The sequence below is a fragment of the Coffea arabica genome, chromosome 8e (genome assembly GCF_036785885.1).
Source record: "Coffea arabica cultivar ET-39 chromosome 8e, Coffea Arabica ET-39 HiFi, whole genome shotgun sequence".
Taxonomy (NCBI): Eukaryota; Viridiplantae; Streptophyta; class Magnoliopsida; order Gentianales; family Rubiaceae; genus Coffea; species Coffea arabica.
This window is the reverse complement of record NC_092324.1, coordinates 17,045,920-17,190,098: the sequence shown is the minus strand read 5'-3', so window position 1 is coordinate 17,190,098 and position 144,179 is coordinate 17,045,920. Positions and strand designations below refer to the sequence as shown.

The 144,179-nt window shown below is 38.1% G+C and overlaps 1 long non-coding RNA gene across 1 annotated transcript; it reads right to left on the bottom strand.

Moving 5' to 3' along the window:
- Positions 1-2,346: 2,346 nt before the first annotated feature.
- Positions 2,347-5,857, bottom strand: LOC140013075 (uncharacterized). Its single transcript, XR_011820152.1, has 2 exons — positions 5,493-5,857; positions 2,347-3,698 (listed from the first exon to the last, which is right to left on the bottom strand). It is a non-coding gene; the product is annotated as an uncharacterized lncRNA (long non-coding RNA).
- Between the last annotated feature and the right edge of the window lie 138,322 nt (positions 5,858-144,179).

Below are 144,179 nucleotides of genomic sequence, written 5' to 3'. Positions count from 1 at the left end.
TTAAATAATTTATTAAGCCACAAATTAGGCTAAAAAAATAATAGTTTTTACGAGTCCTCACAACCTCCCCTCCTTAAAAGAATTTCGTCCTCGAAATTCATACCTTCTGTAATCTCAGACAACTCTGAACCATGTGGTGTGTTCATGTTATGCTTTCTTTCTGATGCCATTGGTCGGTTTCTCCTTCCATTGACTTGTCGAGGGACAGTTCCATTTCCTTGTGGAGCAGTAGTTTCTCGTGGATACCTCCTTGGACAGTCATGAACTTTATGGTTGGTACTCCCACACCCCATACACTTTCGTCCCTTTAGCCAACAGTTTTCTTCAATGTGATTCGTCCTTCCACAATATCCACAAGTCGGACGAGGTGTTGTGACCTGACTGGCTTGCGAGGTTTTCTTTGATCGTGTCTGTTCTACTGAAGTCCCTCGCGACATAGTTCCTTTTGGTTCCTTTATCATGAGTGGTGCAGGAAATAACAGTCCTACTCCATCCACTTCTTTTCTAACTTTGGGTGGTGGTCCATTTCCTCCTAGTGTACTATCAGATGCATCTCTTTTCCTTGCTTGGAGAGCTCTCAGTTGAGATTTTGTGCTTTCTACCCTTTGCGCTTTTTCGAGAGCGTCACTAAATGTTTCAACCTGTGCTGCAGCAAGGGCATCTTGGATTTCCAAATCTAATCCTTGGATAAACCTTCTTATTCTCTTCCGTTCAGTAGCCACCAATTCTGGGGCATATGTAGATAACTTTGTAAAGCGTGTTTCATACTCAGCTACGCTCAAAGTTCCTTGACGAAGCTTTATAAAATCATCTTCTCTCTTTTCTTGGACAAGTGGAGGAAGAAATTTCTCATTAAATTCACGTACAAAGTTTATCCAAGTCCTTAGGGTTTGATCTCTTTCCCACTTGTTTCTTATAACATTCCACCAGGCTCGGGCTGCTCCTTCAAGTTGAAATACAGCAAAGGTGACTTGTCTCTCCTCTGTGTAATCCAAGGCATCGAATATATTTCTTATATTCTCTAACCAATTCTCAGCCACCTCTGGATCAGGTCCTCCAGCAAACTTGGGCGGGGAAAATTTTTGAAACCGCTCTAAAGCTCGATCCTCCCCTATCTCTTGGTTTCCACGTTGGTTTCCTTGTCCAACACCTTGACCTTGTTGAGCTACCAAGAGCTCCAGGATATCCGTCATGCGAGTTAAAACTTGTCCCATTTGGTCATTTCCTCTCCCAACACTTGACTCAACGTTTTGATCAATACCGGACCCATTAGCTACTCTTTCATTTCGGGGTTGTCTAGGTTGACGTCCCTTTCGTTGTCCTCTAGTTTCCATGTTCACAACTAATCTATACGCACATGCATAACCCTCACACTTAGTTAAAATTGAACTATACTCATATACCAGTAGCAACATTTAAAGAGAATGAAGTCACTTACACAAATAACATTATCACTATGCAAGTAAACACAAACTAGAGTTCATTAAATTATAAAACAAGTTATGGCCAAGTAAAGTTCATGCCAAGTCAAAGTCAATAGCAAAATAAACAAGTGATCATCACAAGTACATTCATCTTCAAGGCGCAGACTCTAAGTTCTACTCCCATCGTCTCACTATAAAAGATCACAAGTAGGGATTCACTAGATTATTGGAACTAGACGATTCTCATTCCCTAACATGCTCGATTTCAATCCCAACACAAGGATCTTTTGAGTTACAATATTTTCCATCTTCCACTCTTAATTATTGTACCATCTTAACCAAACAATTATTGGTTTCCTGCAACCATTCACATGAAATATCGATTCATTCTTATTCCCCAAAAATGGAGATATAAAGTCCTTATGGTTGCCCTCAACTCTCAAGTACTCGGGTACAAGAATCCGAAATAAGGTAATTCACAACTCGAGCCGGCCGGTCCCAAGACTAAATCACCACATTCGAGATTCCTACCCAACATACATATCAAATTCCCTCCAATTATCAAGATAAAGGTTTTACAACCTATAACATTCATGATTCACAGCTTACATTTTTTTTTTTTTGAAGGGCACTTAAACCTTTACTCAATCACATAGTAAGGACCATAACACCACTTGGTCCTATCTTGCTCCTTTGTAGAGACCACGTGAATTGGCTCTAAATTTCATTGCTACAAGCAATCATTTAACTTTCAAACCAGTCCCACAGTCCGGCATCCTAAACATTTAAGCCTAGGATACACTACAAAGATCTGAAGCCTAAGCTCTGATACCAACTGTGACGCCCCCACTTCTCCCTAAGGCGAACCAAAGGGTATCCGCGGGACGCCTGCCCAGCTCTCGCCGGGACTCACTACAATCGATCATTCAAAAGCTCGAAATACTTTAAGTAACCTCAATACATAATTAAAGTACTTCGAATATCTCACACTTACAATTATGCAGCTGTCAAGCTTAAATACAACCCAATGGAAAAGGGGTACTATAGCCATCCGTTATAATATAACTTAAAGTCTTCAAAAGAAAACAATCTAGTACTACTCACGAGCACCCTTGGTCTCGAACCCTGTAAAAGAAATCCACAACGTGGTATGAGCTACACAGCCCAGTGAGGTTCCAAGACACTCTAACAGTTCAAATAAATCAAATAAGTTGGGCATATCATACGCATGGTTCAAGGTTACACAATGGCATGTTATCATGAGGCAATAATCATTGTACAGGTAATTTGAGCATATCATAGGTATGGCACGTTTTCATAAAACGGTTATCATTATGTAAAATAAACACACATTGAAGGATACGGTGTTCCAGTGGAACTCTGTCGGTCATCTGCACCTTATGACTTCCGGATCCCCTCGGTTTGACTGGCCATCACCTTATCCCTCCAGTGGTAATACTCGAGTATACCGAAACGGTTGTCCAGGGTTCCAACCTACCCGACCGAGCCCAGTCCTGGCTCGAGTAGGTCAGTAACCGAGGCAGGGCCCAAGTTCAGCTTAGAGCTTACAACATGCACAAGTAATCAAGTAATTCGGCAAAAGGTAAAATTCATCATTTGAGTAGGTCGAGTGAGGTAAAGTACACACTCGCCTAACAATGATGGACAACTTCATATAACATGCGATTCATGATAATCAAGTGATCAAGTAAGTTGGTGATCACGTAAGCAGATAATCAAGTAAGCAAGTAGCCGAATGGATTAGAAAACGGTAAGTAAACACGGTAAACGGTAAACGGTGGTAATTACGGTTAATTGGCAGACATATGTCATTTTAATAGGCCACCATTGGCCGATTTTCACTTTTTCCACATAAGGGTCGAGGAGATTCACTCCAACCGACTTATGCTGTCATAGCATAATTAATCATTTAAACACATCATGTAGATATGCTCTCCAAACATTTCATATCTAGTATTTCAAGTAATCACATAAATATGCTCTTTAAGCATTTCATATCGAATAGTTCAAATATACATATTTCAGGTATTTCATGTCGAGTAATTCAAGTATACCTTATTCAGATATGCATGAGTGTGGTAAATACTTAACATATAGCACTTAACACTTAATAATCATGGGTTATGCATGTCATAGACTTATTCCAATTACGTATTCCTATATGGAACACTCACCTATAGCAACAAGAGAGTAATACTCAAACAAGTGTCTAGGCGTCCACTTCGAGTTCTTCTTGAAGGTCCCCTTGAGCGCCTGAGCAAATAACCATTAACTATTATACACTATCACTTAGAACTCCTACTTATCAAAGAAGGTTGTACAATCTAAAGGGAATTCATGAATTGGGCCTTAATTATTAATAATCGAGGCTCAAGAGTAAAGTTTTAAAGTCTAAAGAAAGAGACTAACATTTTTCATGAAATCGAGTTCAAAATGTTCAATCGGTATCGAGAAAAGAAGGCAAGTTTCCAAAATCTCATTTCTAAGAAATTGTCAAATTTTAGCTTTGGGTGTCAATTCTAGAAAAATCGTATCTTGCACTACGTAGGTCCAAAATTGGAAAGCTTGATACCATTGGAAACTACATTCCGAGTACTACAAGTTTCTAGAAGACACTTTTCCATGATTCGAAATGGAAGGTATTCAAAAGTTGGATCAAAGTTACTGCTGTAGAATACTAAGACAGTTTCAAGGTTGGTTTTTGGCCAATTTTGGAAATTCAGTAAAATTCACTTGTTTTGAACTAACCTTTGAAATTTGGAAATCAAATAGTGTTGCAATCCAAGAGTATAACAAAACAAGCGGATTGAGAAACGGAGTTTCGAGCACCAAGATATAGTAGCCCCAAGTTGAGGAAGATTCAAGACTGAAGAAGAATTTCCAGTTTTGAACCTCCAACACTAGAAATTTAATTGGGTATCGAAACGAACTTGGATTGGTACCAAAATTGGCAGTATTTTACTCCCATATGAAAGGTACCACTCTATCAAATTTCAGGGAAAAATACTTTCGGTAAGATAGTTAATTAGTCAACCAAAGTTCAGGAAAATTATAAGGCAATCTGCCTTGAGACTTTCATTACCCAATTCAAAACGTCTAATCAAGCAAACTATACAATCATGGTTCATTTGTGAAATAAAGGCCTAAGAAACATCCATAATGCCTTTGGTAAGTGTTTAGTATCAAGAACATCAATTAACAAGTTCACTCCAATATCTTGTTCCAAACCAGTCCAACATTAGGGTTTTTCCAAAACAGAGCAGTCCACTTGTTTCAGTCACAACTCAGTCAATTTAACTCGAAATAGAGCATGGCTTACGCCGTTGGAAAATACGTTCATAGGGGTAAAATATCACAGAAGAAATCATTTCCAAATTCGGCACCAATCTGGTTCAAAATCGGGCATCAAGTTGCTGCCTGAACACTTCATTCCAGATGAACAGAGCAACAGGACAGCGAACTTAAAACATTTGGTTCGGCTTGCTCACAAAGAATCAGAACGTGCATTATATACCAAATTAAAGCCAGGAATGTCTAGTTTCCAACGCCACCAACGGCACATGATTTCGACATCCGAGGACAGAGTTATAGCCAAAATACTACCACTGGTCAGAATCATACGCGAACAGTTTTCCAGATTGCTAGTTTCTCAAGAAAAATTCATTTGCTCAATCAAACCTCAATATTTTCCAATGAAATTTTTCACACATCTAATACATCCTATAAACATCTAATTCAAGCCATTAAACCATTAAAAATTGGCCTGGAAATGGCCGAACATGGCAGGGGCAAAATCGGAAGTTTTTGCTTCTTACACCCAATGAAGTTTCTACTAATTACCCACCACTAATGCATCATTATAACCACTAAACCAACAATATAATCACCATCAATCATCACATCAGCAACAATAACCCAAGTGTGGGAATTCCAAGAGCCCACTATCACATTTTTACACCATACACAAGCTAACCAAATGCATGCATGAACTTAACAAGGTAAGATAGCTTCCAAACTTCAAGTTTTCAAGAGTGGATCATCACTTACTTTGGGTTGATGTTCAGCAGAATTTTCGGCCCTCTATTACCCCAGAAAAACCGTGATTTCCAGCCCTTGTTTGCAGCTCAAAATGATCCTCAAGTGTCAAGCTAGGTGTGGTGCAAGTTTGGTTAATTTTGGAGATGATTTGGAGTGGTTTTGAGTGAGATTAGTGAGCAGAAATTTTGTTGCAAATGAGTTAGAGAGAGGAGGGAGCTGGCCGGCTGTTTGAAGCTCAAGAGAGAGAGAGAGTGATCAGATTTTAGCTTCCAAGAGAAGACATTAACTTGTGGCCTCAAGTCACCCATTAGTCAACTCACATTAGGGTGCGTTTGGCGCGATTAGGGCTCGATTTTCTCGCGCGTTTGGTTCACTAGTGCACTAAACCTCCAATGTATTTATATTCATGTAGATAATATTCACTCTTAATTGTCCCGAAATAAAGGTCTAAAGTCCCTCAAATAAAGTCGCGCGTGTGAAAACGCGTACCGTCAATTTTTTTACGCTATAACGCGAAACCTCCGGGAAATTCTTATAACGATAGTACTAATAACTATCACTTGAGTATTTAAACATTAAAATACCGAATTTAGGTCCATTATACATGTCTCCAATATTCCAAACTTATTGTACTCTCAAGCGGATAAAATCTTCAAGCACTATTCACTGTTTTTACTAAACGCGCTCCAGGAAATTAATTCATGAAATGAGTTACTTTAAAAATATAACGAAGTTATATTACCATGTATTTAGGTCTAATAAGACTAGAAAATATTCCTCGAGGCAAATATCCAATTAAATAATTTATTAAGCCACAAATTAGGCTAAAAAAATAATAGTTTTTACGAGTCCTCACAGTTGGTCATGGCATGTTCCATCCCGAAGTCACTTGGACACTTTGTGAGTTTCCATGGAGTTTATCTTTTAGGAACTAAATCTCTTTGGTATCACTTCATGGAACAATGTCCAATCAAATCTGTCCGCGCCATTGGAGGATTCATTCGAGCTCATCTCAAAAGGGAAATTCCAGATTCTACTTCTTATTCTTTACCTATGGTTCATTCATCACCTTTGCCTTATTTTGAGCATGTTACTAGCACTAACTCTTGTTGCTCTTACGTAGATCTTGATGAGGAAGGACTAGCACTGGACTCTCAAGTTGAATCAATTGGTGGAAGAAATATTGAAGTGTCAAAGGGAGTTCTCACATTTAAATCTTGCTCTAAACCTTCTTACTATTTAGTTAATAATGTTCCCTTATTTCTTTATCCAATTTCTGAATTGTTTCAAGTTGAAGGTTATTTTGTGTTTGTAGGTTGTAAAGCTGGCCAAAATTTCCCAACTATGACTAAAGAGTTGCAACCTGATTTCGTACTTGTTCCAGATGCATATGGCGCGAACGCATGTGATTCGTATGGAGTGCGTCTCACTTCATTACTACCGCTTATGTTGGGTGATGCACACAAGTGTGTCAATCACAATCCGAATGCTACCCCTACCTCCCTGGGTCATATTTATATGGGTGTACAACACGGGTGGTTCAGTGTCCTACCTCCAGCTTGGAAAATTGAGTTGATTCAGCAATGCCTAGGGTCGAACTGTACCATCTTGCACAACCAGATTCGGGGCTTTTTTAGTCCCAACGAACATCGTTATCAAGTGCACGTGAATGCCCATACTCGAAGACAAATTGGAGAGCTTTGTGTTGCAACCTGGAACGTTCACAAGCCTTACACACGTTCCTTCTTACCTTGGCGAATGTCCTTGTTCGAGAGGCCCTTGAAGCTGACTAAGAGACATGTGCACCGAATTATTTTAATCATAACATATGCAAGTGTTATTCAATCTAAGAGGGCCAATATGTGGAGATTTGAGGTGTCATACTGGCAACTCTTGTTAGTCTCATTCATTCCCATCCAGATTTGAGGACAAATCCTTCTCAAGAGGAGGGGACTGATGTGTGTACGGGTCAAAGCCCACGCAATGACTTACATGTTTCGAGTCCCATTGGGCCCAGTCACGCATGCATGGGCCAAGCTATTCAAAGAATCATTCCAAGTTCCGGTTAGAGTTGTGCAAGACCAACATGGAGTTCACAAAGATATTGAGGGCTTGGAGAGAGACAATCGAGCCATTTACACCATGATCCAAGCCCACGAAGAGTCAAGCGGGCCACCAAGAGAATAAGGCCTTAGGCCCCATCAATTAGTTAGCAATTAGTTAATGATTAAGTAAGAGCATGGGCCGGCCCATCTTGTTCCAAGAGCATGGGCCGACTTTTTCCTTTACCTAGCCCCTTTAGGGTTTTAGTCACTTTAGCCTATAAATAGGCTTGCTTTGTAAGGTTTAAGGGTAGACGTTTGATCAATAAAGTTTTGCATATTTTTGATTCTTCTTGAGAGAGAGATTCGACCCCTTTACTTGCTTTGGCAAGGGTTTTGAGCAGTCTTGCGTCCTGTCCTAGATTGTTCTACCGACCTATTCCCCTGGAGTATTCACCTTCATCGGAGTGTCGTCTACCGTCTTGAATCAAATCGTGTCGTCCGTTTGGTTCTAGATCCAGCAATTCCAAGCGTTGGACATCCTCGCTAGATCCTTGGGCAAACGTGCTACGTGTCTCGAAACGTGTTGATCGAGGAACGTATCAGGTTTAGTGCACAAGTGAAACAAATCCGAGCGGAATCGGGCACGAAACGCGCGCGAACGCGCAATGTTAAAGGGTTGACTTTTGGAGCACCTTTTGGCCACACACTTAAGCTTCTCAAGGAAGCTTCATTTTCAGCAAAACTCTCTCTCTCCTTGCTCAAAGCAGCCGTGCACCCCCTAGGAGGAAGAAGACCCAAAGTTCTTCATTTTCTTGCTTCATTTCTTGACCAAATCACCTCAAATTCACACTACACCTTGCAAATAACTCGGAGATCAACTTAAGCTAGGAAAGGAGCTTGTTTCTCAGGGTTTTCTTGAGTTTCAACGGACCGAAAATTTCTGGTTTTATCATCTAAAGAGGTAATCAAATATCAAACCCTTGAATCTTAGTTTATGTAAGTTGATTTGCACATGTAAGTTATAGATGCATGTGGGTAGCTCTATATTGTTGGAAATTTTGTGAGTGGGCTCTATGAAATCCCACAATGGCTTGATGAACTGATTTGATGTTATTAATGTTGGATTAGTGCTTAATCTAGTGAAAATAAGTTGTGTTGTGAAAGAAAACTCAAAGGAAGTGAGATGAGCAAAAGTGACGATTCTGCCCCTGTTTTTCCGTGAGCATTAGTGCACTTTTTTATGGTTCAATTGACTTGATTTTGATGTAAATATGTTGTGTGGGTTGTGTGGAAAGTTTTCACCAAAAATCATCCAAATTGGTTGGCCAAAAGTTGAGATTTCGAAAATGTAGCAAAACTGGAAATGTAACCAGAGCCTCTCTGGCAGTGGTATTGTTTCGGCCATAACTCTTTGCTCCGACGTCGAAATCGAGTGCTGTTTGCCGCATTAGAAACTAGACACTTCCAGTTTTCCAACGGTATAAAATTCATACCCTGATTCCGCCTGAGTGAGCCGTACAAACCTTGTAAAGTTGCCTGTTCTGTTTCTCGTCTGTACTGGAAGCCCTGTTTTGAGCTGCGACTTGATGCTCGAATATGAGCTAGTTGTGGACAGAATTTTAAAACGATTCCTTCTGAGAAATTGTAGCGTTATGAATTTAGTTTTCAACGCCACTGACCACGCTCAATTATGAGTTGAATTGAGTGAGTTGTGGCCGGATTTCAGATCTGTCTTCGTGAAAGAAAACCCTAATTCTGGACTGATTTATAGCTAATCTTGATTTGGGACTTGTTATTCGAAATCCTTGGTGTTAATCACCTACCAAATGTATTTTGGATGTTTCCTAGACTTTGTCTTCATAAATGAATCATGTTCGAGGAATTTTCATTGGCCAAATGTTTGAGAAAAGAAAAACGAAAGTGCAAGGCAGATTTGCCTTAGCAAATTGTGGAACTTTAATGATTTTGTTAACCGACTTCCCGAACGAATTTTTGCATGAAATTTGACAGAGGAATAGCCATTATATGGTAGCATAATCATACCAAATTTGGTGCCGTTATAAGTCTATTTTGATGCCCAAAGTTATGTTTCAAATCTGGAAAATTGCCTAATGATCTTCATTTTGAACCAATTTTGAGCCACTATATCTTGGTGCTCAAAACTATGATTCTTGTTCCGTTTGTTTTTTTTTTAAACTTTCATTGTAACTCTAATTGATTTTCAAATTTGAGAGGTTAGTTCGCATTCTGGGAATTTTACCGAATTTTCAAAATTTGCCAACAACCCAAATCTGTCTCGGGAGTTCAAATCAGCAACTTGAAACCAAAATTTGAGTGTCTTACGTTTTGAATCATGGAAAAGTTCCTAGGAACTTTTAGTACTTTGAAAGTAGTTTCCAACGGTATCAAGTTTTCCAATTTTGGACCTACGGAGAGTGAGATATGATTTTTCAAAGATCGCACCTCAAATCTGAAATTTTCAAACTTGACGGAAATTGAGCTTTAGAGACTCTTCCCAATCCTTCACTACTAATTGACCATTTTGGACTTGTCTTCATGAAGGAAATCAGTTTTTCCTTGTGTTGTTAAAACACCACTTTTGAATCTTGAATTTTAAGCGAGTAAAGCTCCATTTCACGGTATTTTCTTAAATTGTACAAGTGTACAATCTTCCTTGATAATTAGGGGTTTTAAGTGATAGGTAATTGTTAATTGCTCAGGCACTCAAGAGGACCTTCAAGAGGATCTCGAAGCGGACGCCTAAACACTTGTTGAGCACTTACTCACTTGTTTTGAATAGGTAAGTGTTCCATATAGGAGTACGTGATTTGAATAGTTTTATGGCATGTTTACTCCATGGTCATTATGTGTTTAACTGTTAAGTGTTACCGATAATTGCTCCTATGAACTGTTCCACTGTTTTAAGGCGAGTGTGTACTTTATCTCACTCGACCTACGAAAATGATAAATTTTTACCGTTAACCGAGATTATTTACCGTTTATCGTTTACCGTTCACTGTTTACCAATTTACTTGATTACCTGCTTACTTGGTTACTTGACTACTTGAGTATGTGATTACCGTAAATTACGTGTTCATATGAAATTGCCCACCGTTTAAGGCGAGTGTGTATTTCATCTCACTCGACCTACTAAAATGATAAATTTTTACCGTTCACCGATTTATTCGATTACTTGTGCATGTTGTAAGCTCTAAGCTGAACTGGGCCCTGTCCTTGGTTACTAACCTACTCGAGCCAGGACTGGGATCGGTCGGGTAGGTTAGAACCCTGGGACACCGTTTCGGTATACTCGAGTACTACCACTGGAGGGATAAGGTGATGGCCAGACAAACCGAGGGGATCCGAAGTTATAAGGTGAAGTTGACCGAAATGGTTCCACTGGAACATCATATCCTTCAATGTGTGTTTATTTTTGCATACTGATAACTGTATCATGCTAATGTGCCAAGGTGCAACCTTGAACCATGCTTGTGTTATACTCAAATTACTCGTACAATGATAACTATCTCATGTTAATGTGCCAAATATGCAACCTTGAACCATACATGTGTTATGTTCAAATTACTTGATTTATTAGAACTGCTAGAGTGTCTTGGAACCTCACTGGGCTGTGTAGCTCATTCCACATTTTTATTTTCCTTAATAGGGTTCGAGACCAAGAGTGCTCGTTAATAGTACTAGATTATTTTCTTTTGAAGACCTTAAGTTGTATTATAGCGGATGGTTGTAGTGCATACTCTTTTGGATTGTATTAAGATTGAAAGCTAACTAATTGTAAGCATGCAATATTTTGGAGTACTTTAATTATATATTGAAGTTATTTGAAGTATTTCGAGCTTTTGAATTATGGATTGTAGTGAGTCCTACCGAGAGTTGGGCAGGCGTCCCGCGGATACCCTTTGGTTCGCCTTAGGGAGAAGTGGGGGCGTCACAGTTGGTATCAGAGCTTAGGCTTTAGATCTTTGTAGTGTATCCTAGGCTTAAAAGTTTAGGATGCCGGACTGTGGGATTGGTTTGAAAGTTAAGTGACCACTTGTAGGGATGAAAATCAGAGCCGTTTCGCGTGGTCTCTGCGCGGGGTGAGTTTGGGCCAAGTGGTGTTATGGTCCTTACTATATGAATGAGTAAAGACTTAAGTGTTTTTCTAGAGTGAAGTTATGGATCTTGAATGTGATAGGTATAAAACCTTTATCTTGATACTTGGAGGAAAATAAGATATGTATGTTGGGTAGGAATCTCAAATGTGGTCATTTACTCTTGGGACCGGCTGGCTCGAGTTGTGAATTACCTTGTTTCGGATTCTTGTACCCGAGTACTTAAGAGTTGAGGGCAATCCTAAGGACTTGAGATCTCCATTTGTGGGGAATAAGAATGAATCGATATTTCACATGAATAGTTACAGGAAACCAATAATCGTTTGGCTAAGATGGCACAATAATTAAGAGCGGCAGGTGGAGAAGATCGTAGCCCAGAAGATCCTAGTGTTGGGAATGAAGTTGAATGTGTTAAGAGTTTGTGCCTTGGAGATGAATGTACTTTTAATGATCACCTGTTTACTTTGTTTACTGACTTTGACTTGGTATGAACTTTACTTGACTCTAACCTGTGTTATGATTTAATGAGCTCTAGTTTGTGTTTACTTGTATGGTGATAATGTTATTTGTGTAAGTGATTTCATTTTTCTTTAAAAGTTGTTACTGGTATATGTGTGTAGTTCAATTATGGCTTAGTGTGAGGTTTATGCATATGCATATAGATTAGCTGTGAACATGGAAACTAGAGGACAACGAAAAATGCTCCTACCTATTATCTGGATATACCAACCCCGAAATAAAAAAGTAGATAATGGGTCTGGTATTGATCAAAACGCCGAGCCAAGGGCTGGGAGAGGAGATGACCAAATGGGAGTAGTTTTAACTCGCATGACGGATGTATTAGAGCTCAAGCTCAAGGAAACCAACGTGGAAACCAAGAGATAGGGGAGGATCGAGCTTTAGAGCGGTTTCAGAAATTCTTCCCGCCCAAATTTTCTGGAGGACCTGACCCAAAAGTGGCTGAGAATTGGTTAGAGAATATAAGGAATATATTCGATGCCTTGGACTGCACAGAGGAAAGACAAGTCACTTTTGCTATATTTCAACTTGAGGGAGCAGCTCGAGCTTGGTGGAATGTTATAGGAAACAAGTGGGAAAGAGATCAAACTCCAAGGACTTGGATAAACTTTGTATGAGAGTTTAATGAGAAATTTTTTTCCTCCACTTGTCCAAGAAAAGAGAGAAGACGATTTTATAAAGCTTCGTCAAGGAACTTTGAGTGTGGCTGAGTACGAAACACGATTCACGAAATTATCTACATATGCTCCGGAATTGGTAGCTACGGAACGGAAGAGAATAAGACGGTTTATCCAAGGATTAAATTTAGAAATCCAAGATGCCCTTGCTGCAGCACAGATTGAAACATTTAGTGACGCTCTCGAGAAAGCGCAAAGGGTAGAAAGCACAAAATCCCAACTGAGAGCCTTTCAAGCGAGGAAGAGAGATGTATCCGATAGTAAACTAAGAGAAATTGGACCACCACCCAAAGTTAGAAAAGGAGTGGATAGAGTAAGACTATCACTTCCTTCACCACTCATGATAAAGGAACCAGAAGGAACTATGTCACAAGGAGCTCCAGTAGGACAGATACAATCGAAGGAAACCTCGCAAGCAAGTCAAGTCACAACGCCTCGTCCGACTTGTGGATATTGTGGAAGGACGAATCATACCGAAGAAAACTGTTGGCTAAAGGGGCGAAAGTGTATGGGATGCGGGAGCACCAACCATAAAGTTCACGACTGTCCAAAGAGGTATCCACGAGAAACTACTACTCAACAAGGAAATGGAACTATCCCTCGACAAGTCAATGGAAGAAGAAACCGACCAGTGGCATCTACAAGAACATATGAAATGATCACACAACAAGGTTCAGGGTTATCTGAGATTACAGAAGGTATGAATTTCGAGAACGAAATTCTTTTTAAGGAGGGAAGGTTGTGAGGACCCGAATTTTTTTTTCTTATTTTATTTTATTTTACCGGCCTAATTAGTTATTACTCACCCGTTTTCTCTGAATAATTTATTTCAACCATTTTAAACTTATTTACACGGAACTATGGCTTACATGTGTTTTTAAAATGACTTGTTACAAAAATTAATTTTTGGAAAGCTCGTTTAGTGAGGATAATGAATTTGCGTTTGGAGGTAACAATCGATTCGAGGGTACAATGAGCTTGGAGATTGAAGACTTATACATTAGTCTTAAAATAGGTATTTTTTTATGTTTAAGTACTCAAGTGATGGTTAGTATACTATCGTTATAAGAATTCCTTAGAAATTTCGCTGTATTGCACGCGAATCGAAAGTTCGCGTATATCGAGCCGGAGCGGTTAATTGGAGATTTAAGGAATTTATTCTAGACTATTAAGAGTGAATAATTATAACGTTTAAGAAAGTGCATTGGAGGTTTAGTGCACAAGTGAAACAAATCCGAGCGGAATCGGGCACGAAACGCGCGCGAACGCGCACTGTTAAAGGGTTGACTTTTGGAGCACCTTTTGGCCACACACTTAAGCTTCTCAAGGAAGCTTCATTTTCAGCAAAACTCTCTCTCTCCTTGCTCAAAGCAGCCGTGCACCCCCTAGGAGGAAGAAGACCCAAAGTTCTTCATTTTCTTGCTTCATTTCTTGACCAAATCACCTCAAATTCACACTACACCTTGCAAATAACTCGGAGATCAACTTAAGCTAGGAAAGGAGCTTGTTTCTCAGGGTTTTCTTGAGTTTCAACGGACCGAAAATTTCTGGTTTTATCATCTAAAGAGGTAATCAAATATCAAACCCTTGAATCTTAGTTTATGTAAGTTGATTTGCACATGTAAGTTATAGATGCATGTGGGTAGCTCTATATTGTTGGAAATTTTGTGAGTGGGCTCTATGAAATCCCACAATGGCTTGATGAACTGATTTGATGTTATTAATGTTGGATTAGTGCTTAATCTAGTGAAAATAAGTTGTGTTGTGAAAGAAAACTCAAAGGAAGTGAGATGAGCAAAAGTGACGATTCTGCCCCTGTTTTTCCGTGAGCATTAGTGCACTTTTTTGTGGTTCAATTGACTTGATTTTGATGTAAATATGTTGTGTGGGTTGTGTGGAAAGTTTTCACCAAAAATCATCCAAATTGGTTGGCCAAAAGTTGAGATTTCGAAAATGTAGCAAAACTGGAAATGTAACCAGAGCCTCTCTGGCAGTGGTATTGTTTCGGCCATAACTCTTTGCTCCGACGTCGAAATCGAGTGCTGTTTGCCGCATTAGAAACTAGACACTTCCAGTTTTCCAACGGTATAAAATTCATACCCTGATTCCGCCTGAGTGAGCCGTACAAACCTTGTAAAGTTGCCTGTTCTGTTTCTCGTCTGTACTGGAAGCCCTGTTTTGAGCTGCGACTTGATGCTCGAATATGAGCTAGTTGTGGACAGAATTTTAAAACGATTCCTTCTGAGAAATTGTAGCGTTATGAATTTAGTTTTCAACGCCACTGACCACGCTCAATTATGAGTTGAATTGAGTGAGTTGTGGCCGGATTTCAGATCTGTCTTCGTGAAAGAAAACCCTAATTCTGGACTGATTTATAGCTAATCTTGATTTGGGACTTGTTATTCGAAATCCTTGGTGTTAATCACCTACCAAATGTATTTTGGATGTTTCCTAGACTTTGTCTTCATAAATGAATCATGTTCGAGGAATTTTCATTGGCCAAATGTTTGAGAAAAGAAAAACGAAAGTGCAAGGCAGATTTGCCTTAGCAAATTGTGGAACTTTAATGATTTTGTTAACCGACTTCCCGAACGAATTTTTGCATGAAATTTGACAGAGGAATAGCCATTATATGGTAGCATAATCATACCAAATTTGGTGCCGTTATAAGTCTATTTTGATGCCCAAAGTTATGTTTCAAATCTGGAAAATTGCCTAATGATCTTCATTTTGAACCAATTTTGAGCCACTATATCTTGGTGCTCAAAACTATGATTCTTGTTCCGTTTGTTTTTTTTTTTAAACTTTCATTGTAACTCTAATTGATTTTCAAATTTGAGAGGTTAGTTCGCATTCTGGGAATTTTACCGAATTTTCAAAATTTGCCAACAACCCAAATCTGTCTCGGGAGTTCAAATCAGCAACTTGAAACCAAAATTTGAGTGTCTTACGTTTTGAATCATGGAAAAGTTCCTAGGAACTTTTAGTACTTTGAAAGTAGTTTCCAACGGTATCAAGTTTTCCAATTTTGGACCTACGGAGAGTGAGATATGATTTTTCAAAGATCGCACCTCAAATCTGAAATTTTCAAACTTGACGGAAATTGAGCTTTAGAGACTCTTCCCAATCCTTCACTACTAATTGACCATTTTGGACTTGTCTTCATGAAGGAAATCAGTTTTTCCTTGTGTTGTTAAAACACCACTTTTGAATCTTGAATTTTAAGCGAGTAAAGCTCCATTTCACGGTATTTTCTTAAATTGTACAAGTGTACAATCTTCCTTGATAATTAGGGGTTTTAAGTGATAGGTAATTGTTAATTGCTCAGGCACTCAAGAGGACCTTCAAGAGGATCTCGAAGCGGACGCCTAAACACTTGTTGAGCACTTACTCACTTGTTTTGAATAGGTAAGTGTTCCATATAGGAGTACGTGATTTGAATAGTTTTATGGCATGTTTACTCCATGGTCATTATGTGTTTAACTGTTAAGTGTTACCGATAATTGCTCCTATGAACTGTTCCACTGTTTTAAGGCGAGTGTGTACTTTATCTCACTCGACCTACGAAAATGATAAATTTTTACCGTTAACCGAGATTATTTACCGTTTATCGTTTACCGTTCACTGTTTACCAATTTACTTGATTACCTGCTTACTTGGTTACTTGACTACTTGAGTATGTGATTACCGTAAATTACGTGTTCATATGAAATTGCCCACCGTTTAAGGCGAGTGTGTATTTCATCTCACTCGACCTACTAAAATGATAAATTTTTACCGTTCACCGATTTATTCGATTACTTGTGCATGTTGTAAGCTCTAAGCTGAACTGGGCCCTGTCCTTGGTTACTAACCTACTCGAGCCAGGACTGGGATCGGTCGGGTAGGTTAGAACCCTGGGACACCGTTTCGGTATACTCGAGTACTACCACTGGAGGGATAAGGTGATGGCCAGACAAACCGAGGGGATCCGAAGTTATAAGGTGAAGTTGACCGAAATGGTTCCACTGGAACATCATATCCTTCAATGTGTGTTTATTTTTGCATACTGATAACTGTATCATGCTAATGTGCCAAGGTGCAACCTTGAACCATGCTTGTGTTATACTCAAATTACTCGTACAATGATAACTATCTCATGTTAATGTGCCAAATATGCAACCTTGAACCATACATGTGTTATGTTCAAATTACTTGATTTATTAGAACTGCTAGAGTGTCTTGGAACCTCACTGGGCTGTGTAGCTCATTCCACATTTTTATTTTCCTTAATAGGGTTCGAGACCAAGAGTGCTCGTTAATAGTACTAGATTATTTTCTTTTGAAGACCTTAAGTTGTATTATAGCGGATGGTTGTAGTACATACTCTTTTGGATTGTATTAAGATTGAAAGCTAACTAATTGTAAGCATGCAATATTTTGGAGTACTTTAATTATATATTGAAGTTATTTGAAGTATTTCGAGCTTTTGAATTATGGATTGTAGTGAGTCCTACCGAGAGTTGGGCAGGCGTCCCGCGGATACCCTTTGGTTCGCCTTAGGGAGAAGTGGGGGCGTCACAGTTGGTATCAGAGCTTAGGCTTTAGATCTTTGTAGTGTATCCTAGGCTTAAAAGTTTAGGATGCCGGACTGTGGGATTGGTTTGAAAGTTAAGTGACCACTTGTAGGGATGAAAATCAGAGCCGTTTCGCGTGGTCTCTGCGCGGGGTGAGTTTGGGCCAAGTGGTGTTATGGTCCTTACTATATGAATGAGTAAAGACTTAAGTGTTTTTCTAGAGTGAAGTTATGGATCTTGAATGTGATAGGTATAAAACCTTTATCTTGATACTTGGAGGAAAATAAGATATGTATGTTGGGTAGGAATCTCAAATGTGGTCATTTACTCTTGGGACCGGCTGGCTCGAGTTGTGAATTACCTTGTTTCGGATTCTTGTACCCGAGTACTTAAGAGTTGAGGGCAATCCTAAGGACTTGAGATCTCCATTTGTGGGGAATAAGAATGAATCGATATTTCACATGAATAGTTACAGGAAACCAATAATCGTTTGGCTAAGATGGCACAATAATTAAGAGCGGCAGGTGGAGAAGATCGTAGCCCAGAAGATCCTAGTGTTGGGAATGAAGTTGAATGTGTTAAGAGTTTGTGCCTTGGAGATGAATGTACTTTTAATGATCACCTGTTTACTTTGTTTACTGACTTTGACTTGGTATGAACTTTACTTGACTCTAACCTGTGTTATGATTTAATGAGCTCTAGTTTGTGTTTACTTGTATGGTGATAATGTTATTTGTGTAAGTGATTTCATTTTTCTTTAAAAGTTGTTACTGGTATATGTGTGTAGTTCAATTATGGCTTAGTGTGAGGTTTATGCATATGCATATAGATTAGCTGTGAACATGGAAACTAGAGGACAACGAAAGGGACGTCAGCCCAAACAACCCCGAAATAAAAAAGTAGATAATGGGTCTGGTATTGATCAAAACGCCGAGCCAAGGGCTGGGAGAGGAGATGACCAAATGGGAGTAGTTTTAACTCGCATGACGGATGTATTAGAGCTCAAGGAAACCAACGTGGAAACCAAGAGATAGGGGAGGATCGAGCTTTAGAGCGGTTTCAGAAATTCTTCCCGCCCAAATTTTCTGGAGGACCTGACCCAAAAGTGGCTGAGAATTGGTTAGAGAATATAAGGAATATATTCGATGCCTTGGACTGCACAGAGGAAAGACAAGTCACTTTTGCTATATTTCAACTTGAGGGAGCAGCTCGAGCTTGGTGGAATGTTATAGGAAACAAGTGGGAAAGAGATCAAACTCCAAGGACTTGGATAAACTTTGTATGAGAGTTTAATGAGAAATTTTTTTCCTCCACTTGTCCAAGAAAAGAGAGAAGACGATTTTATAAAGCTTCGTCAAGGAACTTTGAGTGTGGCTGAGTACGAAACACGATTCACGAAATTATCTACATATGCTCCGGAATTGGTAGCTACGGAACGGAAGAGAATAAGACGGTTTATCCAAGGATTAAATTTAGAAATCCAAGATGCCCTTGCTGCAGCACAGATTGAAACATTTAGTGACGCTCTCGAGAAAGCGCAAAGGGTAGAAAGCACAAAATCCCAACTGAGAGCCTTTCAAGCGAGGAAGAGAGATGTATCCGATAGTAAACTAAGAGAAATTGGACCACCACCCAAAGTTAGAAAAGGAGTGGATAGAGTAAGACTATCACTTCCTTCACCACTCATGATAAAGGAACCAGAAGGAACTATGTCACAAGGAGCTCCAGTAGGACAGATACAATCGAAGGAAACCTCGCAAGCAAGTCAAGTCACAACGCCTCGTCCGACTTGTGGATATTGTGGAAGGACGAATCATACCGAAGAAAACTGTTGGCTAAAGGGGCGAAAGTGTATGGGATGCGGGAGCACCAACCATAAAGTTCACGACTGTCCAAAGAGGTATCCACGAGAAACTACTACTCAACAAGGAAATGGAACTATCCCTCGACAAGTCAATGGAAGAAGAAACCGACCAGTGGCATCTACAAGAACATATGAAATGATCACACAACAAGGTTCAGGGTTATCTGAGATTACAGAAGGTATGAATTTCGAGAACGAAATTCTTTTTAAGGAGGGAAGGTTGTGAGGACCCGAATTTTTTTTTCTTATTTTATTTTATTTTACCGGCCTAATTAGTTATTACTCACCCGTTTTCTCTGAATAATTTATTTCAACCATTTTAAACTTATTTACACGGAACTATGGCTTACATGTGTTTTTAAAATGACTTGTTACAAAAATTAATTTTTGGAAAGCTCGTTTAGTGAGGATAATGAATTTGCGTTTGGAGGTAACAATCGATTCGAGGGTACAATGAGCTTGGAGATTGAAGACTTATACATTAGTCTTAAAATAGGTATTTTTTTATGTTTAAGTACTCAAGTGATGGTTAGTATACTATCGTTATAAGAATTCCTTAGAAATTTCGCTGTATTGCACGCGAATCGAAAGTTCGCGTATATCGAGCCGGAGCGGTTAATTGGAGATTTAAGGAATTTATTCTAGACTATTAAGAGTGAATAATTATAACGTTTAAGAAAGTGCATTGGAGGTTTAGTGCACAAGTGAAACAAATCCGAGCGGAATCGGGCACGAAACGCGCGCGAACGCGCACTGTTAAAGGGTTGACTTTTGGAGCACCTTTTGGCCACACACTTAAGCTTCTCAAGGAAGCTTCATTTTCAGCAAAACTCTCTCTCTCCTTGCTCAAAGCAGCCGTGCACCCCCTAGGAGGAAGAAGACCCAAAGTTCTTCATTTTCTTGCTTCATTTCTTGACCAAATCACCTCAAATTCACACTACACCTTGCAAATAACTCGGAGATCAACTTAAGCTAGGAAAGGAGCTTGTTTCTCAGGGTTTTCTTGAGTTTCAACGGACCGAAAATTTCTGGTTTTATCATCTAAAGAGGTAATCAAATATCAAACCCTTGAATCTTAGTTTATGTAAGTTGATTTGCACATGTAAGTTATAGATGCATGTGGGTAGCTCTATATTGTTGGAAATTTTGTGAGTGGGCTCTATGAAATCCCACAATGGCTTGATGAACTGATTTGATGTTATTAATGTTGGATTAGTGCTTAATCTAGTGAAAATAAGTTGTGTTGTGAAAGAAAACTCAAAGGAAGTGAGATGAGCAAAAGTGACGATTCTGCCCCTGTTTTTCCGTGAGCATTAGTGCACTTTTTTGTGGTTCAATTGACTTGATTTTGATGTAAATATGTTGTGTGGGTTGTGTGGAAAGTTTTCACCAAAAATCATCCAAATTGGTTGGCCAAAAGTTGAGATTTCGAAAATGTAGCAAAACTGGAAATGTAACCAGAGCCTCTCTGGCAGTGGTATTGTTTCGGCCATAACTCTTTGCTCCGACGTCGAAATCGAGTGCTGTTTGCCGCATTAGAAACTAGACACTTCCAGTTTTCCAACGGTATAAAATTCATACCCTGATTCCGCCTGAGTGAGCCGTACAAACCTTGTAAAGTTGCCTGTTCTGTTTCTCGTCTGTACTGGAAGCCCTGTTTTGAGCTGCGACTTGATGCTCGAATATGAGCTAGTTGTGGACAGAATTTTAAAACGATTCCTTCTGAGAAATTGTAGCGTTATGAATTTAGTTTTCAACGCCACTGACCACGCTCAATTATGAGTTGAATTGAGTGAGTTGTGGCCGGATTTCAGATCTGTCTTCGTGAAAGAAAACCCTAATTCTGGACTGATTTATAGCTAATCTTGATTTGGGACTTGTTATTCGAAATCCTTGGTGTTAATCACCTACCAAATGTATTTTGGATGTTTCCTAGACTTTGTCTTCATAAATGAATCATGTTCGAGGAATTTTCATTGGCCAAATGTTTGAGAAAAGAAAAACGAAAGTGCAAGGCAGATTTGCCTTAGCAAATTGTGGAACTTTAATGATTTTGTTAACCGACTTCCCGAACGAATTTTTGCATGAAATTTGACAGAGGAATAGCCATTATATGGTAGCATAATCATACCAAATTTGGTGCCGTTATAAGTCTATTTTGATGCCCAAAGTTATGTTTCAAATCTGGAAAATTGCCTAATGATCTTCATTTTGAACCAATTTTGAGCCACTATATCTTGGTGCTCAAAACTATGATTCTTGTTCCGTTTGTTTTTTTTTTTAAACTTTCATTGTAACTCTAATTGATTTTCAAATTTGAGAGGTTAGTTCGCATTCTGGGAATTTTACCGAATTTTCAAAATTTGCCAACAACCCAAATCTGTCTCGGGAGTTCAAATCAGCAACTTGAAACCAAAATTTGAGTGTCTTACGTTTTGAATCATGGAAAAGTTCCTAGGAACTTTTAGTACTTTGAAAGTAGTTTCCAACGGTATCAAGTTTTCCAATTTTGGACCTACGGAGAGTGAGATATGATTTTTCAAAGATCGCACCTCAAATCTGAAATTTTCAAACTTGACGGAAATTGAGCTTTAGAGACTCTTCCCAATCCTTCACTACTAATTGACCATTTTGGACTTGTCTTCATGAAGGAAATCAGTTTTTCCTTGTGTTGTTAAAACACCACTTTTGAATCTTGAATTTTAAGCGAGTAAAGCTCCATTTCACGGTATTTTCTTAAATTGTACAAGTGTACAATCTTCCTTGATAATTAGGGGTTTTAAGTGATAGGTAATTGTTAATTGCTCAGGCACTCAAGAGGACCTTCAAGAGGATCTCGAAGCGGACGCCTAAACACTTGTTGAGCACTTACTCACTTGTTTTGAATAGGTAAGTGTTCCATATAGGAGTACGTGATTTGAATAGTTTTATGGCATGTTTACTCCATGGTCATTATGTGTTTAACTGTTAAGTGTTACCGATAATTGCTCCTATGAACTGTTCCACTGTTTTAAGGCGAGTGTGTACTTTATCTCACTCGACCTACGAAAATGATAAATTTTTACCGTTAACCGAGATTATTTACCGTTTATCGTTTACCGTTCACTGTTTACCAATTTACTTGATTACCTGCTTACTTGGTTACTTGACTACTTGAGTATGTGATTACCGTAAATTACGTGTTCATATGAAATTGCCCACCGTTTAAGGCGAGTGTGTATTTCATCTCACTCGACCTACTAAAATGATAAATTTTTACCGTTCACCGATTTATTCGATTACTTGTGCATGTTGTAAGCTCTAAGCTGAACTGGGCCCTGTCCTTGGTTACTAACCTACTCGAGCCAGGACTGGGATCGGTCGGGTAGGTTAGAACCCTGGGACACCGTTTCGGTATACTCGAGTACTACCACTGGAGGGATAAGGTGATGGCCAGACAAACCGAGGGGATCCGAAGTTATAAGGTGAAGTTGACCGAAATGGTTCCACTGGAACATCATATCCTTCAATGTGTGTTTATTTTTGCATACTGATAACTGTATCATGCTAATGTGCCAAGGTGCAACCTTGAACCATGCTTGTGTTATACTCAAATTACTCGTACAATGATAACTATCTCATGTTAATGTGCCAAATATGCAACCTTGAACCATACATGTGTTATGTTCAAATTACTTGATTTATTAGAACTGCTAGAGTGTCTTGGAACCTCACTGGGCTGTGTAGCTCATTCCACATTTTTATTTTCCTTAATAGGGTTCGAGACCAAGAGTGCTCGTTAATAGTACTAGATTATTTTCTTTTGAAGACCTTAAGTTGTATTATAGCGGATGGTTGTAGTACATACTCTTTTGGATTGTATTAAGATTGAAAGCTAACTAATTGTAAGCATGCAATATTTTGGAGTACTTTAATTATATATTGAAGTTATTTGAAGTATTTCGAGCTTTTGAATTATGGATTGTAGTGAGTCCTACCGAGAGTTGGGCAGGCGTCCCGCGGATACCCTTTGGTTCGCCTTAGGGAGAAGTGGGGGCGTCACAGTTGGTATCAGAGCTTAGGCTTTAGATCTTTGTAGTGTATCCTAGGCTTAAAAGTTTAGGATGCCGGACTGTGGGATTGGTTTGAAAGTTAAGTGACCACTTGTAGGGATGAAAATCAGAGCCGTTTCGCGTGGTCTCTGCGCGGGGTGAGTTTGGGCCAAGTGGTGTTATGGTCCTTACTATATGAATGAGTAAAGACTTAAGTGTTTTTCTAGAGTGAAGTTATGGATCTTGAATGTGATAGGTATAAAACCTTTATCTTGATACTTGGAGGAAAATAAGATATGTATGTTGGGTAGGAATCTCAAATGTGGTCATTTACTCTTGGGACCGGCTGGCTCGAGTTGTGAATTACCTTGTTTCGGATTCTTGTACCCGAGTACTTAAGAGTTGAGGGCAATCCTAAGGACTTGAGATCTCCATTTGTGGGGAATAAGAATGAATCGATATTTCACATGAATAGTTACAGGAAACCAATAATCGTTTGGCTAAGATGGCACAATAATTAAGAGCGGCAGGTGGAGAAGATCGTAGCCCAGAAGATCCTAGTGTTGGGAATGAAGTTGAATGTGTTAAGAGTTTGTGCCTTGGAGATGAATGTACTTTTAATGATCACCTGTTTACTTTGTTTACTGACTTTGACTTGGTATGAACTTTACTTGACTCTAACCTGTGTTATGATTTAATGAGCTCTAGTTTGTGTTTACTTGTATGGTGATAATGTTATTTGTGTAAGTGATTTCATTTTTCTTTAAAAGTTGTTACTGGTATATGTGTGTAGTTCAATTATGGCTTAGTGTGAGGTTTATGCATATGCATATAGATTAGCTGTGAACATGGAAACTAGAGGACAACGAAAGGGACGTCAGCCCAAACAACCCCGAAATAAAAAAGTAGATAATGGGTCTGGTATTGATCAAAACGCCGAGCCAAGGGCTGGGAGAGGAGATGACCAAATGGGAGTAGTTTTAACTCGCATGACGGATGTATTAGAGCTCAAGGAAACCAACGTGGAAACCAAGAGATAGGGGAGGATCGAGCTTTAGAGCGGTTTCAGAAATTCTTCCCGCCCAAATTTTCTGGAGGACCTGACCCAAAAGTGGCTGAGAATTGGTTAGAGAATATAAGGAATATATTCGATGCCTTGGACTGCACAGAGGAAAGACAAGTCACTTTTGCTATATTTCAACTTGAGGGAGCAGCTCGAGCTTGGTGGAATGTTATAGGAAACAAGTGGGAAAGAGATCAAACTCCAAGGACTTGGATAAACTTTGTATGAGAGTTTAATGAGAAATTTTTTTCCTCCACTTGTCCAAGAAAAGAGAGAAGACGATTTTATAAAGCTTCGTCAAGGAACTTTGAGTGTGGCTGAGTACGAAACACGATTCACGAAATTATCTACATATGCTCCGGAATTGGTAGCTACGGAACGGAAGAGAATAAGACGGTTTATCCAAGGATTAAATTTAGAAATCCAAGATGCCCTTGCTGCAGCACAGATTGAAACATTTAGTGACGCTCTCGAGAAAGCGCAAAGGGTAGAAAGCACAAAATCCCAACTGAGAGCCTTTCAAGCGAGGAAGAGAGATGTATCCGATAGTAAACTAAGAGAAATTGGACCACCACCCAAAGTTAGAAAAGGAGTGGATAGAGTAAGACTATCACTTCCTTCACCACTCATGATAAAGGAACCAGAAGGAACTATGTCACAAGGAGCTCCAGTAGGACAGATACAATCGAAGGAAACCTCGCAAGCAAGTCAAGTCACAACGCCTCGTCCGACTTGTGGATATTGTGGAAGGACGAATCATACCGAAGAAAACTGTTGGCTAAAGGGGCGAAAGTGTATGGGATGCGGGAGCACCAACCATAAAGTTCACGACTGTCCAAAGAGGTATCCACGAGAAACTACTACTCAACAAGGAAATGGAACTATCCCTCGACAAGTCAATGGAAGAAGAAACCGACCAGTGGCATCTACAAGAACATATGAAATGATCACACAACAAGGTTCAGGGTTATCTGAGATTACAGAAGGTATGAATTTCGAGAACGAAATTCTTTTTAAGGAGGGAAGGTTGTGAGGACCCGAATTTTTTTTTCTTATTTTATTTTATTTTACCGGCCTAATTAGTTATTACTCACCCGTTTTCTCTGAATAATTTATTTCAACCATTTTAAACTTATTTACACGGAACTATGGCTTACATGTGTTTTTAAAATGACTTGTTACAAAAATTAATTTTTGGAAAGCTCGTTTAGTGAGGATAATGAATTTGCGTTTGGAGGTAACAATCGATTCGAGGGTACAATGAGCTTGGAGATTGAAGACTTATACATTAGTCTTAAAATAGGTATTTTTTTATGTTTAAGTACTCAAGTGATGGTTAGTATACTATCGTTATAAGAATTCCTTAGAAATTTCGCTGTATTGCACGCGAATCGAAAGTTCGCGTATATCGAGCCGGAGCGGTTAATTGGAGATTTAAGGAATTTATTCTAGACTATTAAGAGTGAATAATTATAACGTTTAAGAAAGTGCATTGGAGGTTTAGTGCACAAGTGAAACAAATCCGAGCGGAATCGGGCACGAAACGCGCGCGAACGCGCACTGTTAAAGGGTTGACTTTTGGAGCACCTTTTGGCCACACACTTAAGCTTCTCAAGGAAGCTTCATTTTCAGCAAAACTCTCTCTCTCCTTGCTCAAAGCAGCCGTGCACCCCCTAGGAGGAAGAAGACCCAAAGTTCTTCATTTTCTTGCTTCATTTCTTGACCAAATCACCTCAAATTCACACTACACCTTGCAAATAACTCGGAGATCAACTTAAGCTAGGAAAGGAGCTTGTTTCTCAGGGTTTTCTTGAGTTTCAACGGACCGAAAATTTCTGGTTTTATCATCTAAAGAGGTAATCAAATATCAAACCCTTGAATCTTAGTTTATGTAAGTTGATTTGCACATGTAAGTTATAGATGCATGTGGGTAGCTCTATATTGTTGGAAATTTTGTGAGTGGGCTCTATGAAATCCCACAATGGCTTGATGAACTGATTTGATGTTATTAATGTTGGATTAGTGCTTAATCTAGTGAAAATAAGTTGTGTTGTGAAAGAAAACTCAAAGGAAGTGAGATGAGCAAAAGTGACGATTCTGCCCCTGTTTTTCCGTGAGCATTAGTGCACTTTTTTGTGGTTCAATTGACTTGATTTTGATGTAAATATGTTGTGTGGGTTGTGTGGAAAGTTTTCACCAAAAATCATCCAAATTGGTTGGCCAAAAGTTGAGATTTCGAAAATGTAGCAAAACTGGAAATGTAACCAGAGCCTCTCTGGCAGTGGTATTGTTTCGGCCATAACTCTTTGCTCCGACGTCGAAATCGAGTGCTGTTTGCCGCATTAGAAACTAGACACTTCCAGTTTTCCAACGGTATAAAATTCATACCCTGATTCCGCCTGAGTGAGCCGTACAAACCTTGTAAAGTTGCCTGTTCTGTTTCTCGTCTGTACTGGAAGCCCTGTTTTGAGCTGCGACTTGATGCTCGAATATGAGCTAGTTGTGGACAGAATTTTAAAACGATTCCTTCTGAGAAATTGTAGCGTTATGAATTTAGTTTTCAACGCCACTGACCACGCTCAATTATGAGTTGAATTGAGTGAGTTGTGGCCGGATTTCAGATCTGTCTTCGTGAAAGAAAACCCTAATTCTGGACTGATTTATAGCTAATCTTGATTTGGGACTTGTTATTCGAAATCCTTGGTGTTAATCACCTACCAAATGTATTTTGGATGTTTCCTAGACTTTGTCTTCATAAATGAATCATGTTCGAGGAATTTTCATTGGCCAAATGTTTGAGAAAAGAAAAACGAAAGTGCAAGGCAGATTTGCCTTAGCAAATTGTGGAACTTTAATGATTTTGTTAACCGACTTCCCGAACGAATTTTTGCATGAAATTTGACAGAGGAATAGCCATTATATGGTAGCATAATCATACCAAATTTGGTGCCGTTATAAGTCTATTTTGATGCCCAAAGTTATGTTTCAAATCTGGAAAATTGCCTAATGATCTTCATTTTGAACCAATTTTGAGCCACTATATCTTGGTGCTCAAAACTATGATTCTTGTTCCGTTTGTTTTTTTTTTTAAACTTTCATTGTAACTCTAATTGATTTTCAAATTTGAGAGGTTAGTTCGCATTCTGGGAATTTTACCGAATTTTCAAAATTTGCCAACAACCCAAATCTGTCTCGGGAGTTCAAATCAGCAACTTGAAACCAAAATTTGAGTGTCTTACGTTTTGAATCATGGAAAAGTTCCTAGGAACTTTTAGTACTTTGAAAGTAGTTTCCAACGGTATCAAGTTTTCCAATTTTGGACCTACGGAGAGTGAGATATGATTTTTCAAAGATCGCACCTCAAATCTGAAATTTTCAAACTTGACGGAAATTGAGCTTTAGAGACTCTTCCCAATCCTTCACTACTAATTGACCATTTTGGACTTGTCTTCATGAAGGAAATCAGTTTTTCCTTGTGTTGTTAAAACACCACTTTTGAATCTTGAATTTTAAGCGAGTAAAGCTCCATTTCACGGTATTTTCTTAAATTGTACAAGTGTACAATCTTCCTTGATAATTAGGGGTTTTAAGTGATAGGTAATTGTTAATTGCTCAGGCACTCAAGAGGACCTTCAAGAGGATCTCGAAGCGGACGCCTAAACACTTGTTGAGCACTTACTCACTTGTTTTGAATAGGTAAGTGTTCCATATAGGAGTACGTGATTTGAATAGTTTTATGGCATGTTTACTCCATGGTCATTATGTGTTTAACTGTTAAGTGTTACCGATAATTGCTCCTATGAACTGTTCCACTGTTTTAAGGCGAGTGTGTACTTTATCTCACTCGACCTACGAAAATGATAAATTTTTACCGTTAACCGAGATTATTTACCGTTTATCGTTTACCGTTCACTGTTTACCAATTTACTTGATTACCTGCTTACTTGGTTACTTGACTACTTGAGTATGTGATTACCGTAAATTACGTGTTCATATGAAATTGCCCACCGTTTAAGGCGAGTGTGTATTTCATCTCACTCGACCTACTAAAATGATAAATTTTTACCGTTCACCGATTTATTCGATTACTTGTGCATGTTGTAAGCTCTAAGCTGAACTGGGCCCTGTCCTTGGTTACTAACCTACTCGAGCCAGGACTGGGATCGGTCGGGTAGGTTAGAACCCTGGGACACCGTTTCGGTATACTCGAGTACTACCACTGGAGGGATAAGGTGATGGCCAGACAAACCGAGGGGATCCGAAGTTATAAGGTGAAGTTGACCGAAATGGTTCCACTGGAACATCATATCCTTCAATGTGTGTTTATTTTTGCATACTGATAACTGTATCATGCTAATGTGCCAAGGTGCAACCTTGAACCATGCTTGTGTTATACTCAAATTACTCGTACAATGATAACTATCTCATGTTAATGTGCCAAATATGCAACCTTGAACCATACATGTGTTATGTTCAAATTACTTGATTTATTAGAACTGCTAGAGTGTCTTGGAACCTCACTGGGCTGTGTAGCTCATTCCACATTTTTATTTTCCTTAATAGGGTTCGAGACCAAGAGTGCTCGTTAATAGTACTAGATTATTTTCTTTTGAAGACCTTAAGTTGTATTATAGCGGATGGTTGTAGTACATACTCTTTTGGATTGTATTAAGATTGAAAGCTAACTAATTGTAAGCATGCAATATTTTGGAGTACTTTAATTATATATTGAAGTTATTTGAAGTATTTCGAGCTTTTGAATTATGGATTGTAGTGAGTCCTACCGAGAGTTGGGCAGGCGTCCCGCGGATACCCTTTGGTTCGCCTTAGGGAGAAGTGGGGGCGTCACAGTTGGTATCAGAGCTTAGGCTTTAGATCTTTGTAGTGTATCCTAGGCTTAAAAGTTTAGGATGCCGGACTGTGGGATTGGTTTGAAAGTTAAGTGACCACTTGTAGGGATGAAAATCAGAGCCGTTTCGCGTGGTCTCTGCGCGGGGTGAGTTTGGGCCAAGTGGTGTTATGGTCCTTACTATATGAATGAGTAAAGACTTAAGTGTTTTTCTAGAGTGAAGTTATGGATCTTGAATGTGATAGGTATAAAACCTTTATCTTGATACTTGGAGGAAAATAAGATATGTATGTTGGGTAGGAATCTCAAATGTGGTCATTTACTCTTGGGACCGGCTGGCTCGAGTTGTGAATTACCTTGTTTCGGATTCTTGTACCCGAGTACTTAAGAGTTGAGGGCAATCCTAAGGACTTGAGATCTCCATTTGTGGGGAATAAGAATGAATCGATATTTCACATGAATAGTTACAGGAAACCAATAATCGTTTGGCTAAGATGGCACAATAATTAAGAGCGGCAGGTGGAGAAGATCGTAGCCCAGAAGATCCTAGTGTTGGGAATGAAGTTGAATGTGTTAAGAGTTTGTGCCTTGGAGATGAATGTACTTTTAATGATCACCTGTTTACTTTGTTTACTGACTTTGACTTGGTATGAACTTTACTTGACTCTAACCTGTGTTATGATTTAATGAGCTCTAGTTTGTGTTTACTTGTATGGTGATAATGTTATTTGTGTAAGTGATTTCATTTTTCTTTAAAAGTTGTTACTGGTATATGTGTGTAGTTCAATTATGGCTTAGTGTGAGGTTTATGCATATGCATATAGATTAGCTGTGAACATGGAAACTAGAGGACAACGAAAGGGACGTCAGCCCAAACAACCCCGAAATAAAAAAGTAGATAATGGGTCTGGTATTGATCAAAACGCCGAGCCAAGGGCTGGGAGAGGAGATGACCAAATGGGAGTAGTTTTAACTCGCATGACGGATGTATTAGAGCTCAAGGAAACCAACGTGGAAACCAAGAGATAGGGGAGGATCGAGCTTTAGAGCGGTTTCAGAAATTCTTCCCGCCCAAATTTTCTGGAGGACCTGACCCAAAAGTGGCTGAGAATTGGTTAGAGAATATAAGGAATATATTCGATGCCTTGGACTGCACAGAGGAAAGACAAGTCACTTTTGCTATATTTCAACTTGAGGGAGCAGCTCGAGCTTGGTGGAATGTTATAGGAAACAAGTGGGAAAGAGATCAAACTCCAAGGACTTGGATAAACTTTGTATGAGAGTTTAATGAGAAATTTTTTTCCTCCACTTGTCCAAGAAAAGAGAGAAGACGATTTTATAAAGCTTCGTCAAGGAACTTTGAGTGTGGCTGAGTACGAAACACGATTCACGAAATTATCTACATATGCTCCGGAATTGGTAGCTACGGAACGGAAGAGAATAAGACGGTTTATCCAAGGATTAAATTTAGAAATCCAAGATGCCCTTGCTGCAGCACAGATTGAAACATTTAGTGACGCTCTCGAGAAAGCGCAAAGGGTAGAAAGCACAAAATCCCAACTGAGAGCCTTTCAAGCGAGGAAGAGAGATGTATCCGATAGTAAACTAAGAGAAATTGGACCACCACCCAAAGTTAGAAAAGGAGTGGATAGAGTAAGACTATCACTTCCTTCACCACTCATGATAAAGGAACCAGAAGGAACTATGTCACAAGGAGCTCCAGTAGGACAGATACAATCGAAGGAAACCTCGCAAGCAAGTCAAGTCACAACGCCTCGTCCGACTTGTGGATATTGTGGAAGGACGAATCATACCGAAGAAAACTGTTGGCTAAAGGGGCGAAAGTGTATGGGATGCGGGAGCACCAACCATAAAGTTCACGACTGTCCAAAGAGGTATCCACGAGAAACTACTACTCAACAAGGAAATGGAACTATCCCTCGACAAGTCAATGGAAGAAGAAACCGACCAGTGGCATCTACAAGAACATATGAAATGATCACACAACAAGGTTCAGGGTTATCTGAGATTACAGAAGGTATGAATTTCGAGAACGAAATTCTTTTTAAGGAGGGAAGGTTGTGAGGACCCGAATTTTTTTTTCTTATTTTATTTTATTTTACCGGCCTAATTAGTTATTACTCACCCGTTTTCTCTGAATAATTTATTTCAACCATTTTAAACTTATTTACACGGAACTATGGCTTACATGTGTTTTTAAAATGACTTGTTACAAAAATTAATTTTTGGAAAGCTCGTTTAGTGAGGATAATGAATTTGCGTTTGGAGGTAACAATCGATTCGAGGGTACAATGAGCTTGGAGATTGAAGACTTATACATTAGTCTTAAAATAGGTATTTTTTTATGTTTAAGTACTCAAGTGATGGTTAGTATACTATCGTTATAAGAATTCCTTAGAAATTTCGCTGTATTGCACGCGAATCGAAAGTTCGCGTATATCGAGCCGGAGCGGTTAATTGGAGATTTAAGGAATTTATTCTAGACTATTAAGAGTGAATAATTATAACGTTTAAGAAAGTGCATTGGAGGTTTAGTGCACAAGTGAAACAAATCCGAGCGGAATCGGGCACGAAACGCGCGCGAACGCGCACTGTTAAAGGGTTGACTTTTGGAGCACCTTTTGGCCACACACTTAAGCTTCTCAAGGAAGCTTCATTTTCAGCAAAACTCTCTCTCTCCTTGCTCAAAGCAGCCGTGCACCCCCTAGGAGGAAGAAGACCCAAAGTTCTTCATTTTCTTGCTTCATTTCTTGACCAAATCACCTCAAATTCACACTACACCTTGCAAATAACTCGGAGATCAACTTAAGCTAGGAAAGGAGCTTGTTTCTCAGGGTTTTCTTGAGTTTCAACGGACCGAAAATTTCTGGTTTTATCATCTAAAGAGGTAATCAAATATCAAACCCTTGAATCTTAGTTTATGTAAGTTGATTTGCACATGTAAGTTATAGATGCATGTGGGTAGCTCTATATTGTTGGAAATTTTGTGAGTGGGCTCTATGAAATCCCACAATGGCTTGATGAACTGATTTGATGTTATTAATGTTGGATTAGTGCTTAATCTAGTGAAAATAAGTTGTGTTGTGAAAGAAAACTCAAAGGAAGTGAGATGAGCAAAAGTGACGATTCTGCCCCTGTTTTTCCGTGAGCATTAGTGCACTTTTTTGTGGTTCAATTGACTTGATTTTGATGTAAATATGTTGTGTGGGTTGTGTGGAAAGTTTTCACCAAAAATCATCCAAATTGGTTGGCCAAAAGTTGAGATTTCGAAAATGTAGCAAAACTGGAAATGTAACCAGAGCCTCTCTGGCAGTGGTATTGTTTCGGCCATAACTCTTTGCTCCGACGTCGAAATCGAGTTCTGTTTGCCGCATTAGAAACTAGACACTTCCAGTTTTCCAAAGGTATAAAATTCATACCCTGATTCCGCCTGAGTGAGCCGTACAAACCTTGTAAAGTTGCCTGTTCTGTTTCTCGTCTGTACTGGAAGCCCTGTTTTGAGCTGCGACTTGATGCTCAAATATGAGCTAGTTGTGGACAGAATTTTAAAACGATTCCTTCTGAGAAATTGTAGCGTTATGAATTTAGTTTTCAACGCCACTGACCACGCTCAATTATGAGTTGAATTGAGTGAGTTGTGGCCGGATTTCAGATCTGTCTTCGTGAAAGAAAACCCTAATTCTGGACTGATTTATAGCTAATCTTGATTTGGGACTTGTTATTCGAAATCCTTGGTGTTAATCACCTAACAAATGTATTTTGGATGTTTTCTAGACTTTGTCTTCATAAATGAATCATGTTCGAGGAATTTTCATTGGCCAAATGTTTGAGAAAAGAAAAACGAAAGTGCAAGGCAGATTTGCCTTAGCAAATTGTGGAACTTTAATGATTTTGTTAACCGACTTCCCGAACGAATTTTTGCATGAAATTTGACAGAGGAATAGCCATTATATGGTAGCATAATCATACCAAATTTGGTGCCGTTATAAGTCTATTTTGATGCCCAAAGTTATGTTTCAAATCTGGAAAATTGCCTAATGATCTTCATTTTGAACCAATTTTGAGCCACTATATCTTGGTGCTCAAAACTATGATTCTTGTTCCGTTTGTTTTTTTTTTTAAACTCTCATTGTAACTCTAATTGATTTTCAAATTTGAGAGGTTAGTTCGCATTCTGGGAATTTTACCGAATTTTCAAAATTTGCCAACAACCCAAATCTGTCTCGGGAGTTCAAATCAGCAACTTGAAACCAAAATTTGAGTGTCTTACATTTTGAATCATGGAAAAGTTCCTAGGAACTTTTAGTACTTTGAAAGTAGTTTCCAACGGTATCAAGTTTTCCAATTTTGGACCTACGGAGAGTGAGATATGATTTTTCAAAGATCGCACCTCAAATCTGAAATTTTCAAACTTGACGGAAATTGAGCTTTAGAGACTCTTCCCAATCCTTCACTACTAATTGACCATTTTGGACTTGTCTTCATGAAGGAAATCAGTTTTTCCTTGTGTTGTTAAAACACCACTTTTGAATCTTGAATTTTAAGCGAGTAAAGCTCCATTTCACGGTATTTTCTTAAATTGTACAAGTGTACAATCTTCCTTGATAATTAGGGGTTTTAAGTGATACGTAATTGTTAATTGCTCAGGCACTCAAGAGGACCTTCAAGAGGATCTCGAAGCGGACGCCTAAACACTTGTTGAGCACTTACTCACTTGTTTTGAATAGGTAAGTGTTCCATATAGGAGTACGTGATTTGAATAGTTTTATGGCATGTTTACTCCATGGTCATTATGTGTTTAACTGTTAAGTGTTACCGATAATTGCTCCTATGAACTGTTCCACTGTTTTAAGGCGAGTGTGTACTTTATCTCACTCGACCTACGAAAATGATAAATTTTTACCGTTAACCGAGATTATTTACCGTTTATCGTTTACCGTTCACTGTTTACCAATTTACTTGATTACCTGCTTACTTGGTTACTTGACTACTTGAGTATGTGATTACCGTAAATTACGTGTTCATATGAAATTGCCCACCGTTTAAGGCGAGTGTGTATTTCATCTCACTCGACCTACTAAAATGATAAATTTTTACCGTTCACCGATTTATTCGATTACTTGTGCATGTTGTAAGCTCTAAGCTGAACTGGGCCCTGTCCTTGGTTACTAACCTACTCGAGCCAGGACTGGGATCGGTCGGGTAGGTTAGAACCCTGGGACACCGTTTCGGTATACTCGAGTACTACCACTGGAGGGATAAGGTGATGGCCAGACAAACCGAGGGGATCCGAAGTTATAAGGTGAAGTTGACCGAAATGGTTCCACTGGAACATCATATCCTTCAATGTGTGTTTATTTTTGCATACTGATAACTGTATCATGCTAATGAGCCAAGGTGCAACCTTGAACCATGCTTGTGTTATACTCAAATTACTCTTACAATGATAACTATCTCATGTTAATGTGCCAAATATGCAACCTTGAACCATACATGTGTTATGTTCAAATTACTTGATTTATTAGAACTGCTAGAGTGTCTTGGAACCTCACTGGGCTGTGTAGCTCATTCCACATTTTTATTTTCCTTAATAGGGTTCGAGACCAAGAGTGCTCGTTAATAGTACTAGATTATTTTCTTTTGAAGACCTTAAGTTGTATTATAGCGGATGGTTGTAGTACATACTCTTTTGGATTCTATTAAGATTGAAAGCTAACTAATTGTAAGCATGCAATATTTTGGAGTACTTTAATTATATATTAAAGTTATTTGAAGTATTTCGAGCTTTTGAATTATGGATTGTAGTGAGTCCTACCGAGAGTTGGGCAGGCGTCCCGCGGATACCCTTTGGTTCGCCTTAGGGAGAAGTGGGGGCGTCACAGTTGGTATCAGAGCTTAGGTTTTAGATCTTTGTAGTGTATCCTAGGCTTAAAAGTTTAGGATGCCGGACTGTGGGATTGGTTTGAAAGTTAAGTGACCACTTGTAGGGATGAAAATCAGAGCCGTTTCGCGTGGTCTCTGCGCGGGGTGAGTTTGGGCCAAGTGGTGTTATGGTCCTTACTATATGAATGAGTAAAGACTTAAGTGTTTTTCTAGAGTGAAGTTATGGATCTTGAATGTGATAGGTATAAAACCTTTATCTTGATACTTGGAGGAAAATAAGATATGTATGTTGGGTAGGAATCTCAAATGTGGTCATTTACTCTTGGGACCGGCTGGCTCGAGTTGTGAATTACCTTGTTTCGGATTCTTGTACCCGAGTACTAAGGACTTGAGATCTCCATTTGTGGGGAATAAGAATGAATCGATATTTCACATGAATAGTTACAGGAAACCAATAATCGTTTGGCTAAGATGGCACAATAATTAAGAGCGGCAGGTGGAGAAGATCGTAGCCCAGAAGATCCTAGTGTTGGGAATGAAGTTGAATGTGTTAAGAGTTTGTGCCTTGGAAATGAATGTACTTTTAATGATCACCTGTTTACTTTGTTTACTGACTTTGACTTGGTATGAACTTTACTTGACTCTAACCTGTGTTATGATTTAATGAGCTCTAGTTTGTGTTTACTTGTATGGTGATAATGTTATTTGTGTAAGTGATTTCATTTTTCTTTAAAAGTTGTTACTGGTATATGTGTGTAGTTCAATTATGGCTTAGTGTGAGGTTTATGCATATGCATATATGTTATTCTTGGTTTTGATGATCACAAAGTATTTTGAAATGTATCTAACCTTTTTCGATTATAAGTGTCTTTACATATCAAAGAATCAGGTATGAATAGGTCATGAAATGCATTTCAACCAAAAGAAGAAGCAAAAACAGGATACTCACGTCGGACGGCCGAAAGGAATCTGTCGGACGTCCGAAAGGATAAAGAGCATCAAGAAGGAAGCTCTGTCGGACGCTCGTGAGGAAGCATCGGACGTCCGGAAGGATCGGACGCTTGCCATCGGACGCTCATCAACCGCATCGGACGTCCGAAAAATTCCAAGCTAACTTGCCAACTCTCTGCCTACGATCGGACGCTGCGGTGTCGGACGATCAAGACGCATCGGACGTCCGAACGTCAACTTGGATGCCAACGGACGATTGGTTCGGACGATGATTTGATCGTCGGACGTCCGACAGCCCCAACGGCTAGTTGACTCTTCAGCTGCCTTCTATCCGTTGGAAGCATTGATGAAGCCCATTTCTGGTTCCCTTTAAAATCAAACTGGTCTGAACGAAGTAGGGACTTTTGCACACTTTGTTTACAAGATCTCAGGAGATATTTTAGCTAGAAAATAGTCTCCAAAGCTAGATTTGTTTTAAAGTGGTGTGAATTTCTGGTGAGCATTTCTTTTGTGATTGAAAGGATCTTTAGTGTAGCTTTGTTGAGGGTTTTCTGAGTGATTGTAAAACTTCTTAGCTTGACTAAGTGAGGCTTGGGGCAAGGAGGAAGTGCTCCCTCCATTGTACATCTAGTTGATCATCTTCCATCAAAGAGAAGTTGCTCTTCCTAGTGTGTGGTCTTCAAGTTTGAGGATAGCTTGGTAGACACTTGGTTTGATTCCCCAAATTTACTTTTCTGTTTAATAAAATTCTCATTGCTTGTTTATACTTGTGTTTCTGATCAATATAGCTCTTGTCTTCTAATCTACTTGGTTGATCATTACTAGAAAAGAAGAAAATTTTCATTTAGCAAAAATTGTCTAAATCTGATTAAGATTTTGAATAACCCAATTCACCCCCCCTCTTGGTTGTCTTTGGGACTTACAATTGGTATCAGAGCTTGGTCTCCTTGAGATTAAGCTCTAACGGCTTGGAGTAAAGATGACAACCAGTCATGCTATGTTTGTTGAGGGGCAATCTGTTACTAGGCCTCCCATGTTCAGTGGCTCTAACTATGTTAGCTGGAAAGAACGGATGATTATCTTTTTACAATCTATTGATATTGAACTATGGTTTATTGTGAGTGAAGGACCGCATGAAGCTAAATTTCTTGATGCAGATACAGGGCTGCTTCGGCCAAAAATGAGAGCTGAAAGGAATGCTCAAGACAGGACTAACCTCACATTGAATGCCAAGGCCATGAATGTTCTTTATAGTGCCTTAGATTCAAATGAATCAATTAGAGTGAAAGGCTGTAAATCAGCCAAAGAAATGTGGGATAAGTTAAGAGAAATCCATGAGGGTGGTGACAATGTGAGAGAACAGAGAAAGGCCATCTTGGTCACAAAGTATGAATCTTTTAAGATTGAACCTCTTGAGGATATTGACAAAATGTTTTGCAGGTTCACTGACTTGATCAAAGATCTCGAGGTGTTGGGCAAAGAGTACACCTTGGGAGAAAAGAACAGAAAAATTCTCAATGCATTGGGCAAAGAATGGGAAAATAAAGTGACTGCAATAGAGGAGGCTAAGGATTTAAGTTCTGTGCCTATTGAATCTATCATTAACTCACTAACCTCTTATGAGTTAAAACTGAAATCTAAAGTGCAGGAGGAAGAGGATGCTAGAGCAAAAAGAAATATTGCTCTAAAGATTACTCAAAGTGAAGATGATCCAGCTCACTTGGATGATGAAGATTCGGATGGTGATGATAATGATCTTGCTCTCATCACAAGAGGCTTCAAAAGAATCTTGAATAAAAGGAAGTTCAGAAAGGGAGGACCTAGCAATCAATTCCAAAATTATTCATCAAATGCAAGGAACAAAGGAAAACAAGAATTCAACAAGAAGCAAGTGGACAAATGCTATGAATGTGGACAGCCTGGACACTATGCAAACGAATGCCCCATGAAGAAAATGAAAGATGGAAAAGCTGATCGAAAGCCAAGATTCAACAACTTCCAGATTACTTGGAATGAATGCAACTCTGAAGGGGAAGTTGAAGAAGAGGAAGAATCAGCTCAAATGGCCTTCATGGCTATAGGAGATAATGAGGTAACTTCCATACACTCTCAATCTGAAAGTGATGATGAAGAAGATGATGATCTTGAATCATTTGTTGAAAAACTGCATAATGCTTTGAAGGAATCTTATGATAAGAACAAGCAGCTAAAACAGAAAATTGCTTTTCTCATTCATGAAAATGCATGTCTCCTTCAACAAAATAAACAACTAAAAACTGACAATGAATGTCTTGTAAGAGCCGGATTTGATGTTCAGAATGAGCTTGATAGAAAGACAAATATTTGTAAATTGCTGAAGGAAAGACATGGTGATTTAAAAAGGAGAATGGACAAATTGGATGAGACGTTGAAAGCAAGAAAGCAGGAGTTTATCAAAAGGAACATGTCACCTACACATCCTACTATTTTTCAAAGAACATTTGCACACAACAAAAATGCACATGGTTTCACAACATATAGAAAAGGTGGATTAAGATATGTCAAACCAGTACATGTTAAGGACTCTTCCATTATGTGTGGTTTTTGTTGTCAAAGAGGGCATTTGAAAAGTGATTGCTATGTGAAAAGAAATCTGAACAAAGGGATGAAATGCATGTGGTTAGTTAGATATAATGCTAACTATTATGGACCCAAAAATTAAAATGGGTACCAAACACTTTCTCTTTTCAGGAAAAATGCTCACACAAGTCCAAATGGTTCATTGATAGCGGTTGTTCAAGGCATATGACCGGTGATCCCTCTTTGTTCATAAAGCTGAAATCAAGATCAAGTGGAAAAGTGACATTTGGTGATGATGTGAAAGCTAAAACAATTGGAATAGGTGATGTTGGTAAGGATGGTGAAACTTTTGTTCATAATGTGCTCTTAGTTGATAACTTGGGTTATAATTTGCTTAGTGTTAGTCAATTGTGTGATAAAGACTTGAATGTGTTGTTTAGAAAGCATGAATGCATTGTACTTGATTCCAAATACAATGTTGTGTTCAAAGGTAAGAGGTTCAACGACATTTATATTGTGGTTCTTGATAAAATTGTTTCTTCTAGCTTAACATGTCTTAAAGCTTCAAATGAAGATCCTTGGTTGTGGCATAGAAGACTTTGTCATTTTAACATGGAGTTACTAAAGGAAATTTCGAAAAAGGAGCTAGTTAGAGGCTTGCCAAAAATCAGCTTTGAAAAGGATAAAATATGTGATGCATGTCAATTTGGAAAGCAAACAAAAGTTTCTTTTAAACCAAAGAAGTGTGTATCTACTTCCAAACCTTTAGAACTCTTGCATCTTGACTTATTTGGCCCTACTCAAATCTCTAGCTTGGGTGGTAAGAAATACTGTTTTGTGATTGTAGATGATTATTCTAGATACACTTGGGTAATATTTCTTGCTCATAAGGATGATGCATTCAAGAATTTCACTTCATTGTTTGCTAAAGTGCAAAATCTGCTTGGATTAAAAATTGTTAGAATTAGAAGTGATAATGGAACAGAATTCAAGTATTGTGGTTTTCCAGAATTTTGTGATCATAATGGCATAACTCATGAGTTTTCTATTGCAAGAACTCCACAGCAAAATGGTGTTGTAGAAAGGAAAAACAGGACTCTCCAAGAGGCTGCTAGAACTATGTTAAATGAATGTAGGTTGCCTAAATATCTTTGGGCTGAAGCGGTAAACACTGCATGTTATGTGATGAATAGAATTCTCTTGAGACCTATCTTAAAGAAAACTCCTTATGAGCTGATTTTTGATAAGAAACCTACAGTTGGTTATTTCAAAGTATTTGGTTGTAAATGTTTTATTTTGAATCTAAAGGAACATCTTGGTAAGTTTGATAAAAAATCTGATGAAGGAATATTTTTGGGGTATTGTGAGAATAAAAGAGGATATAGAGTTTTTAATAGAAGGACTCTTGTGATTGAAGAAGCTATACATATAACATTTGATGAAACCAATGATGATAATTCCAAAAGTCCGTGTGAGGATGATGATGTAGGTGTTCGAGCAGGAATGGAAAAGCTGTCAATTGGAAATGAAGGAAGTTCTAAACCAGCAGCAACTGAAATGGAAAATGAAGTTCATAATGATCAAGAAGAGGAAGATGAAGACAAAAATGATGATTCACTCAAAGATCTTCCCAAGGCTTGGAAATTCAGCCAAAATCATCCAAAAGAGCTTATAATTGGTGATCCATCCGAGAAGGTAAACACTCGTTCCTCATCTAGAAAATTGATTGACAATTTTGCTTTAGTGTCTCTTTTTGAACCCAAAAATGTCAATGATGCTTTAAAGGATGAAAACTGGATTTTGGCAATGCAAGAGGAACTTAATCAATTTGAAAGAAATGAAGTTTGGACACTTGTTGATAGACCTCAAAATCAGCCTATCATTGGCACAAAGTGGATTTTTAGAAATAAGTTAGATGATAAAGGTATTGTTGTAAGAAATAAAGCCAGATTAGTTGCTAAAGGATATGCACAAGAAGAAGGAATTGATTTTGATGAAACATTTGCTCCCGTAGCAAGATTAGAATCTATTAGAATGCTTCTTGCTTTTGCATGCTTTAAAGGCTTCAAATTGTTTCAAATGGATGTTAAAAGTGCCTTTTTAAATGGTTTTATTGATCAAGAAGTATATGTGGATCAACCCCCCGGTTTTGAAAATACAAAATTTCCAAGTCATGTGTTTAAACTATCTAAAGCTTTATATGGTCTAAAACAAGCTCCAAGAGCTTGGTATGAAAGACTAAGTGGTTTTTTGATTGAAAATGGTTTCAAAAGGGGTGTTGTGGACACCACACTTTTTACTAAGCAAGTGTTGAATGACCTTCTTATTGTGCAAATATATGTTGATGATATTATTTTCGGTGCTACTAATGAGTATCTATGCAAGGATTTTTCCACCACTATGCAAAGTGAATTTGAAATGAGTATGATGGGAGAATTAAATTTCTTCCTTGGACTTCAAATACATCAAGCTCTTGAGGGAATTTTTATAAATCAAGCAAAATATACCAAGGAGTTGCTGAAAAGGTTTGGCATGGAGGACTCAAAGCAAGTTGGAACTCCAATGTGCACTTCTACAAAGCTTGACAAAGATGAAGAAGGTAATCATGTGGATGAAAAGCAATATAGAGGTATGATCGGAAGTCTACTCTATTTAACCGCAAGTAGACCTGATATTATGTTTGCTGTTTGCTTGTGTGCTAGATTTCAATCTTGTCCAAAAGACTCACATTTGAATGCTGTAAAAAGAATTTTTAGGTATTTGAAAGGTACATTAGACTATGGTCTTTGGTATGCTAGATCTAATGAGTTTGCACTATATGGTTATTCGGATGCTGATTTTGGAGGTTGTCGTGTGGATAGAAAAAGTACTAGTGGAACTTGTCATTTTCTTGGAAATTGTTTAGTCTCTTGGTTTAGCAAAAAGCAAAATGCAATATCTTTGTCTACAACCGAAGCGGAATATATTGCCGCTAGTGCATGTTGTGCTCAACTTTTATGGATGAAGCACACTTTGAATGATTTTGGATTGTTGTATGACTGCATGCCTGTATTTTGTGATAATACTAGTGCTATAAATTTGACCAAAAATCCTATTCATCATTCTAGGACAAAGCACATAGATATAAAGCATCACTTTATTCGTGATCTTGTTCAAAAAGGTGACATATGTGTAAATTATGTTTGTTCTAAAGATCAATTTGCTGATATTTTTACCAAAGCTCTGCCATTAGATCAGTTCATTCATCTAAGATCAAAATTAGGAATAATCGAAAAATCATCCTAAAATTTCTCAAAGTCTTCGGACGTCCGAAAGAAGATGAACGGACGTCCGATAATGTTCTTCAGCCATTTTCCAGAATTGCGCCTGTTCGGACGCAACTGTCGGACGCAAAACTTCGTTCGGCCGTCCGACAGTGCAACGGCTCACTTTTTAAATCAACTTTCTCCCTCATTTGCTTCAAATTTTTTTTCTATTTCCTCTCGGACGAAAACCCTCTCATTTCTCACTCTCAAATTCATACCATTCTGAAGCTCTCATTCCCAAATTGACTCAAACAAAACTTTTCCTGATTGATTGCGATTCATTTCTCCTAATTATTTCATCGAATCGCAAAACATTTCGTAAATTCCCAAATTTCCCTCAAAACCCTACTTTCTCATAACTGCTCTGTCAAATCTTGTTCAAGGACTTTGTGTCCCAAAATTTCTGTACGATTCACTTCCCTACTGCTGTGTGCATCATTTGCATCCCTCATTCCACACATTTCGCACAATGGTGAATCTAAGGGGAGGAAAAGTTACTGCCGGACGCAAGCATCCACTCAGGGATGAGGATGAGAGTCTTCCCACTGTCAAACGGACATCCAAACGCTTCAAAAGAGGAGCTATCAAGGGTCAAATGTCACGGCCTACACCACAACCCTCCTCTCAGCCTGAATCTGGACAGGGGACATCTTCTCAACCGCCTCCAAAATCAGCCCCTCCTCCTACATTCTTTGATGATGCTGCGAAAGACAAATACTCCTGGATATCCCAGAAGGGTGTCATCCCTCAAAGAACTGTAAACCCCTCTGAATTTCGCTCCATAGGTTTAGAATCCATTCTGAGTCTATTTGCTTTCCAGAAATGGTCACATCTTATTTCTATGCCAAATGTCTACTATCCTGATATGTTGCATCAATTTTTTGCCAATCTAAGGAAAGGTTCTGACCCAACTGAAATATTTTCCAGGGTTAATGGGGTAGACTTAATCATTGACTCTGAAATTGTGAACTCCATTTTAAATACTACCATTGAACGTTTATGCAAAGATAAGATTGCTAATTTCTTTTCTTATGAAGAGCTTCCTACTGCTGCAAATCATTTTGATGGGACAAAAATGTTAACCTATTTCAAAAGAAGTTTTTCCTCACCTGCTGATGCTAAATTGAATGATCTGGCTCCTGTGAATTTAATTGCTTTTTCTATCATTTCAAACCTGCTTGTGCCCACTGATGGGCACAGAACTGATGCAAACAAAATGGAGTTGTACCTCTTTTATTGTTTTCAAGAAAAAATTCGTATTGATTTTGGTTTTGTCATGTGCAAGTTCTTACTTCGCTATGCCACTGATTCTCGCAGAAAATTATCTTATGGAAAGTTTCTTCAAAAGATTTTTGAGTTTAACAAAGTCCCTATTCTAGGTGTTTGTCCTAAAGAAGCATCTTCTTATGCCTTTACAAAAGGGTATTTTGAAAGGAAAAATCTTGTTTTCAAAGATAATCTGTGGGCTTATAAGGGTGCATCTTCTAGTGAACTTAGGTCTAAGACTGCACATGATCCTTCACCCATTTCACTCACTCCCATTCACCCTAGGAAGTCTGCCACTAAAGCATCTTCCTCTTCCAGTGATGAAGTAATTGAGCTCCTTCGTGAACTCAAACAGCATGTTCTTCTTCTAGAACATGGTCTAATGCTCACTATGTCCTCTGAGCAACAAACTGCCTTCCTAGACAAAAAGAACCTCCTGTTTCCCCCCCTGTTGTTGAGGAAGTTTCCCATGACAAAGAGTCACACCCCACTGATCCAAGTTCATCAATTCCGGATCCTGGTTCTTCAACCCCTGTGACTCCTCATGGCACCTCTACATCAGATAAAGGCAAGGCACCAGTTGAAGAGGCTGCTGAAGATGATGAAGAAACTGAAGAGGAGGATCTTGATCAATATCAGCTCTCTCGGAGGACACCTGGATCCACTTAGTTCATCATTTAGGACATTTGCATGTTGTTTGTCTCTTTTATGTTTTTGTAGTATTCAACAATGAATGTGTAATGTAATGGATATTTTAAGTTTCGTTTTGGATGTCTAAATACTGTTTTGATGGATGTCTGAATATTTTGATGAATGATTGTCTATTCTGCTTATGTGAATGTAATGAATTTGTGGATTGTCTATTCTGATTGATGGTCTAAGTTTTGATGTGTGAATTTGTCTAAATTTGTGAATTTGTGGATGTGGTGATGTGATTGGTTGCCCGTTTGTGATGACAAAAAGGGGGAGATGATTGATGATTGGTGATGTTAGGATATGTTGGATTGATTGTTTAAATTTGGATTGGCTGATATGCTTAATTGATTAACTCGGATGGGCAGCCTTGTGAGGGGGAGTTTTCCAAAATTTTCAAATTTTGTGATTCACTAAGACAGGGGGAGTTCTTGTCTATTTTGAAAGAGGAAGTTTTCATTGCAATCATAAAATTTCATTTCAAACCTTTGTTTTGTCATCATCAAAAAGGGAGAGAATGTTATTCTTGGTTTTGATGATCACAAAGTATTTTGAAATGTATCTAACCTTTTTCGATTATAAGTGTCTTTACATATCAAAGAATCAGGTATGAATAGGTCATGAAATGCATTTCAACCAAAAGAAGAAGCAAAAACAGGATACTCACGTCGGACGGCCGAAAGGAATCTGTCGGACGTCCGAAAGGATAAAGAGCATCAAGAAGGAAGCTCTGTCGGACGCTCGTGAGGAAGCATCGGACGTCCGGAAGGATCGGACGCTTGCCATCGGACGCTCATCAACCGCATCGGACGTCCGAAAAATTCCAAGCTAACTTGCCAACTCTCTGCCTACGATCGGACGCTGCGGTGTCGGACGATCAAGACGCATCGGACGTCCGAACGTCAACTTGGATGCCAACGGACGATTGGTTCGGACGATGATTTGATCGTCGGACGTCCGACAGCCCCAACGGCTAGTTGACTCTTCAGCTGCCTTCTATCCGTTGGAAGCATTGATGAAGCCCATTTCTGGTTCCCTTTAAAATCAAACTGGTCTGAACGAAGTAGGGACTTTTGCACACTTTGTTTACAAGATCTCAGGAGATATTTTAGCTAGAAAATAGTCTCCAAAGCTAGATTTGTTTTAAAGTGGTGTGAATTTCTGGTGAGCATTTCTTTTGTGATTGAAAGGATCTTTAGTGTAGCTTTGTTGAGGGTTTTCTGAGTGATTGTAAAACTTCTTAGCTTGACTAAGTGAGGCTTGGGGCAAGGAGGAAGTGCTCCCTCCATTGTACATCTAGTTGATCGTCTTCCATCAAAGAGAAGTTGCTCTTCCTAGTGTGTGGTCTTCAAGTTTGAGGATAGCTTGGTAGACACTTGGTTTGATTCCCCAAATTTACTTTTCTGTTTAATAAAATTCTCATTGCTTGTTTATACTTGTGTTTCTGATCAATATAGCTCTTGTGGTTGATCATTACTAGAAAAGAAGAAAATTTTCATTTAGCAAAAATTGTCTAAATCTGATTAAGATTTTGAATAACCCAATTCACCCCCCCTCTTGGTTGTCTTTGGGACTTACAATATAGATTAGCTGTGAACATGGAAACTAGAGGACAACGAAAGGGACGTCAGCCCAAACAACCCCGAAATAAAAAAGTAGATAATGGGTCTGGTATTGATCAAAACGCCGAGCCAAGGGCTGGGAGAGGAGATGACCAAATGGGAGTAGTTTTAACTCGCATGACGGATGTATTAGAGCTCAAGGAAACCAACGTGGAAACCAAGAGATAGGGGAGGATCGAGCTTTAGAGCGGTTTCAGAAATTCTTCCCGCCCAAATTTTCTGGAGGACCTGACCCAAAAGTGGCTGAGAATTGGTTAGAGAATATAAGGAATATATTCGATGCCTTGGACTGCACAGAGGAAAGACAAGTCACTTTTGCTATATTTCAACTTGAGGGAGCAGCTCGAGCTTGGTGGAATGTTATAAGAAACAAGTGGGAAAGAGATCAAACTCCAAGGACTTGGATAAACTTTGTATGAGAGTTTAATGAGAAATTTTTTTCCTCCACTTGTCCAAGAAAAGAGAGAAGACGATTTTATAAAGCTTCGTCAAGGAACTTTGAGTGTGGCTGAGTACGAAACACGATTCACGAAATTATCTACATATGCTCCGGAATTGGTAGCTACGGAACGGAAGAGAATAAGACGGTTTATCCAAGGATTAAATTTAGAAATCCAAGATGCCCTTGCTGCAGCACAGATTGAAACATTTAGTGACGCTCTCGAGAAAGCGCAAAGGGTAGAAAGCACAAAATCCCAACTGAGAGCCTTTCAAGCGAGGAAGAGAGATGTATCCGATAGTAAACTAAGAGAAATTGGACCACCACCCAAAGTTAGAAAAGGGGTGGATAGAGTAAGACTATCACTTCCTTCACCACTCATGATAAAGGAACCAGAAGGAACTATGTCACAAGGAGCTCCAGTAGGACAGATACAATCGAAGGAAACCTCGCAAGCAAGTCAAGTCACAACGCCTCGTCCAACTTGTGGATATTGTGGAAGGACGAATCATACCGAAGAAAACTGTTGGCTAAAGGGGCGAAAGTGTATGGGATGCGGGAGCACCAACCATAAAGTTCACGACTGTCCAAAGAGGTATCCACGAGAAACTACTACTCAACAAGGAAATGGAACTATCCCTCGACAAGTCAATGGAAGAAGAAACCGACCAGTGGCATCTACAAGAACATATGAAATGATCACACAACAAGGTTCAGGGTTATCTGAGATTACAGAAGGTATGAATTTCGAGAACGAAATTCTTTTTAAGGAGGGAAGGTTGTGAGGACCCGAATTTTTTTTTCTTATTTTATTTTATTTTACCGGCCTAATTAGTTATTACTCACCCGTTTTCTCTGAATAATTTATTTCAACCATTTTAAACTTATTTACACGGAACTATGGCTTACATGTGTTTTTAAAATGACTTGTTACAAAAATTAATTTTTGGAAAGCTCGTTTAGTGAGGATAATGAATTTGCGTTTGGAGGTAACAATCGATTCGAGGGTACAATGAGCTTGGAGATTGAAGACTTATACATTAGTCTTAAAATAGGTATTTTTTTATGTTTAAGTACTCAAGTGATGGTTAGTATACTATCGTTATAAGAATTCCTTAGAAATTTCGCTGTATTGCACGCGAATCGAAAGTTCGCGTATATCGAGCCGGAGCGGTTAATTGGAGATTTAAGGAATTTATTCTAGACTATTAAGAGTGAATAATTATAACGTTTAAGAAAGTGCATTGGAGGTTTAGTGCACAAGTGAAACAAATCCGAGCGGAATCGGGCACGAAACGCGCGCGAACGCGCACTGTTAAAGGGTTGACTTTTGGAGCACCTTTTGGCCACACACTTAAGCTTCTCAAGGAAGCTTCATTTTCAGCAAAACTCTCTCTCTCCTTGCTCAAAGCAGCCGTGCACCCCCTAGGAGGAAGAAGACCCAAAGTTCTTCATTTTCTTGCTTCATTTCTTGACCAAATCACCTCAAATTCACACTACACCTTGCAAATAACTCGGAGATCAACTTAAGCTAGGAAAGGAGCTTGTTTCTCAGGGTTTTCTTGAGTTTCAACGGACCGAAAATTTCTGGTTTTATCATCTAAAGAGGTAATCAAATATCAAACCCTTGAATCTTAGTTTATGTAAGTTGATTTGCACATGTAAGTTATAGATGCATGTGGGTAGCTCTATATTGTTGGAAATTTTGTGAGTGGGCTCTATGAAATCTCACAATGGCTTGATGAACTGATTTGATGTTATTAATGTTGGATTAGTGCTTAATCTAGTGAAAATAAGTTGTGTTGTGAAAGAAAACTCAAAGGAAGTGAGATGAGCAAAAGTGACGATTCTGCCCCTGTTTTTCCGTGAGCATTAGTGCACTTTTTTGTGGTTCAATTGACTTGATTTTGATGTAAATATGTTGTGTGGGTTGTGTGGAAAGTTTTCACCAAAAATCATCCAAATTGGTTGGCCAAAAGTTGAGATTTCGAAAATGTAGCAAAACTGGAAATGTAACCAGAGCCTCTCTGGCAGTGGTATTGTTTCGGCCATAACTCTTTGCTCCGACGTCGAAATCGAGTGCTGTTTGCCGCATTAGAAACTAGACACTTCCAGTTTTCCAACGGTATAAAATTCATACCCTGATTCCGCCTGAGTGAGCCGTACAAACCTTGTAAAGTTGCCTGTTCTGTTTCTCGTCTGTACTGGAAGCCCTGTTTTGAGCTGCGACTTGATGCTCGAATATGAGCTAGTTTTGGACAGAATTTTAAAACGATTCCTTCTGAGAAATTGTAGCGTTATGAATTTAGTTTTCAACGCCACTGACCACGCTCAATTATGAGTTGAATTGAGTGAGTTGTGGCCGGATTTCAGATCTGTCTTCGTGAAAGAAAACCCTAATTCTGGACTGATTTATAGCTAATCTTGATTTGGGACTTGTTATTCGAAATCCTTGGTGTTAATCACCTACCAAATGTATTTTGGATGTTTCCTAGACTTTGTCTTCATAAATGAATCATGTTCGAGGAATTTTCATTGGCCAAATGTTTGAGAAAAGAAAAACGAAAGTGCAAGGCAGATTTGCCTTAGCAAATTGTGGAACTTTAATGATTTTGTTAACCGACTTCCCGAACGAATTTTTGCATGAAATTTGACAGAGGAATAGCCATTATATGGTAGCATAATCATACCAAATTTGGTGCCGTTATAAGTCTATTTTGATGCCCAAAGTTATGTTTCAAATCTGGAAAATTGCCTAATGATCTTCATTTTGAACCAATTTTGAGCCACTATATCTTGGTGCTCAAAACTATGATTCTTGTTCCGTTTGTTTTTTTTTTTAACTTTCATTGTAACTCTAATTGATTTTCAAATTTGAGAGGTTAGTTCGCATTCTGGGAATTTTACCGAATTTTCAAAATTTGCCAACAACCCAAATCTGTCTCGGGAGTTCAAATCAGCAACTTGAAACCAAAATTTGAGTGTCTTACGTTTTGAATCATGGAAAAGTTCCTAGGAACTTTTAGTACTTTGAAAGTAGTTTCCAACGGTATCAAGTTTTCCAATTTTGGACCTACGGAGAGTGAGATATGATTTTTCAAAGATCGCACCTCAAATCTGAAATTTTCAAACTTGACGGAAATTGAGCTTTAGAGACTCTTCCCAATCCTTCACTACTAATTGACCATTTTGGACTTGTCTTCATGAAGGAAATCAGTTTTTCCTTGTGTTGTTAAAACACCACTTTTGAATCTTGAATTTTAAGCGAGTAAAGCTCCATTTCACGGTATTTTCTTAAATTGTACAAGTGTACAATCTTCCTTGATAATTAGGGGTTTTAAGTGATAGGTAATTGTTAATTGCTCAGGCACTCAAGAGGACCTTCAAGAGGATCTCGAAGCGGACGCCTAAACACTTGTTGAGCACTTACTCACTTGTTTTGAATAGGTAAGTGTTCCATATAGGAGTACGTGATTTGAATAGTTTTATGGCATGTTTACTCCATGGTCATTATGTGTTTAACTGTTAAGTGTTACCGATAATTGCTCCTATGAACTGTTCCACTGTTTTAAGGCGAGTGTGTACTTTATCTCACTCGACCTACGAAAATGATAAATTTTTACCGTTAACCGAGATTATTTACCGTTTATCGTTTACCGTTCACTGTTTACCAATTTACTTGATTACCTGCTTACTTGGTTACTTGACTACTTGAGTATGTGATTACCGTAAATTACGTGTTCATATGAAATTGCCCACCGTTTAAGGCGATTGTGTATTTCATCTCACTCGACCTACTAAAATGATAAATTTTTACCGTTCACCGATTTATTCGATTACTTGTGCATGTTGTAAGCTCTAAGCTGAACTGGGCCCTGTCCTTGGTTACTAACCTACTCGAGCCAGGACTGGGATCGGTCGGGTAGGTTAGAACCCTGGGACACCGTTTCGGTATACTCGAGTACTACCACTGGAGGGATAAGGTGATGGCCAGACAAACCGAGGGGATCCGAAGTTATAAGGTGAAGTTGACCGAAATGGTTCCACTGGAACATCATATCCTTCAATGTGTGTTTATTTTTGCATACTGATAACTGTATCATGCTAATGAGCCAAGGTGCAACCTTGAACCATGCTTGTGTTATACTCAAATTACTCGTACAATGATAACTATCTCATGTTAATGTGCCAAATATGCAACCTTGAACCATACATGTGTTATGTTCAAATTACTTGATTTATTAGAACTGCTAGAGTGTGAGAACCCGTAAAACCCTAATTATTTTCCTAGGGTTTATTTCCCCTTAATTGCATGTTTTCTGCATTTTCTGGCTTAGAAATATTTTCTTAGTGGATTTTATGAACAGTTATAGTTTTAAGATGATTTTTCTAGCATTGGTGAATGTTTAGAAAATTAAGAGTAAATAGTGGACGTGGGACCCACTAGTGCGAAAAGTTTGAAAAATTCGGCCAATAAGGTTAAGTTTCGGATACTGTGAAAATTTTATCGGGTGTTAAGAGATAAGTAGTGTGTGTGAAGTGATTGATGTGAGAGAGAGAAAAGAATGATAAGGATGCATTTATGGAGGTGACAAGTGTCACCTTCTCATTTGTTGGACTTTAAGAAACACTATTCACTTTCTTGACTTTTTTTTGACCAAAGGTTTAAATATCAAAAAAATGCACAAAAATCACCATTTTCTTACCTCTTATGGCCGGCCCTCTCCTTGCAAAGAAGAAAGGAATTTCTTCAACTCTCAAGCTTCCATTTCACTCAATCTTGCAAGAACAAAAGCCTACACTAGATTCTATTCCATAAAAACCTTTCTTCTAGTGCTTGTAAGTGTATTAGTGAAGTTGTTTTGAAGCTCTAAGGTGGCCAACCTCTCTATCTCTCTTAATTTCTTGGTAAGTGATGCTTGAACACCCTACTACACCTAGTGATGGTTATATTATGCTTAGAAGTGGCTTGAGTGTTGGATTATATGATTTATTTCTTGGTTTGGCTTGATTTGGTGAAGTTTTCCATTTTATGATGAATTTTCTGGTTTCATATGATTTTGATGTTTTGGACTAGTATGATGGTTGGTAATAAGTGGCTTTGGCTCTAGTAGGTGTGAATTGTTGTTAAATGCAATCAATTTTGGATTTGGAATGAAATGTGAAAAGTTAGGGTTCTTGAACCCCTATTCTGTCCGAAATTTTAGGTCATAGCTAGAGGCCGAATTGGACTTTTCTCAAAACATGAAAGTTGTAGGTATTGATGAGTTTAGTGTGCCTGAAAAAGTTCAGGGCAATTGGACTAGTGTAGAGTGAGTTATGCCGTTTTTACTGTTGCTGTTTTTGGTGCACAGAATGTCCGAACTGCGATAGTAATTGCCTGTTTGGACTGGTATTGGTTTGGATTTTGAAGTTGGTGTCTTCTGAGGAAATGTAGCTGGATGTCTTAGCTAACTTATGCCTTTGGAATTTCGGCATTTGGACCTGTGTAGGCTGAGATTGACGTATTACAGTTTTGTGTGTTTTGCAAATCTGTTTTGGTAATTCTGGTTTGGTATTTGGCACTTTTGACCTAGTTGTGCTAGGATTTGGACTGAGAGGCCTTCTACATTGTTGTAGCCCTGTTTCATAGCTTCGAAACGGTGGGTCTTACACCCCTAACCGATAATTGTAGTGAGAGTTGTGCCATTACCGCATTATGACGTCAAAACCGGTTTTCTTATCAAGGCCAACATTAAAGCCTTTCTTAATTTCTGGTTTGCTTTCATGCTTGTATATGTTTATAAAACCCTATTGGGGTTGTGAATTGGTGTTGTTTATGGCTCGGTATGGTTTCTTGTTTTATGATATTGTGAGCTATGGAATGGCTCTTGACATGAAATGCTTATATGTGTGTTGTTGGGTTGTGATTGAAGAAAAATAATGAAGCCTTATGGCTGGAAAATTTGGTAAACACAAAGGGCATGCTGCCCGAATTTTTACTCGAGATTTAGAAAACTATATTCTCGACTTGAGTAAAGGTTAAGTATTTAACCCTTGAATTTCCATGCATGAAACCCTATTGGGCGATAATTGGTTTGACTTTATGACTCGTTATCGAGTCTTATGGTATTTGTTTACATGTTCTAGGGCGTGACGATAGCTCACGACATTCTCCTGACGGAAGTGCATGAAATAGCACTTAATTGATTGGTGAGTGTACTACTCACTTGTGTGCTATTATATGGCTTTGATATTTGAACTTGAGATGTTGTATGTTAATGGATTGATGTGAGAGTGTACTTTATCACTCTCACTTATTGTTTCACATGTTGTTGAAAAGTTATTGGAAAGTTATTGGAAAGTTATATGAACTGATATATGAAATGAAATACATGACTTGATATCGATTGGACAAGTATCCAACGACTACAAATGTTATCATTGAGCTCAACCCCATTGGTAGTTGATTGAATCGAGCCGACAAGGGTTTGGTCGTGACAATTAATGAGCCTTGGGTAAAGTTATAAGGAATCTTGTAGTATGAGAGACTCTTGATTCCGGTATACTCGAGTAATACCACAGTGCAAGTGTTTGGAGTGCGGGCCCGGTAGGGGGATGTTTGGTGGAAGGAATGGGAGAGAAGAGGAGTCTACGGTTGGTTACTCTTCAACATTGACGGAGGGTCAATGAGGTTGGATCAAGAATGGAAGCGTGGAAATGGGCTCTTGAGAGCCGTCCGTATCCTTTTATCGATGTGTTTCATTCCTTAATTGTGTACTTGAAATGAAAGGTTATGCTATATGCTCTTAGTTGCTTATGTGGTAGTAACTCACTGGGCTTTAGCTCATCCCGTTCCATTTGTTTTCCTTACAGGGATATAATTACTTTTGGGACTGATTTGGATAGTCAATTGCCAAGTTGAGCTAGTGTAAATGGCATTTGTTTAGCTGGTCGAATGAAACCCTATTGTGTATTGGGTTCATTTTCTTTGATTGGCAAACCGAGTATGTATATTCATGATAGATGGTTTTTGGCATGACACTATGGTTGTAAAAGTTGAATTTCAATGTATATATGCTTGGTTGATGTTTGGATGAACTTTGAATCGATTTGGATTTCAAACGGCAAAAGTTAAATTTTGAACGAAAAGTCACTGGACTGAATCCGGCCAGGAATCCGGCCAGAAACTGGCCGGATTGCCGGCCGGATTGGGAAGGATTTTGGAAAAAATTTTGGATTGCTCTCGGCCTTGTATCCGGCCGAGAATCCGGCCAGATTCCGGCCAGATTCTGACGTGTCCGTTACTGTTCATCTTCGGCTTTGATTTTCGTTTTTTTTATTTTGTGATTTTGACTTGTTTGCGTGTTTTGGTATGTTCCGGAACGTTATAGAACGATGTAAACTGTACCGTAGTCCTGGCGAGAGCTGGGCAGGCAGTCCGCTAACCCCTTTGGTTCGCCTTAGGGGAAGGTGGGGCTGTTACATAGAGTGTCTTGGAACCTCACTGGGCTGTGTAGCTCATTCCACATTTTTATTTTCCTTAATAGGGTTCGAGACCAAGAGTGCTCGTTAATAGTACTAGATTATTTTCTTTTGAAGACCTTAAGTTGTATTATAGCGGATGGTTGTAGTACATACTCTTTTGGATTGTATTAAGATTGAAAGCTAACTAATTGTAAGCATGCAATATTTTGGAGTACTTTAATTATATATTGAAGTTATTTGAAGTATTTCGAGCTTTTGAATTATGGATTGTAGTGAGTCCTACCGAGAGTTGGGCAGGCGTCCCGCGGATACCCTTTGGTTCGCCTTAGGGAGAAGTGGGGGCGTCACAGTTGGTATCAGAGCTTAGGTTTTAGATCTTTGTAGTGTATCCTAGGCTTAAAAGTTTAGGATGCCGGACTGTGGGATTGGTTTGAAAGTTAAGTGACCACTTGTAGGGATGAAAATCAGAGCCGTTTCGCGTGGTCTCTGCGCGGGGTGAGTTTGGGCCAAGTGGTGTTATGGTCCTTACTATATGAATGAGTAAAGACTTAAGTGTTTTTCTAGAGTGAAGTTATGGATCTTGAATGTGATAGGTATAAAACCTTTATCTTGATACTTGGAGGAAAATAAGATATGTATGTTGGGTAGGAATCTCAAATGTGGTCATTTACTCTTGGGACCGGCTGGCTCGAGTTGTGAATTACCTTGTTTCGGATTCTTGTACCCGAGTACTTAAGAGTTGAGGGCAATCCTAAGGACTTGAGATCTCCATTTGTGGGGAATAAGAATGAATCGATATTTCACATGAATAGTTACAGGAAACCAATAATCGTTTGGCTAAGATGGCACAATAATTAAGAGCGGCAGGTGGAGAAGATCTGATGTGTGAACGGATGGCGAGATGGATAGCGGCTTTAACTCAAGACTCTCATAGAGACCTCAAAGGCTTGAAGGAGTTTAATCGGGTTATCTACACCATGACCCAAGCCCATGAAGAGTCAAGTGGGCCTCCAAATGAGTTGACCGAATAGGGCCTTAGGCCTTAGTAGTTATTTAGCAATTGATTAGTGTTTAAGTAAGAGCATGGGCCGGCCCATCTTGTCCCAAGACCATGGGCCGACTTTTCCCTTTCCTAGTCCCTTTAGGGTTTCAGTCACTTTAGCCTATAAATAGGCTTGCTTTGTAAGGTTACTGTTCACCCGACACTGTTCATCGTTACTGTTCACCGATACTGTTCATCCGAATACAAATCTGTCCAGCCTTGTTGTTTGTGTTATCCAACTTGTTTACTTGGTTTTCAAATCTGGATTTTGGCAAAACTTGTTGGAATTTTGTGAATTTTGAAGAGAACTTACAATAATCTTGAGCTTCTTGAATTCTTGACCACAATCTTGAAATTTCTGAAGTTCCTGACAACTTCCTTGAAAGTTCTTGAAAGATCTTGGAGTTTTTGGTAGTTATTATTTGTGGACTTCCTTGTTTTGTGTCGTGGTTGATAGTTGTAGTCAAGAAAAAAAAAACAGAAAACAAAAACGAAAAGAAAAAGAAAGAAAAGAGGAATCGGTTGGCAAGAAAAAAAAAAGGAAAGGAAAGAAAGTGGCAATCGAATTGTTTTGAATAGGGAACCAAATCTGATTTGTGTAATCTTTCTTGGAGTAGAATTTGGAAGTTACCAAAAGTTGTTTCAAGAAGATTACCAAAGGTTGTTTCAAGAAGATTACCAAAAGTTGTTTCAAGAAGGTTACCAAAAGTTGTTCAAGAGGAAAAGGATTTTCAAAGGGTTTCCAAAAACTAACTTGTTTCCAAAATCAATTAGGAAACTAAGTAAAGCACTTGGATAACTCTTTGTACTCACTTGGACACTCTCTCTCCTACCTTTTTAGGAAACTTTCCCAAACTCTCTCATCTATTTTTTTTGGAAACTTTCCTAAGGTCTCTCATCTATTTTTAGGAAACTTTCCTAAATTCTCTCATCCATTTTTTGGAAACTTTCCTAAATTCTCTCATCCATTTTTAGGAAATTTTCCTAAAACTCTCTCATCTATTTTTTGGAAACTTTCCTAAATTCTCTCATCCATTTTTTAGGAAACTCTCCTCAAATTCTCTCATCAATTTTTAGGACCTTTCCTATATTCTCTCATCCACTTTAGGAAACTCTCCTATATTCTCTCATCCACTTTAGGAAAATCTCCTATATTCTCTTCCTAGATTTTAGGAAACTTTCCTACATTTTCTCCTACATTTGCTCCTATATTTTCTCCTAGATTTTAGGAACACTTTCCTACATTTTCTCCTACATTCTTGTGGTTACACTTGTGGAAAGGTTGGTTACGGTTGTTGGACTTGAGCAGCATTTCTCAACTACCTAATCCAACAGGTAAAGGTATTTGGTAAGTCCATTAGAATGCTTCGAGAGATACACGAGGGATGAGCACATACACGTGAGCTTGTGTGACGTGAGGAATCTCCTTTTCTTTACTTACCATTTTGGCAGGTCACGCACTCATGCCTAGAGAAGTTGCGTCTTACCGATACAACCAAGAATTCTTGGAGAATGAGCCTCTCAAGAGGAGGGGTCTCAAGATGCCTACTCACAAGTACTCTAGTTCCATGCAATCCAGTTCACAACATGGGTATCATTCACTCCGGGAGGAGATGCAACGCCACCGTGCTTTGTGTGTATATGAAAGGTATAAACAAGATTGTGATGAGTATGAGAAGGAGCAAAGAAGTCTGCATAGAGCATCTAAATCGAGGTCAACTTCAAGCAAACGAGGTGCATCTAAGAAGCATCTTGACAATCAAGACGAGGAGTTTGAGAATTCTCGAATTGAGTCAAAGCTTCGTGAATCAAAGGAAAAATTCCGAAGTCGGACTAAAGCATTGATTGATGACATGATGGAAAGACTTAGCCAAGTGTTGGATTCACACTTGGAGCAACTTAACCATGTGCCAACCGGTGGTAATAAAGGAAAAATTCAGTCTAGTCCCTCGTTGATTGAAGAGCCACGTACGAATGAGTTGCTGCCGAGCCGTGAACAAGAGCTCCCCAATGAAAAACAAAACTCAAGTGCAATGAAGGATCAATGGTCCGAGAAGAAGGGAGTGGGGATAAGCAAGAACAATTTGGCCTTAGTGAAGAGTCAAGAAAAAGAGTTGACCATGTCTGCAAACATTGAACGTGTGAACACTTTGTTTGCTAACCAGATAACATGTGTTTTGTTTAGTATATCCTCGTTTGTGCAGGTTAAACAAAGTCAAGTAGAGTTGGTCATGGCATGTTCCATCCCGAAGTCACTTGGACACTTTGTGAGTTTCCATGGAGTTTATCTTTTAGGAACTAAATCTCTTTGGTATCAATTCATGGAACAATGTCCAATCAAATCTGTCCGCGCCATTGGAGGATTCATTTGAGCTCATCTTAAAAGGGAAATTCCAGATTCTACTTCTTGTCCTTTACCTATGGTTCATTCATCACCTTTGCCTTATTTTGAGCATGTTACTAGCACTAACTCTTGTTGCTCTTACGTAGATCTTGATGAGGAAGGACTAGCACTGGACTCTCAAGTTGAATCAATTGGTGGAAGGAATATTGAAGTGTCAAAGGGAGTTCTCACATTTCAATCTTGCTCTAAACCTTCTTACTATTTAGTTAATAATGTTCCCTTATTTCTTTATCCAATTTCTGAATTGTTTCAAGTTGAAGGTTATTTTGTGTTTGTAGGTTGTAAAGTTGGCCAAAATTCCCCAACTATGACTAAGGAGTTGCAACCTGATTTCGTACTTGTTCCAGATGCATGTGGCGCGAACGCATGTGATTCGTATGGAGTGCGTCTCACTTCATTACTACCGCTTATGTTGGGTGATGCACACAAGTGTGTCAATCACAATCCGAATGCTACCCCTACCTCCCTGGGTCATGTTTATATGGGTGTACAACACGGGTGGTTCAGTGTCCTACCTCCAGCTTGGAAAGTTGAGTCGATTCAGCAATGCCTAGGGTCAAACTGTACCATCTTGCACAACCAGATTCGGGGCTTTTTTAGTCCCAACGAACATCGTTATCAAGTGCACGTGAATGCCCATACTCGAAGACAAATTGGAGAGCTTTGTGTTGCAACCTGGAACGTTCACAAGCCTTACACACGTTCCTTCTTACCTTGGCGAATGTCCTTGTTCGAGAGGCCCTTGAAGCTGACTAAGAGACATGTGCACCGAATTATATTAATCATAACATGTACAAGTGTTATTCAATCAAAGAGGGCCAATATGTGGAGATTTGAGGCGTCATACTGGCAACTCTTGTTAGTATCATTCATCTCCATCCAGATTTGAGGACAAATCCTTCTTAAGAGGAGGGGACTGATGTGTGAACGGATGGCGAGATGGATAGCGGCTTTAACTCAAGACTCTCATAGAGACCTCAAAGGCTTGAAGGAGTTTAATCGGGTTATCTACACCATGACCCAAGCCCATGAAGAGTCAAGTGGGCCTCCAAATGAGTTGACCGAATAGGGCCTTAGGCCTTAGTAGTTATTTAGCAATTGATTAGTGTTTAAGTAAGAGCATGGGCCGGCCCATCTTGTCCCAAGACCATGGGCCGACTTTTCCCTTTCCTAGTCCCTTTAGGGTTTCAGTCACTTTAGCCTATAAATAGGCTTGCTTTGTAAGGTTTTAGGGGGACGTTTTATCAATAAGGTTTTACATATTTTCGATTCTCCTTGAGAGAGAGATTTGACCCCTTTACTTGCTTTGGCAAGGGTTTTGAGCAGTCTTGCGTCCTGTCCTAGATTGTTCTACCGACCTATTCCCCTGGAGTATTCACCTTCATCGGAGTGTCGTCTACCGTCTTGAATCAAATCGTGTCGTCCGTTTGGTTCTAGATCCCGCAATTCCAAGCGTTGGACATCCTCGCTAGATCCTTGGGCAAACGTGCTACGTGTCTCGAAATGTGTTGATCGAGGAACGTATCAAGATCGTAGCCCAGAAGATCCTAGTGTTGGGAATGAAGTTGAATGTGTTAAGAGTTTGTGCCTTGGAGATGAATGTACTTTTAATGATCACCTGTTTACTTTGTTTACTGACTTTGACTTGGTATGAACTTTACTTGACTCTAACCTGTGTTATGATTTAATGAGCTCTAGTTTGTGTTTACTTGTATGGTGGTAATGTTATTTGTGTAAGTGATTTCATTTTTCTTTAAAAGTTGTTACTGGTATATGTGTGTAGTTCAATTATGGCTTAGTGTGAGGTTTATGCATATGCATATAGATTAGCTGTGAACATGGAAACTATAGGACAACGAAAGGGACGTCAGCCCAAACAATCCCGAAATAAAAAAGTAGATAATGGGTCTGGTATTGATCAAAACGCCGAGCCAAGGGCTGGGAGAGGAGATGACCAAATGGGAGTAGTTTTAACTCGCATGACGGATGTATTAGAGCTCAAGGAAACCAACGTGGAAACCAAGAGATAGGGGAGGATCGAGCTTTAGAGCGGTTTCAGAAATTCTTCCCGCCCAAATTTTCTGGAGGACCTGACCCAAAAGTGGCTGAGAATTGGTTAGAGAATATAAGGAATATATTCGATGCCTTGGACTGCACAGAGGAAAGACAAGTCACTTTTGCTATATTTCAACTTGAGGGAGCAGCTCGAGCTTGGTGGAATGTTATAAGAAACAAGTGGGAAAGAGATCAAACTCCAAGGACTTGGATAAACTTTGTATGAGAGTTTAATGAGAAATTTTTTTCCTCCACTTGTCCAAGAAAAGAGAGAAGACGATTTTATAAAGCTTCGTCAAGGAACTTTGAGTGTGGCTGAGTACGAAACACGATTCACGAAATTATCTACATATGCTCCGGAATTGGTAGCTACGGAACGGAAGAGAATAAGACGGTTTATCCAAGGATTAAATTTAGAAATCCAAGATGCCCTTGCTGCAGCACAGATTGAAACATTTAGTGACGCTCTCGAGAAAGCGCAAAGGGTAGAAAGCACAAAATCCCAACTGAGAGCCTTTCAAGCGAGGAAGAGAGATGTATCCGATAGTAAACTAAGAGAAATTGGACCACCACCCAAAGTTAGAAAAGGGGTGGATAGAGTAAGACTATCACTTCCTTCACCACTCATGATAAAGGAACCAGAAGGAACTATGTCACAAGGAGCTCCAGTAGGACAGATACAATCGAAGGAAACCTCGCAAGCAAGTCAAGTCACAACGCCTCGTCCGACTTGTGGATATTGTGGAAGGACGAATCATACCGAAGAAAACTGTTGGCTAAAGGGGCGAAAGTGTATGGGATGCGGGAGCACCAACCATAAAGTTCACGACTGTCCAAAGAGGTATCCACGAGAAACTACTACTCAACAAGGAAATGGAACTATCCCTCGACAAGTCAATGGAAGAAGAAACCGACCAGTGGCATCTACAAGAACATATGAAATGATCACACAACAAGGTTCAGGGTTATCTGAGATTACAGAAGGTATGAATTTCGAGAACGAAATTCTTTTTAAGGTGGGAAGGTTGTGAGGACCCGAATTTTTTTTTCTTATTTTATTTTATTTTACCGGCCTAATTAGTTATTACTCACCCGTTTTCTCTGAATAATTTATTTCAACCATTTTAAACTTATTTACACGGAACTATGGCTTACATGTGTTTTTAAAATGACTTGTTACAAAAATTAATTTTTGGAAAGCTCGTTTAGTGAGGATAATGAATTTGCGTTTGGAGGTAACAATCGATTCGAGGGTACAATGAGCTTGGAGATTGAAGACTTATACATTAGTCTTAAAATAGGTATTTTTTTATGTTTAAGTACTCAAGTGATGGTTAGTATACTATCGTTATAAGAATTCCTTAGAAATTTCGCTGTATTGCACGCGAATCGAAAGTTCGCGTATATCGAGCCGGAGCGGTTAATTGGAGATTTAAGGAATTTATTCTAGACTATTAAGAGTGAATAATTATAACGTTTAAGAAAGTACATTGGAGGTTTAGTGCACAAGTGAAACAAATCCGAGCGGAATCGGGCACGAAACGCGCGCGAACGCGCACTGTTAAAGGGTTGACTTTTGGAGCACCTTTTGGCCACACACTTAAGCTTCTCAAGGAAGCTTCATTTTCAGCAAAACTCTCTCTCTCCTTGCTCAAAGCAGCTGTGCACCCCCTAGGAGGAAGAAGACCCAAAGTTCTTCATTTTCTTGCTTCATTTCTTGACCAAATCACCTCAAATTCACACTACACCTTGCAAATAACTCGGAGATCAACTTAAGCTAGGAAAGGAGCTTGTTTCTCAGGGTTTTCTTGAGTTTCAACGGACCGAAAATTTCTGGTTTTATCATCTAAAGAGGTAATCAAATATCAAACCCTTGAATCTTAGTTTATGTAAGTTGATTTGCACATGTAAGTTATAGATGCATGTGGGTAGCTCTATATTGTTGGAAATTTTGTGAGTGGGCTCTATGAAATCCCACAATGGCTTGATGAACTGATTTGATGTTATTAATGTTGGATTAGTGCTTAATCTAGTGAAAATAAGTTGTGTTGTGAAAGAAAACTCAAAGGAAGTGAGATGAGCAAAAGTGACGATTCTGCCCCTGTTTTTCCGTGAGCATTAGTGCACTTTTTTGTGGTTCAATTGACTTGATTTTGATGTAAATATGTTGTGTGGGTTGTGTGGAAAGTTTTCACCAAAAATCATCCAAATTGGTTGGCCAAAAGTTGAGATTTCGAAAATGTAGCAAAACTGGAAATGTAACCAGAGCCTCTCTGGCAGTGGTATTGTTTCGGCCATAACTCTTTGCTCCGACGTCGAAATCGAGTGCTGTTTGCCGCATTAGAAACTAGACACTTCCAGTTTTCCAACGGTATAAAATTCATACCCTGATTCCGCCTGAGTGAGCCGTACAAACCTTGTAAAGTTGCCTGTTCTGTTTCTCGTCTGTACTGGAAGCCCTGTTTTGAGCTGCGACTTGATGCTCAAATATGAGCTAGTTGTGGACAGAATTTTAAAACGATTCCTTCTGAGAAATTGTAGCGTTATGAATTTAGTTTTCAACGCCACTGACCACGCTCAATTATGAGTTGAATTGAGTGAGTTGTGGCCGGATTTCAGATCTGTCTTCGTGAAAGAAAACCCTAATTCTGGACTGATTTATAGCTAATCTTGATTTGGGACTTGTTATTCGAAATCCTTGGTGTTAATCACCTATCAAATGTATTTTGGATGTTTCCTAGACTTTGTCTTCATAAATGAATCATGTTCGAGGAATTTTCATTGGCCAAATGTTTGAGAAAAGAAAAACGAAAGTGCAAGGCAGATTTGCCTTAGCAAATTGTGGAACTTTAATGATTTTGTTAACCGACTTCCCGAACGAATTTTTGCATGAAATTTGACAGAGGAATAGCCATTATATGGTAGCATAATCATACCAAATTTGGTGCCGTTATAAGTCTATTTTGATGCCCAAAGTTATGTTTCAAATCTGGAAAATTGCCTAATGATCTTCATTTTGAACCAATTTTGAGCCACTATATCTTGGTGCTCAAAACTATGATTCTTGTTCTGTTTGTTTTTTTTTTTAAACTTTCATTGTAACTCTAATTGATTTTCAAATTTGAGAGGTTAGTTCGCATTCTGGGAATTTTACCGAATTTTCAAAATTTGCCAACAACCCAAATCTGTCTCGGGAGTTCAAATCAGCAACTTGAAACCAAAATTTGAGTGTCTTACGTTTTGAATCATGGAAAAGTTCCTAGGAACTTTTAGTACTTTGAAAGTAGTTTCCAACGGTATCAAGTTTTCCAATTTTGGACCTACGGAGAGTGAGATATGATTTTTCAAAGATCGCACCTCAAATCTGAAATTTTCAAACTTGACGGAAATTGAGCTTTAGAGACTCTTCCCAATCCTTCACTACTAATTGACCATTTTGGACTTGTCTTCATGAAGGAAATCAGTTTTTCCTTGTGTTGTTAAAACACCACTTTTGAATCTTGAATTTTAAGCGAGTAAAGCTCCATTTCACGGTATTTTCTTAAATTGTACAAGTGTACAATCTTCCTTGATAATTAGGGGTTTTAAGTGATAGGTAATTGTTAATTGCTCAGGCACTCAAGAGGACCTTCAAGAGGATCTCGAAGCGGACGCCTAAACACTTGTTGAGCACTTACTCACTTGTTTTGAATAGGTAAGTGTTCCATATAGGAGTACGTGAATAGGTAAGTGTTCCATATAGGTAAGTGTTCCAGATTCAAACAATACCAGCATGCTTGTATTGCAACAACTGAAACTACATTAAATGCTGGAACTGTTTTTTGTCACCCTTTTCCCAAATTTTAACATGTCTTTAGCAGATCCTCATCTGCTTGAAGCTCTTAAAGTACATGTACAAATTATTGGTGCAGAACAAGTCAGACGCCATCGCAGCAACCCTCCATTACCAGATGGTCTATCGTGTTCAGAATCATGCCCTTGATCTGGCCATTCCAGGAGGAGAAAACGCTCTTTTAATAAGAGTTGATGAAAAGAATGGTGCCTCTTGTACTCATGTTCCCCGGCAAATCTCAAAGCAAGATTTAATCCAGTTATTACCAAATGACTGGATTACAGACTATGAAGATTTGCATGCTCAAGCAAATGAACCCCTTGAATCCTCAAATTCAAGGATATCTCATACCAAAGAAGGGAGAACATCAATTTCATTTGATCATTCTCATTTTAAAGATTTGTTTTCAAAATCTCATCCTTCTATTATGTGTGCACAGGTACCTATGTATTATCCCACAGAATTTGAGAAACAATGGGAAATACATGATGATCATCCTCAGAATCTTCAGCAGGTACATCGAAGCCAAGATATTATCAAATATTTTGATAACGAAGGACTCCCAGTATCATGGTTTCAGGATCCTATCTCAGGTCATATCTACTCCTGTCAACTTGAAAATATTCTTGGTTTTGACTTACCAGATTTATCTTGTAAGAAAAAATCAAAATCAAAACAAGTTGAACCCCGACCCTGCAAACCAGACCTGGATCCACAAGATCCAGACACTGACACCTTTGCATCTCAAAGAAGCCAGTTTAATGGTTATCAAATTCCTTCTGATTGGATTCCAAAAATTTCTCAGACACCTGATTCATATTCAAAAAAGGATCTTCATCCTTATTATCAAAAGTGTCTTGATATTTTGGACAAAGAAGCACAAGAATCCAAAAAGGAATGGACTCTTCAACCATTCTGTAAATCTGAACCAATACTTCGAATTCCAACTTTTCATGTTCAAGAATGCTTTATGTTCAGTGAAGCAGATTTTCCAAAATTGGAAACTTTCAATAAGAATGGTGCTAGACATACTCCAAAAATCCAAAATACTTCTTCAACAGTTTTACCAAGTGGAGAAACTGTTCGACCAAATCCTACAGAAGATGTTCTAAATTGGCAAACTGAGAACTCTCTTGTTCAAAACACTGCCCTTATATCCATTCATAAGAACATCTCAGAGGCCAAAGACAAGATTGAACAAATTGATACTACGGTCTCAACTCAGCAATCTCAGGTGTCTCACATGATTGAAGTTTTTGAAAAAAGACTTCAAGAGCTTAAGTACATCTTGCCCTCTGATCCATCTACTTTAGCTGATTTTATTCTCAACAGAGAAAAAGAAACAAAGTTTATCCAAAATCAGCTACATGTCTTGAAAACCACAGGTCAAGTTCCTACATATGATGTAGGGTCTTCCACACCTCTTTTTAAGGTAGGTCCCATGAATGGTGCAGTACCACTTCAAAATTGGCCGACACCTTTCTATTTCGGTGAAGTTACAACTCCATCACCATCTCTTTATTTTTCAACACCACAGCCACAGGTTACCAAACCTTTTGATATTGCAGCAACTTTACGAGAATATCGTAAAAATAAACAAATTCAAAAGGATGCTGAAATAGCAAAGAAAATGGCTGAAAAAGAACAGAGAAAGGCTGAAACTGAAAGGGAAAGAAAAGCCAAACAAACTGCCATTGAACAGCCGTCATCTCAACAAGAACCGCCGGCTTCATTAATGTTTAGTACCTATACTAATCCAATTTTTTCTGTTGAACAGGAAAGGAAAGCAAATGAAGCTACTAGGGTATATGATAATCCCTTGTCAACAGTGCTAGATGAACTTCATGAAGATTCAGTTCCATATATTTCAACCTATACTGAATTTCATGATAATTCCTCTAAAGATACAGGCTCCGAAGAAAGCAGTCTTTCTACTTCTTCAGATGATGATACAATATCAACAACTGATACTTTAGAATCCTCATCCGACGAAGAAAGTACCCCTCAGATTCATATGGCAGATCCAGAACCAGAAGTGGTTGAACCTGATGACAATGAGGAGGAAGGAGAAACATCATTTGATCGAACCCAGCGAGCTACTTTTCCAAAATCAAAGGGAGTACCTCTGTTTACAATTGATAATATTCCACCTGAGAAGTGGGAAGATAGGTTCCATGAATTCCATGCTTGGATGCTTGCCCAAAATTTGACAGAAGAGTCTCACTTTGAAATTTTATCAATTTTTACAGCTCATTTGGCTGGAATCCTCAAGGATTGGTGGACAACCATTGGAGATGCAGATAAAATGCTCTTTTTAACCAAACAAGATTTCCTGGAAAATATTCATATTCTCCATCTCACATTTCTTGGAAATGTCCGAGAATTCCAGGAAGCAAAAAGAAAAGAATTCTTTCAAATAAAATGTTTATCTTATGATCGACGAGATCTAAATAAACATTTTAAAAAGATGATTAAGTTATTTTACTCTCTTGGTGCAGATATTAATCTCAAACAACCGTTTATCAGTTCCCTTCCCAAGCCACTTGCAGATGGTGCAGAAATGTATATCCATAATAAGTATGGATCAGTTTTAAATCTCACCATTGGCCAAATCAAACAAGCAGTTTTCTTATCACTTGATGACCTTTGTCATAAGAGGAAAGTTATTCGAGAATATCTAAAAGGAGATGTTTGTTTGGACCAAGCCTGCAAAAAGCCAGAGCTAATAACCAAGGGAAAATGCCAAGCCTGTACTCCATCCCAGAGACGAAAAGGATCCAGAAGATTCAAAAAGTTCAAAAGCTTTACCAAGGCCTATAAGAATTTTCCAAGAAAATCCTTCAGAAAGAAATGGAGATATTTTAGACGAAAGTCTAAAAGGTTCAGAGGCACAAAAGGCAACAAATGTTTTATCTGTGGAAAGCCTGGACATTTTGCAAAAAATTGTCCTCAAAATCAGAAGGGAGTAAAATTAATTTCAGAAATTCAAAATGAACTTCATTTTCCCATATCTGATTTAGAATCTGAATTTTCTGAACAAGAGGAGCCTACTGACACTACTCTATTGGCTTTACAGGTCCCCGAAGAAATCTTAAGTATTGGGCCTATTGCTATGGCAAATAAAGAGAAAAAAGAAGAGGAAGTTTATCCACAAACTCTTATTCATATCTTGTTGGATAAATATTCTAAACCTATACCTCTTATTGCATTTTTTGATACAGGTGCCCATACTTCCATCATGAGGAAGGATATCTTACCAGACTCATATTGGATTCCTGAAGTGAATAAGTTTAGAGGAGCTGATGGAAATCTTTTTGAAACAAGATTTGTCACAAAAAATCCCATCACTCTCAAACTTCTCCCCGATTGCTGTGTTAGTTCAAAATTTCTGGGAGCTAACTTTACAGGTAAGGACTTGTTGTTAGGATTTGATCTTTACAGGCAAAATAAATATCTTATTACAGGGACTGGGATAAAATCAAAAAAGTTTTTTAAACCTTTCATTGAAATCCCAAAGCTGTATTTAATACAAGAAGAAAGTGTTCAACAAGATCAACTCCAGCAGTTTCAAAAGCAGATTATTCAAGAATCATGCTCAACAAATCATCAAGAGTTTTTACAGAAGTGTGATCATCCTTTGTGGGAAAATTCTGAGTTTTTTATCCGACTTCATTTTAAGAAAAATGAGGATATCAATCCCACAAAAGCTAGTCATTCTGGAATGAATCCCAATGACACAAAGCTTGCAGAACAAGAATGCCAAGAACTTTTAAAGTTTGGACTCATCGAGATTTCTCATTCTCAATGGGCCTGCCAGGCATTTTATGTTAACAAAAGATCTGAACAGGTACGAGGGAAAATGAGATTGGTAATCAATTACCAGCCTCTTAATATTTTCCTGCTTGATGATAAGTTTCCAATACCCAACAGATTTACTATTTTTTCCCAGATATCCAAGGCCAACTGGTTTTCTAAATTTGATTTAAAATCTGGATTCTGGCAGTTGGGAATTCATCCTGAGGATAGGCATAAAACTGGATTTTGTATCCCAAATCATCATTTCCAATGGAAGGTGATGCCTTTTGGTTTAAAAACTGCACCTTCTCTCTTTCAAAAAGCGATGATAAGGATATTTCAGCCTATCTTACATTCCGCACTTGTTTACATTGATGATATTCTTCTTTTCAGTAATACTTTTGAAGAACATCTTGAGTTGCTTAAAGATTTTTATCATCTTGTTAAGCAATACGGGATAATGCTTTCTGAAAAGAAAATGTTTTTAGCTCAGCAAGAAATTTCATTCCTAGGCATGAAAATTGCAAAAGGAAAATGCACTCCTGAACAGCATGTTGGACAATCCATTAAGGATTTCCCTGAAGAAAATCTTTCAAAAACCCAGGTCCAACAATTTCTTGGTGTTGTTAACTATGTCCGGGAATTTATTCCCAAAGTTTCTAAGCACATTAGTCCTTTGACTAAAATGCTTAAAAAGACACCTCCACCATGGGGTGTTTCACAAACCCAAGCAATCCAAATCCTCAAGAAGGCACTCCAAGATCTTCCCACACTTCATATTCCATCAGATGGGAAAAAGATCTTACAAACAGATGCCAGTGATAAATATTGGGGAGCTGTACTACTTGAAGAAGATGAACAGGGAACAAAGCATTGTTGTGGATTTGCTAGTGGAAAATTCAAAGTTTCCGAACAACATTATCATTCCACATTCAAAGAAATCCTTGCAGTCAAGAATGGTATAAAGAAATTCTCTTTTTTCCTTATATCCCATCATTTCTTGGTTGAAATGGATATGGGGTCATTTCCTAAAATGCTGCACTTTAAACAAAACACTGTCCCTAATCCTCAGTTACTTAGATGGTCAGCATGGTTTTCCCAATATTCTTTTGATGTCAAAAACATAAAAGGGAAAAAGAACATTGTTGCTGATTTCTTCTCAAGGAAAGAACCTTTGCCTCAACAAGACCAACCTTGTTTCATGTTCTCACCTGTTCGTTCTGAACCCCCAGATATTCACCAAATTCCTCATCCATGGGAAAAGGAGGATATTGAAAGAATTCGAAATCAATATGAATTTGAAATATTCAGTTCATATGGAGGTTCAATCTTAAATCCCTTTGGAACTAATCCTGAATATCCTTTCTGTCAAATTTTCATTGCCAGACATGATGATTTTCCAAAATCATTGTTATGGTATTTTTGGTGTCTTTGCCATCAATATCATATTCTTATGGAATTTCAATCACCTTTCTTTAATCAGCCATTAAATCCAAACCTTCAAGTTTTCCTGCAATGGTTTCGACCATTAACATATTGGTCTGGATTATTTTCAACTCAGTCTAAATATGTTATTTTCCATTTCCATAGACCTTGCAATCTGCAAAATAACCAAGTCCAATCCTGTCCAAGTGCAGTAATTTATAAAGAAATGGATCATACTATTTTAGACCTTGATGATGAGTATGAGGAAGCACAGAGATACATATTTCAGGAAAACAGATGCATTCCTCCTGAAATATGGCCTGGTCACTATGGATCGTGGAACTACCACTCAAGTCATCCTCATTGGACCAGAATCAAACGAGCAAAGAAGGAGTATCAGGACAAAATGAATGACACTGTAATGCAAGATTCCCAAGACCCTTATCATAACACAGGATCATCACAGGATTTTCCATCATCCTCAACAATTTCTTCCTATAAATTCAAAAATAGAACAGAATGGAAAAGCATTGAGAATAGAAGGAGGAATGCACAGGCACATCAACATCACATTGAAATGCTTAACATTACAGATCCAGCTACCACACCATCAGATACCCCAGATGATGAGTACCAGTGGGCCTGGAATGATGTTGATATGGAAGAATCACCGTAGAAGAGTTGTTTGTTACTTTTCCGAAGAGTCGTTTGTTGTTTACTTTTCCGAAGAGTCGTTTGTTTACTTTTCTGAAGGGTCGTTTATCCTGAAGGGCCAAATTCTATTTCTATAAATAGAGGCCAGTTTTCATTGTAAAGGATCATCGAGGAAAATATCAATAAAATTCCAAGTTTGCTTCTATCCCTATGGCATTCTAAGTTTTTAGTTTCACCAGGGAAGGCCGAGAGATCCTCATAACTGCGTGATTGTTTAGATGTCCATAGCTTTGCCATAAGTTGTTCTTGTGATAAAAGTCCCTTGAACTTTTGAAGGCCCAAAGGAGAGAGGCTGTTGTGTTCGGGAATACCTTCAAGGAGCAAATTATGGTTCTGATATGGTATCTAAGCAGACACTCTGGTATTTGGCAAAATTTGACAGAAGAGTCTCACTTTGAAATTTTATCAATTTTTACAGCTCATTTGGCTGGAATCCTCAAGGATTGGTGGACAACCATTGGAGATGCAGATAAAATGCTCTTTTTAACCAAACAAGATTTCCTGGAAAATATTCATATTCTCCATCTCACATTTCTTGGAAATGTCCGAGAATTCCAGGAAGCAAAAAGAAAAGAATTCTTTCAAATAAAATGTTTATCTTATGATCGACGAGATCTAAATAAACATTTTAAAAAGATGATTAAGTTATTTTACTCTCTTGGTGCAGATATTAATCTCAAACAACCGTTTATCAGTTCCCTTCCCAAGCCACTTGCAGATGGTGCAGAAATGTATATCCATAATAAGTATGGATCAGTTTTAAATCTCACCATTGGCCAAATCAAACAAGCAGTTTTCTTATCACTTGATGACCTTTGTCATAAGAGGAAAGTTATTCGAGAATATCTAAAAGGAGATGTTTGTTTGGACCAAGCCTGCAAAAAGCCAGAGCTAATAACCAAGGGAAAATGCCAAGCCTGTACTCCATCCCAGAGACGAAAAGGATCCAGAAGATTCAAAAAGTTCAAAAGCTTTACCAAGGCCTATAAGAATTTTCCAAGAAAATCCTTCAGAAAGAAATGGAGATATTTTAGACGAAAGTCTAAAAGGTTCAGAGGCACAAAAGGCAACAAATGTTTTATCTGTGGAAAGCCTGGACATTTTGCAAAAAATTGTCCTTAAAATCAGAAGGGAGTAAAATTAATTTCAGAAATTCAAAATGAACTTCATTTTCCCATATCTGATTTAGAATCTGAATTTTCTGAACAAGAGGAGCCTACTGACACTACTCTATTGGCTTTACAGGTCCCCGAAGAAATCTTAAGTATTGGGCCTATTGCTATGGTAAATAAAGAGAAAAAAGAAGAGGAAGTTTATCCACAAACTCTTATTCATATCTTGTTGGATAAATATTCTAAACCTATACCTCTTATTGCATTTTTTGATACAGGTGCCCATACTTCCATCATGAGGAAGGATATCTTACCAGACTCATATTGGATTCCTGAAGTGAATAAGTTTAGAGGAGCTGATGGAAATCTTTTTGAAACAAGATTTGTCACAAAAAATCCCATCACTCTCAAACTTCTCCCCGATTGCTGTGTTAGTTCAAAATTTCTGGGAGCTAACTTTACAGGTAAGGACTTGTTGTTAGGATTTGATCTTTACAGGCAAAATAAATATCTTATTACAGGGACTGGGATAAAATCAAAAAAGTTTTTTAAACCTTTCATTGAAATCCCAAAGCTGTATTTAATACAAGAAGAAAGTGTTCAACAAGATCAACTCCAGCAGTTTCAAAAGCAGATTATTCAAGAATCATGCTCAACAAATCATCAAGAGTTTTTACAGAAGTGTGATCATCCTTTGTGGGAAAATTCTGAGTTTTTTATCCGACTTCATTTTAAGAAAAATGAGGATATCAATCCCACAAAAGCTAGTCATTCTGGAATGAATCCCAATGACACAAAGCTTGCAGAACAAGAATGCCAAGAACTTTTAAAGTTTGGACTCATCGAGATTTCTCATTCTCAATGGGCCTGCCAGGCATTTTATGTTAACAAAAGATCTGAACAGGTACGAGGGAAAATGAGATTGGTAATCAATTACCAGCCTCTTAATATTTTCCTGCTTGATGATAAGTTTCCAATACCCAACAGATTTACTATTTTTTCCCAGATATCCAAGGCCAACTGGTTTTCTAAATTTGATTTAAAATCTGGATTCTGGCAGTTGGGAATTCATCCTGAGGATAGGCATAAAACTGGATTTTGTATCCCAAATCATCATTTCCAATGGAAGGTGATGCCTTTTGGTTTAAAAACTGCACATTCTCTCTTTCAAAAAGCGATGATAAGGATATTTCAGCCTATCTTACATTCCGCACTTGTTTACATTGACAATAGATCGTGGGAGAACCTGGAGGAGACGATCAGTATTCCACCCCGTAGAGGTGTAAAACTCAGCTACCAAAAAGTGAGGATGCGCACCAGTAACCTGGCTGCTAAGTGGTTCATTGAAAAGCCATCGATCATACCAGAAATCGATGAAGCCTTCACCTAGCCGCCAACGAATGTTATCTTCAGTGATAGCCCGCACCAAACAGACCCTCTTCCAAGTTGCCGACCCCACAGCAGCCGAAGCCAAACCTGGATGTTGCTCGCCAATGTACTTACGGTGCATGAATCTGGCCCAAGGAGAGCTCTTCTGACGTATTGTCCACCATAATTTCATTGCAAAAGCCCTCTCCAAATCCAAAAGAGACCGAAACCCCAATCCCCCTTCTTCAACTGGAAAACAGACTTTTTCCCAAGAGGACCAATGAATCCTCCTACCATCCTTGCCATCCCACAGAAAGGCATTAAACAGCTTGCCCAATCTAATAAAGACCCCCTTAGGCGGTTTAGTAACCTGCAGGAGGTAAAGAGGCATAGAACTCAACACATGACGAATCAATATGAGCTTCCCCCCAGCAGACAGAAACCGGGAACTCCAATGATGAAGCTTTGCTCTCACAGAGGCAATTACTCCATCAAATAAGACAGTTTTGTTACGGCCAAGAGAAAGCGGGACTCCCAAATATTTGACAGGCCAAGGCTGCCCTTGAAACCCCGTTTCCTGCTGAATTAATTGGATAACCTCCGAAGAGAGCTTCGACGAACACAGAAAGCGACTCTTAGAGAGATTAATTTTTTGGCCAGAGAGAGCTTGATAGTCGTGTAAAAAGGACGATACCGCCTGTAAGCATTCAGACGATGCCCGGGTGAAAATAATCACGTCATCGGCAAACGCAAGAAACGGGACCATCCCTCCCTTAGACAAAAATCTAAACGCTGGATTGCTAGAAAACAGCCGCTGAAGACCCCTTCCCAGAAATTCCGAGACAAAAAGGAAAAGAGTGGACGATAACGGATCCCCCTGGCGAACCCCTCTAGTCGACTTGAAAAAGCCGGTGAGCTCCCCATTAACCAGGACAGAAAACCAGACGTTGGATACTAACCGAAAAACCAGATCCACTACTCCTTCATTAAAACCGAATTCTCGCAGCATATATAACAAAAACCCCCAGTCCATCCTGTCATACGCCTTCTCCATATCCAACTTCAAGATTACATTAGGGTGACGCAGCTTTTTGTCCAAATCCAGAATCAATTCCTGAGCTAGCAAAACATTATCTTGTATGCCCCTGCCCGGAATAAAACCAGTCTGAAACTCTAAAACCAACCTAGGAAGGAGCTGATTGATACGGGTGGACAAAACCTTAGAAATGATCTTGGCACTAACATTAGCTAAACTTATTGGTCGGAAATCTTTCCACTCACATGCGCCTTCCCTCTTGGGGAGTAAAATGATCGTCGTACTGGAAAATCCGCGTGGCATTGTGGCACCAGCAAAAAAATCCTGCACCCCGTCCATGAAGTCATCTCTTATACACTCCCAACAACTTTGATAAAAACCCCCGCCAAACCCATCAGGCCCCGCAGCGCTCTGAGGGTCCATTGAGCACACCACAGTATAAACCTCATCCACCGATGGAGATTTCAGCAGCATGTCATTCTCTTCTAGCGTAAGCTTAGGCAGCTCAAGTGAAGGCCTGCTCCCTGAACTAACATCGCGGTCTGCTGTGAACAAAGAGGAGAAAAAATCAGACGCTGACAGTTTAATATCCTCGATATTATCAAGCCAACTGTCCCCGGTGCCCCTAATCCGTGCAATAAAATTAGAGCTGCGTTTCTGCTTAACCGTTGCATGGAAAAAAGAGGTATTCGCGTCGCCCTCTTTGATCCATTTGATCGCTGCCTTCTGTCTCCAGAATTCACATTCTAAGCCTAGTTCCCGAGAATGGAGTGCCCGTGCCTCATGTACTGCCGACCTAGACAACACATCCCTATGTTGATCATACAACAATTCCTTGTCCAATAAATTATCCGCTGCCACTTTGACCCGTTGAGAGACATTCCCAAAAACATCCACATTCCATCCAGCTAAAACTCGCTTAACCACCTTCAACTTATTAAAAAATTTCTGCATTCCAATTCCAGGAACAGGCTGAGCCCAAGCAGACGTAACTGTTTGTTGAAAAGTAGGATGACTCCGCCAAACATTAAGAAAGCGAAAGGACGACCGCCGTCTTGCCATGCTGCCCCCCTTAACCAGCAACGGACAATGATCAGATCGCCCTCGCTGAAGATGAGCAACTCGAGTCAGCTCAATAGAAGACAGCCAACCAGCATTAACGACCGCTCGATCAAGCCGCTGCCACATACGCCCATTAGTCCATGTGTAGGCAGACCCATCAAACTGTACCGGAAATAGTCCACTCCGATTTAATGCAGAGTTAAATTCTTCCAGGTCACGAATATTCGGGGCTGAACCTCCAATCCTTTCCTCCACAGAAGAAATAACATTGTAATCCCCTACGGCCATCCATGGGAGTGTAACAGACGTTGAAAAATGCTCCAGAGCCTCCCATAACTGTCTCCTACCAATTCTGTTACACCTCGCGTAAACAGCCGAAATAAAAATGGAAGAACCAGAGGGGAAAGACACATGTATATGGACCACCTGATCCGCAGCTTCTACAAAAGAATATCGTGCATCTGAACACCAGAAAATCCAAATTTTGTTGTGCAAGAAGGACTGAGCAAAATCAAACCCCAAGAACAGCTGCACACTATCCAAATGGGAGACATTAGCTAATGGCTCCAATAGGATCAGTAAACGAATATCGTTTGATCTACAAGCGCTACGAATGTGCCTCAACGACTCCTTAATCGCAGCACCCCGAATGTTCCACACTATAAACTTAATCGGATCTAACATTATGAGACCGAAGGTTATAAGGAGCAGATGAAGGCTTACCGTCTCTTTTTCTGGTCTGCCTACCACGAGTCTTGTGATGATATTCTTCTTTTCAGTAATACTTTTGAAGAACATCTTGAGTTGCTTAAAGATTTTTATCATCTTGTTAAGCAATACGGGATAATGCTTTCTGAAAAGAAAATGTTTTTAGCTCAGCAAGAAATTTCATTCCTAGGCATGAAAATTGCAAAAGGGAAAATGCACTCCTGAACAGCATGTTGGACAATCCATTAAGGATTTCCCTGAAGAAAATCTTTCAAAAACCCAGGTCCAACAATTTCTTGGTGTTGTTAACTATGTCCGGGAATTTATTCCCAAAGTTTCTAAGCACATTAGTCCTTTGACTAAAATGCTTAAAAAGACACCTCCACCATGGGGTGTTTCACAAACCCAAGCAATCCAAATCCTCAAGAAGGCACTCCAAGATCTTCCCACACTTCATATTCCATCAGATGGGAAAAAGATCTTACAAACAGATGCCAGTGATAAATATTGGGGAGCTGTACTACTTGAAGAAGATGAACAGGGAACAAAGCATTGTTGTGGATTTGCTAGTGGAAAATTCAAAGTTTCCGAACAACATTATCATTCCACATTCAAAGAAATCCTTGCAGTCAAGAATGGTATAAAGAAATTCTCTTTTTTCCTTATATCCCATCATTTCTTGGTTGAAATGGATATGGGGTCATTTCCTAAAATGCTGCACTTTAAACAAAACACTGTCCCTAATCCTCAGTTACTTAGATGGTCAGCATGGTTTTCCCAATATTCTTTTGATGTCAAAAACATAAAAGGGAAAAAGAACATTGTTGCTGATTTCTTCTCAAGGAAAGAACCTTTGCCTCAACAAGACCAACCTTGTTTCATGTTCTCACCTGTTCGTTCTGAACCCCCAGATATTCACCAAATTCCTCATCCATGGGAAAAGGAGGATATTGAAAGAATTCGAAATCAATATGAATTTGAAATATTCAGTTCATATGGAGGTTCAATCTTAAATCCCTTTGGAACTAATCCTGAATATCCTTTCTGTCAAATTTTCATTGCCAGACATGATGATTTTCCAAAATCATTGTTATGGTATTTTTGGTGTCTTTGCCATCAATATCATATTCTTATGGAATTTCAATCACCTTTCTTTAATCAGCCATTAAATCCAAACCTTCAAGTTTTCCTGCAATGGTTTCGACCATTAACATATTGGTCTGGATTATTTTCAACTCAGTCTAAATATGTTATTTTCCATTTCCATAGACCTTGCAATCTGCAAAATAACCAAGTCCAATCCTGTCCAAGTGCAGTAATTTATAAAGAAATGGATCATACTATTTTAGACCTTGATGATGAGTATGAGGAAGCACAGAGATACATATTTCAGGAAAACAGATGCATTCCTCCTGAAATATGGCCTGGTCACTATGGATCGTGGAACTACCACTCAAGTCATCCTCATTGGACCAGAATCAAACGAGCAAAGAAGGAGTATCAGGACAAAATGAATGACACTGTAATGCAAGATTCCCAAGACCCTTATCATAACACAGGATCATCACAGGATTTTCCATCATCCTCAACAATTTCTTCCTATAAATTCAAAAATAGAACAGAATGGAAAAGCATTGAGAATAGAAGGAGGAATGCACAGGCACATCAACATCACATTGAAATGCTTAACATTACAGATCCAGCTACCACACCATCAGATACCCCAGATGATGAGTACCAGTGGGCTTGGAATGATGTTGATATGGAAGAATCACCGTAGAAGAGTTGTTTGTTACTTTTCCGAAGAGTCGTTTGTTGTTTACTTTTCCGAAGAGTCGTTTGTTGTTTACTTTTCTGAAGGGTCGTTTATCCTGAAGGGTCAAATTCTATTTCTATAAATAGAGGCCAGTTTTCATTGTAAAGGATCATCGAGGAAAATATCAATAAAATTCCAAGTTTGCTTCTATCCCTATGGCATTCTAAGTTTTTAGTTTCACCAGGGAAGGCCGAGAGATCCTCATAACTGCGTGATTGTTTAGATGTCCATAGCTTTGCCATAAGTTGTTCTTGTGATAAAAGTCCCTTGAACTTTTGAAGGCCCAAAGGAGAGAGGCTGTTGTGTTCGGGAATACCTTCAAGGAGCAAATTATGGTTCTGATATGGTATCTAAGCAGACACTCTGGTATTTGGCAAAATTTGACAGAAGAGTCTCACTTTGAAATTTTATCAATTTTTACAGCTCATTTGGCTGGAATCCTCAAGGATTGGTGGACAACCATTGGAGATGCAGATAAAATGCTCTTTTTAACCAAACAAGATTTCCTGGAAAATATTCATATTCTCCATCTCACATTTCTTGGAAATGTCCGAGAATTCCAGGAAGCAAAAAGAAAAGAATTCTTTCAAATAAAATGTTTATCTTATGATCGACGAGATCTAAATAAACATTTTAAAAAGATGATTAAGTTATTTTACTCTCTTGGTGCAGATATTAATCTCAAACAACCGTTTATCAGTTCCCTTCCCAAGCCACTTGCAGATGGTGCAGAAATGTATATCCATAATAAGTATGGATCAGTTTTAAATCTCACCATTGGCCAAATCAAACAAGCAGTTTTCTTATCACTTGATGACCTTTGTCATAAGAGGAAAGTTATTCGAGAATATCTAAAAGGAGATGTTTGTTTGGACCAAGCCTGCAAAAAGCCAGAGCTAATAACCAAGGGAAAATGCCAAGCCTGTACTCCATCCCAGAGACGAAAAGGATCCAGAAGATTCAAAAAGTTCAAAAGCTTTACCAAGGCCTATAAGAATTTTCCAAGAAAATCCTTCAGAAAGAAATGGAGATATTTTAGACGAAAGTCTAAAAGGTTCAGAGGCACAAAAGGCAACAAATGTTTTATCTGTGGAAAGCCTGGACATTTTGCAAAAAATTGTCCTTAAAATCAGAAGGGAGTAAAATTAATTTCAGAAATTCAAAATGAACTTCATTTTCCCATATCTGATTTAGAATCTGAATTTTCTGAACAAGAGGAGCCTACTGACACTACTCTATTGGCTTTACAGGTCCCCGAAGAAATCTTAAGTATTGGGCCTATTGCTATGGTAAATAAAGAGAAAAAAGAAGAGGAAGTTTATCCACAAACTCTTATTCATATCTTGTTGGATAAATATTCTAAACCTATACCTCTTATTGCATTTTTTGATACAGGTGCCCATACTTCCATCATGAGGAAGGATATCTTACCAGACTCATATTGGATTCCTGAAGTGAATAAGTTTAGAGGAGCTGATGGAAATCTTTTTGAAACAAGATTTGTCACAAAAAATCCCATCACTCTCAAACTTCTCCCCGATTGCTGTGTTAGTTCAAAATTTCTGGGAGCTAACTTTACAGGTAAGGACTTGTTGTTAGGATTTGATCTTTACAGGCAAAATAAATATCTTATTACAGGGACTGGGATAAAATCAAAAAAGTTTTTTAAACCTTTCATTGAAATCCCAAAGCTGTATTTAATACAAGAAGAAAGTGTTCAACAAGATCAACTCCAGCAGTTTCAAAAGCAGATTATTCAAGAATCATGCTCAACAAATCATCAAGAGTTTTTACAGAAGTGTGATCATCCTTTGTGGGAAAATTCTGAGTTTTTTATCCGACTTCATTTTAAGAAAAATGAGGATATCAATCCCACAAAAGCTAGTCATTCTGGAATGAATCCCAATGACACAAAGCTTGCAGAACAAGAATGCCAAGAACTTTTAAAGTTTGGACTCATCGAGATTTCTCATTCTCAATGGGCCTGCCAGGCATTTTATGTTAACAAAAGATCTGAACAGGTACGAGGGAAAATGAGATTGGTAATCAATTACCAGCCTCTTAATATTTTCCTGCTTGATGATAAGTTTCCAATACCCAACAGATTTACTATTTTTTCCCAGATATCCAAGGCCAACTGGTTTTCTAAATTTGATTTAAAATCTGGATTCTGGCAGTTGGGAATTCATCCTGAGGATAGGCATAAAACTGGATTTTGTATCCCAAATCATCATTTCCAATGGAAGGTGATGCCTTTTGGTTTAAAAACTGCACATTCTCTCTTTCAAAAAGCGATGATAAGGATATTTCAGCCTATCTTACATTCCGCACTTGTTTACATTGATGATATTCTTCTTTTCAGTAATACTTTTGAAGAACATCTTGAGTTGCTTAAAGATTTTTATCATCTTGTTAAGCAATACGGGATAATGCTTTCTGAAAAGAAAATGTTTTTAGCTCAGCAAGAAATTTCATTCCTAGGCATGAAAATTGCAAAAGGGAAAATGCACTCCTGAACAGCATGTTGGACAATCCATTAAGGATTTCCCTGAAGAAAATCTTTCAAAAACCCAGGTCCAACAATTTCTTGGTGTTGTTAACTATGTCCGGGAATTTATTCCCAAAGTTTCTAAGCACATTAGTCCTTTGACTAAAATGCTTAAAAAGACACCTCCACCATGGGGTGTTTCACAAACCCAAGCAATCCAAATCCTCAAGAAGGCACTCCAAGATCTTCCCACACTTCATATTCCATCAGATGGGAAAAAGATCTTACAAACAGATGCCAGTGATAAATATTGGGGAGCTGTACTACTTGAAGAAGATGAACAGGGAACAAAGCATTGTTGTGGATTTGCTAGTGGAAAATTCAAAGTTTCCGAACAACATTATCATTCCACATTCAAAGAAATCCTTGCAGTCAAGAATGGTATAAAGAAATTCTCTTTTTTCCTTATATCCCATCATTTCTTGGTTGAAATGGATATGGGGTCATTTCCTAAAATGCTGCACTTTAAACAAAACACTGTCCCTAATCCTCAGTTACTTAGATGGTCAGCATGGTTTTCCCAATATTCTTTTGATGTCAAAAACATAAAAGGGAAAAAGAACATTGTTGCTGATTTCTTCTCAAGGAAAGAACCTTTGCCTCAACAAGACCAACCTTGTTTCATGTTCTCACCTGTTCGTTCTGAACCCCCAGATATTCACCAAATTCCTCATCCATGGGAAAAGGAGGATATTGAAAGAATTCGAAATCAATATGAATTTGAAATATTCAGTTCATATGGAGGTTCAATCTTAAATCCCTTTGGAACTAATCCTGAATATCCTTTCTGTCAAATTTTCATTGCCAGACATGATGATTTTCCAAAATCATTGTTATGGTATTTTTGGTGTCTTTGCCATCAATATCATATTCTTATGGAATTTCAATCACCTTTCTTTAATCAGCCATTAAATCCAAACCTTCAAGTTTTCCTGCAATGGTTTCGACCATTAACATATTGGTCTGGATTATTTTCAACTCAGTCTAAATATGTTATTTTCCATTTCCATAGACCTTGCAATCTGCAAAATAACCAAGTCCAATCCTGTCCAAGTGCAGTAATTTATAAAGAAATGGATCATACTATTTTAGACCTTGATGATGAGTATGAGGAAGCACAGAGATACATATTTCAGGAAAACAGATGCATTCCTCCTGAAATATGGCCTGGTCACTATGGATCGTGGAACTACCACTCAAGTCATCCTCATTGGACCAGAATCAAACGAGCAAAGAAGGAGTATCAGGACAAAATGAATGACACTGTAATGCAAGATTCCCAAGACCCTTATCATAACACAGGATCATCACAGGATTTTCCATCATCCTCAACAATTTCTTCCTATAAATTCAAAAATAGAACAGAATGGAAAAGCATTGAGAATAGAAGGAGGAATGCACAGGCACATCAACATCACATTGAAATGCTTAACATTACAGATCCAGCTACCACACCATCAGATACCCCAGATGATGAGTACCAGTGGGCTTGGAATGATGTTGATATGGAAGAATCACCGTAGAAGAGTTGTTTGTTACTTTTCCGAAGAGTCGTTTGTTGTTTACTTTTCCGAAGAGTCGTTTGTTGTTTACTTTTCTGAAGGGTCGTTTATCCTGAAGGGTCAAATTCTATTTCTATAAATAGAGGCCAGTTTTCATTGTAAAGGATCATCGAGGAAAATATCAATAAAATTCCAAGTTTGCTTCTATCCCTATGGCATTCTAAGTTTTTAGTTTCACCAGGGAAGGCCGAGAGATCCTCATAACTGCGTGATTGTTTAGATGTCCATAGCTTTGCCATAAGTTGTTCTTGTGATAAAAGTCCCTTGAACTTTTGAAGGCCCAAAGGAGAGAGGCTGTTGTGTTCGGGAATACCTTCAAGGAGCAAATTATGGTTCTGATATGGTATCTAAGCAGACACTCTGGTATTTGGCAAAATTTGACAGAAGAGTCTCACTTTGAAATTTTATCAATTTTTACAGCTCATTTGGCTGGAATCCTCAAGGATTGGTGGACAACCATTGGAGATGCAGATAAAATGCTCTTTTTAACCAAACAAGATTTCCTGGAAAATATTCATATTCTCCATCTCACATTTCTTGGAAATGTCCGAGAATTCCAGGAAGCAAAAAGAAAAGAATTCTTTCAAATAAAATGTTTATCTTATGATCGACGAGATCTAAATAAACATTTTAAAAAGATGATTAAGTTATTTTACTCTCTTGGTGCAGATATTAATCTCAAACAACCGTTTATCAGTTCCCTTCCCAAGCCACTTGCAGATGGTGCAGAAATGTATATCCATAATAAGTATGGATCAGTTTTAAATCTCACCATTGGCCAAATCAAACAAGCAGTTTTCTTATCACTTGATGACCTTTGTCATAAGAGGAAAGTTATTCGAGAATATCTAAAAGGAGATGTTTGTTTGGACCAAGCCTGCAAAAAGCCAGAGCTAATAACCAAGGGAAAATGCCAAGCCTGTACTCCATCCCAGAGACGAAAAGGATCCAGAAGATTCAAAAAGTTCAAAAGCTTTACCAAGGCCTATAAGAATTTTCCAAGAAAATCCTTCAGAAAGAAATGGAGATATTTTAGACGAAAGTCTAAAAGGTTCAGAGGCACAAAAGGCAACAAATGTTTTATCTGTGGAAAGCCTGGACATTTTGCAAAAAATTGTCCTTAAAATCAGAAGGGAGTAAAATTAATTTCAGAAATTCAAAATGAACTTCATTTTCCCATATCTGATTTAGAATCTGAATTTTCTGAACAAGAGGAGCCTACTGACACTACTCTATTGGCTTTACAGGTCCCCGAAGAAATCTTAAGTATTGGGCCTATTGCTATGGTAAATAAAGAGAAAAAAGAAGAGGAAGTTTATCCACAAACTCTTATTCATATCTTGTTGGATAAATATTCTAAACCTATACCTCTTATTGCATTTTTTGATACAGGTGCCCATACTTCCATCATGAGGAAGGATATCTTACCAGACTCATATTGGATTCCTGAAGTGAATAAGTTTAGAGGAGCTGATGAAAATCTTTTTGAAACAAGATTTGTCACAAAAAATCCCATCACTCTCAAACTTCTCCCCGATTGCTGTGTTAGTTCAAAATTTCTGGGAGCTAACTTTACAGGTAAGGACTTGTTGTTAGGATTTGATCTTTACAGGCAAAATAAATATCTTATTACAGGGACTGGGATAAAATCAAAAAAGTTTTTTAAACCTTTCATTGAAATCCCAAAGCTGTATTTAATACAAGAAGAAAGTGTTCAACAAGATCAACTCCAGCAGTTTCAAAAGCAGATTATTCAAGAATCATGCTCAACAAATCATCAAGAGTTTTTACAGAAGTGTGATCATCCTTTGTGGGAAAATTCTGAGTTTTTTATCCGACTTCATTTTAAGAAAAATGAGGATATCAATCCCACAAAAGCTAGTCATTCTGGAATGAATCCCAATGACACAAAGCTTGCAGAACAAGAATGCCAAGAACTTTTAAAGTTTGGACTCATCGAGATTTCTCATTCTCAATGGGCCTGCCAGGCATTTTATGTTAACAAAAGATCTGAACAGGTACGAGGGAAAATGAGATTGGTAATCAATTACCAGCCTCTTAATATTTTCCTGCTTGATGATAAGTTTCCAATACCCAACAGATTTACTATTTTTTCCCAGATATCCAAGGCCAACTGGTTTTCTAAATTTGATTTAAAATCTGGATTCTGGCAGTTGGGAATTCATCCTGAGGATAGGCATAAAACTGGATTTTGTATCCCAAATCATCATTTCCAATGGAAGGTGATGCCTTTTGGTTTAAAAACTGCACATTCTCTCTTTCAAAAAGCGATGATAAGGATATTTCAGCCTATCTTACATTCCGCACTTGTTTACATTGATGATATTCTTCTTTTCAGTAATACTTTTGAAGAACATCTTGAGTTGCTTAAAGATTTTTATCATCTTGTTAAGCAATACGGGATAATGCTTTCTGAAAAGAAAATGTTTTTAGCTCAGCAAGAAATTTCATTCCTAGGCATGAAAATTGCAAAAGGGAAAATGCACTCCTGAACAGCATGTTGGACAATCCATTAAGGATTTCCCTGAAGAAAATCTTTCAAAAACCCAGGTCCAACAATTTCTTGGTGTTGTTAACTATGTCCGGGAATTTATTCCCAAAGTTTCTAAGCACATTAGTCCTTTGACTAAAATGCTTAAAAAGACACCTCCACCATGGGGTGTTTCACAAACCCAAGCAATCCAAATCCTCAAGAAGGCACTCCAAGATCTTCCCACACTTCATATTCCATCAGATGGGAAAAAGATCTTACAAACAGATGCCAGTGATAAATATTGGGGAGCTGTACTACTTGAAGAAGATGAACAGGGAACAAAGCATTGTTGTGGATTTGCTAGTGGAAAATTCAAAGTTTCCGAACAACATTATCATTCCACATTCAAAGAAATCCTTGCAGTCAAGAATGGTATAAAGAAATTCTCTTTTTTCCTTATATCCCATCATTTCTTGGTTGAAATGGATATGGGGTCATTTCCTAAAATGCTGCACTTTAAACAAAACACTGTCCCTAATCCTCAGTTACTTAGATGGTCAGCATGGTTTTCCCAATATTCTTTTGATGTCAAAAACATAAAAGGGAAAAAGAACATTGTTGCTGATTTCTTCTCAAGGAAAGAACCTTTGCCTCAACAAGACCAACCTTGTTTCATGTTCTCACCTGTTCGTTCTGAACCCCCAGATATTCACCAAATTCCTCATCCATGGGAAAAGGAGGATATTGAAAGAATTCGAAATCAATATGAATTTGAAATATTCAGTTCATATGGAGGTTCAATCTTAAATCCCTTTGGAACTAATCCTGAATATCCTTTCTGTCAAATTTTCATTGCCAGACATGATGATTTTCCAAAATCATTGTTATGGTATTTTTGGTGTCTTTGCCATCAATATCATATTCTTATGGAATTTCAATCACCTTTCTTTAATCAGCCATTAAATCCAAACCTTCAAGTTTTCCTGCAATGGTTTCGACCATTAACATATTGGTCTGGATTATTTTCAACTCAGTCTAAATATGTTATTTTCCATTTCCATAGACCTTGCAATCTGCAAAATAACCAAGTCCAATCCTGTCCAAGTGCAGTAATTTATAAAGAAATGGATCATACTATTTTAGACCTTGATGATGAGTATGAGGAAGCACAGAGATACATATTTCAGGAAAACAGATGCATTCCTCCTGAAATATGGCCTGGTCACTATGGATCGTGGAACTACCACTCAAGTCATCCTCATTGGACCAGAATCAAACGAGCAAAGAAGGAGTATCAGGACAAAATGAATGACACTGTAATGCAAGATTCCCAAGACCCTTATCATAACACAGGATCATCACAGGATTTTCCATCATCCTCAACAATTTCTTCCTATAAATTCAAAAATAGAACAGAATGGAAAAGCATTGAGAATAGAAGGAGGAATGCACAGGCACATCAACATCACATTGAAATGCTTAACATTACAGATCCAGCTACCACACCATCAGATACCCCAGATGATGAGTACCAGTGGGCTTGGAATGATGTTGATATGGAAGAATCACCGTAGAAGAGTTGTTTGTTACTTTTCCGAAGAGTCGTTTGTTGTTTACTTTTCCGAAGAGTCGTTTGTTGTTTACTTTTCTGAAGGGTCGTTTATCCTGAAGGGTCAAATTCTATTTCTATAAATAGAGGCCAGTTTTCATTGTAAAGGATCATCGAGGAAAATATCAATAAAATTCCAAGTTTGCTTCTATCCCTATGGCATTCTAAGTTTTTAGTTTCACCAGGGAAGGCCGAGAGATCCTCATAACTGCGTGATTGTTTAGATGTCCATAGCTTTGCCATAAGTTGTTCTTGTGATAAAAGTCCCTTGAACTTTTGAAGGCCCAAAGGAGAGAGGCTGTTGTGTTCGGGAATACCTTCAAGGAGCAAATTATGGTTCTGATATGGTATCTAAGCAGACACTCTGGTATTTGGCAAAATTTGACAGAAGAGTCTCACTTTGAAATTTTATCAATTTTTACAGCTCATTTGGCTGGAATCCTCAAGGATTGGTGGACAACCATTGGAGATGCAGATAAAATGCTCTTTTTAACCAAACAAGATTTCCTGGAAAATATTCATATTCTCCATCTCACATTTCTTGGAAATGTCCGAGAATTCCAGGAAGCAAAAAGAAAAGAATTCTTTCAAATAAAATGTTTATCTTATGATCGACGAGATCTAAATAAACATTTTAAAAAGATGATTAAGTTATTTTACTCTCTTGGTGCAGATATTAATCTCAAACAACCGTTTATCAGTTCCCTTCCCAAGCCACTTGCAGATGGTGCAGAAATGTATATCCATAATAAGTATGGATCAGTTTTAAATCTCACCATTGGCCAAATCAAACAAGCAGTTTTCTTATCACTTGATGACCTTTGTCATAAGAGGAAAGTTATTCGAGAATATCTAAAAGGAGATGTTTGTTTGGACCAAGCCTGCAAAAAGCCAGAGCTAATAACCAAGGGAAAATGCCAAGCCTGTACTCCATCCCAGAGACGAAAAGGATCCAGAAGATTCAAAAAGTTCAAAAGCTTTACCAAGGCCTATAAGAATTTTCCAAGAAAATCCTTCAGAAAGAAATGGAGATATTTTAGACGAAAGTCTAAAAGGTTCAGAGGCACAAAAGGCAACAAATGTTTTATCTGTGGAAAGCCTGGACATTTTGCAAAAAATTGTCCTTAAAATCAGAAGGGAGTAAAATTAATTTCAGAAATTCAAAATGAACTTCATTTTCCCATATCTGATTTAGAATCTGAATTTTCTGAACAAGAGGAGCCTACTGACACTACTCTATTGGCTTTACAGGTCCCCGAAGAAATCTTAAGTATTGGGCCTATTGCTATGGTAAATAAAGAGAAAAAAGAAGAGGAAGTTTATCCACAAACTCTTATTCATATCTTGTTGGATAAATATTCTAAACCTATACCTCTTATTGCATTTTTTGATACAGGTGCCCATACTTCCATCATGAGGAAGGATATCTTACCAGACTCATATTGGATTCCTGAAGTGAATAAGTTTAGAGGAGCTGATGGAAATCTTTTTGAAACAAGATTTGTCACAAAAAATCCCATCACTCTCAAACTTCTCCCCGATTGCTGTGTTAGTTCAAAATTTCTGGGAGCTAACTTTACAGGTAAGGACTTGTTGTTAGGATTTGATCTTTACAGGCAAAATAAATATCTTATTACAGGGACTGGGATAAAATCAAAAAAGTTTTTTAAACCTTTCATTGAAATCCCAAAGCTGTATTTAATACAAGAAGAAAGTGTTCAACAAGATCAACTCCAGCAGTTTCAAAAGCAGATTATTCAAGAATCATGCTCAACAAATCATCAAGAGTTTTTACAGAAGTGTGATCATCCTTTGTGGGAAAATTCTGAGTTTTTTATCCGACTTCATTTTAAGAAAAATGAGGATATCAATCCCACAAAAGCTAGTCATTCTGGAATGAATCCCAATGACACAAAGCTTGCAGAACAAGAATGCCAAGAACTTTTAAAGTTTGGACTCATCGAGATTTCTCATTCTCAATGGGCCTGCCAGGCATTTTATGTTAACAAAAGATCTGAACAGGTACGAGGGAAAATGAGATTGGTAATCAATTACCAGCCTCTTAATATTTTCCTGCTTGATGATAAGTTTCCAATACCCAACAGATTTACTATTTTTTCCCAGATATCCAAGGCCAACTGGTTTTCTAAATTTGATTTAAAATCTGGATTCTGGCAGTTGGGAATTCATCCTGAGGATAGGCATAAAACTGGATTTTGTATCCCAAATCATCATTTCCAATGGAAGGTGATGCCTTTTGGTTTAAAAACTGCACATTCTCTCTTTCAAAAAGCGATGATAAGGATATTTCAGCCTATCTTACATTCCGCACTTGTTTACATTGATGATATTCTTCTTTTCAGTAATACTTTTGAAGAACATCTTGAGTTGCTTAAAGATTTTTATCATCTTGTTAAGCAATACGGGATAATGCTTTCTGAAAAGAAAATGTTTTTAGCTCAGCAAGAAATTTCATTCCTAGGCATGAAAATTGCAAAAGGGAAAATGCACTCCTGAACAGCATGTTGGACAATCCATTAAGGATTTCCCTGAAGAAAATCTTTCAAAAACCCAGGTCCAACAATTTCTTGGTGTTGTTAACTATGTCCGGGAATTTATTCCCAAAGTTTCTAAGCACATTAGTCCTTTGACTAAAATGCTTAAAAAGACACCTCCACCATGGGGTGTTTCACAAACCCAAGCAATCCAAATCCTCAAGAAGGCACTCCAAGATCTTCCCACACTTCATATTCCATCAGATGGGAAAAAGATCTTACAAACAGATGCCAGTGATAAATATTGGGGAGCTGTACTACTTGAAGAAGATGAACAGGGAACAAAGCATTGTTGTGGATTTGCTAGTGGAAAATTCAAAGTTTCCGAACAACATTATCATTCCACATTCAAAGAAATCCTTGCAGTCAAGAATGGTATAAAGAAATTCTCTTTTTTCCTTATATCCCATCATTTCTTGGTTGAAATGGATATGGGGTCATTTCCTAAAATGCTGCACTTTAAACAAAACACTGTCCCTAATCCTCAGTTACTTAGATGGTCAGCATGGTTTTCCCAATATTCTTTTGATGTCAAAAACATAAAAGGGAAAAAGAACATTGTTGCTGATTTCTTCTCAAGGAAAGAACCTTTGCCTCAACAAGACCAACCTTGTTTCATGTTCTCACCTGTTCGTTCTGAACCCCCAGATATTCACCAAATTCCTCATCCATGGGAAAAGGAGGATATTGAAAGAATTCGAAATCAATATGAATTTGAAATATTCAGTTCATATGGAGGTTCAATCTTAAATCCCTTTGGAACTAATCCTGAATATCCTTTCTGTCAAATTTTCATTGCCAGACATGATGATTTTCCAAAATCATTGTTATGGTATTTTTGGTGTCTTTGCCATCAATATCATATTCTTATGGAATTTCAATCACCTTTCTTTAATCAGCCATTAAATCCAAACCTTCAAGTTTTCCTGCAATGGTTTCGACCATTAACATATTGGTCTGGATTATTTTCAACTCAGTCTAAATATGTTATTTTCCATTTCCATAGACCTTGCAATCTGCAAAATAACCAAGTCCAATCCTGTCCAAGTGCAGTAATTTATAAAGAAATGGATCATACTATTTTAGACCTTGATGATGAGTATGAGGAAGCACAGAGATACATATTTCAGGAAAACAGATGCATTCCTCCTGAAATATGGCCTGGTCACTATGGATCGTGGAACTACCACTCAAGTCATCCTCATTGGACCAGAATCAAACGAGCAAAGAAGGAGTATCAGGACAAAATGAATGACACTGTAATGCAAGATTCCCAAGACCCTTATCATAACACAGGATCATCACAGGATTTTCCATCATCCTCAACAATTTCTTCCTATAAATTCAAAAATAGAACAGAATGGAAAAGCATTGAGAATAGAAGGAGGAATGCACAGGCACATCAACATCACATTGAAATGCTTAACATTACAGATCCAGCTACCACACCATCAGATACCCCAGATGATGAGTACCAGTGGGCTTGGAATGATGTTGATATGGAAGAATCACCGTAGAAGAGTTGTTTGTTACTTTTCCGAAGAGTCGTTTGTTGTTTACTTTTCCGAAGAGTCGTTTGTTGTTTACTTTTCTGAAGGGTCGTTTATCCTGAAGGGTCAAATTCTATTTCTATAAATAGAGGCCAGTTTTCATTGTAAAGGATCATCGAGGAAAATATCAATAAAATTCCAAGTTTGCTTCTATCCCTATGGCATTCTAAGTTTTTAGTTTCACCAGGGAAGGCCGAGAGATCCTCATAACTGCGTGATTGTTTAGATGTCCATAGCTTTGCCATAAGTTGTTCTTGTGATAAAAGTCCCTTGAACTTTTGAAGGCCCAAAGGAGAGAGGCTGTTGTGTTCGGGAATACCTTCAAGGAGCAAATTATGGTTCTGATATGGTATCTAAGCAGACACTCTGGTATTTGGCAAAATTTGACAGAAGAGTCTCACTTTGAAATTTTATCAATTTTTACAGCTCATTTGGCTGGAATCCTCAAGGATTGGTGGACAACCATTGGAGATGCAGATAAAATGCTCTTTTTAACCAAACAAGATTTCCTGGAAAATATTCATATTCTCCATCTCACATTTCTTGGAAATGTCCGAGAATTCCAGGAAGCAAAAAGAAAAGAATTCTTTCAAATAAAATGTTTATCTTATGATCGACGAGATCTAAATAAACATTTTAAAAAGATGATTAAGTTATTTTACTCTCTTGGTGCAGATATTAATCTCAAACAACCGTTTATCAGTTCCCTTCCCAAGCCACTTGCAGATGGTGCAGAAATGTATATCCATAATAAGTATGGATCAGTTTTAAATCTCACCATTGGCCAAATCAAACAAGCAGTTTTCTTATCACTTGATGACCTTTGTCATAAGAGGAAAGTTATTCGAGAATATCTAAAAGGAGATGTTTGTTTGGACCAAGCCTGCAAAAAGCCAGAGCTAATAACCAAGGGAAAATGCCAAGCCTGTACTCCATCCCAGAGACGAAAAGGATCCAGAAGATTCAAAAAGTTCAAAAGCTTTACCAAGGCCTATAAGAATTTTCCAAGAAAATCCTTCAGAAAGAAATGGAGATATTTTAGACGAAAGTCTAAAAGGTTCAGAGGCACAAAAGGCAACAAATGTTTTATCTGTGGAAAGCCTGGACATTTTGCAAAAAATTGTCCTTAAAATCAGAAGGGAGTAAAATTAATTTCAGAAATTCAAAATGAACTTCATTTTCCCATATCTGATTTAGAATCTGAATTTTCTGAACAAGAGGAGCCTACTGACACTACTCTATTGGCTTTACAGGTCCCCGAAGAAATCTTAAGTATTGGGCCTATTGCTATGGTAAATAAAGAGAAAAAAGAAGAGGAAGTTTATCCACAAACTCTTATTCATATCTTGTTGGATAAATATTCTAAACCTATACCTCTTATTGCATTTTTTGATACAGGTGCCCATACTTCCATCATGAGGAAGGATATCTTACCAGACTCATATTGGATTCCTGAAGTGAATAAGTTTAGAGGAGCTGATGGAAATCTTTTTGAAACAAGATTTGTCACAAAAAATCCCATCACTCTCAAACTTCTCCCCGATTGCTGTGTTAGTTCAAAATTTCTGGGAGCTAACTTTACAGGTAAGGACTTGTTGTTAGGATTTGATCTTTACAGGCAAAATAAATATCTTATTACAGGGACTGGGATAAAATCAAAAAAGTTTTTTAAACCTTTCATTGAAATCCCAAAGCTGTATTTAATACAAGAAGAAAGTGTTCAACAAGATCAACTCCAGCAGTTTCAAAAGCAGATTATTCAAGAATCATGCTCAACAAATCATCAAGAGTTTTTACAGAAGTGTGATCATCCTTTGTGGGAAAATTCTGAGTTTTTTATCCGACTTCATTTTAAGAAAAATGAGGATATCAATCCCACAAAAGCTAGTCATTCTGGAATGAATCCCAATGACACAAAGCTTGCAGAACAAGAATGCCAAGAACTTTTAAAGTTTGGACTCATCGAGATTTCTCATTCTCAATGGGCCTGCCAGGCATTTTATGTTAACAAAAGATCTGAACAGGTACGAGGGAAAATGAGATTGGTAATCAATTACCAGCCTCTTAATATTTTCCTGCTTGATGATAAGTTTCCAATACCCAACAGATTTACTATTTTTTCCCAGATATCCAAGGCCAACTGGTTTTCTAAATTTGATTTAAAATCTGGATTCTGGCAGTTGGGAATTCATCCTGAGGATAGGCATAAAACTGGATTTTGTATCCCAAATCATCATTTCCAATGGAAGGTGATGCCTTTTGGTTTAAAAACTGCACATTCTCTCTTTCAAAAAGCGATGATAAGGATATTTCAGCCTATCTTACATTCCGCACTTGTTTACATTGATGATATTCTTCTTTTCAGTAATACTTTTGAAGAACATCTTGAGTTGCTTAAAGATTTTTATCATCTTGTTAAGCAATACGGGATAATGCTTTCTGAAAAGAAAATGTTTTTAGCTCAGCAAGAAATTTCATTCCTAGGCATGAAAATTGCAAAAGGGAAAATGCACTCCTGAACAGCATGTTGGACAATCCATTAAGGATTTCCCTGAAGAAAATCTTTCAAAAACCCAGGTCCAACAATTTCTTGGTGTTGTTAACTATGTCCGGGAATTTATTCCCAAAGTTTCTAAGCACATTAGTCCTTTGACTAAAATGCTTAAAAAGACACCTCCACCATGGGGTGTTTCACAAACCCAAGCAATCCAAATCCTCAAGAAGGCACTCCAAGATCTTCCCACACTTCATATTCCATCAGATGGGAAAAAGATCTTACAAACAGATGCCAGTGATAAATATTGGGGAGCTGTACTACTTGAAGAAGATGAACAGGGAACAAAGCATTGTTGTGGATTTGCTAGTGGAAAATTCAAAGTTTCCGAACAACATTATCATTCCACATTCAAAGAAATCCTTGCAGTCAAGAATGGTATAAAGAAATTCTCTTTTTTCCTTATATCCCATCATTTCTTGGTTGAAATGGATATGGGGTCATTTCCTAAAATGCTGCACTTTAAACAAAACACTGTCCCTAATCCTCAGTTACTTAGATGGTCAGCATGGTTTTCCCAATATTCTTTTGATGTCAAAAACATAAAAGGGAAAAAGAACATTGTTGCTGATTTCTTCTCAAGGAAAGAACCTTTGCCTCAACAAGACCAACCTTGTTTCATGTTCTCACCTGTTCGTTCTGAACCCCCAGATATTCACCAAATTCCTCATCCATGGGAAAAGGAGGATATTGAAAGAATTCGAAATCAATATGAATTTGAAATATTCAGTTCATATGGAGGTTCAATCTTAAATCCCTTTGGAACTAATCCTGAATATCCTTTCTGTCAAATTTTCATTGCCAGACATGATGATTTTCCAAAATCATTGTTATGGTATTTTTGGTGTCTTTGCCATCAATATCATATTCTTATGGAATTTCAATCACCTTTCTTTAATCAGCCATTAAATCCAAACCTTCAAGTTTTCCTGCAATGGTTTCGACCATTAACATATTGGTCTGGATTATTTTCAACTCAGTCTAAATATGTTATTTTCCATTTCCATAGACCTTGCAATCTGCAAAATAACCAAGTCCAATCCTGTCCAAGTGCAGTAATTTATAAAGAAATGGATCATACTATTTTAGACCTTGATGATGAGTATGAGGAAGCACAGAGATACATATTTCAGGAAAACAGATGCATTCCTCCTGAAATATGGCCTGGTCACTATGGATCGTGGAACTACCACTCAAGTCATCCTCATTGGACCAGAATCAAACGAGCAAAGAAGGAGTATCAGGACAAAATGAATGACACTGTAATGCAAGATTCCCAAGACCCTTATCATAACACAGGATCATCACAGGATTTTCCATCATCCTCAACAATTTCTTCCTATAAATTCAAAAATAGAACAGAATGGAAAAGCATTGAGAATAGAAGGAGGAATGCACAGGCACATCAACATCACATTGAAATGCTTAACATTACAGATCCAGCTACCACACCATCAGATACCCCAGATGATGAGTACCAGTGGGCTTGGAATGATGTTGATATGGAAGAATCACCGTAGAAGAGTTGTTTGTTACTTTTCCGAAGAGTCGTTTGTTGTTTACTTTTCCGAAGAGTCGTTTGTTGTTTACTTTTCTGAAGGGTCGTTTATCCTGAAGGGTCAAATTCTATTTCTATAAATAGAGGCCAGTTTTCATTGTAAAGGATCATCGAGGAAAATATCAATAAAATTCCAAGTTTGCTTCTATCCCTATGGCATTCTAAGTTTTTAGTTTCACCAGGGAAGGCCGAGAGATCCTCATAACTGCGTGATTGTTTAGATGTCCATAGCTTTGCCATAAGTTGTTCTTGTGATAAAAGTCCCTTGAACTTTTGAAGGCCCAAAGGAGAGAGGCTGTTGTGTTCGGGAATACCTTCAAGGAGCAAATTATGGTTCTGATATGGTATCTAAGCAGACACTCTGGTATTTGGCAAAATTTGACAGAAGAGTCTCACTTTGAAATTTTATCAATTTTTACAGCTCATTTGGCTGGAATCCTCAAGGATTGGTGGACAACCATTGGAGATGCAGATAAAATGCTCTTTTTAACCAAACAAGATTTCCTGGAAAATATTCATATTCTCCATCTCACATTTCTTGGAAATGTCCGAGAATTCCAGGAAGCAAAAAGAAAAGAATTCTTTCAAATAAAATGTTTATCTTATGATCGACGAGATCTAAATAAACATTTTAAAAAGATGATTAAGTTATTTTACTCTCTTGGTGCAGATATTAATCTCAAACAACCGTTTATCAGTTCCCTTCCCAAGCCACTTGCAGATGGTGCAGAAATGTATATCCATAATAAGTATGGATCAGTTTTAAATCTCACCATTGGCCAAATCAAACAAGCAGTTTTCTTATCACTTGATGACCTTTGTCATAAGAGGAAAGTTATTCGAGAATATCTAAAAGGAGATGTTTGTTTGGACCAAGCCTGCAAAAAGCCAGAGCTAATAACCAAGGGAAAATGCCAAGCCTGTACTCCATCCCAGAGACGAAAAGGATCCAGAAGATTCAAAAAGTTCAAAAGCTTTACCAAGGCCTATAAGAATTTTCCAAGAAAATCCTTCAGAAAGAAATGGAGATATTTTAGACGAAAGTCTAAAAGGTTCAGAGGCACAAAAGGCAACAAATGTTTTATCTGTGGAAAGCCTGGACATTTTGCAAAAAATTGTCCTTAAAATCAGAAGGGAGTAAAATTAATTTCAGAAATTCAAAATGAACTTCATTTTCCCATATCTGATTTAGAATCTGAATTTTCTGAACAAGAGGAGCCTACTGACACTACTCTATTGGCTTTACAGGTCCCCGAAGAAATCTTAAGTATTGGGCCTATTGCTATGGTAAATAAAGAGAAAAAAGAAGAGGAAGTTTATCCACAAACTCTTATTCATATCTTGTTGGATAAATATTCTAAACCTATACCTCTTATTGCATTTTTTGATACAGGTGCCCATACTTCCATCATGAGGAAGGATATCTTACCAGACTCATATTGGATTCCTGAAGTGAATAAGTTTAGAGGAGCTGATGAAAATCTTTTTGAAACAAGATTTGTCACAAAAAATCCCATCACTCTCAAACTTCTCCCCGATTGCTGTGTTAGTTCAAAATTTCTGGGAGCTAACTTTACAGGTAAGGACTTGTTGTTAGGATTTGATCTTTACAGGCAAAATAAATATCTTATTACAGGGACTGGGATAAAATCAAAAAAGTTTTTTAAACCTTTCATTGAAATCCCAAAGCTGTATTTAATACAAGAAGAAAGTGTTCAACAAGATCAACTCCAGCAGTTTCAAAAGCAGATTATTCAAGAATCATGCTCAACAAATCATCAAGAGTTTTTACAGAAGTGTGATCATCCTTTGTGGGAAAATTCTGAGTTTTTTATCCGACTTCATTTTAAGAAAAATGAGGATATCAATCCCACAAAAGCTAGTCATTCTGGAATGAATCCCAATGACACAAAGCTTGCAGAACAAGAATGCCAAGAACTTTTAAAGTTTGGACTCATCGAGATTTCTCATTCTCAATGGGCCTGCCAGGCATTTTATGTTAACAAAAGATCTGAACAGGTACGAGGGAAAATGAGATTGGTAATCAATTACCAGCCTCTTAATATTTTCCTGCTTGATGATAAGTTTCCAATACCCAACAGATTTACTATTTTTTCCCAGATATCCAAGGCCAACTGGTTTTCTAAATTTGATTTAAAATCTGGATTCTGGCAGTTGGGAATTCATCCTGAGGATAGGCATAAAACTGGATTTTGTATCCCAAATCATCATTTCCAATGGAAGGTGATGCCTTTTGGTTTAAAAACTGCACATTCTCTCTTTCAAAAAGCGATGATAAGGATATTTCAGCCTATCTTACATTCCGCACTTGTTTACATTGATGATATTCTTCTTTTCAGTAATACTTTTGAAGAACATCTTGAGTTGCTTAAAGATTTTTATCATCTTGTTAAGCAATACGGGATAATGCTTTCTGAAAAGAAAATGTTTTTAGCTCAGCAAGAAATTTCATTCCTAGGCATGAAAATTGCAAAAGGGAAAATGCACTCCTGAACAGCATGTTGGACAATCCATTAAGGATTTCCCTGAAGAAAATCTTTCAAAAACCCAGGTCCAACAATTTCTTGGTGTTGTTAACTATGTCCGGGAATTTATTCCCAAAGTTTCTAAGCACATTAGTCCTTTGACTAAAATGCTTAAAAAGACACCTCCACCATGGGGTGTTTCACAAACCCAAGCAATCCAAATCCTCAAGAAGGCACTCCAAGATCTTCCCACACTTCATATTCCATCAGATGGGAAAAAGATCTTACAAACAGATGCCAGTGATAAATATTGGGGAGCTGTACTACTTGAAGAAGATGAACAGGGAACAAAGCATTGTTGTGGATTTGCTAGTGGAAAATTCAAAGTTTCCGAACAACATTATCATTCCACATTCAAAGAAATCCTTGCAGTCAAGAATGGTATAAAGAAATTCTCTTTTTTCCTTATATCCCATCATTTCTTGGTTGAAATGGATATGGGGTCATTTCCTAAAATGCTGCACTTTAAACAAAACACTGTCCCTAATCCTCAGTTACTTAGATGGTCAGCATGGTTTTCCCAATATTCTTTTGATGTCAAAAACATAAAAGGGAAAAAGAACATTGTTGCTGATTTCTTCTCAAGGAAAGAACCTTTGCCTCAACAAGACCAACCTTGTTTCATGTTCTCACCTGTTCGTTCTGAACCCCCAGATATTCACCAAATTCCTCATCCATGGGAAAAGGAGGATATTGAAAGAATTCGAAATCAATATGAATTTGAAATATTCAGTTCATATGGAGGTTCAATCTTAAATCCCTTTGGAACTAATCCTGAATATCCTTTCTGTCAAATTTTCATTGCCAGACATGATGATTTTCCAAAATCATTGTTATGGTATTTTTGGTGTCTTTGCCATCAATATCATATTCTTATGGAATTTCAATCACCTTTCTTTAATCAGCCATTAAATCCAAACCTTCAAGTTTTCCTGCAATGGTTTCGACCATTAACATATTGGTCTGGATTATTTTCAACTCAGTCTAAATATGTTATTTTCCATTTCCATAGACCTTGCAATCTGCAAAATAACCAAGTCCAATCCTGTCCAAGTGCAGTAATTTATAAAGAAATGGATCATACTATTTTAGACCTTGATGATGAGTATGAGGAAGCACAGAGATACATATTTCAGGAAAACAGATGCATTCCTCCTGAAATATGGCCTGGTCACTATGGATCGTGGAACTACCACTCAAGTCATCCTCATTGGACCAGAATCAAACGAGCAAAGAAGGAGTATCAGGACAAAATGAATGACACTGTAATGCAAGATTCCCAAGACCCTTATCATAACACAGGATCATCACAGGATTTTCCATCATCCTCAACAATTTCTTCCTATAAATTCAAAAATAGAACAGAATGGAAAAGCATTGAGAATAGAAGGAGGAATGCACAGGCACATCAACATCACATTGAAATGCTTAACATTACAGATCCAGCTACCACACCATCAGATACCCCAGATGATGAGTACCAGTGGGCTTGGAATGATGTTGATATGGAAGAATCACCGTAGAAGAGTTGTTTGTTACTTTTCCGAAGAGTCGTTTGTTGTTTACTTTTCCGAAGAGTCGTTTGTTGTTTACTTTTCTGAAGGGTCGTTTATCCTGAAGGGTCAAATTCTATTTCTATAAATAGAGGCCAGTTTTCATTGTAAAGGATCATCGAGGAAAATATCAATAAAATTCCAAGTTTGCTTCTATCCCTATGGCATTCTAAGTTTTTAGTTTCACCAGGGAAGGCCGAGAGATCCTCATAACTGCGTGATTGTTTAGATGTCCATAGCTTTGCCATAAGTTGTTCTTGTGATAAAAGTCCCTTGAACTTTTGAAGGCCCAAAGGAGAGAGGCTGTTGTGTTCGGGAATACCTTCAAGGAGCAAATTATGGTTCTGATATGGTATCTAAGCAGACACTCTGGTATTTGGCAAAATTTGACAGAAGAGTCTCACTTTGAAATTTTATCAATTTTTACAGCTCATTTGGCTGGAATCCTCAAGGATTGGTGGACAACCATTGGAGATGCAGATAAAATGCTCTTTTTAACCAAACAAGATTTCCTGGAAAATATTCATATTCTCCATCTCACATTTCTTGGAAATGTCCGAGAATTCCAGGAAGCAAAAAGAAAAGAATTCTTTCAAATAAAATGTTTATCTTATGATCGACGAGATCTAAATAAACATTTTAAAAAGATGATTAAGTTATTTTACTCTCTTGGTGCAGATATTAATCTCAAACAACCGTTTATCAGTTCCCTTCCCAAGCCACTTGCAGATGGTGCAGAAATGTATATCCATAATAAGTATGGATCAGTTTTAAATCTCACCATTGGCCAAATCAAACAAGCAGTTTTCTTATCACTTGATGACCTTTGTCATAAGAGGAAAGTTATTCGAGAATATCTAAAAGGAGATGTTTGTTTGGACCAAGCCTGCAAAAAGCCAGAGCTAATAACCAAGGGAAAATGCCAAGCCTGTACTCCATCCCAGAGACGAAAAGGATCCAGAAGATTCAAAAAGTTCAAAAGCTTTACCAAGGCCTATAAGAATTTTCCAAGAAAATCCTTCAGAAAGAAATGGAGATATTTTAGACGAAAGTCTAAAAGGTTCAGAGGCACAAAAGGCAACAAATGTTTTATCTGTGGAAAGCCTGGACATTTTGCAAAAAATTGTCCTTAAAATCAGAAGGGAGTAAAATTAATTTCAGAAATTCAAAATGAACTTCATTTTCCCATATCTGATTTAGAATCTGAATTTTCTGAACAAGAGGAGCCTACTGACACTACTCTATTGGCTTTACAGGTCCCCGAAGAAATCTTAAGTATTGGGCCTATTGCTATGGTAAATAAAGAGAAAAAAGAAGAGGAAGTTTATCCACAAACTCTTATTCATATCTTGTTGGATAAATATTCTAAACCTATACCTCTTATTGCATTTTTTGATACAGGTGCCCATACTTCCATCATGAGGAAGGATATCTTACCAGACTCATATTGGATTCCTGAAGTGAATAAGTTTAGAGGAGCTGATGAAAATCTTTTTGAAACAAGATTTGTCACAAAAAATCCCATCACTCTCAAACTTCTCCCCGATTGCTGTGTTAGTTCAAAATTTCTGGGAGCTAACTTTACAGGTAAGGACTTGTTGTTAGGATTTGATCTTTACAGGCAAAATAAATATCTTATTACAGGGACTGGGATAAAATCAAAAAAGTTTTTTAAACCTTTCATTGAAATCCCAAAGTTGTATTTAATACAAGAAGAAAGTGTTCAACAAGATCAACTCCAGCAGTTTCAAAAGCAGATTATTCAAGAATCATGCTCAACAAATCATCAAGAGTTTTTACAGAAGTGTGATCATCCTTTGTGGGAAAATTCTGAGTTTTTTATCCGACTTCATTTTAAGAAAAATGAGGATATCAATCCCACAAAAGCTAGTCATTCTAGAATGAATCCCAATGACACAAAGCTTGCAGAACAAGAATGCCAAGAACTTTTAAAGTTTGGACTCATCGAGATTTCTCATTCTCAATGGGCCTGCCAGGCATTTTATGTTAACAAAAGATCTGAACAGGTACGAGGGAAAATGAGATTGGTAATCAATTACCAGCCTCTTAATATTTTCCTGCTTGATGATAAGTTTCCAATACCCAACAGATTTACTATTTTTTCCCAGATATCCAAGGCCAACTGGTTTTCTAAATTTGATTTAAAATCTGGATTCTGGCAGTTGGGAATTCATCCTGAGGATAGGCATAAAACTGGATTTTGTATCCCAAATCATCATTTCCAATGGAAGGTGATGCCTTTTGGTTTAAAAACTGCACATTCTCTCTTTCAAAAAGCGATGATAAGGATATTTCAGCCTATCTTACATTCCGCACTTGTTTACATTGATGATATTCTTCTTTTCAGTAATACTTTTGAAGAACATCTTGAGTTGCTTAAAGATTTTTATCATCTTGTTAAGCAATACGGGATAATGCTTTCTGAAAAGAAAATGTTTTTAGCTCAGCAAGAAATTTCATTCCTAGGCATGAAAATTGCAAAAAGGAAAATGCACTCCTGAACAGCATGTTGGACAATCCATTAAGGATTTCCCTGAAGAAAATCTTTCAAAAACCCAGGTCCAACAATTTCTTGGTGTTGTTAACTATGTCCGGGAATTTATTCCCAAAGTTTCTAAGCACATTAGTCCTTTGACTAAAATGCTTAAAAAGACACCTCCACCATGGGGTGTTTCACAAACCCAAGCAATCCAAATCCTCAAGAAGGCACTCCAAGATCTTCCCACACTTCATATTCCATCAGATGGGAAAAAGATCTTACAAACAGATGCCAGTGATAAATATTGGGGAGCTGTACTACTTGAAGAAGATGAACAGGGAACAAAGCATTGTTGTGGATTTGCTAGTGGAAAATTCAAAGTTTCCGAACAACATTATCATTCCACATTCAAAGAAATCCTTGCAGTCAAGAATGGTATAAAGAAATTCTCTTTTTTCCTTATATCCCATCATTTCTTGGTTGAAATGGATATGGGGTCATTTCCTAAAATGCTGCACTTTAAACAAAACACTGTCCCTAATCCTCAGTTACTTAGATGGTCAGCATGGTTTTCCCAATATTCTTTTGATGTCAAAAACATAAAAGGGAAAAAGAACATTGTTGCTGATTTCTTCTCAAGGAAAGAACCTTTGCCTCAACAAGACCAACCTTGTTTCATGTTCTCACCTGTTCGTTCTGAACCCCCAGATATTCACCAAATTCCTCATCCATGGGAAAAGGAGGATATTGAAAGAATTCGAAATCAATATGAATTTGAAATATTCAGTTCATATGGAGGTTCAATCTTAAATCCCTTTGGAACTAATCCTGAATATCCTTTCTGTCAAATTTTCATTGCCAGACATGATGATTTTCCAAAATCATTGTTATGGTATTTTTGGTGTCTTTGCCATCAATATCATATTCTTATGGAATTTCAATCACCTTTCTTTAATCAGCCATTAAATCCAAACCTTCAAGTTTTCCTGCAATGGTTTCGACCATTAACATATTGGTCTGGATTATTTTCAACTCAGTCTAAATATGTTATTTTCCATTTCCATAGACCTTGCAATCTGCAAAATAACCAAGTCCAATCCTGTCCAAGTGCAGTAATTTATAAAGAAATGGATCATACTATTTTAGACCTTGATGATGAGTATGAGGAAGCACAGAGATACATATTTCAGGAAAACAGATGCATTCCTCCTGAAATATGGCCTGGTCACTATGGATCGTGGAACTACCACTCAAGTCATCCTCATTGGACCAGAATCAAACGAGCAAAGAAGGAGTATCAGGACAAAATGAATGACACTGTAATGCAAGATTCCCAAGACCCTTATCATAACACAGGATCATCACAGGATTTTCCATCATCCTCAACAATTTCTTCCTATAAATTCAAAAATAGAACAGAATGGAAAAGCATTTAGAATAGAAGGAGGAATGCACAGGCACATCAACATCACATTGAAATGCTTAACATTACAGATCCAGCTACCACACCATCAGATACCCCAGATGATGAGTACCAGTGGGCCTGGAATGATGTTGATATGGAAGAATCACCGTAGAAGAGTTGTTTGTTACTTTTCCGAAGAGTCGTTTGTTGTTTACTTTTCCGAAGAGTCGTTTGTTGTTTACTTTTCTGAAGGGTCGTTTATCCTGAAGGGCCAAATTCTATTTCTATAAATAGAGGCCAGTTTTCATTGTAAAGGATCATCGAGGAAAATATCAATAAAATTCCAAGTTTGCTTCTATCCCTATGGCATTCTAAGTTTTTAGTTTCACCAGGGAAGGCCGAGAGATCCTCATAACTGCGTGATTGTTTAGATGTCCATAGCTTTGCCATAAGTTGTTCTTGTGATAAAAGTCCCTTGAACTTTTGAAGGCCCAAAGGAGAGAGGCTGTTGTGTTCGGGAATACCTTCAAGGAGCAAATTATGGTTCTGATATGGTATCTAAGCAGACACTCTGGTATTTGGCAAAATTTGACAGAAGAGTCTCACTTTGAAATTTTATCAATTTTTACAGCTCATTTGGCTGGAATCCTCAAGGATTGGTGGACAACCATTGGAGATGCAGATAAAATGCTCTTTTTAACCAAACAAGATTTCCTGGAAAATATTCATATTCTCCATCTCACATTTCTTGGAAATGTCCGAGAATTCCAGGAAGCAAAAAGAAAAGAATTCTTTCAAATAAAATGTTTATCTTATGATCGACGAGATCTAAATAAACATTTTAAAAAGATGATTAAGTTATTTTACTCTCTTGGTGCAGATATTAATCTCAAACAACCGTTTATCAGTTCCCTTCCCAAGCCACTTGCAGATGGTGCAGAAATGTATATCCATAATAAGTATGGATCAGTTTTAAATCTCACCATTGGCCAAAGAAAGGATCCAGAAAATTTTTTTTTTCCATAACTTGTGTTTCTTTCTTATTTTGGTGTCTTGTTATATTGTTCTTGAAGTTTTGTGTTGGTTTAGAAGAAAAAAAAAAAAATCCAGCCGCTAGGGTTTTGTGCCGTCGTTGTGTTTCCTTGGGCGCAAGTTTCGTACCAAATCTGTTCCAGCTTTAGTTTATTCCCCAAGTTGTTTTTCATTAATCTCCTAAACTGATTTTTGTGGTTAAACTTGTTTGGGGGTTGGAATCTTGAAGAGGGACTGCTATAATCTAGGGTTCTTGAGTTTCTTGAACTAATCTTGAAGTCTTGAATTTTTAATAGTTATTGGGGGACTGAAGGAGAACTTTGGGTTGACATTACATTCTGGAATTTTACCCACAAGTAGCCGAGTAATTGTGTGTTCTTAGAGTCAAAAAAAAAAGAAAAAAAGAAAAGAAAAGAAAAGGCATTCGGGTAGCAAACAACAAAGAAGGAAGCCGCACATTTATTTGCCAAATTCTGTCTTGTTGCAATTGTTCCCACAAACCAGAAAATTACATCAAGAAAAGAATACTTAAAAATTCTGACCAACCTCCTCTTGAAGGTCTCCAACACTTGGCCTCTTGATTGTTTGAATCACCCTTTCAGATTTTTGACCATCTTGATTCGTGAAGACCTGTACCTCTCTTCGCACAAAAAGCTTCTTGTACGCTCTTGCATCCATACAGGGCCTCCTTGGTTTAGGGATAAAATTCTGGGGAGTTTCTTGGGCAAGCCGCTTAAGAAATTCTTGTGTAACATCGCTTGCATTACCTTGTGACGCCATTGCTTAGGACCAACAGCCCAATCTGTCCGTGTGTGGTGTGGTGTAGTGCGAAGGGGAGGGGCCGAATTGCTTGTTCTTTGAGGGGGAGTAAGGAACGAAAATTTGGGAGCAAGGAGAGGGGAGTATAGCCGAGTTTTATGGAAGGTTTTTAGAAGCCAAATTCTGGAAAATTTTAGAGGTTAGGAAGTTACCAAATCTGGAAACTTTTTCAGGAAGTTCTAGCCGACTATGAGAGGGATTTAAGAAGAGGGAATTCTGGAATTTTCTGAGATTAGTTTCGGTTGGAATAGGAAACTACCAAATTCTGTTTTGCACTTGGTTGACCAGCCGACTTTAGGAAAGGAACAAGGAGAAGGAAATCTGGAAAATTTTTGGAAATAATTCTGTTTTGGTATAGCTGATTTTGAGGAAGGTTAAGGGGTACAAAATCTGGAATTTTTTGGGAACCAATCCTATTTCCATTTAGCCGACCTTAAGGAACTTTCCAAAAAGTACAACACCTAATTTGTTTTCCAGAAAAATCAATTAGGAAAATTAAGGAAACACTTGGGAAACTCCATCATTGTATTTGGACATTCTTCGTTTCATTCCTTATCATTTCATTCTTCATTTCATTCCGTTTCTACTTTTGTTCCTTGTTACTTTAGTACAATTGGGAGCTATTTTGATTAAAGTGTGATTGAACTTCCTTGAGAAAATTTCTGATTTCTTCAAAGGAAACAAACAAGTGGTTTGAGAAGTGAATTGGTGAGAGCATTAGAGTGCCATACACACTTGAGTGAAAACACGAGAGGAGTGAAACACGTAAGGGAGCGAGTGAGGACTGTTCTACTAATTTTTGTTGAGTTTTGCAGGTAATAAAAGTATGAGACAAACGAATGCTCAACTGGAGCTTCACCATCTTGTGCCTAAAGGAGTAAATACTGTGGCATTGCGTGAGATAACTGAGCAATTGGAAATCATCAAAGCTCAAAAAAATGATTGGTTTTATACACGTTGCCATATCAAGGATAAAGTTTGCAGCTTAGCCATTGATAAGGGTTGTGAAGTTAATCTCGCAAGTACTGTCTTGGTTGAGAAATTGAATCTTCCAACCATTGATCATCTTCGACCTTACAAGTTGCAAAGTGATAGTGGTGATATTTGGATTACTAAGCACACACTTGTTCCTTTTCGTATTGGTCAATACGTGGATGAGGTGTTGTGTGATGTGGTTCCCATTCAAGTGACGCATGTGCTGTTGGGACAATGGTGGATGTTTAATCGAGAAGTCAAATATGATGGATATACTAATAAGTATTCCTTCACATTTAATGGCCGTCGTACCAGGCTTGTGTCGCTTAACTCTAAGCAACTTTGTATTGATCTAGCATACATGAAGAGTGAGCATGAGCGTTATAGTATGAAGAAAGAGCTGGAGGAGAGAATTGTGACTGAAGAGGTAAAATTCGAGGGAGTTGAAAAGGAGAAAGAGGTTGAGAATAATGAGGGGAAAAAGTCAGCTACTGAGCATGAACAAGAGATTAAAAATTCTAAGAGTAAGCTGATTGTGAGAAAGGATGTGAGACCATATGTTTTTTCTAACGATCTTGACTCTACTTTGTTTAGTGTTTCTACTTTTATGCAGGTTAAGCAAGGAAAAATTGAGTTGATCTTGGCATGTTCTATGCCTAAATCCATTGGTGAATATCAAACTTTTCATGGAGTTTGCACCTTAAGTGTTGTCTCTCTTTGTCATCCACTGATGTTCAACGTCAACCATGAGCCTGATTTGCTTGTTGGGAGGAATAATGAAGTTTCAAAGGGAGTTTCTACACTTGAAACTTGTTATACATTTCCTTCTTATTTTGTTGGTGACAATCCTTTCCTCATTGGCCCAAATTCTGATTCCTTTCAACCTGGTTTTATTCTTCAATTTGAGGGTTCAAAAGCTACCTATCTCGATCTTGTTCCATTTGTGCAATATAGGCCATACCCACAACAACTTGCAATGAATTTTGTAACTTTGCACAATCATGTCCGAGACTTTCCTAGCCTGATTGAGCATCACTATGAAGATCCTTATCTTGTGAATGTGAATGGTAAGCTGTCAAGTGATTTTATACCTACAAATCCTAATCGTGTGATTTATTGTGTAGGTCCAAATTCGACCATTCATGACACAATGCTGATTAGAGAGCTTTGGAGTGGTTGGAGCAAAGCCTTGAGTTTCCCATGGCGGATTGTGAGCATTTTCAAGCTAACCAAGAGACATGTGCACCGAATTACAATAATCATGACGTATGCAAGTATCATCCATTCTAAGAGAGCCAATATGTGGAGATTTGAAGTTTCATACTGCCAACTCTTGTAGTACCATTCATTTCCAAACACGATTTGAGGACAAATCTTTTTTTAAGAGGAGGGGAATGATACGAAATATGGGCCGCTTATGGGCCATGTTTTGGGCTGCAAGAGATTGAATCTTTTAGTAATAGTTAGTAGTTTATTTTCTAGATTTCTATTTTATTTGCTAGGAATAAATTCGGTCCAAGACCTCATGTTGAGTTGGATCCGATTTATAGAGTCTAGGCTCACTATAACTTAAGTTGGTTAATTAGCTTTTATTGGGTTATGTTGGGCCAGCTTAAAGCTTTCATTGGATCGATTATAAGCTGACCATTAGATAGTGGATTTGAGTAGTGGAATCGGGCCAAAGGCCTAGCCTAGCCGAGTTAGGGTTTTCAAGTCACTTTAGGTTTTCAAGTTGTAAGGCTATATATAGCCTAGGTTTTCATTCATTAAGGAGAATTCAGATTTTATAAGATATATGTGAGTTATTTCACTCTCTCTTGCCTCAAGAGAATTTCCTTTGAATACTTGAGAATCAATCTCAAGCTGTTCATTGAACTTATCAATCAAGTAGTCTCCTTGATTGTGGCGTTCTTCTATCCATACTTTTGGTTCACTAAATTTGCTAGTCGTGGGTTAAGGAATCTCCTTAGTTCGTGGCTTGTGATTATAGAAGGGTCAAAGTTCCGCCAATCATCCCAACTTGGTGTTCGTCTAGATCCGTCTCACGTCACATTCTTATTGAAAGTTTCCAATTTTGGAAAATCTGCTTCACTGAACATAAAGCATTCTTGAACATGAAAAGTTGGAATTCGAAGTATTGGTTCAGATTTACAGAATGGTTGAAGAGTCCATTCCTTTTTGGATTCTTGTGCTTCTTTGTCCAAAATATCAAGACACTTTTGATAATAAGGATGAAGATCCTTTTTTGAATATGAATCAGGTGTCTGAGAAATTTTTGGAATCCAATCAGAAGGAATTTGATAACCATTAAACTGGCTTCTTTGAGATGCAAAGGTGTCAGTGTCTGGATCTTGTGGATCCAGGTCTGGTTTGCAGGGTCGGGGTTCAACTTGTTTTGATTTTGATTTTTTCTTACAAGATAAATCTGGTAAGTCAAAACCAAGAATATTTTCAAGTTGACAGGAGTCACAAATGTTGCAAACATCAAAATAGATATGACCTGAGATAGGATCCTGAAACCATGATACTGGGAGTCCTTCGTTATCAAAATATTTGATAATATCTTGGCTTCGATGTACCTGCTGAAGATTCTGAGGATGATCATCATGTATTTCCCATTGTTTCTCAAATTCTGTGGGATAATACATAGGTACCTGTGCACACATAATAGAAGGATGAGATTTTGAAAACAAATCTTTAAAATGAGAATGATCAAATGAAATTGATGTTCTCCCTTCTTTGGTATGAGATATCCTTGAATTTGAGGATTCAAGGGGTTCATTTGCTTGAGCATGCAAATCTTCATAGTCTGTAATCCAGTCATTTGGTAATAACTGGATTAAATCTTGCTTTGAGATTTGCCGGGGAACATGAGTACAAGAGGCACCATTCTTTTCATCAACTCTTATTAAAAGAGCGTTTTCTCCTCCTGGAATGGCCAGATCAAGGGCATGATTCTGAACACGATAGACCATCTGGTAATGGAGGGTTGCTGCGATGGCGTCTGACACTTGTGGTATCAGAGCACAAATAATGGTCCGTAGAACTCCACTTGTTCTCCCACCGTACACCTTATCACCCTCTCTGGCCAGACACCTCACAAACTTGCTCGAGCGAACGAAATTGAGCTTGGTTCACAAGCTCGGATCACAAACTTGGTCCACATACTCGGTGAACCGGATTCACAAACTTGGTGACCTCAATCCAGGTTGGACTGACTTCGACCAAGCCCTAACCGGCTCGAATAGTCCATCTAGGTATTGAGATCGGGCCCCAAACTCACAAACTTCACAAAATTATTCAAAAGTCACCCCGAGCCACAAGCTCAAGGGTGACTGTTCAAAATTGCTCATATACACAAGCCATGTACAAATATGTGCGCAAGTTAGGGTTTAGGTCGAGTGCGATAAATTACACCCTCGCCTAGGTACCCTCTTCATACATATCGAAACACATAAGCAACTAACACACAAGAGCGGCCTGAATACTTACTCAAAATACAAAAGTGGTACAAGAGCAAAATCACTTCGCGCGTGTTCGCTAGTAGTGGGCCCCACCGGCTCCGCCTAGCTCACCACTGTCTGAAATAGAAGATTGTATCACATATTATCAAAAACGGCCACTAACATGCCCAAAACAAGTAAAACGGCAAAATTGGCACATGCAAGTGCGGAAATGGCAAAATGGGTGCACGCGCGCGCGGAACGGCAAACGGAAATGGCCAAATCTGCCATCTCAAACCGTTTTGATCAAAAGTTAGGCTAGGAATGTCGGATCAAGGTGAACGAGACACCGTTTCGAAGCTATGAGGAAGGGCTACAATTTTTATGAAGACACCTAAGTCCGGATCTGAATAGAAATAGGTCAAAAGTATGGAAAATCGTTCCATAAATTCGCACTTTAGAGTGACGGACAGGGTATATTTGCTGGACCATAACTCCCAGCTCACAAATCCAAATCAGGAAATTCCAAAGGCATTAGAAATCTGGGACATAAGGCTAAGACTTTGATGTTTTGGCCAAGACCTGAATCCACTCAGAACAGAATGAAAATTGAATGCCAAAGTACCCGTCAGAACTGTCCAGATTCACAGGCAGTTCGGACGATCGATCTTGTTTTGGTCATAACGGGAGCTACGGAACTCGGATTTCGACGTACTTTATACCGTTTCGAAGATAAAACCAAGATATACATTTCTTATGAAGGAGTCAACACCTAGATCATACGTTATCAAAACGGATAAAACATGGGCAGAAGCAAAAGTCAAAACGTAACACAATCCAGGGTACAAAACAGGTGCTAGTGTTTTGTCTATAACTCGGGCTACACTAATCCGTTTGACCTGAAAGTTTGTAGGAATATTCAGGACATAAGAGGCTACAACTTTCATGTTTTGAGAAACTTCTGAATCTGTACGTAACATCAAGAAAAAATGAAGCCAAAGTTCGGATGCTGAACAGCCCTAGTTTTCCAGATTTGCCGGTTTTGTGCGCCGCAACCGTACAGTCCGTTCTATGATTCTTATACCAACTTTTCTAACCCATTTGATACCCAATAACCATACATATATCAGCCTATTAGTGGTCCGAAATTCTCTCTTGATTTTACCACAAAATTACCAAACACTAACCAAAATCCCTATCCTCACTTCATTCGCACTAATGAGCTTGCTCTAACATCCAACTAACCAAACCCCAACTCACTAGGCATTAGCCAAGCTAAACTATCCTAATGGAGTCTAGGGTTTCATGAACCAAATCTGATTTTACCAAAATCTAACCATACAAGAACAATTAATACACCACAAATCCCATCTACAAATCAATTTCTTAATCAAAGCAACTAAGGAAAACAATAAAGCAAGAAGCCCTAATTTTTTCTTTCCTTTTGACCGAACTTCCAACAGCAACAAAACACTAAAATTAATCATAAAACTTCAATATAAACATCAAATCCACCATACAAATCCATAATCACAACAAAATACATCAATTCCATAGCTTAAAGATTAACAACCCCAAAATTTATCTTTCAAAGAAGATGGCATACCTTCAAATGAGTTTGGTAGATGATCAAACTTCAACAATCAAGCTCCTAAGTTGTTCCCTCAAGCTTCAAAGGCAAGATGAAAGGCTAGAAGATGAAGAACTTGAAGAATTTCTTTCCTCTCTTTGCTCTCTCAATCTCGGCTCTCCTCTCTCCTTTTCTTGTCTTGTTTGTCTTGTGGTTGTCTTATAATCCTAAGGTAAGAAATAGTCAAAGACAATAGGAGATATTTTTAGGCTAACCAATCACATAAAAATGCTTTATTTGCCTTTTAAACCCTTGCACTTCAACCTAGCTTTTATTCTACTCTTGCCCTCAAACATTTGATAATCTTTCAATTAACTCCATAGGTCATCACTTAATCTAGTCTAAAACATGTAATCACGCTTAATTACTTCCCTAATCACTTTCCTCTCTTAATCACCTATACTTAAACATACTTTTTCCATAAAAAAAATAATCAAACAACAACTTTTATAACTTTGGCAAAATTAGGGTTTGTAAACCCCACTTAAGCTTTCTAATAAATTGTAACACTAGAGGTTTGCTAAACTAGAGTTTGCTAACCATTTCAAACTTGCTAAACCTTTGTAAACTAAAACGAATCCTAAACTTACGTATGCCAAAACACACACTAGAACACCGAATATAAATTATAGCTCGAACCTACGAATAATAATACATAAACTCGGGTTTTCAATCTTAACCAAGATTAGGGTTTTCTCCTTAGCCCTAAAACCCTAATTTCACCACACCGAATAATGAATAACCCTAATTTCAACGTACGAACGGACTGGGGCCTCACAGTGTAGATGATTTGATTGTCTCCTTCCAAGTTTTCAATATCTCTATGGACTCCATGTTGGTTTTGGACAATTCGAACAAGGGCTTGGAGGGATTCTTTGAAGAGCTTGGCCCGTGCATGTGTGACTGGACCCAATGGAACTCGGACTGGGTCATTGTGTGGGTTGAGATCCGTGCACACATCACCCCCACTTATATATAGAAAATGATTTAAAACTTGACTCACTTATAAAAATATATGAGAAATTAAGGAAATAAATTAAAGTAAAGAAAATGTACTCAAAGAAATAAGATCAAATAAAATAATTTTCTTGTCCTCACAGGGTGTGAGGCCCCAGTCCGATCGTAAGTCGATATTAGGGTTATTTGATATTTGGTTTGGAAAAATAGGGTTTTATGGCTAGGAAGGAAACCCTAATTCGGTTAAGTTGGAAAATCCTAGTTTACGTATTATGATTATAAGGTTCAAGCTATAATTTATATTCGGTATTCTAGTGTGTGCCTTGACATAGGTTAGTAAGTTTGAATGATTAGCAAACCTCTAGTGTTGCAATATTAGAAAGTTTCAGTGGAGATTATTTATCGCCGCTTTTCCACATTTTCGTATTAGAAAAGTTCCCCAGATAATTTTTATGAGTAAATATAGTTTTTAGATGATTTTTCTAGTATCGGTTAGATTTTGAGAAAATAAGAACGGATTTCGGACGTGGGACCCACTAGTGCGAAAAGTTCGGAAAAATTCGGCCAATAAGAGTAAATTTCGGATACTGTGAAAAATTTATCGGGTGTTAGGAGATAAGTAGAGGAGGTGATTTGATTGATGTGAGAGAGAAAATAAAAGATAAGATTGCATTTAAGAGGTGACAAGTGTCACCTTCTTAGTGGTTCCAAGTTAAGAGTTACTATTCATTTTCTTGACTATTTTGACTAAGTGGTTAATATCTTCAAAAAAATCACAAAAATTCACCATTTTCACCTCTTGATGGCCGAACCTCTCTAGCAAGAAGAAAGACAAAATTCTTCAACTTTCTAGCTTCCATTTCACTCAATCTTCCAAAACCAACCACATAACTTAGATTCTACTCCATAAAATCTATCCTTTGGGTGCTTGTGAGTGGTCTATTGAAGTTTGTTTGAAGGTCTTAGGTGGCCAACATCTCTACATCTCTTGTTTCTTAGGTAAGTGTTGCTTGAACACCCTACTACACCTAATGATGTTTATGTTATGCTTAGAAGTAGCTTGAGTGATGGTATATGTGATTTATTTCTTGGTTTGAAGTGATTTGGTTGAGTTTTTTATTTTTTGAGGAATTTTCTGGTTTCATATGATCTTGATGGTGTGGTTGTTTTTGATGGTTGGTAATAAGGGGCTTTGACTCTAGTAGGTGTGAATTGTTGATAAATGCAATCAATTTTGAATGTGGAAGAATTTCTGGAAAATTAGGGTTCTTGGTTGAACATTCTGTCCGAAATTTTAGGTCATAGATAGAGGCCGAATTGGACTTTGCTCAAAACATGAAAGTTGTAGGTATTGATGAGTTTGAAGTGCCTGAAAAATTTCAGTGCATTTGGAGTAGTATAGAGTGAGATATGTCGTTTTTACTGTTGCTATTTTTGGTGAACAGAATGTCCGAACTGCGATAGTAATTGTCTGTTTTGACTGGAATTTGTTTGGATTTTGTTGTTGGTGTCTTCTGATGAAATGTAGCTTGATGTCTTAGCTTTCATATGACTTTGGAATCAATGCTTTTGGACCTGTATAGACTGACTTGGACTGATTACAGTTTTGTGTGATTTGGGAACCTGCAATTACGGTTCTGGGTTGGTTTTCTGCATTTTTTTGACTTAGTTATGCTAGGATTTGGATTGAGAGGCCTTCTACATTGTTGTAGCCCCTTAAGTCCTGGATATCCCTGTAAATTTTCAGGATTAACGGAGTGGTATAACCTGAGTTATAAACGAAATACTCAGACCTGTTTTGACCGTCAAATTCTGTTCTGTTCTTATATCCGGACAGTTTCCGACTGGAACTTTGGTTTCACGTTTGACTAGGTTACAAGCTGTTTGGGCTTATGACCAAAACACCAAACTTATAGCCCTATATCAGAGCTTTCTAACGCCCTTGGAATTTCATGAATCGGATTTATAAAACCTGAGATATAGCCGAGCAAATAGGGCCTGCCCGTGAAAATGACCATTTTCTGGTCAGATCTGTTTTGGTCCTGATGACCAAATTTCGTTCCAAATTTGGATTTCTGACCTTCATGAAAGTTGTTCCATTTGGAATGAACTATCTAACTGCCAATTTTCAGCTCTTTTGCCCATGTGTAGCATAGAAAACAGTTTGCACTCAAAACTGACCATTTGTGTATTGGCCAGATTTCGTATGTGATTGTGTTTGGTTCATTTAGGGCTGAAGCCTCCAGTTTCAGTTCTGGATGTCTTCTTAACAATTGTTGTTCATCCTGTAAGCTTCGATATGACGTCTCATACACCTTAATCCGATATTCGTAGCTCAACTTATGATTAAAATAGAAACGAGTGTCAAATCTGCCGTTTCCGCTAACGGCCGTTTCCGTTTCCGTCCGTCATATGTACGTGCGCGCGTGCCGTTTTTGCCGTTTTGTTTGTTTGAGGCACGATAGTAGCCGTTTACGATATTATGTGACACAATCTCCTATTTCAGACGGTGGTGAGCTGGGCGGATCTGGTGGGGTCCACTACTAGCTGTTCGTTTCGATCCGACTTCGTACTTTTGCTATTTCCGTTTTGAGTAAGTATTCAGGCCAGTTTGATGTGTTTTCTTTGCTATGTGTTTGAGATATGTGAAAAGGGTACTTAGGCGAGGGTGTACTTTATCGCACTCGACCTAAACCCTAATTTGAATGTATAATTGTACTTGGCATATGTATATGACCCTTTTGGAACCAAAACCCTTGAGCTTGTGGCTCGGGGCGACTTTCGAGTAAAGTTTGTGAAGTTTGCAAAGTTTGTGAGTTCGTGGGCCCGATCTAAGACCTGTTTGGACTATTCAAGCCGGTTAGGGCTTGGTCGAAGTCAGTCCAACTTAGTCTGAGGTCACCAAGTTTGCAGGTTCATGTTATGAACCAATTTTGTGAATCCGGTTCACCGAGAAGGTGACCAAGTTTGTGACCCGAGCTTGTGACTCAAGCTCAAGTTTGTGATTTCGTTCGCCCGGGCAAGTTTGTGAGGTGACTGGCCAGTGAGGGTGATAAGGTGTCGGTGGGTGTACAAGTGAAGTCTACGGACCATTGAGTGTGGTCGACGGAGTGTCGGCAGGAGATCACGCATGGCATATGAATTGGCTTTGGAGCCACCTGTATCCTTATTATGTGATGTGACTTTTCTGCTTTTGCTTTACTCTTACTGTGTAACTGTTACGTGAAATTTATGCTTTCGCCCCTGTTTACTTACTAAGCATATAGCTTACCCCTTTCCTTTTGTTTTCCTTAGCAGGGGCCGACGCGGGGACTTTTGGCTCGTATACTAGTATAGTTAGATTGGCTTGTAATAGTTGAACAGTTAGGATGTTTGTTTTCGTTTTGGTGGTTTGTATAAGGACCCTTCTCAGGGTCTATCTTCTGTTGGTTGTGGTTATAGTGTATTAGAGTGGTTTGACTCGAGACTTTTGAAGATGTAAATATAACTTTGGGATTGTGTATATTGTATATAGTGCTCTTTCGATCTATCAAGTTTTATTGCTTTAAGTTTTGAGTCCTGGCGCGAGCTAGGCAGGCGGCCCGCCGATACCCTTGGGTTCGCCCTTGGGAGAAGTGGGGTCGTCACACAGGGACTGGCTCCCTCTTGTGTGTGACAGCCCCACCTCCCCCTAAGGCGAACCAGAGGGTTCGGCGGGCCGCCTGCCCAGCTCTTTCCGGGACTCAGTCGTTCACTACAATCCTCAAATGAATTACAAGAATAAACCTTAAATATTACAATATAAATCTCCAATATACATCAAATTCTCCAAAAATTACATGTCATAAGCGAAGCGGAAACAATTCCCAACTATACATAAAATGATTTCCAAATCCAAATTGTACAAAACATAGGCCATCCAGTCACGTGCACAAGTACTACAAGTCCTTCCTTCGCCTTGAGCCCTGTGGAGGGGAATAAAATATTTTTGGGGTGAGCTAGAAGCTCAGCGAGTAACCAGAAAAATCAGTAATCAATCGGTTTAACAATAGTTCATTTCAATGAGGTCATAAATCAAATGATAAGTCCAGAAACAATTACAACATTTATAAAACATTAAATATGGAGTATCAATAATTCAGGAAACATGTACAATGGAAAGCGATAGTAACATTCATGAAAAGGATACATTCGTTCTCTTGTCATTTCCCCTTATTCCTCCAATCATTTGAAAATTTCATTTTTTGTAAGTAGAATCCCTCGTTCATCCTTTTATTAGTTCATCCCCTTTCCGGACGTTGACCGGACTCCACCCATCCGGACGTAGCCGGACTACAAAGGTAATACTCGAGTATACCAAATTCACCCAGGGTCACCATATCGCCCGACCGAGTCCGCTTCTGGCTCGAGTCGATCGGTAACGAAGGGCAGGGCCCAATTCAGCCAAACGGCTTACATTCATGCGCAACTAGCATTTAATCATTAATCATTGAAAATTTCACATTTATTTAGGTCGAGTGCGATAAAGTACACACTCGCCTAGAAAACTCGTTTTAACAATCATTGAAAGCACTTAACACATTATCAATCCATAATAACAAGCCAATAAGTCAAGGAATACAGCAAACAAGGAACACTCATATGCAAGCACGCATGATATGCAAGAAAACAGTTCAAAAGTAACTTTGGAAACAGTTTAAAGGTAAATAATGCAAGAAAACGGTTCAAAAGTAACTTTGGAAACAGTTCAAAAGTAAATAATGCAGGAAACGGTTCATAAATAACTTTAGAAATAGTTTGAGGTCACTCACCTCCACGGCTCAGAAATCATCCAGCATATAACATTGCCTTGCTCAAATCCAAGTCTTAGATCACACAAACTCAATACAAACAAATCCCTTCAAAGTTCGGACAACACTTCCCCTGAATTTGCTAACTTTTCCAGCCATCATGGCTTCATTAGTTCCTCAGGCAGTCCCAAAGGTACACACACAACAACGAGTTAATCCAATAGCCATTCAGCAAGCTCCAAGTAGTACTAGTACAAGTCAAGCTAGGGAAAAGTCCGGAAATGAAAGTTAAGCTCAAAACCAGAAAAACAGGTTTTGACGTCCTTTTACGGTAATGGCACCAAAGGCGCTACAATTATCGGATGAAAGTGAAAGATCCACCGTTTCGAAGCTAAAAGACAGGGCTACAATATTACAGAAGGTCACTCAGCCCAGTTTCGAGTGTAACCAGATAAAAAATGCAAGAAACTACACCAGAACCGGAAAAACAGATTCACAGAACGCATTCTAGCGGAAACATCATAAATCAGGCTATCCAAGTCCAAATCCAGAAATTCCAAAACCAGATGAAAGCTAAGAAACATGGCTAAATTTCATCAGAAGACCTCAACAACCAATTCGGAATCAATTCCAGCCAAAACAACCAATTACAGGCGCAATTCTTACATTCGGGTAAAACCAGGACAGCAATAGTAATTTCGACTTTTCTCATTCTACGCTACTCCGATTGACCTGAAATTTTGTAGGCACTCTAAAATGTCATTCCCTACAACTTTCATGTTTTAAGCCAAGGCCAATTCAGCCTCTAACTAGGAGCTATAAATTCGGGCAGAATGTATTCATCATAACCCTAACTTTCCAAAATTTCTTCCAAAACAGAAATTGGTTGCAATTATCCACTTTTTCCACCTTCTAGAATCATTATATACCATTTCCAATCATCATAGATAGCCACACAATCATGTTCATATTAAAACAGAAAAATCCCCAAAAATTATAAAAGTTCATCAATTCAACCACAACTCAAAATATAATCCATAAAATGATATGTCATACTACCACTAAGCATGATTTAAGCATCAATTAAGGAAGGAGAGTGGTTCTTCACAACTCACCTTAGCAACACAACTAAGAGGTTTTATGGAGTAAATTCAAGTTTAATCGGTTGGAATTGAAGATTGAGTGAGATGAGAAGCTAGAAAGTTGAGAGATTTTTCTTCTTTTCCTTTGAGAGAGAGCCAGCCATGAAGCATAGAAATAGGATGATTTTTGGGTCAAAATTGAGTATTAGTAAAGGTAAGAAATAATGGTCAAAGTCCAAGATTAAATCACAAGGTGACACTTGTCACCTTTTTGGTTTAAAACTTATCTTTTTGTCTCTCCAATACAAATATCTTAACACCTTGTAAAATAATATCACTTAATACAAAATTCCAACAAGTTGTCAAAAATATAATGCATTTACCGCACTTACGGGTCCCACGTTCAAAATACGCTCTTAATTTCTCAAAAACTAACCGATACTAGAAAAATCATTTTAAAACTATCTTTGCTCATAAACTTTATCTGGGGAATTTTTCTAATAAAGAAAATGTAGAAAAGGCGGGCGATTAAATAAAATAAACCCTAGAAAATTAGAAAATTTTCGGATTCTCACACTCATTCTTTTCGAGGCGTCACATTGTGCGTCTGATGCTCAAGTCAGTTGAGAAGTAGGAGGGAATAGAGAAAGTAATAGTATTGTGTTGCATATCTTTTCTGGTTCTCTCATTCATTATTTATAGAGTTCTTTGGGTTAGCCATGAAGGAGTCCGAAATTATCCCTCTACTTGTAGTAGTTATCCCATTCACAACTATAAGTCCTAATAGGTTACAAGAAGTGGAGTCCCTCTTAGACTCCAACTATGGCCTTATGCTGATAGATCAGGAACTCCTAACTAGTTTGGCCTCTGGAAGGCTTTAAGGTTGAGTTCTGAACAGGCTAGTCGATTTGACAGAACAGGCAAGTAGGACTGACACGTATCCGTGGAGGATTGGCCCCTCTACATACAAAATAATCGTCTATATAGCCATGTGTGGAAATTGAACAAGCATATTATGTGATGCCCCCACCTCTCCCTAGGGCGAACGCTAGGGTATCAGCGGGATGCCTGCCCAACTCTCGTCATGACTCACGCACTCGTTCAAACTTAATATAGAGCTATGGAACCACCATCGACTTAAATAAAAGTATTTCGAATATACAAACCATAGCTTCAAAGCTAAAAGTTACGATTACAATCCACCCACCAACAATAATAAAATTACACTTAAAGAGCCATTAAAAGTTCATACAAAAGGTATACTAGCATCCACCAAGTCGCAAGTCTAGAACCACCAATCCACCTCCAAAGTCTGTTAAAGAAAACAAGCTTAATGGGATGAGCGAACGCTCAGTGAGATCAAGAAAATAAACAGGCAAAGAAATAATACCAATCAATCAAATAACATGCTTTAAACAACCTTTAAATATAACATTTCATTTAAGTGCACAAATAGGAATTTAACACACAAGGAGGATACAGGAACTCTCAGGAGCTATTTCCACGTCTCGATCAATTTGATACATCTGGGGTTGATCCTCCGTCAACCCACGTAGTAACACCACCGTAGTGCTCCACTAACTTCCTCCACCCACCTAACACCTGCTCGGATCTAGAACCAAACATGTATGAGGTCATTTCTTTGCTAGAGGATCTCAAACAACACATCCTACTTCTAGAAGATGGTTTGATGATGACGATGTCACCCGGCCAACAAGCCACCTTCATTGACAAAATGAACTTGCTTGTGCCTCCTATTCCTCAAGACAATGAGAATGTTCATCAGAAAGAGCCAAGAACTGAGCCAACTGAGCAAACTCCTCGTACTGAAACTACTCCAGAGGCTCGTGCTTCCAGTTCTCAGCCACAAGACAAAGTGATGTGTGCACGAGTCTCGGCCCACGCAACGACCCAGTCCGAGTTCCATTAGGCCCAGTCACACGTGCACGGGCCAAGCTCTTCAAAGACTCACTCCAAGCCCTGGTTCGAGTCGTCCAAGACCAACATAGAGTTCACAAAGATATTGAGGGCTTAGAGAGAGACAATCAAGCCATTTACACCATGATCCAAGCCCACGAAGACTCAAGTGGGCCTTCAAAAGGATCGGCCCTATAGGGCCTTAGCCTTAGTACTTGTTAGATTGGAGTAACTTGTCTTTATAGCTCATTGGGCCGGCCCATCTTGAACACCAAGATGGCCGAACTCTTGTCATTGTTTTCTTAGGGTTTTTCAGTCACTTTAGCCTATAAATAGGCTTGCTTTGTAAGGTTTTAGGTAGACGTTTTATCAATAAAGTTTTGCATATTTTCGATTCTTCTTGAGAGAGAGATTCGACCCCTTTACTTGCTTTGGCAAGGGTTTTGAGCAGTCTTGCGTCCTGTCCTAGATTGTTCTACCGACCTATTCCCCTGGAGTATTCACCTTCATCGGAGTGTCGTCTACCGTCTTGAATCAAATCGTGTCATCCGTTTGGTTCTAGATCCCGCAATTCCAAGCGTTGGACATCCTCGCTAGATCCTTGGGCAAACGTGCTACGTGTCTCGAAACGTGTTGATCGAGGAACGTATCACAAAGGAAAGGCTCCAATAACTGAAGATGAAACTGAAGAGAATGATGAGGAAACTGAAGAGGAAAAAGTGGATCCTGCTCAGTACCGGCTAGCAAGGAGAAGGCCCGGATCGTCCAAAATCACCATTTAGGCTCTTCTAGGCTAATGCACTTCATGATTAGGATGACAGTTCATAATAGACTTTTGGCATCTTTTGCATTTTAAACATTTCGTATGTTCTGTATTAAGGATTCTATTTCCCGTCCTTTGTTGGTCTGTAAAACTATATGGTTATTTTTTATGTTTTGAATGAATGTTGCTTTAGTGGATTATCCCTTCATTTTGCATGAATGTTGCTTAATTTAGTTTGACCTCTGATTTCTGATATTGACTGCCAATAATTGATGTTGTTCATGGTGCTGTTGACAATTGCTGGTTGTTGCCAATATTGATGATGATGTGCTTTGGTTTCTGATTTTCCTGATAATGATTGATAATTGTTGATAGTATTGCTTTTTGAATACTGGTTTCTGGGGTTGTTCTCATAATGATAAAAGATGGGAGAAATGGATAATAATTTCAAATGATGTCAATCTGGTGATAAGTGTGATAAAGGGATATCATTCTGAGAGGGAGTATTCACTCCTTGATGCATTAAGTAAGGGGGAGCTATGTCTCAATTACTTTTCTCCATCCATTGTTTTGTCATCATCAAAAAGGGGGAGATTGTTAATCTCAATCTGTAACTTTTGATGATTACAAAACAAATAGATGTTACTAATGATCTCTCAATAGACCTTTTCAGAAATGGAGCAAAACAGGTTCAAAGGTTAAGCACAAAGGATGCTGAAGCTGCTGTCAGACGCACAAGAAGATTGGATCGGACGTCCGACAACCATTGCACAACTTCGGACGCATGAAGAACTCCACCCTCGGACGTCCGAAGATATTAAGTCATTCCTTCTAAGCTCACAGACCTCGATCGGAAGCACATCATCAGAGCACCGGACGTCCGACAAACATTGCGACACTTCGAACACAAAGCTTTGGAGGCATCGGACGTCCGAAAGAATTGAAGAAGAATTCTCAGTTTCACTTCATACTTTTAGATGCATACACTGAAGGCACCGGACATCCGAAACAACTCAAGAAGATTTCTTGAGCTCAATATCCACGTTCGGAGGCAAGAAATTAGTCTACCGGAAGTCCGACACTGACAACGGCTAGTTGACTCTTCAGCTGCCTTCTATCCGTTGGGAGCATTAATTGAAGAACTTTTTGTTCTCATATAATTAGAACAAAGTCAACTATTTCAAATAAGTTTTGCACATTGAGATTACATCAGATCAAGAGTGATTTTAGTAGGAAAATACTCTTCAAATGAGATTTGTAATCTTAGTTGTGAAAATTTCGAGAAACTTTTCTAGTGTGATTCAATTACTTCAATGGTGTAGCTTTGTGAGGATTATTCGAGTGATAGTAAAACTTCCTTGCTTGACCAAGTGTGGCTTGGGGCAAGGAGGAAGTGATCCTTCCTTTGTACATAAAGATTGGTTGTAAGTTGATCAACTTGAAGAAGGTTGCTCACTAAAGTGATATTCAAACTCAAGAGCAGTTTGGCATTTGATTTGATATTCTTTCTCTTTTTACTTACTGTCTTGCTATATAAATTACACATCTTTTCTACTCACAAGCACTTGTGCTAACTCATTAATTGCTTCATTGTGTGGTCTTTTAGAAAAAGAGGACAAGTACTCAAAAAGTGACTCACAACTTGGCCAGTTTTTTAAACTACCTAATTCACCCCCCTTTTAGTTTGTCTTCGATCCTTACAATAATACACTACGAATTTAACATGCACTAACTTACATATAGAAAATGATTTAAAACTTGACTCATTTATAAAAATATATGAGAAATTAAGGAAATAAAGTAAAGTAAAGTAAAACAATAGTATTGTGTTGCATATCTTTTCTGGTTCTCCCGTTCATTATTTATAGAGTTCTTTGGGTTAGCCATGAAGGAGTCTGAAATTATCTCTCTACTTGTAGTAGTTATCCCATTCTCAACTATGAGTCCTACTAGGTTACTAGATGTGGAGTCCCTCTTGGACTCCAACTATGGCCTTATGTTGATAGATCAGGAACTCCTAACTAGTTTGGCCTCGGGAAGGCTTTAAGGTTGAGTTTTGAACAGGCTAGTCGGTTTGACAGAACAGGCAAGTAGGACTGACACGTATCCGTGGAGGATTGGCCCATCTACATACAAAATAATCGTCTATATAGCCATGTGTGGAAATTGAACAAGCATATTATGTGACGCCCCCACCTCTCCCTAGGGCGAACCCTAGGGTATCAGCGGGATGCCTGTCCAACTCTCGTCACGACTCACGCACTCGTTCAAACTTAATATAGAGCCATGGAACTACCATCGACTTAAATAAAAGTATTTCGAATATGCAAACCATAGCTTCAAAGCTAAAAGTTACGATTACAATCCACCCACCAACAATAATAAAATTACACTTAAAGAGCCATTAAAAGTTCATACAAAAGTTATACTAGCATCCACCAAGTCGCTAGTCTAGAACCACCAATCCACCTCCAAAGTCTGTTAAAGAAAACAAGCTTAATGGGATGAGCGACACCACATACCCTTGATATTTTTGCAAAATATCCCCCCTCATACTCATCCATATGGCCAAAATTTGTGGCCAAAATGCAAGGGAAAGAAAGAGAAATTTGCATGGCTTTGGTGGTGACAAGTGTCACCACCCTATGGCTTTTTGATTAATTTTTTTTCCTTGTTCTTTTATCCTTCATTTCAGCTTATTTTCCTTCATTCTATCTGTCTTTTGGCCGAGCAAGGGAGAGAGAGAGAGCAAGAGAGAAACAACCTTCTTTCATCTTGATTTGCACCATTTGAGTGAAAGAAACAAGATTCTAAACCGATTAACTTGTGAGTTGTGAACTTGGGAAGCTAAGGGAACCAAAAATTTCAAGAGGAGGTGAAGTATTACTCTTGCAAGCCCTTTTGTTGAGGTATAAGGTCTAACCCATGGCTTTGGTTCTTTTATTTTTGTTTAAGTTGTTATATAACTCATGTTTTGGTTAGATTAGTAGCTATACAAGTTGTTGTGATGATTTTGGGGTGATGTATGTAAGCTAGGGTGTGACTGATTTCCATCTTATACTTGTTGTAGGAGTGGTATATGATGTATATAGGCTTGTATAAGAGGTTGTGGTAGTGATTGAATCAAGAAAATGAAGAGATTGCCCTTGAAATCCCAAAATTCCAGATTTCTGGATTTGTATGCTTCAGTTCTGTCCGGTTTCAGTGCCCTATGTTAGAGGCTGAATTAGGCTTGGCACAAAACATAAAAGTTGTAGAGAATGATATTTTATGGTTTCCTACAAAATTTCAACCCAATCAGAGTAACGTAGCCTGTGAAAAGACCGAAATACCCCTGCTGCCCTGTTTCTGTCCGAAAATGAAAATCAGCCTCTGTAAGTGGTTAATTTGACCAGGAATATTACCGAATTGGTTGATGATATTTTCTTAATAATTATAGCCTTGTATCTTAGCTTTCAAATGGTTTTGGAATTACCTGAATTGGAGTTGTGTGTGCTGAGATATGAGTGAATAAAGCAGGACAGCTAGTTGATTTCTGCAGTGAATTTCGAACTGGAAAATCTGGAGTTGTTTTGGTAAATTTGACCTAGTTAGGGTGAGAACTGGATTGAGTGGTCTTCATGAAAGTTGTACCCTCTGTCTTAGCTTCGAAACGGTATAAATTATATCCCAATCCGATAAGCGTAGCTTTGGATGTGTCCGTTACGCAAAACCCGTCAAATCTGTCTTTTGTTAAACTTCATTTCCGCACATGTTGTTAGCTTGATTTTTGTACTTATATGACTTTGAGCCTATGGAATGGCTATTGAAATGAGATGATATTATGTGTGACTTTGGGATTGATTGAGGAAAACAATGAAGCCATAAATGGTTGGAAAAATAGGTAAATACAAAGGGCGTGCTGCCCAAATTTTCGCTCGAGGGCTAAGTTTCTATTTGAATTTGTATATTTTCGTTTGGCAAATACTATGACCGTTTTCCATCTTAAAACATGATCCTTCTTCAATTGGAAACTCCAAATGTTTACTTACGCTTACCAAATAAAAAGGAGTGGTTTAGGGTTTTCTTGGGTATTTTGTCCTCCCTTTTACATGAATTTCATTAAGACATTTAGTCTATAATATCTACTTGAATATGAGATGATTTTGAACCATATAAACAATCCCGAAAACAATATTTCTTAGTCTATATAGTTGGATTCCGACATGTCTTTGGTTCAAGTGTTTTCCGTTGGAAATTTTATACCCCTTTTTGTTTGGTTTTACGTTTAGTTTATGAAACCCTAGCTATTTCCGTCCACCGGTCCAAATGCCCTCGTTTCACTTTAAAGTCATTTCTATACATTTTATTCATCAATTGTTGGGTTTCTTCGATTTCATCAAATTGTTTGTGCTAGATAGACTGTAATATTCTTTCTCATTTACTCTTAGGTTTTCTCGATGACTGAGGTAATATCCGGAAGGATATTTGCACGTTGTTTTGCGTAAATAGGTGAGTGTTCCTTGTTTACCATATTTTTCTTGACTTCATGACTTGTGTTCTTGTTTGATAATGTGTTAAGTGCTTTCAAGGATTTCTAAAACGAGTTTTCTAGGCGAGCGTGTACTTTACCGCGCTCGACCTAAATGAAACGTGAAATTTTCAATGATTTAATGATTGCTACATTAGTTGCGCATGATGTAAGCCTTTTGGCTGAACTGGGCCCTGCCCTTCTGTGAGGACCCGTACTTTTCTTAATTTCTAGGTTTTAATTTCTTTTAATTGCACGTTTTTCCACATTTTCTTTATTCAAAAATTTTAAAAATAAATTTTATGAGTAAATATAGGTTTTAAATGATTTTTCTAGTATCGGTTAATTTTTGAGAAATTAAGAGCGTATACCGGACGTGGGACCCGTTAGTGCGAAAAGTTCGGAAAAATTCGGCCAACTAGGTTAAGTTTTGGATACTGGATTTAAATTATCGGGTGTTAAGAGATAATTAGAGGGTGCTATTTGGATTGGTGTGAGAGGAAACAAAAAGATAGGGATGCATTAAATAAAGTGACAAGTGTCACTTAGTGGTTGGTTGGACTTGAAGACCACTATTCACCTTTTTCCATTTGACCAAATAAATCACAAAAATTACCAAAATTTCACCATTTTCTTCTTCTCTTTGGCCGGCCACTTCAAGAACAAAAGAAAGGGAAAAGCTCTCCAAGTTTTGCTTCAATCTTGCTCCAATCTACCAAATCAACCATTGAATTTTGTTTTTGCTCCATAGAAACACTTAAGGGAGTGATAGTGAGGTGTTTTGTGGAGTTGTTTGGAAGGCTAAAGTGATTAGTTGCTCTCTCTCTTGTGTTGCCAAGGTGAGTAGTTAAGGACCCCTCTCCTCCCTCTAATGATGCTTAATTCATGATTGGTGGTAGTATAAGATGCAATTTTATGGATTATATCTTGATTTTTGGTTGAATTGGTGAAGTTTTATAATTATTGGGGATTTTTCTGTTTTCATATGAATATGATTATGTGGTCATGTATGATGATTGGAAATAATATTTAAGGAAGCTAGAAGGTGGAAAAAGTGGTTAATTGCAAGCAATTTCTGTTTTGGAAGAAAATTGGAAAGTTAGGGTTTCTTTGATTTACATTCTGCCTGGCACTGTAGCTCATAGTTAGGGGCCGAATTGGCCTTGGGTTAAAACATAAAAGTTGTAGGGAATAATATTTTAGAGATGCCTACAAAATTTCAGGTCAATCGGAGTAGCGTACCTTGATGGATTACCCTTGCTTCCCTGGTTTTACCCGAATTTGAGAATTGCTTGTGTAATGGGTTATTTTGGTTGGGAATGCTTCGGAATTAGTTATTGAGGTCTTCTGATGAATTGTAACCCTATTTCTTAGCTTTCGGATGGCTTTGGAATTCCTGGATTTGGACTTAGGTAGGCTGACTTATGATGTTTGAACCAGAATGCGTTCTGTGAATCTGTTTTTCCGGTTCTGGTGTAGTATCTTGCATTTTTGACCTGGTTACACTCGAAACTGGGCTGAGTGACCTTCTGCAATATTGTAACCCTATCTCTTAGCTTCGAAACAGTGTATCTTGCACCTCCATCCGATAATCGTAGTACCATTGGTACCAAAACCGTAAAATGATGTCAAAAACTGTTTTTTTTGGGTTAACACTTAACTCCATTTCCGGATTTTTCTGGTTTCCTCTAATGCTTATGTATGCTTATGGAATCCTACTTCGGTAGTATTTGGCATTGGTTTATGACTTGTAATCTAGTCTTATTGTGCTTATTGAAATATTTTAGGGCTTGACTTTCCTTTCCGGTCATTTTCCTAGCTAAATGACTTGAATGACTTTGAGCTTATTGAACGGCTGTTGTGATGAATTATATTTCGTATGACTTTGGGGCTGGCTGAGGAAATAATGAAGCCATGACAGCTGGAAAAGTAAGCAAATTTAGGGGAAATGCTGTCCAATTTTCTAGGCCGTTTGGTTCCTTTAAGTTTGAATTGCCTTTTGGTAGAAATGAAGGGCTTTTGCGTTGTTTGAGCCTAGGTCTTCATGTTACCTTTTCGTTTCCAAAAATCATGTTTTGCACCCTTGCATTAGTAATTATTTGGCGAGGCATACGACTGGTAGTCGAGCCTCACATGTGCATTCTGTATACTCGATTTTTGAAAGTGGAACCTTCAATTGTTTTACTTTGATTATTTTAGGGTTTCTTGGTGATTAAAGCTCTCTTTTGGGCAAAAACTTTTGAGGTATCTATACTGACACCGGTGAGTGTACCACTCCCCTTAATTGTTACTTACCTTGGTTTCTGTACTTGCAATCTGTGATCTGAATAACTGTACTATCTGTTTATTCTGTTTGAGACGAGGGTGTACTTTATCACACTCGTTCTCTTGTCTATTCATATGCCAAATTTTGGTGCGAATCTGAATCTGTTATCTGTCATTTGTATCTGTATTTGTTCTGATGTCGTTTGGAAGTTGGTATCCAACGACCTATCTGTGACCTCTGAGCTCAACACCTGTGGCCAGTTACTCGAGTCGGGCCGGCAAGGGCCTGGTCGATTAGATAACGAACCACGGTAGTCTGTTTTGGGATCTTTGGGTATTGAGACCCTTGATTCCGGTATACTCGAGTATTACTATTTCTGATCTGATTGGATTTCGGGCCCGGTGGGGGTATGTGAGGTGGAAGGAATCGAAGAAAGTGGGGTCTACGGTATTGGTTACTCCTTTAGCGTTGACGGAGTGTCAACTGTTACTTCGATCAACCTTCGGTGACGCAAATGGGAATTTGGCTCCTGAGAGCCACCTGTATCCTTCCTATTTGAATCATTGGTTCCTTTACTTTACATCTGGCATGTGTACCTGATTTGTTACATGTGAAATGCCATGATTTTATTGCTATATGTCTGGTACCTCATTGAGCGCAAGCTCACCCCTTTCTGTCCCTTTTGTTTTCCTTACAGGAAAATAAATCCTTTTGGACTGGATTTGATAGTTGGTTGCCGACTTGAGCTAGATGGACATATCTTTTTTATAGCTCATTGATTGAAACCCTAAATGTAGAGCTGTTAAACGAACCGAGCTGTACGGTAGCTCGGTTCGTTTCGACTCGTTCGTGTTCGTGAAAGGCTCGTTCGAAATCTTAAACGAACCGAGTTCGAACGAATTTTTTTGTTCGATTAATAATCGACCGAACACGAGCATGTTCGCGAGTTTTAACGAACGTTCGCGAACATACTAAACGAACGTTCGCTAACACGAGTATGTTCGCGAGTTTTAACGAACGTTCGCGAACATGGACATAATTATCATTTGATAAATTTTAGGGTTAATTTTATGGCTGGACTTTTATATTTGGAGGGCAAATTGCTTTGTTTTATTTGTTATTTTTATGTTAATGTTAGTTATATAGTTAATGAATAATAGAATTTAGTCACTTAGTGCTTTAATTGTTTTTGAGAATGGTTAATAATTTGCATGGCATATTTAAGGCTTAAAATAATTTGGATTCGAGCATTTCGAGCATGTTCGCGAACGGCTCATTTATGTTAAACGAGTCGAACACGAACTCGAACTCGAACACGAATTTTGCTTAACGAGCCGAACACGAACACAGGTTTGGAGTTCGAAAATTAACGAACGAACACGAACGTTGTTCGAACTGCTTAACGAACAGAGCTCAAACATGAGATACTCGGTTCGATTCGGTTCGTTTACAGCTCTACCTAAATGTACTTCTGGGTCCATTTCTCTTTTGATTTGGCAAACCGTACATGTATCAACTTTTGAATACTTTTGTGTGCCACTTTGGGTTGTATATGCTTAATTTCAACATGTAAAGATTTGCTTGATGTTTGGTTGGGTTTTGACGTATCGGTTACTATTCATGGCCGACTCCGGTTTCATTTTTTTATTTTGACTTGTTTACGCGCGTTTGTATGTTCCGGAACGTATTAGATCGCTCCAAACTGAACCGTTAGTCCTGGCGAGAGCTAGGCAGGCAGTCCGCTAACCCCTTTGGTTCGCCTTAGGGGAAGGTGGGGCTGTCACACCTTCGTTACCGATCGACTCGAGCCAGAAGCGGACTCGGTCGGGCGATATGATGACCCTGGGTGAATTTGGTATACTCGAGTATTACCTTGTAGTCTGGTGGAGCCTGGCCAATTTCCAGGAGGGGGTGAACGAAACGAAAGAACGAACGAGGGTTTTATTTACCAAAAATGCATTTTATTTAATTGACCGGAGGAATAAGGGGGAAGATAGGAGAACGAACGGACGAACGAATATATGGCTCCCTGTGAGCCCGTATCCTTTTAATGAATGTGTTTATCGCTTTATTTTGTATTTGTATCTTGAATTATTGGTTATATGTAATGAATGCATTGAACTTCTTGTTGCCTATGTGTTCGGAACCTCACTGAGCTTTTAGCTCATTCCTTTAGTTTTGTTTTCCTTAACAGGGGACGGCGAGCAAGGACGAAAGCTCGGTAGAGTCTAGCCTAGACTGGTTTCTTTGGTTTTGTAATGGTTCTCGCCCTAGTGCTCGGCACGGGCTGGATGTATGGTGAATTGAGAACCTTTGTATATTCGATGTTTGTACTCCCTTTTGAGATAGCAATGTATATAAGTTTTGCTTTAAGTTTTGGATCGTTGTTATGTTTAGTCTTGTGGGTTTATTCTGGTTTCGATTGAGGATTGACGTGGACGACTGAGTCCCGGCGAGAGCTGGGCAGGCGGTCCGCTGAACCCTTTGGTACGCCTTAGGGGGAGGTGGGGCTGTCACAGTTGGTATCAGAGCCTGCTTCGCGTGGTCTCTGCGCGGAGTGAGCCTGGACTGAGTGGTGAATAAGTATGAAGGACTAAGTGCTCGTTCGAGCATAAGCTATGAACCCTGAAGTGTTATAGGTCTTAAATCTTTCTCATTTTATCTAAGGACCATAGATAAGTATGTCGGGTAGGAATTTCGATTTGTAGATGGTTTACTATTGGTTATAAGTTCCTTTAGTTTTGTTTTCCTTAACAGGGGACGGCGAGCAAGGACGAGAGCTCGGTAGAGTCTAGCCTAGACTGGTTTCTTTGGTTTTGTAATGGTTCTCGCCCTAGTGCTCGGCACGGGCTGGATGTATGGTGAATTGAGAACCTTTGTATATTTGATGTTTGTACTCCCTTTTGAGATAGCAATGTATATAAGTTTTGCTTTAAGTTTTGGATCGTTGTTATGTTTAGTCTTGTGGGTTTATTCTGGTTTCGATTGAGGATTGACGTGGACGACTGAGTCCCGGCGAGAGTTGGGCAGGCGGTCCGCCGAACCCTTTGGTACGCCTTAGGGGGAGGTGGGACTGTCACAGACTACCCCCCACCCAAAAATGCAAGCGCAATACAAGTAAAAGCAAAGAAACAATCCATTCATCACATACATAGTGTGCAAGGAGTGATTATGCGCCTGATAGATGCAAGAAATCCTAAGAAGAGAAAGAAAAAAAGGAAAAAGAGGAATGCAACCTAAAACCTCCAAATGTGATATATAGGAAGGTTAGAAAAAGAAAAAGATTGACTAAATCAAATGCTCGAACTCTCAAAGTCCCCAATGGAGTCGCCAGTTGTCGCGCCCCATTTTTGAAAAAATAAAAATTAAAGTGTTTAGAAAATGTATTTTGGTTTATTTTTTATTGAAAATAAGTTTTTTATTTTCGATGAAAATGAATAAAGAAAAATGAAAAGGGCCTAAATGGGGTTTGAAAGTGCGACGATCACTACAAGAAATTTGGTCTTTTGTGACAATATTCTCAGCGACAACAGAAAAACTTGTCACAATTGAGCAAATTCAGTGACGACTTTTGATGTCGTCATAGTTGACCGAGATAGACTCATCATCAGTGACAACATGGGATTAGTCGTCACAATATGAGTGGCGCGCAACTGGTCGGTGTGGCGGGAAATCACCATTGTGACGACTTGCAAAAACATTGTCACTAAAATCAAAAACATTGTCACTAAAATGGGCCCTACAGTGATTACTTATAAGATCGTCACAATGTGATTACCTGTTCATAATTAGTGACAACAATTAGTTGTCACTGTCTAAAGTAGTTGTTCCTAACTCACTTTCATTAATTCTACTATGCCACCCTAATTTTTTCAATATGGCCCCAAATATTGTAAATAAATTTTATTATTTCTATTATGGCACCCTAACTTTTATATTTTAGCCCTGTATATGATAAACTAATTTCATTAACTCTACCATAACATCTTATCTTTTGCAATTTAGCCTTGTATGTGATAAACCAATTTCATTAATTATATTATGGCACCCTATCCTTTATAATTTAGCCTATGTTTTTCATTAGTAAAATGAGGAAGGTATTGTAATAAAAAATGTATACATATTTTATAATTGTTCTAAAATTAGTTAATAACTTGTTATGAAGGTAAAAAATATTATGGATTCCCTATCTAGTTCTCTTGACAACACATGGAAAATTAGTGATTAGCATAGTATGAAAATGATGGTAAAGAACAGTAAAATTTAAAACAAAATTAAGTAAAATCCTCACAATTGCATGACTATAGTTTATTATTAATTACAATAGTCAAATTAGTTGTACCTTATGAATCGGTACTTGTACCAAATACATTTAGTGTTTCATGCATGTATTAGAAAACTATTTTGGTTATTTGATCAACTAAACTAATTGTTAGGTATTGTCAGACCACAATTTGTACATAATTGAAAAAATTATTAAATTGATACCAAAAATATTTGTATTAAAAGATTTTTTAAATCAGAAACATATATTTAATAAACTTTTTAGTTTTTGAACATTATTTTTTCGTAGAAATCCAAAAAAAAATCCTATGTTAGTAAAAAAAAATCCAAAAATACTAATTTTCATATTCTAAAGTTTTAATATAACAAATAATGTTTTAATACAACTTGACAGCTAAAAATTTTCAAAATAATAAACAATCTTAATTACACATAGATGGGGAGAAAAGAGAGATATTAGAGAAGGGTTATTTTTGTAAAGAAAGGTTCAAATAGTTTGTACAAAAGAGGATGAAAGCGCTATTTTTTGTGCTAAGGTAAAATGGAAGCGGGAAGCTGAAAATTCAAGGTGTGGAGGCGGGTGAACAAAATAAGATAGAAACGACATCGTTTTGGCAAGAGTTAAACTAAAAGACTCACAACACTTGGAAATTTTCAGACAACATTTTCTCTCTCTCGTTGAAAGTTTCGAACATTATCATCTTCTCCATTTCTTCTTTTGCTCTACTGTCATCTTGCTAAAATTATCCACAAAATCCCTTTAAATCATCTTTTTCATCCCTAATTTGAGCTACCCAAAGGATTTGGGCAACTTTAGTGACCTCGCAAATAGCAAAAATCCCTAGATTGGCGCACAACTTGCTTACTGGCAAGAACATAGAAAGTTGGCCGTGAATTTTGAGGGAAAGCCAGAGTTTGAAGACTAAATCTTAAGGAAAACAAGAGCTAAGGGAGTGAAGGCATAATTTGAGGAAAATAATCTCAATATTTTCTATCTAATTTTGATATTTTTTGTCAAATGTAGGTCGGGTAGACCGAATCTTGAGTTTATGGGCCAAATTTTCCACTTAAATCTTTCAATGGTGACATATTTGTTACAATTGCTTCATCTTTGTTCTCTTCTTCCTTTTTCTGGAAAATTTTCAGAGAGTAGATTGATATGTCTGCAGTCTGATAATGAGTTTGAGAGAGGATTGGGAGCTCTTTTTTTTTTCCTCGAAATTATACTAATGGTATCTCCAGTATAGGAAAATGCTGATTAAGATTTTCAGTTACCAAAACAGAACTACAATTCAGGACAAAAGAGCCTAGCAAATTGTCACACTTAAAAGACAATTATCTTTGATCGAAACAAAACAGTGACTAAATTCATTCATATTATTCCATTCTTGTTTGCCACATCTAAAGCATCGTAGTCTGGAGTCAACCCAACATATGCTTTCTTTGTTCCATCAGGCCTGATCAAAGTGTTCACTTTCTTGGTCTGTATGTCGTACATCTTCTTCACTGCATCTTTGATTTTCCTCTTATCAGCACGGATGTCAACTATGAAAACCAAGGTATTGTTATCTTCAATCTTTTTCATGGCAGATTCAGTAGCCAAAGGATATTTGAGAATCTGATAATGGTCCAACTTATTCCTAGGAGGAGCACTGATGCGTGGGTACTTCGGGTTCCTGTCCTTTTTCAATGTCTTAGAACGATGGAAGGTAACTTTGGTCCGGATTTTCTTGGCTTTCTTCTTTAAAGTTGTCCCAGATTTGACAAATTTGGCAACCTTGGCTGCTTGAGCCTTTGTGTGACAGCCCCACCTCCCCCTAAGGCGAACCAAAGGGTTCAGCAGGCCGCCTGCCCAACTCTCGCCGGGACTCAGTCGTTCACTCAAACAAATCCGAAATAAAACCACAAGAATTCATATAGCAAAAATTGAAAACTTAAAGCGAAACTTATATACATTTCTACCTCAAAAGGGAGTTCAACCATTGAATATACAAAGGTTCTCAATTCCTCATACATCCAGCCCATGCCAAGCGCTATGGCGAGAACCATTACAAAAGAAAGAGCTAGACCAAGCTAGTCTATACCAAGCTCTCATCCTTGCGTCCCATCCCCTGTTAAGGAAAACAAAACTAAAAGGATGAGCTAAAAGCTCAGTGAGGTTCCGAACACATAATCAAATAATCAATCCAATACATTAAACATAGAGCATCAATAATTCAAGAGACATTTACCATGGAAAGCGATATTAACACATACATTAAAAGGATACGGGCTCACAAGGAGCCATTTGTTCGTTCGTTCCTTCGTTCTCCTGACCTTTCCCCTTATTCCTCCGATCGTTTGAAAATGAAATTTTTGTAAGTAAAACCTCTCGTTCGTTCGTTTGTTCATTTCATTCACCCCCTCCTGGACGTTGGCTAGGCTCCACCAACCTACAAGGTAATACTCGAGTATACCAACGTTCACACCCAGGGTCACCATATCGCCCGACCGAGTCCGCTTCTGGCTCGAGTCGATAGGTAAGGAAGGGCAGGGTTCAGTTCAGCCAAAAGACTTACATCATGCACAACTAATGTATTAATCATTAAATCATTTAAAATTTCACGTTTCATTTAGGTCGACCGCGATAAAGTACACGCTCGCCTAGAAAATTCGTTTTGGAAATGGTTGAAAACACTTAACACATTATCAAACAACAACAACAAGTCATGAAGTCAAGGAGAATATAACAAACAGAGAACACTCACCTATATTCGCAAAACAACGTGCAAAATATCCTTCCGGATATTATCTTTAGTCACCAAGAAAACCTAAGATTAAACAAAAAAGAATATTACAGCTCATCTAACACAAACAATTAGGTAAACTCAAAGAACTCGACAATTGATGAGTAGAACGTATAAAAGACTTTAAAGTGAAAAGAGGATATTTGGACCCGTGGACAAAAATAACTAGGGTTTCATAGTCCAAACGTAAAACCTAACTCAAAAGGGTTATAAAATTTTCAAATGGAAACACTTAAACCAAAGGCAAGTCGGAATCCAGTTAGGTAGGCTAAGAAATACTATTTTCGGGATCGTTTATATGGTTCAAAATCATCTCATATCTAAGTAGATATTATAGACTAAATGTTTTAATGAAATCCATGAAAAAGGGAGGACAAAATACCCAAGAAAATCCTAAACCACTGTTTTTTATTTAGTAAGCATAAGTAAACATTTGGAGTTTCCAATTGAAGAAGGATCATGTTTTAAGATGGAAAACGGTCATAGTATTTGCCAAACGAAAATATACAAATTGAAATAGAAACTTAGCCCTCGAGCGAAAATTTGGGCAGCACGCCCTTTGTATTTACCTATTTTTCCAGCCATTTATGGTTTCATTGTTTTCCTCAATCAATCCCAAAGTCACACACAATATCATCTCATTTCAATAGCCATTCCATAGGCTCAAAGTCATATAAGTACAAAAATCAAGCTAACAACATGTGCGGAAATGAAGTTTAACAAAAGACAGATTTGACGGGTTTTGCGTAACGGACACATCCGAAGCTACGCTTATCGGATTGGGATGTAATTTATACTGTTTCGAAGCTAAGACAGAGGGCTACAATTTTGATGAAGACCACTTAGTCCAAATTCCAGTGTAACCTAGTCAAATTCCCAATTCCCAGAACCAAGTTCTAACTAATCGGCTACTTAACCGTACTACATTTAAATGGCCATATCTCAGGCTACCAAAGTCCGTTTAAGGCGTTCTTGGAGGCGTTGAAAAGCTAAGACAAATACCTATGACTTTGATGAAGACCACTCAGTCCAGTTCTCACCCTAACTAGGTCAAATTTACCAAAACAACTCCAGATTTTCCAGTTCGAAATTCACTGCAGAAATCAACTAGCAGTCCTGCTTTATTCACTCATATCTCAGCACACACAACTCCAATTCAGGTAATTCCAAAGCCATTGGAAAGCTAAGATACAAGGCTATAATTCTTAAGAAGACATCATCAACCAATTCGGTAATATTCCTGGTCAAACTAACCACTTATAGAGGCTGATTTTCATTTTCGGACAGAAACAGGGCAGCAGGTGTATTTCGGTGTTTTCACAGGCTACGTTGCTCCGATTGAGCTGAAATTTTGCAGGAAACTATAAAACATCATTCTCTACAACTTTTATGTTTTGTACTAAGGATAGTTCGGCCTCTAACAAGGTGAAATAGAACCGGGCAGAAGCAGGGCAGGTTATCATCCAAGCTGGAATTCATGCATTCAAGTGCTAATCTTCCACAAAACAACATCTAAAGCAACTAAAAGCACTAATAAGCAATTAATTGAAGTAAAGAAGATGTTCTTGGCAAAATACCTTATCTCCCTATGAAAGATGGTAGCTTAGGCTTTGTCCTCCAAAAATAACTCCACAAACACCTTGGAAACTACTTGGAAAGTAAGTTTTATGGAGTAGTTTGCAAATTAATCGGTTGAAACTCAAGATTTGGGCAACAAATTGAAGTGGAAGATGAAGAACTCTCTTGGTTTCTCTCTCACTAATTTCAGCGAAAGGAGACAAGAAAATGAATGAATTTTGGTCAAAAATCTGATTTTAGTAAAGTTACCAACCTTGGTCAAAAGTCCAACTTCTAATAGGATAGTGACACTTGGCTCCTTTTAGGGTTTTAAGCTTATCCTTTTGTCTACCAATGGTAATTTATTTAGCTAACTTTTAATTGTCTCCTAGCACCTTGTAAAATAATAATACTTCGCACAAAAATCACTTAATCACCAAAATTTTATCGCACTAGCAGGTCCCACGTCCATAACGCACTTCAAATTTAATCCGAACTAACTTATACTAGAAAAATGGTTGGAAAAACTATATTCACTTATAAAGTGTCCAGAAAATTAATGTAGTAAAATAAAATAAGGAAAATGCATGAAAAGGAATAGAATTAAATGGTATAAATTAAGAAAAATTTTACGGGCTCTCACACTCTCTCTCCCTTAAAAAAATTTCGTCCTCGCAATTTTCCTTTTAATGGGATCCATCAAATCTAAAGTAACCAATGGCCTATACCTTCTACGTCCTCAGAAGGAACGAGGGTCTTCATTCCAGTCCCTTCTCTATTTGACGGTCCAGGGTCGGTCTGGGTTGGCTGCTGGGTTTCTTTCTTTTCGCGCAATTGAACCGGGCAATTAGCAATCCGATGCTTGGCGCTCCCACAGCGCAGACATCTTCCCCCCTTTTTCCAACAACCCACTTCAATATGATTGGATTTTCTACAATAGCTACAAAATGGAAAAGGAATTGAGGTTTGATCTCTTCGTGAGATACCTCTTAGTGGTCCTTTTCCACTCGGGTCTCCTCCTGGAGTATCCTTCCTAAGTGTCTCCAAAATTTTCACACCACCCGCTCCACGACCCTTCTTAGCAAATGGCCTACCTTGCTTACCCTGTTCTGGCCTTTGACTCTCAAGAGATGCGCTCATTTTCTTTGCATGGAAGGTCTTCACTTGTGGCCTTGCAATTTCTATCCTTTGAGTTTTCTCTGGAACCCTCATAGAAGTAGTGCTTGGTGCCATTGCTAAGGCCTCCTCGGAAATTCCTTCGTATTTCCTTTTTAGCTCTAAGTTCTTGTGCAAGAGCTCAATTTTTTCTGAATACTCGTGCTTCCATCGCCCTTCCCAGTATGCGGCTAGTTTCTTTTGGACTTCTATTTCGTCTCGAAGAACCACGATTTCCTTATACATCTCAACCCAATGTGCCATCTCACAGAATTGCTGGAACTCAGATGATAGCCTGTCGGGCAAAACAATGGGTCATAATAAATTCTTAAATACAAGTGGCACTCTCGGTCCGTGTTTTGTTCAGCTGTTGTTTCCCCTTTCTTCTCTTGACTCTTGGCCTCGCTTTGTTCCACGGCTATGACCATGTCTGCGACTACGTCTTCCTTCCATATATATATATAGTTTTTCCCCTCCCTCTTTCTTTTCTTTTCAAAAGGGTACTTTAATGAATGAATGCAGTAAATTGACTAAAATAACAAAATCTAACATACCAAATACACAAATAAACATATCCGCACATAACACGCCATATCAAGAAGACAGATAAGCAAATACACAAATACATATCAAGTTGGCCAGATAACCATGTATACAAACACATATACTAACGTCAGGTTGTAGCAATATACGGGCGAATCAAAAGGAAAAGGTGAAGTCGTCCCAGTCTCAGCTAAGATAACCCCGTCCGGTCTCTCACGTCACTTACTATCCAAACTAGATGTCCATTGACCTCTTGTACTCATTCTAGCCAGACAAAGCCTGTTCATGTTCCCAAAATGCAAATCTCAAATACTTAACCCCGCCTCAACTCTGGAGTACTCGGGCACAAGAATCCGAAATAAGACAATTCACGTCTCGAGCTGGCAAGTCCCAAAAGTAAACTATCTACAATCGAAATTCCTCCCTGACGTACCTATCTACGGTCCTCAGATACCACGGAAAAGATTTAAGGCCTATAATATTCACAGTTCATAGCTTATGCTCGAACGAGCACTTAATCCTTCATACCTATTCACCACTCAGTCCAGACTCACTTCACGCAGAAACCACGCGAAGCAGGCTCTGATACCAACTGTGATAGCCCCACCTCCCCCTAAGGCGAACCAAAGGGTTCGGCGGACCGCTTGTTCAGCTCTCGCCGGGACTCAGTCGTTCACTCAAACAAATCCGAAATAAAACCACAAGAATTCATATAGCAAAAATCGAAAACTTAAAGCAAAACTTATATACGTTTCTATCTCAAAAGGGAGTTCAACCATTGAATATACAAAGGTTCTCAATTCCTCATACATCCAGCCCATGCCAAACGCTATGGCGAGAACCATTACAAAAGAAAGAGCTAGACCAAGCTAGTCTATACCAAGCTCTCATCCTTGCGTCCCTTCCCCTGTTAAGGAAAACAAAACTAAAGGGATGAGCTAAAAGCTCAGTGAGGTTCCGAACACATAATCAAATAATCAATCCAATACATTAAACATAGAGCATCAATAATTCAAGAGACATTTACCATGGAAAGCGATATTAACACATACATTAAAAGGATACGGGCTCACAAGGAGCCATTTGTTCGTTCGTTCCTTCGTTCTCCTGACCTTTTCCCTTATTCCTCCGATCGTTTGAAAATGAAATTTTTGTAAGTAAAACCCCTCGTTCGTTCGTTTGTTCATTTCATTCACCCCCTCCTGGACGTTGGCCAGGCTCCACCAACCTACAAGGTAATACTCGAGTATACCAATGTTCACACCTAGGGTCACCATATCGCCCGACCGAGTCCGCTTCTGGCTCGAGTCGATCGGTAACGAAGGGCAGGGCCCAGTTCAGCCAAAAGGCTTACATCATGCACAACTAATGTATTAATCATTAAATCATTTAAAATTTCAAGTTTCATTTAGGTCGAGCGCGATAAAGTACACGCTCGCCTAGAAAATTCGTTTTGGAAATCGTTGAAAACACTTAACACATTATCAAACAACAACAACAAGTCATGAAGTCAAGAAGAATATAACAAACAGGGAACACTCACCTATATACGCAAAACAACGTGCAAAATATCCTTCCGGATATTATCTTTAGTCACCAAGAAAACCTAAGATTAAACAAGAAAGAATATTACAGCTCATCTAACACAAACAATTAGGTGAACTCAAAGAACTCGACAATTGATGAGTAGAACGTATAAAAGACTTTAAAGTGAAACGAGGACATTTGGACCCGTGGACAAAAATAACTAGGGTTTCATAGTCCAAACGTAAAACCTAACTCAAAAGGGTTATAAAATTTTCAAATGGAAACACTTAAACCAAAGGCAAGTCGGAATCCAGCTAGGTAGGCTAAGAAATACTGTTTTCGGGATCGTTTATATGGTTCAAAATCATCTCATATCTAAGTAGATATTATAGACTAAATGTTTTAATGAAATCCATGAAAAAGGGAGGACAAAATACCCAAGAAAATCCTAAACCATTCTTTTTTATTTGGTAAGCATAAGTAAACATTTGGAGTTTCCAATTGAAGAAGGATCATGTTTTAAGATGGAAAATGGTCATAGTATTTGCCAAACGAAAATATACAAATTCAAATAGAAACTTAGCCCTCGAGCGAAAATTTGGGCAGCACGCCCTTTGTATTTACCTATTTTTCCAGCCATTTATGGCTTCATTGTTTTCCTCAATCAATCCCAAAGTCACACACAATATCATCTCATTTCAATAGCCATTCCATAGGCTCAAAGTCATATAAATACAAAAATCAAGCTAATAACATGTGCGGAAATGAAGTTTAACAAAAGACAGATTTGACGGGTTTTGCGTAACGGACACATCCGAAGATACGCCTATCAGATTGGGATGTAATTTATACCATTTCGAAGCTAAGACAGGGTGCTAAAATTTTGATGAAGACCACTTAGTCCAAATTCCAGTGTAACCTAGTCAAATTCCCAATTCCCAGAACCAAGTTCCAACTAATCGGCTACTTAACCGTACTACCTTTAAATGGCCATATCTCAGGGTACCAAAGTCCGTTTAAGGCGTTCTTGGAGGCGTTGAAAAGCTAAGACAAATACCTACAACGTTCATGAAGATCACTCAGTCCAGTTCTCACCCTAACTAGGTCAAATTTACCAAAACAACTCCTGATTTTCCAGTTCGAAATTCACTGCGGAAATCAACCAGCAGTCCTGCTTTATTCACTCATATCTCAGCACACACAACTCCAATTCAGGTAATTCCAAAGCCATTAGAAAGCTAAGATACAAGTCTATAATTCTTAAGAAGACATCATCAACCAATTCGGTAATATTCCTGGTCAAACTAACCACTTATAGAGGCTGATTTTCATTTTCGGACAGAAACAGGGCAGCAGTGGTATTTCGGTCTTTTCACGGGCTACGTTGCTCCGATTGAGCTGAAATTTTGTAGCCAACTATAAAACATCATTCTCTACAACCTTTATGTTTTGTACTAAGTCTAGTTCGGACTCTAACAAGGTGAAATAGAACCGGGCAGAAGCAGGGCAGGTTATCATCCAAGCTGGAATTCATGCATTCAATTGCTAATCTTCCACAAAACAACATCTAAAGCAACTAAAAACCACTAATAAGCAATTAATTGAAGTAAAGAATAGGTTCTTGGCAAAATACCTTATCTCCCTATGAAAGATGGTAGCTTAGGCTTTGTCCTCCAAAAATAACTCCTCAAACACTTTGGAAACTACTTGGAAAGTAAGTTTTATGGAGTAGTTTGCAAATTAATCGGTTGAAACTCAAGATTTGGGCAAGAAATTGAAGTGGAAGATGAAGAACTCTCTTGGTTTCTCTCTCACTAATTTCAGCCAAAGGAGACAAGAAAATGAATGAATTTTGGTCAAAAATCTGATTTTAGTAAAGTTACCAACCTTGGTCAAAAGCCCAACTTCTAATAGCATAGTGACACTTGGCTCCTTTTATGGTTTTAAGCTTATCCTTTTGTCTACCAATGGTAATTTATCTAGCTAACTTTTAATTGTCTCCTAGCACCTTGTAAAATAATAATACTTCGCACAAAAATCACTTAATCACCAAAATTTTATCGCACTAGCGGGTCCCACGTCCATAACGCACTTCAAATTTAACCCGAACTAACTTATACTAGAAAAATGGTTGGAAAAACTATATTCACTTATAAAGTGTCCAGAAAATTAATGTAGTAAAATAAAATAAGGAAAATGCATGAAAAGGAATAGAATTAAATGGTATAAATTAAGAAAAATTTAACGGGCTCTCACACTTTGTATCAAGCTTTTTTGTGGTGTCAGCTTTAGGAGCCATTGCTGGAAACTGCCACACAAATCTGAGGGGAGGAGCCGAGTGTTGAGGGGAGGATTGGGAGCTCATGAACCTAATGAAAGAACTGGTTTGATATTTGATGTGACAGAGGAGTTTGAATTGGCAACCTTGGCTGCCTGGGCCTTTGTATCAAGCTTTTTTATGGTGTCAACTTTAGGAACCATTGCTGGAAACTGCCACACAAATCTAAGGGGAGGAGCCGAGTGTTGAGGGGAAGAACTGGTTTGATATTTGATGTGACAGAGGAGTTTGAATTGAGCTCCAGATTTGTTGAATCCACACTTTCTTATGGTAAGTGACCTATTATTTTATGTCTTTATTTTTACCCTTGGCATCAATCTCCAGTTTTTCAGTTGTTTCTATGGTTTTGGTTTGTGTTGTATTATGGGTTTTTATGTCTGGTTGTAGTATTGTCCAAATCTGTTTTGATTGATATTGAATTAGTAATGTCTTTAAGATAAATATGCCTCTTTAATGCTGTTATGCAAGTCATCCTTGTACTAATTTCTTTGTAATTTCAAATACAGGTTGTCTTGGGACATTGTTGGCTGCTTTGGTTCCTGTTCTAGGCTTTAATGCCGTCATGACATCTGAAAATTTTGCTTCATTTTTGGTTAGTTCCAATGGGCTGGTTTTCCTGCCATTCTTGCTTTCTCATTCGCAATTACTGTAGCCAGGGATTCGCTATTACTTATTTTATGCTCCTCAATCTTTTCAAATTTATGCCTTATGTTGCTCTTAATCTCTAATTTTACTTTTCCATTCCTGGGCATGTACAGGTGTTTATTATTATTCATGTTGTAGCTCTTGTTTACTATATATATTAAGGGGATTCTGTCACCAAGAATGTTAAAAGTGGTTGTTATGCTTGTGTTTTCAGTTGGCCTGTAAGTGCCTTTACTTGTAGTTTGTACAGAAATTTGCTTGTTGTTATAGTGTGTAAGTAGTAGCTTAGAGTTTCATAAAATTCTGAATGACATATTTTTTTGCAAATTTAACTCCAAATACTACAATATAATCTGTGAGTGCTTTCTAAGAAGTTCACAAAAACATTGAGATGGAAGCAACACTTGAAAATTTGGTTGCACTTTTTGGTCCTTATGCTGGATTTCCATGTTGTTCTTTAGCTTCCTGGTTGAGCTCTTCACTGTTTACAGACGATTTTTCATGTAGGTTCATTGTGTTTGGGCAGCAGCAGAAGCTTGTTCAGCACCCTCCATAGTGCTAACATGTCAATCTCCTGATGGCCTTCATGTTTTTGATGACTTCAGAGAGGCCTATGCATGGTTGAGCCATAACACAGATGTAGATCATAAAGTGAGTTGTCATTCTTTCCACAATATATATCTTCACAAATTTTAGTAATTTTTGTTGCACCCAGTCTATAGAATCCACACAAACCAAAGCCATGAATAGAAATTCAAATGGAAATATGAACCAGTGCCACAAAGCAAGCTGAATGAAGTTAGCTATTCAAAGAAAGAGAAGACCTTTTGCACATAAGGTTGAAATCTGCAATTGGCAATGCTGTTATATTGGATCTCTGTTTTCCTCTTGAAGTATAAACCTTTCAATAAGTAAGGGTTTTGATGTATGCTTGGTGAATTGGAACTAGTATCTTAGTGCGACCTTAAGCACTTGAGGATGATTTATTGGAAAAACAATTGGTCAAGTTAAATGGAGTTTCTGGAAATAGTTGATAATATTGGATTCTTTTGTACAGAACAGAGTGTTAGCTTGTATTGAGTGCACTAACGAAGCACATGTACATTCTTATTTTGTTAAGGAAAATTGTTCAGGTTATTATATGAAAACAAAAGCATAGACATTGCATGATTTTCAAAGCATAGGCAAACTGGAAAAAGCATCTCAAAAGGCACATGTTTAGTAATACATAGTGTTCTTGTAGACATTGCATGTTTAGTAATACATAGTTTGCATGTTGAGTAATACGTAGTGCACATATTTAGACATTGCATGCTTAGTAATACATAGTGCTCTTGTAGTCACTTTGCTAAAGTTCTTTTCATGCACCTTTTTTTCTAGTAAGTTGTTAAGCAAGTGTTTTAGTTTTGTATATCAGGACATCTGCTCACAAGGTTGGCAGAAAAGGGTTTTTCATATCATATAACATCAAACCCAATTGAAAGATCTATTTTGTGGATCCAGAGCAATTGGTGCAGGTAATTTAGGTATATGTCTTTACAGTGTTTTTCTAATGGGACAATTTTATATGCTTCATATGTCACTTACACAGGTGCATGCAGTTAGATTTTAGAGTTTCCTGCTTTAGTTACACAGATGCAAGATAAAAAAAAAAAATTTCCTTCTCAAGCAATGATTGAGATGTATTATGCTGATATTCCAATGTCCAATTTTCTTTCAATGCAGTATAGTGCTGTTAAATGCTCACGAGGAAATGAACAATAGCTTGGGTTTTGGATATGCTCATGAAGATGGCTTCATTTTGACATAGATTGCTACTCTAGTTTATGTTTTTGTTTAGAGATCTAGTACTCTATTTTTATGATGGATAATGGTTATTACTATTTGAGCTGATGTGGGCTCAATACTTTAACTTTTTGGATAGATAATGGCTATTAGAACTTGAACTAGTGTGGTTTTTGTAACCTATTTTGTTTGATGTTTGTTTGGATAAATTTAGAGATGTTTATGTCCATATGTATATTTCAGGGTTCATTATGTGTTTAATGCTATCGTTTTTGGCATTAATTATACTACAATTTTCTGCTATGGTTGCTAGAAATGCTACAGAAGTAGCTTTCGTATTACAATTTTCAGACATTCTAAACTTAGCTCAGTGACAACATCATGGAAGGTTGTCATTGCTGGAAAATCAACTAGTGACAACAATTCTTGTCACTGATGAATAGGACTACAAGTGACATGTGGATGTCGTCACTGTAGAGTTGTAATTTGTGACAACTTTCGTATTATTTATGACAAAAATATAAGTGAAACAGTGACAAGAAAAGTTATCACAAAATGTTAATGGTTAGTGATGACATTATTCTCGTCACAGAATACTACGAATCTGTGACGACCTAATTAAGGTGGTCACATAGACCCATTTGTGACATAGAATCTGTGACAATCAAGTGATAACAAAAAATTTGTCACTGTTTTTTTTTTAATGACGACTTTTTCTATTTTAGTGATGACATTTCATGGTCACAAAAGACTGATTTTCTTGTAGTGGATTTTGGCCCAAATTAGAGTTTAAAAAGGATTTTTGAATAAAAATCGGAGTCGCCACTCGGTATAGAGTTAAGATGTACCAAGTCACCTAAAAATGAATTTTTACATAAAATTATGGAAAACCCTTTTTAAACGACTCCTAAGTTTACGAAAATCAGATAAGGTGTTCGGGAGTCACATTTGAAGAAAGGGAAGGCAAGGATAAAAATTCAAGGCACCCTTTCGACCCAGCCAAGGCTAGTTACGTGATTTAGTCAAAGATTTTCTTATTTTAACCTAAAAATTTATCACATTTGAATGTACTATATGAATGCAAACCCTAGACCTAATGTATCGGGGGATCAAAATATCTCTTCAAAGCTCAATTGGTGCCAATCACATTAATTGTGATGCCCAATAGGGACTCTTTGAAGAGGTCACGAAAAATGCAAAAATATGAGACTTGTGAGAACTCGAAAATTTTTATATTTTCTAGACATTATTTTATTTCCTTGTCTACAATTTTATATTTTCCTTCAATATATTAACTTTATATACATTTTTATAAGTGAATATAGTTTTTCAAATCATTTTCCTGGTATGAGTCGGTTCATGTTAAGTTTGAAGTATATTATAGACGTGGGACCCGCTAGTGCGGTAAGTGTGATAAAATTTTGGTGACTAGGTGATTTTTGTGTAAAGGAATATTATTTTACAAGGTGTTAGGAGATAATTAGAGGTTAGCTAGATAGATGAACCATTGGTAGACCAAAGGATGAGATTAAACTTAAGAAAGGCCAAGTGTCATGATGCCATTGGATGTTGCACTTTTGACCAAGACCTTCTTACTTTACTAAAACCAAAATTTGACCAAAATTCCTCTCATTTTTCTTCATGCTTGGCCGGCCATTTGAGAGAAAAACCAGGAGAGGAAAACTTCATTTCCAACTTCCAAAATTGCTTGAATCTTGAGTTTTGGCCAACAACTTTGCAAACCACGCCATACAAGCATTCACTAAGGTAGAGGAGAGGTGTTGGTGGAGTTAATTTGGGAGGAAGAAGCCTAAGCTACCATTTTTCTTGAGGTTACAAGGTAAATTTGCTAAGAAATCCCTCTTTACATCTAAAACTAGGATATTTGTGGTTTAGGGTTACAATATTTGTGATTTTATGAGAAATATTCTGGTTTGAGGTGATGATATAGAAATTTCCAGTTTTTATGATGCAATTTCTGCTCACATGTAATGATTGAGGGTTGGCCATGTTTTGCTAGTTTGCTATATGAAAGATTGAAGGATTATGGAGTAGATTAACTTGCCTAAAGAAATTTTCAGCTTATGTACTTAAATTTCAGATTTAGGGTTTCGAATTTGGCCTTGAAGATGGTTGATGTTGGAGCTATTAATTGGCTTTATATTAAGGGTGTTATGGCCCTAAAAGAGTGTGTTCAATGACTTGTAATTTGTATGTGCAATTGAGATGAAATTGGTGGTTGTTTGTAGGAGGGAAAAATAGAGATTTTAGAGGGAGGTGCTGTTGAAATTGTTCCGCAGGAACCCTTGAGCAGTCTTGGGAAATCTGCTATATCTTGATGTAGAAAAGTCAGAATCTAGTTCCGTTTATTGTGTTTGAAACTAGATTCAGAGTAGTTTCTACCGTCCAAATTTCATGATTTTTTTTAATTCCTATGAATATCTGTGATTTTTCAAAGTTAACTGAAATTGCATACCTGTTCTGTCTTTTGCTGGATGAAGCGACCACTTGAGGCTCGAATATGACTGACTTGTGTTCTGAATCTTACCATAGTGTTTTCTGGAAAGTTGTAAATCTTTGAATCTATTTTCCATTGGACGTAAGAAGCTTGAGATATGATTTTTCAAATAGTGTTGCGCAAAACTGGAAAATTCTGTTTTCCTAGAACTGGTCTTACTTTCATTTTCCACTTCAAATTTGGAAACAGTAAACCATTGTAGGTAGGGTTTTGGGAAGAGGTGAAAGGCTTTGAGGTCGTTCATGTCCCTAGGACCAACTATTACCTTTTTGCTCAAAAGTCACATTTTATCTCTTTGCATTTGTAGTTCATTTGAATAGGCATATGACTCGTAGTCGAGCCTCACTTGTACATTCCGTTTACTAGGTTTTGGATGTGGAAACCTCAATTGTTTTAGGGTTATTTTTAGGGTTTCACGGTGATCAAAACCCTACTTTGGGTGAAAACTTGTGAAGTTATCTTTGTTTGAACTGGTGAGTGTACCACTCCCCTGAATTGTTGCTTAATTCGGTCATCTATACTTGAAATCTGTGACATGAATGACTATGAACTCTGTTTATTCTAAATGAGACAAGAGTGTACTTTATCACACTCGTTCTCTGGCCTGCGTGACTGTTTACTGTATAAACTGGAATCTGTTACTTGTACTTGTTATGAGCTTGAATCA